At 36.1% G+C, this 144,179-nt stretch overlaps 2 protein-coding genes across 10 annotated transcripts; one reads left to right on the top strand and one right to left on the bottom strand.

Moving 5' to 3' along the window:
* Positions 1-1,152: 1,152 nt before the first annotated feature.
* Positions 1,153-29,145, top strand: HPGDS (hematopoietic prostaglandin D synthase). Of its 2 annotated transcripts, none has more exons than XM_032861490.1 (6): positions 1,153-1,281; positions 10,004-10,145; positions 17,842-17,934; positions 18,474-18,583; positions 24,864-24,962; positions 28,470-29,145. In XM_032861490.1, the coding sequence occupies exons 2-6, from the start codon at positions 10,013-10,015 to the stop codon at positions 28,632-28,634; spliced, it is 600 nt and encodes a 199-aa protein (XP_032717381.1). In that variant the 5' UTR covers positions 1,153-1,281; positions 10,004-10,012; the 3' UTR covers positions 28,635-29,145. The 2 variants fall into 2 exon arrangements, with proteins under 2 accessions (XP_032717381.1, XP_032717374.1); XM_032861483.1 differs by having other exon boundaries at positions 1,154-1,274.
* A 3,859-nt stretch (positions 29,146-33,004) lies between these two features.
* Positions 33,005-107,722, bottom strand: SMARCAD1 (SWI/SNF-related, matrix-associated actin-dependent regulator of chromatin, subfamily a, containing DEAD/H box 1). Of its 8 annotated transcripts, none has more exons than XM_032861511.1 (24): positions 107,610-107,722; positions 106,756-106,994; positions 92,213-92,390; positions 84,355-84,526; positions 81,275-81,341; positions 75,924-76,027; positions 69,746-69,847; positions 68,617-68,698; positions 66,782-67,173; positions 58,424-58,623; positions 51,905-51,995; positions 49,351-49,450; positions 48,606-48,665; positions 48,427-48,502; positions 47,179-47,314; positions 46,514-46,651; positions 44,130-44,225; positions 43,917-44,034; positions 43,578-43,699; positions 41,527-41,715; positions 40,783-40,901; positions 39,461-39,643; positions 38,369-38,478; positions 33,005-34,376 (listed from the first exon to the last, which is right to left on the bottom strand). In XM_032861511.1, exons 2-24 carry the CDS (start codon positions 106,943-106,945, stop codon positions 34,315-34,317), a joined length of 3,087 nt encoding a protein of 1,028 aa, XP_032717402.1. In that variant the 5' UTR covers positions 106,946-106,994; positions 107,610-107,722; the 3' UTR covers positions 33,005-34,314. The 8 variants fall into 8 exon arrangements, with proteins under 8 accessions (XP_032717402.1, XP_032717421.1, XP_032717412.1 ...); XM_032861530.1 differs by having other exon boundaries at positions 106,756-106,964; positions 107,610-107,709; XM_032861521.1 differs by lacking the exon at positions 107,610-107,722 and adding an exon at positions 107,273-107,470 and having other exon boundaries at positions 106,756-106,964.
* Positions 107,723-144,179: the final 36,457 nt, after the last annotated feature.

A 144,179-nucleotide genomic window follows, 5' to 3' on the forward strand; every position in this document is an offset into this window, starting at 1 on the left:
TGTAAGTTAAAACTCAGTGAAAGAGAACAAACACAATATGCTAATTTTGTAGAGCTCCTGTTTCATTTGCACTTAATTTTGACTTACATAAATTTTTTTGGTGAATAACGTACTGTAAACTTTTCACAGACTGATATTCATATATTTTTTCATTTCTTATGCTTACAATTAACGGATGTAAACACATTTTTCAGAGTTTAAAGAGTTTCAGACAGGAACTATTACATGTTGATAGGTTGCTGTTGCTGCCTGTGAGTGTGATTGTCTGGAAGCTGAAAGCCGGGCTGTCATCAAAATGTTTCATGGACAATCTGTAGGTCCAATAATGCACAGGTAGGTATTTCGCTGGGTCTTTTCACTGAGCTGTCCCAAAATTGTAGCTGGAATTAGCTGGAGTGAAAAAAAAAATTCTAAAACAATTAGGCATTTGTTACTAATCTGTATAAGGATTATCAACAAGGTGTTTAGAATCTTGCTCTCCAGGTTTGCTTTAAACCATACGGCTCTTCCGAGGAAAGGAATGTAAATGAAATTTACTAGCAGCAATAAGAACTTAAGGAGTCCTTGAAAAATGTGATTGGTGGGGAAATATAAATTGGAATCATTCATTCAGCAAAGATACATTAGTGCCTATGATGTGCCTGGCATTCCTTTCCACAATGAGGGTACCGCAGTAAACTCAACAACGAAACGCCTGCTCTTTTGGAGCTCACATTCTGCTGAAGGAGGGTGAAAACAAACCCAGAAAATACACTATGTTGTCAGACACAGTAATGAAGAAACACCCCACCGGTGAAGGATGGGACTGTTGGAGGAGGGGGCCGGTGAGGATGTGGTCAGCCAAGCGTTCTCCAAGGAGACGTAATGAATTGAGGAAGCCAGCCATGTACAGATCTGAAAAGAAGGCTTACTTGTGTTCACTTTCTTCATTCTCCGGGAGCCTATGGTGTAAGGTTTTAAACACAGATGGTGAGCATGTGGCAATAGGCACACTTCAGCCCCCGTAACTTTGATTTTACCAACTGAATGCAAATCTGTTAGGTTATTTACACACAGAGATCTATAAAATGCCGAGAAGAACCAGAATTCTTTGCAGGATTGGACTGTTTGTCAGGCATAGTTCATCTAAGAAATGAAGGAAGAGACTTAGGTGGAAGTAAGTCATTTCGTCTCTCATTGGCTTGTGACTGTCACTTACTCATCATATAAACCCAAGATGCCATCCCTGATGAGAGCATAGAAGATAGTAGAGACTCCACGAAGACAGAGCCCAAGTAAGTGGTAAGATTGAACTCTACAAAGACAGGAAATGAGATCGTGTTCTTTCTTCATCTCAGTGTTTATTACTGTGATATTCTGACTGAGCAACTGATACCTATTTTCACCGTGTTATTCATTCCGCTCTCATTCAGAGCCTCTCTGTTAGTGGTCAGGTATAAATCAAACAGTAGTTTCTTTCTTCTTTCTTCTTTTTTTTTTGTTTTTTGTTTTTTGTTTTTCTTTTTTGAGGGTAGGTGGAGGGGCAGAGGAAGAGGGAGACAGAGAATCTTAAGCAGGCTCCCTGCTGGGTCCAGTGTAGGGCTCAGTCTCACAACCCTGAGATCATGACCTGAGCCAAAACCAAGAGTTGGATGATTAATTGACTGAGCCACCTGGGTGCCCCAAAAGCAAACACTAGTTTCTAAGAGAAATATAGGTACTGGAGATTTTGAGGATTTTAAGAGATTTTAAAAGACCCTTTAAGTAGACATTAACATTAAAAAGGCAGTCAGTACTGGAGGAAAAATTCTTTCTCGGAATTTTCCCCACTAATGTTTTCAATGTGTGAAGCAGTAGGGAAGTTCTTCCCTTTTTCTTTCTTCCTTTCTCTCCCTCCCTCCCTCCCTTCCTTTTTTCTTTCCTTCCTTCCTCTCTCTTTCTCTCTCCTTTTCTCTTTCTCTCCCGTCCTTCCTACCTTCCTTCCTTCCAAGGTATTTTCTTTATAATATTTTCTATCACTGTAAGTCTCATTTTGTTGAAGTATCCATGTTTTGCCAAGAATTGCATTCTATCATCATTTGGTTTTATAGGTAATTTAAGGCATTTACCCCAGGCTAAGAATTTGAGCTCTCAGCTCCCAAAGGATATTTCAGTTACCCCTCTTGCTTTGGCTTTAACGTGAGACAACCATTTAAAATGATATTTAGTTGGTTGTTGGTGAGAAAAGAAAAATCCTGGCTTGCCAGTGCAAAATTACACATTCAGGATTTGACTGAAATCAATATTTTACTCAGTTAACAAAAATGTTTATATTTCTTTATTGTCCTACAATTTAACTCCAACCTGGCAACTTTTCCAGAATCAAACTAGACAGGCTCAGGGACCCTGTGAAGGAGGGAAATCAACATTCTTTACCACCAACTGTTAGCAGGAAACGCAGAGCTGTTGTTTAACGTATTTAGTTTTTTTTTTTTTAATTTTTATTTATTTATTTGACAGAGATCACAAGTAGGCAGAGAGGCAGGCAGAGAGAGAGAGGAGGAAGCAGGCTCCCTGCTGAGCAGAAAGCCTGATGCGGTTCGATCCCAGCACCCTGAGATCATGACCTGAGCTGAAGGCAGAGGCATAACCCACTGAGCCACCCAGGTGCCCAGTATTTAAGTTTTGAAACAAATTGTTAAACGGTTAATACTTAATCCCTTATTTGTAAGTTTTTCTATCCATCAAAAGTACCCCCAAAATTCAACTCCTTTTTTCAGTTGCTTGCTGAAATCTTGAAGGTATGTACCATAGTAAGTGAATATTGGCCTTCTTTGCCAGAGCTCATTTTGGATGCTTATCTCCTTTCTGGCACAGACATTAGCCTTTTTTGATACTGTTTTACTGTGCGCCTGCAGCAACATACAGATTAGAACATCAGCTCAGTTAAAATGAAATGGTTTTATTATAGCTTGTATTTTATCAATGACTGCATTCAAATTGCCTCTGGGATTGAATGTTCCTGTGTTTTGTGGTTGTTAATCAGTTGAAATGTGCCAGTGCTACATTAAGGAAAAAGAACCACAAACCAGGAGAAAGAAAGGAGCTCCCCAAGATAGAACTTTCCAAAAAACCACTATTACTTTCCATGTAAATATTAATACTCAGTTAATTAAACAATTTAATTATTTATTAATTTATTAATAGTGAAGTAATTTAATTAATTAACTGGCTGTTTAACTAACATTAAATATTAACTATTTAAAACTAAATCTTTTTGCCTTTAGTGGCTCCATCTGTCTGAGTTCACAGGTGAAAATGTCTATGCAGGGGTTTTATGAGTCATCATTCATATCTTCTTTAAGAAACTGTATCTTATTTTCAAACACAATTCTAAGTGAGTTTTTAATTTATCTGATGAATCAGGAACTTTATTTTAAAGATTTTTTATTTTATTTTATTTATTTGAGAGAAAGAGAGAGGGCAAGAGTGGAAGGAGGGGCAGAGGGAGATGGAGAAGCAGACTCTCCTGTTGAGCAGGGAGCCCAATGTGGGGCTCTAACCCGGGACTCCGAGACCAAAATCCGAGCCAAAGGCAGACGCTTGACTGACTAAGCCACCCAGACCCCTTGAATCAGGAACTTTAAATTTTTTTTTTTTTTAAGATTTTTATTTATTTATTTGACAGACAGAGATCACAAGTAGGCAAAGAGGCAGGCAGAGAGAGAGGAAGGAAAGCAGGCTCCCTGCTGAACAGAGAGCCCGATGCGGGGCTCGATCCTAGGACCTTGGGACCATGACCTGAGCCAAAAGCAGTGGCTTTCACCCACTGAGCCACCCAGGCACCCTGAATCAGGAACTTTAAATGACTTTCTTCAGAGTGGAAAGAAGCCAGTGGTTAGTTTTAGTTGTAAAGGAAAGCATGAATCACAATCGGCTTTTACCTTTTTACTTCTTGTCCTATGTCATTTCAGGAAACATTTTGCAGCGTTCCCTACATGGGATTCTTAGCACAGAGTGACAGCAGAAGGGCTCAGAAATGAAGCTCACAGTGACAGCATGACACTGGAATTTACCTCGGCCAGGCAAAGCGTGCTCCGGTCTATCGTGCCGCCCGATGTTAGTTCTATGTATTATGGGACGCTGGGATCTAGTTCTGTGTAGTTTTCTTCTTTGTCTCAGTCTGGCCCTGTTAGATCCCCACCGAAATGGCGTGTCTGTTGTATATCTGTGGTTCTGTTTCCTGTGGTTCATCTACACACCTCTAGATGTCTGGTCCTGGACGAAGATCCCATTACCCTCATTACAAGGTTTTTAATATAAGTCTTGCAATCTGGCAGGTCAAGTCCTCTCCTCCTCTTCTCTTAATTTGTCTTGGCTATTTTGGTCCCTAGCATTTCCATTTGAAATTTAGGCTCAGGTTTAGCCACATACTGTCTTGAATTTTAAATACAAATACAAACAATTTTAAAATACAAACACAGACTTTGATTACAAATAAGGGCAGTTCCCATTTCGTTTCTTACATATGTTGTTTATTGTTATCTTAACTGAGTTAGCTGGGCCACCCAGGACTAGGTTGAACAGTAAGGCTAATACTGGGGTTCTCTTATTTCTGATGTTAAACAAAATACTTCTATTGGCTCCCCATGATGTATGATGTTTGCTCTAGGTTTTTTTGGTAGAGACTATTTTTTGGGGGGGCCTGTTGTCTTTCATGCATGTTACTAACTACCAATTGAGTTTCTTTGCTGGTTAGTGTTAAATGCAGGCCTTCAGGTTTTTTTTGTTTTTAATTTGACTGTGTTAGTTTACATATTTCTCAAAATTTTTTCATTTTAAGTGTTCCGATTCAGGGACATAAAGTTATTTGCCAGTTAGCTTATGATTTTGAATGATCCATTTCATCTGCTGTTATGACCTCTTTTGTGTATAATATTAATTTTTGTGACTTTTGCACATTTTCTTTATCAGTTTTACTAGAGGTTTATAATTTGACATTTTAAAGGTTGTATATAAAAGGGGGCAGGCCCTTGGGGCGCCTGGGTGGCTCAGTGGGTTAAAGCCTCTGCCTTCGGCTCAGGTCATGATCCCGGCATCCTGGGATCGAGCCCCGAATCAGGCTCTCTGCTCAGCAGGGAGCCTGCTTCCTCCTCTCTCTCTCTCTCTCTGCCTGCCTCTCTGCCTACTTGTGATCTCTGTCTGTCAAATAAATAAATTTAAAAAAAAGGGGGGGACAGGCCCTAGTTTCAAGCAGTGCATCTCTACACAGTCTCCCACTTGTGAGGGGATTTTATTCTCCTTTTCTCTGAAGGAGCTACCCTCATGGATGCCACTGCTTTTCAGAATTCAGGGTCCTGTTTTACTACTTTACAGGTGAGGAAACTAAAGCTAGGGACAGGTGACTTGCCCAAGGCCATTCAGGTAGTGGCACGGGTGACACCAAAATCACACATTCCCTTTGCCACCGACCTGCTCTGCCCTTGAGCCTGTTCCTCACGGCCTCTCTCGGTGGGAGAGGGATATGTCTTCCCTTCATCCTTTAAACCCATCATCCTCACGGAAAAAAAGGCTTTAACAAAGTGAGATTATTGTAACAGAAATATACTGCTGAATGCAATAAGAGGGAAAGTTTTTTTAGACACTGTCCTCTTTGGCGATCATTAGCTTACATTGTAAATTTCCTTATCAATTTTCACCATACAAACATTTACCTGGAATTTCTTCTGCTAGTTTTTTATTTTAAGATTTTTACTTATTTATTTGCAGGAGAGAGTACTAGTGAGAGAGCCCAAGCAGGGAGAGAAGCAGACCTCCCACTGAGCAGGGAGCCTGGTGTAGAGCTTGATCCCACGACCCTGAGATCATGACCTGAGCTGAAGGCAGATGCTTAATTGACTGAGCCACCCAGGCTCTCCTCTTCTGCTAGTTTTTATGCAAAGGGTTTATAAAATATAAGAAGGATTTGAAGAATCCATAACTGTTTCCAATTGCATTTACATTTACTAATTTTTCATGTTATAAAAATGCGCACATTTACCCTAAAAAAACAAAGAAACAAAAAAAACCCTAAAACCAAAAGTTCGGGGGCACCTGGGTGGCTCAGTGGGTTGGGCCTCTGCCTTCAGCTCGGATCATGATCTCAGGGACCTGGGATCGAGACCCACATCGGGCTCTCTGCTCGGCGGGGAGCCTGCTTCCCCCCCTCTCTCTGCCCGTCTCTCTGCCTATTTGTGATCTCTCCCTCTGTGTCAAATAAATAAATAATCTAAAAAAAAAAAAAGTTTGTAGCTATATAAATCAAGAAACCAGACTTGAGCTCAGTAGAAAATATAATTATGCCAATAACTACAGGAATGTGTTGTGCAAGCACAGCTTCATTAATGAGTTATGACTGTTGAAAGGATGTTCTGGAAGGAAAGATAAGCATTCATCAGATGGTCACGGACCTGTGCCAAATCTTAGATTTAAAGATATATTTGCTGAGAACTATAGATAGCTGCCAACTTACGCTAAGGATTTTTTAATGTCTTCTTTACTTGAGTAAAACACAATATAAAATAGCACGTTTTTGCAAATGAACACCAACAACAAACAATCCCTGTGTTTTCATGCAGAATTAGGAGGCAGACACATTCACGTGGCATTTGACCAAATGAGGAAAAGTTATGTTTAATTTTTAATATTGATCATAATGGAGATAAATAAATCTATACATTCATATAATGTTTGTAAGGAAAATACATATAATTTCTTTGTTGCTGAGGAAAAATTGACCTATGACAGCAAAAATCAGTAAAGAAAGGCTGTGTAGGGTGCCAGGGTGGTTCAGTCGTTCAGTGTCTGCCTTTGGCTCAGGTTGTGATCCCAGGGTCCTGGGATTAAGCCTGGCATCTGGGGAGCCTGCTTCTCCCACTCCCACTCCCCCTGCTTGTGTTCCTCCCCCCATCAAATAAATAAATAAAATCTTAAAAAAAAAAAAAAAGAAAAGTTGTGTAAAGTGTTCTTCAAATAAAAACTGCAAATAAAAACTGCAGGGGCGCCTGGGTGGCTCAGTGGGTTAAAGCCTCTGCCTTCGGCTCAGATCATGATCCCAGGGTCCTGGGATGGAGCCCCATGTCGGGCTCTCTGCTCAGCAGGGAGCCTGCTTCCACCTCTCTCTCTGCCTGCTTCTCTGCCTATTTGTGATCTCTGTCAAATAAATAAATAAAATCTTAAAAAAAAATAAACAAAAACTGCAACCAAGAATAATACTTTTTCCACTCTGAAGGCCTTTATTTTTGTTCTTTTGAGATTTATAACAGGTAGATCACGGAATTGTAACCACTATGCTCTTTATTTCCTAGATAAGAATGTTCCCTTTATTGTGATTACATAAATATTTCCTTTTTTTTCTTTCAGAAGGAGCTTACTACTTTACATTTTTTATTGGCTAGTTTTGTACGCTCCTATTTTTCCCACTATTTCTAAGCTTTATTTGGTCCTAACCTCAAATTTGAACTCCTTCTGTGTATATTTCTCCCCCAAAGATTTGGGGCTGTAAATCTTGGAATTTTTGTTAGCTCACTCCAGTGAATTCTTCCCTCTACAGAGAGCACTCCCTCACATAGTGATGTGGGTGGCAGGTGGCACGTGTCACTTGGGTGCAGACAGAGTGGCTAACAGGAGTGGGACGGGGCATGGGAAGTTCAGAGTGACTCTGTTTCTAGCAAGGGGCACTACCTCTACCCACAACACCTAGACAGGGAAAACCAAGGCCCAGAGAGGTGTATACCTCTGCAATCACCATCATCATCATTTCTTGGATCTTGAGGGGGTCTAGAGAGGCAACCGGACAGATCTTTGCAGTTATCCTACCATAGATGGACACCGTGAATGCGCAAACTTGGCAATCTAAGTTTTTATGGTTTGTGTTTGACTTTTTAATGTGATGTGCTTTCAAGTGTATTTTTTAAAGGTTTTATTTAATAAGGGGCACCTGGGTGGCTCAGTGAGTTAAAGCCTCTGCCTTCGGCTCCGGTCATGATCCCAGGGTCCTGGGATCCAGCCCCGCACTGGGTTCTCTGCTCAGCGGGGAGCCTGCTTCCTCCTCTTTCTCTCTCTGCCTGCCTCTCTGCCTACTTGTCATCTTTGTCTGTCAAATAAATAAAAAAAAAGATTTTATTTATTTATTTGAGAGAGAAAGTGAGAGTGCACAAGCCAGGGGGTAGGAAGAGAAGCAGACTCCCTACTGAGCAGGGAGCCTGATGTGGGGCTGGATCCCAGGACCCTGGGATCATGACCTGAGCCGAAGGCAGAAGTTTAACTGACTGAGCCATCCAGGCATCCCTGTGATGTACTTTCAGATAGAATTTTGAAATTTCAGCTCAACTTTTCTTTCTAATGTTCCTTTTATATCTTTGAAAGACTTCCTTAGCAGAGAATGAACTATTTATACTTACCACTTAAAAATAATGCCGTAAAATTTCTATTCATGTAATTACTACAGTTATTTTTTATTTGTGGTGTACTGTATTCACAGTGTTTATTCTTGACCATAGAATGAATCCAAAGTTATTATTGCCAATAGCTAATAATTATTAAGTGCTTAGCATTGTGTTAAATGCTTTACGTGTATTACCTCATTAAGTCTCCAAATCCATATTAGTATCTCTATTTACAAGAAGTGGACTTTGAAATTCAGAGAGATTTTGTTCATTAGCCCAAAGATACATAGCAACTAAGTGGAAGAGCTCAATTTCAAGTGAAAATGTTTCTTTCTCAGTTGCCGGATCATTATAAAATTACAATACATGCTATTACTATTGCTTAAAATCTTTAAGTGTTTATAAACTATGAACATGAGATGAAACAAATCACAGAAAATTCAAAAGATTATAAAGACTGACAGCTGCCCAATATAACCACTATTAGCAAACTCTGAAATTTAAGAGAAGTTGCTTTCTGTCTTCCTTGCTCCCCTACGGAAGAAATAGAGATATAGGCTCACCATTGCCCCTCCCAGCAAAGGTCACCCAGATGGGCTATGTTTGTATGGTGCTAGCAACCTGATAGAACCCAGCAGCATGGAGGCGGAGAGAGAGAGAGAGAGAGTAAGAGCAATGTTTCCCTAAGTCTTTGATTCCCAGAGGGAAATGCCAGGGATGAGAGAAGAGAGGGGACAGCCAGCTCGGGTTGGCAAAGCTGGCTCACATTCCCCTTGCACATAACCTTGTTCTTGAAATCTTTATCCAGCTGTCCTCACAAACTCATCTGTGTCACCAAAGCAAACAATAAACCAAATGCCAAATTACAAGTGAGTAAAGGCAGGACAAAAACAGCTTAAAATGGAAAGTTTTGGACGCTATCCTCTGATGGTTGGTGTATAGATAGTCTCCCACTATGAATTCTTTCATAAGTAAAATTTGAGTCTGGTTATTTCACTGGAATGTTCCAGCTAGTTCTTTTTTTTTTTTTTTTTTAAGGTTTTATTAATTTATTTGAGAGAGAGAAAGAGCAGGACCTATGGAAGGAAGGGACAGAGGGAGAGGGAGAAGCAGATTCCCCATTGAACAGGAAGACTGATGTAGGACTTGATCCCAGGACTCCGAGATCATGACCTGAGCCAAAGGCAGACACAGATTGAGCCACCCAGGTGCCCCATTCTGCTAGTTCTTAAAGAGAGAGTCATGATCTTATTTCTGTCAAGTTTTTCCCATATGTTATTAGGATTCAGGTCTTGAAATATTCTCTAATATTTCCAGTTACCTCAAAAGACGGCATGAATGGGGGCGCCTGGGTGTTTCAGTCAGTTAAGTGTCTGCCTTTGGCTCAGGTCATGATGCCAGGGTCCTGGGATTGAGCCCCTCATCAGGCTCCCTGGAAGCCTGGTTCTCCCTCTGCCTGCTGCTCCCCCTGCTTGTGCTCTCACTCTCTCTGTCAAATAAACAAAATCTTAAAAGAAAAAAAAGATGCCATGAAGTTTTGAAAAAGTCCCCAAAGGAAAATGTTGATGAAACATCTCTAGAGGTCTGTTAAAATAATCTTCCAATTTTTCCTTTTCCAGAATCACACCATGCCAAACTACAAACTCATTTATTTTAATATGAGGGGGAGAGCGGAAATTATCCGTTACATATTTGCTTATTTGGACATAAAATATGAAGACCACAGAATAGAACAAGCTGATTGGCCTGAAGTCAAATCAAGTAAGTGTCACAAGTAACAGTTAATGAAAATGTAGGGAAAATATGTCTCCAAAACTTTCTGTTTTTCCTTAGGGAAATGAAAAAATAGAGGTTTTAAATCTCATGTTGCTTTACATTGAGAAGCAGCAGTTCAGACAAGTTAAATAAATGCTATGTACCCCAAATTTTCCTATTCAAGGTGAAAACACAAACCTCACAGAAGAAATATAGAGAGATAAACAATAAGTTTTGTCATGAGAGCTGAAAGAGAGAATACTGAAGTGAGTATTCTTGACAATTCAAATGGATGGGCTTACTACAGATATCTCCAGCCTTCTGACAAGGGATCAGATACACTGTTCTAACAGAAAACCAAACTCAAAGTGGCTTAAATAACAAGAAAATTGTATCACTTAACTGAAAATCCAGAAATAGGACAGATTTCAAGAGATGACTTTATTCATTTTTCCTCCTCTGTGTGTTGGCAGCATCATGAGACTAGTAGCAATAAGTTTGCGGCAATTTCTGCCCAACAGCCTTGAACAGTAACATCAAGAGGTATATGAGAAAGAGAGAGAGAGCACTGTTTCCTTAAGTGTTCCCAAAAGAGGACATGGGGAGTTAGGAGAAGGGAGTTGGGGGAAATTGGAAGGGGAGGTGAACAATGAGAGACTATGGACTCTGAAAAACAATCTGAAGGGTTTGAAGAGGTGGGGGGGGTGGGAGGTTGGGGGAACCAGGTGGTGGGTATTGGAGAGGGCACGGACTGCATGGAGCACTGGGTGTGGTACAAAAACGATGAATACTGTTATGCTGAAAAAAAAAAAAAAGATTAAAAAAAAAAGTGTTCCCAGAAGAATGAAACAAACAAACAAACAAACTCCCAGAAGACCTTGGCAAACTTGTCATGTTTCACTGACTCAGACGGGGTCACATGTCCATTTCTGAACCAGTCACTGACCAAGCAAATAGGAAGAACCTTGAACCATCTAGTCTACCTCAGAAGTTGGTTTGGAATCACTTTTCATAAAGTATATGACTGAAGGGTGAATATGTGAACAAAACTGGGATGTTTGATCCAATGAAAATATACTAGTTAGCACTGAGGACAGAGGGGAAGGATCAGAAATATTATTATGTTAAAAAGTGTGTGGCTCTCAGTAAGTTGTAAGTCATCCTCCAGGTGTTCGTTTTTTATCTTTTTTAGAATGAAGAAAGGATAGATGAGCTAATTCTTTGTCCATCATGTCTGCCTAGAAATACTAACTAAATATTAATTATTTGTCTAAAAGTCACATATTTGTGTTGGGATTATTACAGATTTGCATAAAGATAAAGCTGAAGAAAACAACTTGAGTCTTTGAAGACTTTTGAGCCCCTGGCGGATTTCGTTTAATTTCTCCAGTACGGCTTCATGAGATATATTATTGTATCTATTTTATAGTTGGGTTAACTATAGCACACAGAATTTGTGTAATTTTTCCAGGCTTACAGTCCTAGCAAGGTAGAAATATTTTTCAAACACAGGTCAATTTCATACAGTTACCCAAGTTATTTACACTAGATAATGCCAATAACACCAATGATAAGTGGCATATTAACAATACATATTGCCACATGCCTTTTAGAAGAATGAGTTCCTTAAAAATCCACTCTTTTGCTTATTAGAGAACTCTTCCCTAGTGGGCTAGAATATCTTATTTCCTGTTCTCATGAAACTTTCTCATTAATATCCAAACTTTCCAAACCCTGCTATCAGAATTTGTACACAGGATTTTTAATTCTGTCTATATAAAGTAGGTGAAATTTAATTTTATCCATTAATTAAGATGGATAACAAGCTGCAAAGATGGTACATATAACAAATTCCACCTTCTCAATTTTAGATATAAATTCTTTGAGTGCCTCATACCCTATTCTATCTTGACTTTTCATTATGTTATTGAAAATGGAATTACTGTATTTTCATAGATTCTTAGAGTGGGAAGGGATCTTAAAGTTCACAATGGTTAGAAGATAAATATATATATGTATGTATATACATATATATATCTCCAATGCTTTAACAGTCACCCAACATAAGTGGAATTTAAGAAACAAAATGGACATTTGGGAGGGGATAAAAAGGCAAGAAAGAGAGGGAAACAAACCGTGAGAGCCTCTTAATGACAGAGAAGATTTGAGGGTTGATGGAGGGACGTGGGTGGGGGATGGGCTAGATGGGTAATGAGGGATTAAGGAGGCACTTGTGATGATGAGCACTGGGTGCTGTATGTAAATGATGAACCTTTGAACGCTACTCCTGAACCAATATTGAACTGTAGGTCAACTACCTAGAATTTAAATTAAAAACAAAACGAAACAAAAACAAATACCAGACACCCAACACAAAAATGAACTAAAGAGGATAGAAATTTATTTCTTTTGCATATAATCGCAAGCTGATGTGGAAGTTCTGCTCCACAGAGTTGTCAAAGATTAGGTTCCTTCTTTTCTGTTGATCCGCCACCCTGAGTTGGTTCTTATTTACATAGTGTAAGATGGTCCCGTCTCCTTCCACATTCCAGCTCACAGGAAGTGTGAGAGGGAAAGAGGCACATCTCTTTCTTGCAACTGCATGACCAGAGAGTTTTATACCTCACTTCTGCTTATAGCCCCTTGGCAAGAACTTCTTCACACACTACTGCAAGGAAAGCCAGGAAGTGCTGACTTTATTGCTTTGAGAAAAAAAGGAAAAACTAAATGTTAAAAACAGTTTATTACAAATTTTAGCTGGCCTCATCTCTTATCTGATTTAGGAGTGCTCTCTGGTATTTGAAACCCTCTATGACTTCCCCTCTGTGATAACCTAGAGTATCACTGGATATTTCTATTAAAAATTCTTCTAGGTTGGGGCACCTGGGTGGCTCAGTCTGTTAAGTATCTGCCTATGGCTCAGGTCATGATCCAAGGGTTCTGGGATTGAGCCCCTCATGCCCTCGTCAGGCTCCCTGCTCAGCGGGGAGCCTGCTTCTCCCTCTCCCTCTGCCCCTCCCCCTGCTTGAGCATGCACATGCTTTCTTTCTCTCTGTCTCTCTCTCTCAAATAAATAAATAAAATCTTTTTTAAAAAAGTTCTTCCAGGTCAAACCTGGTGGAATGTGCACAGGTATTAACATTTTTTTCTCTTTTCAAATAACATTAAAGTACTTCTTCTTAAAAAAATATGGCAAAGCTCTACAAGGACAAAGACCTCAAGCTTGAATAAGCCCCAAATTCTCAAAGCTGGAAAACAGGTCCAAGAATGGTAAGGTGACGAAGTAGGCCAATGATGCCCAAATATAAGCCTGGTAGAGTAGAAGTCAAGCTGAATCACTCCAGGGAGTACCGACCAAGGCTCAGGAATTGGTAGTGACATTGAACTCTAAAAGCCGAATCCACAGAGGGCTGACTGTTACCATGTGAAGCAGCAGCATGACTGCCCTGGGAGAAGTATGGAGATTACTCTCAACAAAGGATGGACCAGAGGACTGTAGGACAGCAGGCATTTCTGAGCACACGGTCCTATAGGTGGGACTCAGTGGAAGGCTACAAACTAAAGCGTGAGACCCAGAGCCCTTATCCTCTGCTCCACAATCAGAATGCTACAACCAGACAAGTATCCCCTGGGCAGGAAGGGTTCTCTCGGGGGAAGCTGATCAGTCCCAGAGGAATGTCTAACAGACACTAACCCAGAGGGAGTCTCCATGACATGGCCCAGTACACCAAGATTCCAATTAGCTTCTATTCCTTTTGCTTATTTAAAACAGGAAGGGCAAACCAAAAATTAATAGATATTTGTGAGAAGGCCTCTAATGTGAAACAGACATAAACAAAGATGCGGAGGGAGAAAAAAAAATCATCTGAGGGCAACAGGATGATGTAGGAAGAAAAAAACTTAAAAAATATAAGACCCTCAGAGAGAAAAACTCTATACATTCTGAACTAGTATGCTGTAAAAAAGAATGTTTAGAGACAAAAAGGTTTTGAAAATTAACAATTTGATACAGACAAAACAAATGAAATTAAAAAAATGATAAAAAGTAAGGAACTCCTCCAGAAAGTACAATAAGAAAGAGAAATAAAAAATAAAAGAAAAGGGATTAGAAAAATTGAGACTCAGTAACCTTAGGGTGTCCAATGTCTCAGCGAAATTCTGGGAAGAAAGGAGGAAAACTTTCAAAAGACTCTTCCTTACATAAAATTGAAATTTATCTCTTCAGTGACTTTCATATACTAGTCCTGGACATAACATTTTAATCCATAGGAAACAGATTATTCCTTCTTTCCATCCAATTCTTTGAAGCAATTTAGTATCTTTAAGACATAGAGAAAAAGCCACTGCTGTGTAGACAGTTCAATGATAATACCCTGAGGGAAGATAAGGGTCATGGGCTAAATACAGAACGGAGTCCCTGTTAACTCATGCATCCATCCCTCTGGCTATCAAGTTTTAGAACTTGCTTGTTTCTCTGATGATCATTGTGATTATCAGCCCAAACTTCCCAGTCCTGGCTCTACTTCTTGATTTAGATATTGTTTCTCATGGACTATATCCGATCCGCAAGGTAGGTCCAAGGGACGACACACTTCTCTTCTTTGAGTGATCCATTTATATCCTTTGGTTTGGATTTCCTCATCACCCAAGAAGGACAAGCTCCTGTTCCACTTATGTCTGCCACGTAATGTGTGGTGTCTGGGGAATTGCAATGATCCAGGCCTGGGAACGACGGAGCGCATGGTGGGAATACCACTCCTAGCACAGGTCTGGATACCATCCAAAGCCATCTCACCAAGGTCACTGTGGTTCTTTAGGCAGCTGCACCGCACAGCCTTACATTCGGCGTCACTAAATTCCTTAAAGCTGTTTGACAGGGACTCCTGTCTGGTTACATCTCCAACAACCCCAAAGTTATGTTTTCTGGAACAAAATGAAGGATTGGCATTTTCTTCTTGTTCAATTTCTTCTTGTTAGATGCGCAATATTCCAGATGTCGGCAATTATCCCAAGCTTGGTTTCAAATGCTGCTAGTAGCTGAAAGCTTACGGTCTCACAGGAAAACACATTCTTGCCGTCAGTGGTTCCAACATTAAAAAATTATTCTTCATCTTGAGTTAATATCTGCCCCCTTTAAAGTATCTTTTAGTTGTTGTTCTGCACTTTAGAGATAGTAAGAATAAGTCAAATTTTTCATCCATTTGATAGCTCTACCATATTTGAAGATGGGCATTACATTTGTTTTGTCTTTGTTTGTTTTGCCTTCCCCAGGAAAGAATGCCAAGTTCTTCAGCCGGTGCTTATAAAATGTGCTTTTCAGACCCTTCTCTAACTTGGATACTATCTTCTGGGTTTGCTCTAATTTTTTTTTTATGATTTTATTTATTCATTTGACAGAGAGAGAGCACAAGTAGACAGAGAGGCAGGCAGAGAGAGAGGAGGAAGCAGGCTCCCTGCTGAGCAGAGAGCCTGATGCGGGGCTCGATCCCAGGACCCTGAGATCATGGCCTGAGCCCAAGGCAGAGGCTTACCCTACTGAGCCACCCAGGCACCCTGCTCTGATTTTTAATGTATTCTTAAAACATGGCTCTTAGACCTATCAAAACAGCTGAGCAAAATTTCCAACTGAATTCAGTCTGAGTCTCACCTTTACCAGGGATGTGACCTGGACTAGTTATGTAACCTCTCTTCACCTCACTTTCTCGTTTGTAAAATAAGATAAGGGTTGATGCCTACATCATAGGGTTGTTGGAAGTACTAGAAAACCTAATGGGTACTTTAAATATTTAGTACACTGCCTAGCATAAAGGAGGCCTCCCTCAAAATGTTAAATGTTAATTCCTAATCATGAGGCATCACAATTTGTGTCAGCTGTCTTTGGAGTTCTGTTTACTCACTGCAATGTAGACTAGTACTCGGCATACTAATTAGGTAAGTACTCAGAGATGATGTTATTCCTGATGTGAACTGTAGTTCATCTTGTACTTAGTTAACGTACATACGAAAGACACTTGGAGGTTGATTCTGGTAGTTGCTCTAGAGTAATGGGACTGTGTAGTGGCACTTTGTTCTTTTCTCTCTTCCCAAAATAATTATATTTCCCAAAGTAAAGCACTGGTTGGAAAATTGTGATCAATACATATAACGAAATATAATGTAGTCATTAAAAAGGTAATGTTTCACTGATTTGGAAAGATTTCAAAAAGATGTTATCAGATAAAAATTGGTTTACAAATACTTCAGGATGCTGTTTTTAAATATATATGAGAAATCAATTAAAATATTCAAATGGTTATAATTATGTGGTAGAATTATTTTTATTTATCTTCAAGTTAGAATTTTTCTATAAAAACGTATATTACCCTCTGACAAAAATGTGGTAAGTCTAGATAAGAAAACAAAGTAGGGTCTATAGACAAAATGTTATTAACATCTGCAGTGGGGCTGCCCTGTATTGTACAAATTTCTTGCTGTCTTACTATATACTTCACATGGTCCCTCATCAAAATAACAATTTGGCTAAATTCCTTACCGTAGCTCAATATATAAATCAAACTCTCCATTTTCTCATCTTTTTTTAAATTGCCATATAATGTATTATTTGCCCCAAGGTACAGGTCTGTGAATCATCAGTCTTATACAATTCACAGCACTCACCATAGCACAAATGCTCCCAATGTCCATAAACTAACCACCCCCTCCCTACTCCCCCCAACCCCCCAGCAACCCTCAGTTTGTTTTGTGAGATTAAGTGTTTCTTATGGTTTGTCTCCCTCCCAACCCCATCTTGTTTCATTTTTTCCTTCCCAATCCCCCATGACCCCCTGCCCTGCCTCTCAAATTCCTCATATCAGAGAGATCATATGATAATTGTCTTTTTCTGATTGACTTATTTCACTCAGCATAATACCCTCTACTTCCATCCATGTAATTGCAAATGGCAAGGTTTCGTGTTTTGATGGCTGCATAGTATTCTATTGTATATTTGCACCACATCTTCTTTATCCATTCATCTGTTGATGGACATCTAGGTTCTTTCCATAGTTTGGCTATTGTGTCCATTTCTTCATCTTTAAAAAATTTATTTATTTATTTATTTATTTTTTGATTTTTTAATTTTTAATTTATTTTTTAAGTTTTTTATTATTAAGATTATTTATTTATTTGAGAGAGAGAGAGAGAGCACAAGTAGGGGGGAGGAGCAGAGAGTGAGGGAGAAGCAGGCTCCCTGTTGAGCAGGGCTCAATCCCAGGACCCTGGGATCATGACCTGAGCTGAAGGCAGACGCTTAGCCCACTGAGCCACTCAGGCACCCCGGCCTATGGTTTTAAGGAACAATCAATGTTATAGTTGATTGAGACCACAAAAATTAATGAAGCTTTAAAAAAAGGTTTATTTAAAAAGTAAGTAGTGAGTATATGTAAGTCTATGAGGTAATACACAGTACAATATGCAGTATCATTAACAAACACTTTTAGACCTGGTGCTGCCATGAACTCTGTACAAGGTTTTCTAACAACTCTTCTTCTAAAAGACCTATAAAGATTCCACTAGAGGGTGTCTATTGTCCCTTTTAGAACAAATATTCAGGAATACCATAACTTTAAAATCATGCTTTGTTTCCATAATTATCAGTAAAAATGGGAAATAGTATTACTTGATTTTATTACAGAAGTTGATTTTTTGCTTATTTTATTTTAAGCTCTTCCATTTGGTAAAATCCCCATTTTGGAAGTCGATGGATTTAACCTTCACCAGAGTCTAGCCATAGCACGATACTTGGCCAAAAACACAGGTAATATGTTTATTGTGTTGAAGAGTTTTGATAACTGAGAAGAATACGTAACTTATATTCACTATTTATTAAATAACTTTATTATTGAACAATATAGTATAAAGAATGAAACAAAAGATACGAAAGAAACAAACCTAATCAATTGAGGCTAGCTAGATGGATTGTGGCACTTCTTCTTACAGGAATCCCATGTAACTGAAAAAAAGAGCAGAGATGCCCTTAACAAACTTGTAGGGAAAGATCTGTAGGATATATGGGGGATGTGTATATGGATTGGGAAATATAGCTTTATTTTCATAAATAAATAATGGAAGACTACGTAAAAACTCTAATAGAGTGGTTACCAACATGGTAGGTAGATTAAGGAGCCCAATGAGATTGGTTGGGCAGGGATGAAAGTTGGTCTTCACTGGATACAGTTTTATATTGTTCTGAATTTTTGAACCATAAGAATATATTGTCTTTTAAGAAGTAAACATTTTAATATAGTAAATTAAATCCAGTGTATGTCTGGGCATAAAATGGTCTCTATTTTATAGATTTGGCTGGAAAAACAGAATTGGAACAATGTCAAGTTGATGCAATTGTGGACACATTGGACGATTTCATGTCACGTTTTCCTTGGGCAGAGAAAAAACAAGATATAAAAGTAATGTGATCACTTTGTTATTACTATTATTAATCATATCTACTTGTGGGGTGCTTTAAAGTTTCTTTTTATCGGGCATCTGGGTGGCTCAGTCAGTTGAGCAGAGGCTTTCAGCCCAGGGATCCAGCCCTGCGTTGGGCTCCCTGTTCACTGGGGAGTCTGCTTCTCCCTCTTTCTCTCTCCCTCCTCCCATTCATGTTTGCTTGCTCTCTCCAATTAAAACAAATCTTTTATAGAAAAGGTTTCTTTTTACCAAAGTAAGACATACCTATAGTTTTAAAATATCAAATTATATTTAAAACTTTAGAAGAAAATAAGGCGATTCCTTGCTCTACCTCTTCACATTAACCCCTCCTCAGACACTTTTTAATACTTTTTTATTAACACTTTTAACTATTTCTTTAGGACATGTGAATCTGGTTTTCTTTGATTCACTAATTTTAGTTTCTCTGGACTTATTATTATAGTAATAAGAATTTTTCTCTTATGTAGTCATTGTCTAGGCTCCCCTTCTCCCAAACTCTTAATATAATGATATTAAAATGTTTTGGCCAAATTGATATAATGTTACATTAGTATGCTAGGCAAATATCATACAGAACTGTCAGTTGTAGTACACTTTTTCATTTCCTTGCTCACTCTATCTCCTCAAAATTAGTAATTGCCTTTCCTTCATGTGCTTGTTTTTACGTTTATTGCTGAACCCTCCCACACCGTCCAGTAGACCGCCAATATAGCTTTCCACAAGGTCAATGGTATCAGATTACCCATTACGTCCACCATTTTCTTGGAGAGATCTGGCCAAGATCTCCTCTTTTTTGCAGAGCTGTCTGGGTTTTCTGCACATCTGTCCCCACTGGACTTGCCTTCACTGCCATCCCAGGGATGTCCTTCTCTTGAGTTGGGGTCCTATTTCCTGGATACCATCCTCTGTCCTTGCTTACTTCTTTGTCCTCCAGGAATCCCACAGTTAAAATGAAGGCTTGATGACAAGAGGTGTAATGATGACGGACAGCACTGATGTGTCTGTCTTGAGTGTACACTGCTTCAGTCTGGTTTGGTCACCCTAAAAACCTGGTGCACCGTTGTCATCCTGTAGTCTTTATTTCCATATTTTTCTTTTTCTTTTTTTAAAAAAGATTTTTATTTATTTGACAGAGAAGGACATAGTTAGAGAGGGAACACAAGCAGGGGGAGTTGGAGAGGGAGAAGCCAGCCTGCCACCCAGCAGGAAGCCTGATGTGGAGCTTGATCCCAGGACCCTGGGATCACAACCTGAGTTGAAGGCAGCCGCCCAATGACTGAGCCACCCAGGTGCCCCTCATATTTTTGCTCTTTGGTTTGGTCTTCATCTTTCTCCAGGAGTAAAACCATCCTTTAGAATCCATGATAAAGAATAGGAAAATTAAGAAGCTTACCCAAAGTTCTCAGTAGATGGACAGGGTATGTTGATTTTGAGCAGCACTAGGCCATTTGTGGAGTGTTTTCCCATATCACTATCTTTACTAAACTCTTTACTAGAAAGAGTATCTAGAGAAGACTTCTGACCTTTTGCCTGGAAAGAAAGGTGTGTCTGCCAGTGTTCTGGGAAACGATCAGCAAAGAGAGGGCTACAAGTCTCAGAACTTGGTGCTCAGTATGCATATATTCATTTAATCCCCTATTTTGAAAACATTATGAATGTCAGCTCCCAACACACAGACCACTAATTTCCCCCTCTCCAGCCTTCTGCTACAGATGGGGAAGAGGCATGTGTCAAGCAGTGTAAAATGAAGAGCGAACTCTTATGCTAAAACTACCTCTTCCGCAGCCTTCCGCCAGTCCTCACGTTATCCTCTCCCTTACCTCCTTACTCCCAATTCTAGATACATCCTGCCTTTTCCTGAAACATTTGAGGGTTTTATGGGGTAGACGGTGTTGGTTTTCAGCTTTCCCTTTGCAGATACCAGTCATCCATTTGCTTTATAACTTTGAATTTTTTCTCTTGTCTCCTCTCCTGTTTTCCACCTCTTTGTGGGTTCTGTCTTTTCAAAAATATGTATTTACTGTGGTTTGGGGATGAAAAAATCACATATGTGTGCCAAATCCATCATCTTTATCCAGAATTCTAAATAGACCTTGTAGGTTATGCTCCATTACCACCCCCTAGTGGTGTCCTGGGGGCATGCATCACAATCTGTATTTTAAAATACATTTAATTCTCCTCCAGGAGAATGTGTCGTGAGGGTAGTAATTATGTCTGTACTGCTCACTCATGTTCCCACACCCACCCCTCTGCCTTTCACACCGCAGACACTACATACTTGTTGAACGACAGGCAGCAAGAGCTGATTTCTCCAACAGCACGAACAGATGCTGCTCCGGCCCCTTTACACCCATGGCCTCAGCCAGTCCTCCCAATCCCTTCACTAGATACACGCTTTCTATCATCATGCTTACTTTGCAGATGAAGAAACTGAGACTCAGAGTGGTTATGGAGTTGCCCAGACCCATGGCCTCATCACCTCCGCATACTTCCTTTTAAATTAGTGACTAATAACCAGAGCATCCCTCAGGGAGAAACTATTACCTTCTTTTTCCCAGATGGGGAAATTGAGGTTCATGTAGTAGAAGAAACCTGTTGAAGGTTATTCAGCTAGGAAGTGGTACACAAGGAATCTGAATCCCAGCCACTCTGACTCAGTCTCCATGCTCTCAACCACTGGTTGTAAGGTCACAGTGCCAATAGCTGGTGAATACGTATGTATGTGGTGTAGTTTAAGGCCGACAGTCGAAAGTTACAGCACAGAACGAATGGCAGTCTTATCAATTTGCTAAAATGTATTTATGCTAAATACTACTCTTTTAATTAGAAACTTCTAATTTTAATAGAGATACTTGGAACAGAAAAGTATTCACATTTACTGAATGTAAGGTGTGTCATGCGCGTGCGCGCACACACAGACACACACACACACACACACACACACACAAATATATGACTAACCAGAGCAAAGTCTAAGATAAAAGCTCAGCTTTGATATGGCAATATATTCGGGCTCTGGAGTCACACTGCCAAGCTTGAATTCTGATTCCCTTCTTCCTAGCTGTCACATAACTACCCACCAATAGTTCAGATTCTTTGTCTGTAAAGTAGAGATACCATAGAATCTACTTTGAAGTAAGTTGGGAGGATTAAATGTTAGCATGAGTACCTATGACTAGGTTGAAAGTGTTCAACAAATATTAGATATTATAATTATATCATCTAATATGTTAATAACTATTCATATATATAATTAATAGTGTTATTATATAGTTCTCTGCTCATTGTTTTTCCTTTTGTCAGACATGGTATTTGTATTTTACACATCCTTATAAATGCAGAAACAAGTAGAGACATAATGTCCAATTTAGAAAAACGGATCTAAAGCTTTTTGTTTCACATGCTAAAGACCCCACTGATTGGCAGTCTGTCAATTTACGGGATTGCGTTTTGCTATTTTGTACCCTTCTGTGGGTGAGCCTCCTATAATAGAGGCTACCTCCCAGAGGAAAATACTCTTTGAATGCTTATGATACCAGTAACACTCTACTTTTGTATTAGAGTAACACTGCTCTTACATGCCCATCTCGGAAAAAAAAAAAAAAATCACAGGACATAATCCAAGCTTATAAATAAATCATATGAAGGGAGAACACGTTGCAGAAATAGTGCAGTTGGCTATATACTATCTGATTAATAAGGAGGACCTGGCTAGTATACAACAGAAAACCTCCATAGTTTTAGTACATTTCTTCACCCAGCCTCCCTGTAGTGGGTCGCGTTGCTGCCACCTTGTGGTCAGATCAAAATTTTAACAGCAGGATATGGGTAATAGTGAAGATGGATGGTGAACATAGTCCTCTTATTATACGTGCCCTAAAAATCTACCAGATACACATAATTATAAATATTTCAGTATCGGTTGCTAGAAATTCCATTTCCAATTTAAAAAAATTAAAATTAATTTAGAAGGCAAAATATGTTTGTGGACACTGGTCACCCTGATAATCCTTGAATTTACCACTAGTGTTTCTCTGGTTATTCAACCTCTCTGTTTCAGTTTCCCCATCTAAAGACTGGGGCAGGGAGGATGATGGATGAGCAGGATCAAAGAAATGCCAGTGACACATTTTCAATACTAAACGATTTTGGTAGTATGAATTTTAAAATGGTGCTTTGGAGAAACATAATTTCTCTGAAAGTCATTTGATAGGATACAGTAGCATTGACTTCTCAGGTTGAAAAACCTCCTGACTTACAGCTCTCCGGAGGAAGAGGGAGGAAATTTCTGAGTTTACCGAGTTTAAGAGTGGCTAGCTAAGATTTATCAAGAAATGCAGTTTTTAAAAGTACATATCTGGAAAAAAGGATGTATAACCAAATTTCATCTTCTTTATGTTATTTTGGTGAGTACTCTTTACAATGACTCTTAAATACTAACAATTACATTGGTTAGTAATTTATATATCATTAGATGAGATGAATCACTGGGATGATTCACCAAACATATAGAGAACCTGGGCTACAGAAGTCAATACAGAGAAAAGATTTTTATTTGGCATTGGGTATGCACAAGCATCTGTGTACGTGTACCTTAAGTGGTGGAAATGCACATTAGAAGAAGTAATAAAATATACAGGTAAGCACACAAATGTTTTGGGAATCTGTCCAGCAGCTACATCCTGTTCCATTCAACTCCATTCCATTTCTAGCTTGTCTAGGAGAGCCAAACTGGCCTTCACCTTCCTACCTGAGGCCGAGCTGAGCTGGGCTGTGGGAAGTACCACATGGATCCGGGCCCACTGCCTCTTTGCTCACAAATTATGTGTAAGAACTCACACTGTTTTGTTTTAAACTATGAACATATTAAACATAGAAAAAGAACCTTATGAATGTAGGTGGTATAGAACAGTGGAAAGAATATAAATCAAAATAATGACAAGCTTCCCAAGTCTCAGTGTGTAAAATCAGGCAAATGTATGTAAATATGTAATGATGTTTTTTTGTAAACTTTGTCCTATAAACCAGGCATTATGTGGCAGTAATCTTTATTACCTAGCTATGTTATACTAATAACAGAAATATAGAAATAACAGAAATAATCAGCACGTTGGTGAGGGAACTATCCACTACCTGAATTGCCTTAATAAAGGCTGGATTTTATTATAGGTCATTTCTCATTATTAATAAATAATATATATACACATATTTTATGATATTTTTGAGTTTGGCTTACATTTCATATCCAAGACACACACCAGCCAGAATTTTCATATATAAACAACAGTTCTTACAAAGAAAGAGGTCATGAATAAATTGTCTTCCAGAGATTTGAGGAAAAACACAATTTTAAAAAATGGATATATCTGTTAATTTTTCCCTAAGGATATTTGGTTTATGTTACCTTACATAATATATCAAAAGAGGGCACCTAGTTGATGGTTTTTGTAGATGATACTCAAGGCAGACAAACCTCATATTAAGGCACAATGTCAAGCCAACAAGAAAAGATCCATAAAGCCTGAGAGCATAAGGAGTCATTACATAGATGATTTCTGTTAAGTGCAATGGTGCGGTAAAAGACTGCCAAACTGAAGAAGCCTACCCTTACAAAGTAAAATTAATTTCTTTACCCTCAGTTATATTATTTCCATTCAAAGAGAGTGAGGATAATTTTGGAAATGTAAAACATAATGGAATCATTTTTTCTTAATAAACATTAAGATGGAAATCATGAAAAGACTTTGTGGGTGAAATATTTGGCCATTAAATACAAAGAAACTGTAAGCAGGGGTCACAAAAGTATTTTTTAATCCATGAGCAACACACAGTTGACTAAGTATAAAGAATCAGACCTCATTCTCCATAATAACATACATTTGGAAAAAAAAAAACCAACAACCAACAACCAAGAACACATAGCTACCTCTCTTTCTTTCTGAATTCATGTAGGAGAATAAAGATGGAAAAATCTGCCTTTTTTTTAAGTGAGAATTCTATTTTTTTAAAAATTTTATTTATTTATTTGTCAGACAGCACAAGCAGGGGCAACAGCAGGTACAGGGAGAAGCAGGCTCCTGGTTTAGCAGGGAGCCGGATCGTGGGGCTCAATCCCAGGACCTTGAGATCATGACCTGAGCAGAAGGCAGACGCTTAGCCGACTGAGCCACCCAGGCCTCCCTCTACTTCCTTTTCAAATTGTGTTATTTTTTTCCCCTAGTATCCTTAAAGTGATCTTTCTTCTTCCTCTCCTAGAATCAGATGTTTAATGAGCTACTTACATATGATGGACCTCATCTGCTGCAAGACTTGGATGCATACTTAGGGGAAAAGGAGTGGCTTGTTGGTAACTCTGTGAGTATGTTTTACAATCTTAAAAAATACAAGTATAGACACATACACGGTCGTATAACCAAAAACTTACAAAGACTCATGGAGGAAAAAAAAGTTACCCATAAGGAAGGATTAGATAGCAGGGATAAAACCTAAAGCTCTTTGAATAAACCTATTTTGGTGGACTTAATTTTGGAACTATGAACTAAAATAGTTTATATAATTACATAAAAGCAACAACAAAAGTATTTTGAAAAGCTAACACTGCAAAGTGAAGCAAATGAACCTATGTTAAAATTGATGCACAAAGTGTGTAGAGAAGTACCTATTACTCAATTAGTGAGGGGAACTGTTTCAAGAAAACCATCTTAAAACACAGTCATTTGACTATACATCTTATAAATATTCTCTCAGAACCAAAAAAAATAGAAAACTTATACCATTTTTAGTAGAGGCATACATCAGAGAGAGATTATAGGTTCTGTTTCAGACCACAGCAATAAAGTATCACATGAAATGGATTTTTTGGTTTCTCAGTATCTATAAAAGTTATGTTTACATGACACTGTGATCTGTTAAGTGTGCAATGGCATTATGTCTAAAAAAACAATGTACATATCTTAATTTAAAAATACTTTATTGCTAAAAAAATGTTAACCATCATCTGAGCTTTCAGAGTTGTAATCACTGATTATAGATTACCATAATGAAAGTTTGAAATATTGCAAAAATGTGACACAGAGACACAAAGTGAGCAAATGCTGTTGGAAAAATAGAGCCGACAGATTTGCTCAACACAGGGTGCCACAAGCATTTGTAAAAGATGCAGCATCGGCGATGTGCAATAAAGCAAAGTGGAATAAACTGAGTAGTCTGGTAATTCTATTCTCGGTGGTTCTGGGTACAGTCATATTGCTTTATTAGTATTTCTGATATTAGTATCATGAGGTAAATCAGTAAGAAAATATGTAGATGTCACTGAGAAGCAGGATCTTCAGAATGAGAGAAAGAAGATAGAGATGTAAGGTCAGTGAGGTTAAGTAAACATCCTATTCCTGAACATGAACTATCTCTCTCTCTCTCTCTCTCTCTCTCTATATATATATATATATATATACACACAATTAAGGTCATGATGTACTGACTGTATCTTAAGATAAAGAAGAAAGCACCTTGTATCTCTTTTTCTTGAAACAATGACCAACCCTGTTGTCCTGGGCACCCCTAGGACTCAGAATCTGGCCTCTAAATATGGAAAGGAATCAGGGCTTCTTGGAGAAATGTCTTGTTCTCAATTTGGGACAGGAAATCTAGGAGATGAGCTGGAAGTACCTTATATCAAAGCAAATGAATTATCAAAGACAACTGAACTGGGGACTCAGAAGTCAACTTGAAGAGGCTTCCACTGGTTAAATATGGGACAATTCAAGCTTTGCTAAGAATCTTAACAGCAGTGGATTGAAACAAATCAAAATGAATGAATCCATGAGTTTATGGTGTCCCCTCCTATCACCACAACCAAACACAAACACATACATGCAAAACCCCAAACGATACAGAACTTCATTGCTTACTTTTGGAAGATGACATGGAGCAACTTATTACTCTGAAAACTGTTTTGAAAGTTGCGAGGTTGGAATGAAGAATTTATGTTGCCTTTCTGATTCATGTCCATTGTATCTCAAGATACAAACTGAAGGGCAAATTTCCTCTTCATATAAGTATTCCAGTTAGAAAGTAAAAAGGGGACATTTAAATCAACTATCACCATTTTCCAGCCCCTGATGGTTGGAACAGACTGAGGTATTGATTAATCATTGTTAATATCACAAAAAACAAGACAACCAGCTATTACAGCCCTGGTGCCAAGAGAGAGGAGCACACTTCCACCCATGGAGTCCTGACAAATACTCACATCTAAACATGACTCAGATGTTGTGGTAGGTTGGTATCTGTGCCTTCAAGGAGCTGCATTCTTGGGAGACAAGACACAGACTGCTTTGGGCAGCACTCTTGTGACTTATTCTCTTCACGGTCTGTTGAGTCCTTCTGGGTGACACGGATGCTTAGCTATCACATCTCTATTCTCAACTTTCAATCTCATCACATGCCTCTTCATTTCCTCCCACTGATTCCCCAAAATAGACTTTCCTAAAATGTTCTTCTCCCTTCCATTGAGTGGACAATTTCTAAGGACTTAAAAATTTCCCCCTTGTTTTCCATAAAGACTCTTTTGTAAACTACCTCCTGACCCCATCTCTTAGCACTCTCTCCCTTCCTCAGTGTTCCACACACACTGGTGTTTTGTTTGTTCCTCCAACACATGTCTTGCTCCCACTAAAGCGCCTTTATACTCACTGTTCGCTCTGCCTAGAAGGCTTCATCTGCAGACCACTGCCTGTCTGGATCCTGTTCTCATTTAAGCCTTGGTTTAAATGTCACATGTTAGAGGTCTTCCCTCTATGACCACCTGAGAGTCCTTCCCATCACTTCACTTTTTCTTCATCATCCCTACCAGTTTACAAATGTTTGTCTCCTGCTTCTAAAACAAATGTGCACCCAGCAAAGGGCCCATGTCCCATCATGCTCTCCAGTCCAGCCCAGCACATAGACCTGCATATTGCACACCTCAGGTACACCATAAATTTGTGCTGACTATACTCTGAATCCTTGAACCCATAAATTCTCCTGGTTGACAGGTGTTTAGTTTGCAGGTTCATAAATCACTAGCAATTAGCATTATTAAGTTCCATACAAAAATAAAATTACAGATAGCCCACATTTAAACTCCACACTTTGATGGGTATTCATCATCTGGAGTCAAAGTAATGTCAGCCAGATTAGTTTCTAGTCACAAAGGAAGAAACAAGTGTACAAAGAAAAGCGTACAAGGGTAGGACCAGGCTGTCATCACAGTGGGGATCCACTAATGCTCAGACCCCATGTCTTCCGAGGTAATGTGTTAGTCAAGAATATTTAACTTACACCTATGAACTCTCTCAGGATAACTTGCACTCTATCCCTTTATACTCTGCAAAAGAAAGAACAAGGTAAATAATATGAAATACACAAATCCTGAACACAGGACGTTCTTCAGGACTAGTGTGAGGTCTTTAGTAAAAGGGAGTTAAAGGGTGTAACCAGACGAAATGCATGTTCTGGAATGGATTCTGCTTTTTCCTCTAAAGGACATTTTTGGAACAGATGAAAAAGTATTGGCTAGATATTAGATAACAACGTATTGTCATGGAGAGGCAGAGATTGAGTCAAGTTACATGAGGGTGTCAGATTTCATCGTAGCACACACACACACACACACATGCACGTAAACACAATACCATTATACAGAGGTGTTAATGCAGCAACCTCCGGGTTTTGGGAGCATGGTGTGATCTGTCATTTTCTATCATATATGCATTCCACTTTCATGTTAACGGGTAATTTTGAATTAAAAAGAAAGTATCCTTGATTTAAAAATTATGCTAGACTTTTATGTTCAAATGGTAATTTTTGTTTCCTTTAAACTAGGTAACTTGGGCAGATTTCTACTGGGAAATTTGCAGTACCACACTTTTGGTCTTTAAACCTGACTTGCTGGATATCCATCCCAGGTTGGTAACATTACGGAAGAAAGTTCAAGCCATTCCTGCCATTGCTGACTGGATACAACAAAGGCCGCAAACCAAACTCTAGGTGATGCGAGCTACCTCTAAGCTTTATTGTTCTTCGCAGCGTGGCTTCCATCAGATGAGAAGCTACATCAGCCTGCCATGTAATCTACATTCTCCCCTCCCCAGCCCCACCAAGTCTCTCAATTTTGCCATATTCTGCTTAAAAAAAAAAAAAAAGGAAAAAAGGGGGGTGAAGGGCATTTAGTTTCAAGCATCCTATTTTTCCCCTTTCCCTTAGAATAATTTCATATCACTTACAACTGAGGAAAAAGTTTACAATACAGGCAGGGCTCACATTTCATGGGCTTTGACATGCATGGATTTCAGTCACAATTGTTAAGGAACATACACATTTTCCCCCAAAATGGTTTGGACTTAAGCTGTAATTGCATGAAGTGTTAACTTTGCTGCTAGCTCCGTGGTCCACAAATCACTGTGTAAATAATAGAAGCCCGTCATGACCAGTGACCAATCACATCACCTCTTTGCAAGTCTGTTAGGGATTGGTCACCACACATCTGTGACTCAGCAGCAGCACAGTGTGTAGCTGCCTCTCCCACTTGCTTCTCAGTGATAAACCCACTCAGAACTTTTTATTAAGTGGATCACCAGAAAAGGGAACTCATCAACAAAGAGGAAAGTACAATAAAGACGTGAAAAGTGACCATGCTGGAGCCAAACGCAAACCACACAAAAATGGCAAGAGCGGACGGCTGCAGGTCAAGGGGCTCCAGAGATGTAGCTGGAAGAACTTGGCAAGCTTATTGACAGAAATGAGGAAAATGGCTGTGACAGAAGTGATGTTCCAGAGGAAGTGAGACTGCCAAAGAGTTTCACGTTAAGAGAACAGAGATCAAAAGAATGAGAAGCCAAGCCACAGAAAATACTTGCAAAGACGTATGTGATACAGGACTATACCCCAAACAGACAAAGAACTCTTAGAAGCCAACAAAATGAACCCAGTTACAAAACCGACCAAGGATCTGAACAGACACACCTCATTGAAGATATACACACGGTAAACAAGCATGTGAAAAGATGCTCAAAGTCGTGTCACCAGGGAAATGCAAATAAAAGTGAGTTACCATTACACACCTATAAAGAATAGCAAAATTTCAAAACACTGACACCATCAAATGCTGGTAAGGATGTGAAACAAAATGAACTTTTATTCAATGCTGACAGGAATGGGAGATGATAAAGATGCCTTGGGAGAGTTTGGTAGTTTCTTATAAAACTAAACCCACTCTTACCATATGATCCAGCAGTTACGCTCTTTAGTACTTACCCAAAGGAGGTGAGAACTTAAAGCCACAGAAAAATCTGCACATGGATGTTTGTGGCAACTTTATTGATAACTGCCAAAACTTAGAAGCAAGATGCCCTTCCTTCTATAGTGAGTTGGTTAAGCAAACTGTGGTGTTCCAAATAAGGAAATATTATTTAGCACTTAAAAGAAATGAGCTATCAAGCCATGAAAAGACAGAGGAAACACAAGTGCAGATTACTAAATGAAAGAAGCCAATCTGAAAAGGCTACAAACTGTGATTTCAGCTACAGAACACTCTGGAAAAGGCAAAACTATGGAGACAGTAAGAAGACCAGCGGTTGTGAGGGGTGAATCGGGAAGGAGGGTCGAACAGGTTGATATAGATAATTTTTAGGCAGCAAAACTATTTTGCATACTGTAATAGATTTGTTAAACCCACAGAATGTACAAGACAAATAGCAAACCCTAATGCAAACTATAGACTTTGGGTGATTATTACGTGTCAGTGCAGATTCACTGACTGTAACAAATGTACCACTCTGGAATGGAGTTGTTGATAGTGAGTGAGGGAGGGTGAACTTGTGTGGTGGCAGGGACATATGGGAATTCACTTTCTGCTCAATTTTGCTGTGAACCCAAAACAACTCTAAAAAATAAATCCTATTAAAAAAAGAAAAAAGCAGGGATACTTCATGACACTGGAAATGCAATAAAGTGCTGGAAGGTGATCCAAGCTTAGAATGATGATGATTTGCCAAGGTATAAAAAGAATGCTCACTTGCAATCATACATGAAGGTATTATTAAAACTATTCTTAATACATTCTTTACCAAAGTAATACACATTATCAATTTTTTACTAAAATTAGTTTTACTACTTTTTTCATTTACAACGAACAATGTTTTTAATGTGTTGAGAAAATAATTTAAATGTCACAGAACATCTTCTCCAATGACTAAGATTATTTTGCACAATTTCAACCTGAAGTCATTTTTATGGTCCTACACTACCATGGAAAGCAAGAAGTGCCCATATAAACAAACCATTTAAATAGAAATCTTCCAAGTAACTACAGATTATCCCTCAACCCGTTTTAAACCATAATTGTAGCACTGGCATATATTTTAGTTCAATTTGCATGTTAATATTAATATTGGATTGTCTAATCTTGGTAGGTCATGTTATATACAGAAACAGAAAAATGAAGGAGATGACATATACTAGAAATGCAGGACAGAAGAAGGAGAACACGGTGAAGAAGCCAGAAATGGGGAGAGGGTATAGGGGAAGAAAGGAAAAAAAAAAAGGAAAGCTGGACTAAGTATGATTTTGTTTAAGGTGCTTCTTTTATCTCACCAATGTTCTATGAAATAGGAGAAAAGATGTTAAATACTTTATACATCATTAAGGATTATACATAAAAACAAACTATAGGGACGCCGGTGGCTCAGCTGCTTCACCTGCTGCCTTCGGCTCAGGTCTTGATCCCAGCATCCTGGGATCGAGTCCCACGTTAGGCTCCTTGCTCAGCAGGGAGTCTGCTTCTCCCTCTGCCTCTGCTGCCACTCTGCCTGCCTGTGCTCGCTCTCTCTCCCTCTCTCTGACAAATAAATAAATAAAATCTTTAAAAAAACAAACTATAGTTCCCAAATGACTTGCTTCCTTGGATCATTTTTTATCGCTAGTGGAGTTAATAAATAATAGGTTATAAGTGAATCTCACGGCAAAATACTGTATCATGTTATCAAGGCAATTTAAAGAAAAAATTATCTTTCACAAAAGAAATTCAAATACTCCAGGTAATGAAGGTAGTAACTTTTCTTTCCTCTTACGCATGTTCATTTTCTGCCATAAAATTACATTCTGACAAGTTTTAATGAAAATGGAATTTAGAGAAAGTGAGAACTACAATGCTTATCTAACATGAAAATTCACAACATCATTCCTGGTTGTTTACACAAATCGTAATTCAAATATAAAATGCAATCATGGCAGGTTTCATAAGCAAGTATTTCATTTCAATCATAGCATCATCATCAACCTTTAGGCCATCTTTTTTACTGAAGGGACAACACATTCCATTATCCCATCCTGTACCCAAAATAAATGGCTCCTTGCTGAGTGAGCAAGAGAGAACATGCATGAATCAGAGTTGCAGACTGTAATCAGAAAATACACAATCTGGGAAGAAAGAGTTAAAAGAATTGCTTAGTTTTACGGACAATTTAAGTGTCTTGCTTAGGGCCACACAAATGTAAACCAAATCTAATACTCCTATCTAACCTCTATACAATAACACCAACAGTTAGAAACAAGAGTAGTTAAAGTTGCAATATAAGTATCTATTGGTGTAAAGCTACAAGTCTATGGGGTCAGGAATATAGTTATGAAACACATACGGCAAATGTCTTCTATCTCCTTGTAAGTTATATTAAAAAATAAAAGTTGCTTCAGTTGGTCAAGATGATATTCCAACTATGGCTTCACATGCTCTTTACCACTGGTAATGGATTATGATGTTCACACGAACATGAGTCCAGTGAAAGGACTAATGGGAATATATCCTAAGTAATAAATTCCAGTTTATTGAGAAACAAACAATATTAAGCACAAACAATCTCATTTGAGCTCAATATTGTATTTAGGAGAGTTAGAAACTATTAAAAAGGGTGTGAAAATACAACTTATGATCACAAATATTTTTATTAAGCCCAAGACATAATAGAGCATTACAGGGAGAACACAACTACATCTCATTAAAGATAATATGGACTTAATAACAACAAAAGAACAGCCTATCCCTAAAGACACATTATTACAGAAAAGTTACGAGATTTTTAAAGGTAGTATATCCAACAATCCAAGAGATTTGGGTCCTCCAATGTAGGAGGAGGTAGTAATATTTGTAGATTTCTTCTAGCCCCATTATACTAAAATATATCCATTATATCCAATATCCCTTCAAGATTGGGTAAATATACTGAATCATGTTCAGAGTTTATAATATCTGAAGATTGCTTTGAGAGCTTCATTACTCTTCTAATTCTAGAGGATTATATGACCTTAGCATCTTAGCAAGTCAGGATGCCTTGAAAGTACAATTTCCAAAATTAACAAGTCTATGATTTATAAATAAGTTTATTTATAATGATATTTACATAATAAAAACAAAACACATGAAACTCACAAGTTATACAAAGAAACTGATGTATAATAAAAACAGCAAGATAGACCGACAGGCAAAAATTTAAAGAAAGATTTAATAAAGAGTTAAATATCAAATAGACACTTTACTTCTTCTAAATTTCACTTTGTCACCCACACTGAATTGAATTGAACAATGGCTCTCTCTTCAGGAGGTCCTGTACTGGAAATTCTGGAAACTGATAAATTATATTTTGAGAAGTGTTTAAAGTTAATGACCTATTTCCATGCAGTGCCTAACGCTGCCTTAATACGAAGTCACATTCAGTCTGCTTTGACGTGAAACTGCCTGTTAACCTGTTCTGCCAGGCTAGACAAATGTTACCCACATTGTGCTGATACGTGGCAGAATAAACTACTATTTAGAGAGTAAAGAGAACTGGAGCAGAAGTGACTGGGCAACAGTTTCAAGAGAAGCAAAAGCCAGGAGAGGGAAATCAATGAAAACATGCACAAGAATAGGCAGAGTAATAAGCACAATTAGTGCAGTGGGGAAATGAACAGAAGGAATTAATCCACGGAGCAAGATAAGGGCTTCTTCATTACTATCACTGGAAAACAACTCAGTGCCTAGCCAAACAAATTTGTTTTAACAGAGGTACTTGGAAGGACCTGGGGGTGTTAGTAAATGGAATGCCACCTTTAAATTCAGGTTGAGTTCTTGCTGACAGCGGTGAACATCTGCTTCAAACAGCAATAAAATGGAAGCTATATAATCTATGCAGCTGCGTCCTTTAAACTAACAAAACAAGAGTTTCAAATGAGACAAGGAAAAACAAGACATAAGCATTGTCAAATAAGGCACATGTAAAAATCTACACACATTATCCAGTGAAAGACAATATATATATATTTGGAGGTAGAAATAATTACAAAAATACTGACATTTCTAAAGCATTAGCATATTTGTTACAAACAATCACCAACTAATCCCCATTCAGAAAACTGTTTTGTAAAATGATTATTCAACATCTTCAGGACTACATATTTGTGTGGGTTTTTTTTTTTTCTTTTTTTTTTGTTTTGTTTTTTTTTTTTGAAATTTCACATGTGAGCATCTGGAGAATTCAGTTAGTGGCAAAAAAGTTGTCCATACTATGAGAAATGTAATATGGAAATTATAAAAAGTTATAAATGTTCATAAACCCCACGGTCATCATAATGTAAATGTCCTTGAGTGCACCAAGTTGATATTTCCTCATCAATTAGGAATTCACAATTCTTAATTTCACAGGCCCATTGACGTTTTTAGTAATGTGGCTATATCTGCTGGCATACTCCCTTCGTCACCTGCAGATCAGAAAGGGACATTAAAAGTTTAATAAAAATATTTTATGAAATATATTTTCTCTAACTTTGGTGAATTCCTAAATCATCTTTCAAAGCCCAGTTTGCTTCAACATCACTCCTTGTTAAAAACCTTCATGAGGGGTGCCTGGGTGGTGGAGTTCATTAAGCACCTGACTCTGGGTTCTGCCTAAGGTCCCAATCTCAGGGTCTTGACACTGAGCCCTTTGAGGGGCTCTGCACTCAGATCGGAATCTGCTTAAGATTCCCTTTCTCTCTGCCCCTCCCCACCATGCATGCCCTCTCTCTCTAAATAAATCTAAAACAGAACAAAATAACCTTTGCAATTCTCTACATATATTTAGGGCTATTTCCTCTGTGCTTATGTTCATATTGCCAGCATAGTACTCTAGAGGCTAGGTTTCTGAGCTGACAGAAATATATAAAGACAGGCACATATTAGTTTGGATCATATTCTATTCATATAGCACCCAGTATTTACTACTCAGGTTTACTCGATAAAAACATTTATGCAACAAACTGAATAGTGAAAACAAAGACAACCAAACAGAAATCATTCATCTACACCCTTACTTTCAATCCAAAGCTACAATCACTAACTTAGACTTAAATTGGCACGTCTAAACAAGATTATGAGTAAGGCATACCAGTTGAAGATTAAAGTGCCCACTGTAAATAACCTTCTCCCAAGGTTTGCCCCGTATTTCAATTAAATCAGACTCCAGTATCTAGACACTTATGCAAGAAGCATTCCGGATTTTTTTTTTATTTTTTAAGATTTGTTTATCTGAGACAGAGAGCATGCACTGCCAAGTGAAGGGAGAGAGACTCTCAAGCAGACTCCCCACTGAGCATGCAGCCCAACACGGGGCTCAATCCCATGACCCATGAGATCATGACCTGAGCTGAAACCAAGAGCCGGATGTTCAACCGACTGAGCCACCCAGGTGCCCCCAGGATTTTTCTAAAGTGGGAAAACACCTTGTGTCAGTTAATCACTTAAGACTGTTTAGAGATGAGCTGATATATTAGTTTATAGTGACAATGGTATAGTTGACAATTCATAAATATTTGTACATTCATAGCAATGAGTAATTTCATAATTAGATGTGGCTAAAATACAACCAAACTAACAACTTTTCTCTGCCATACATACACACCCCAATTATAATCTAAAATTATGAGTACTTTATCTACTCTTCTTTCATTTAAAAATATGTGCACAGAAACAGACTATTCCATAAACTCTCAAGTTCGCAGACACCCTTGTCTTGAGGTTCATCCACAGACTTAATAGCCCATGAAATCTAACTTGAAACTTGTCCTCTAGAAGACAGTAAGACAACAAGAATGCAGAAGTATAATACAAGACTGTACAAGATTCAGTATTCTGGGAAGGGAGGGAGAGGTGGAAAGAAGGAAAAAGGGGTGAGGAGACTCTTCTAAGTTTGAAGATGCTAAAGATACAATGCAATAAAATGCAGTGTGTGAAATCTGGATTTTTTTTTTTTTGAAGCTATAAAAGACATTGGGGATAATTGGGAAAACGTAATATTTGGAAATTACTGTTAATTTTCTTGGATGTAATGATGGTATTGTAGCAAATTAAAGGGAATGATAAATATTCAGAATACATGTCATGTCAATAACTGATGGAAATGGCTGAGGAAAAAAAGGTTGATGAAGCAAAATGTTTAGAACTGCTAAATTCACTTATATTATGCTTTCAACATCTCAGGATGAAAATTTCCATTATTAAAAGTTTTAAAAGGTAGAAAATCTATTAATATAATCACATTAAAAGATTAAAGAAAAATAACACATGCCCAAACCACAATCCTTATTCTTTTTTTTTTTTTTAAGATTTTATTTCTTTATTTGATAGAGGGAGAGATCACAAGTAGGCAGAGAGGCAGGCAGAGAGAGCAGGCTCCGTCTTGAGCAGAGAGCCCAATGTGGGGCTCGATCCCAGGACCCAGGGATCATGACCTGAGCCAAAGGCAGAAGCTTTAACCCACTGAGCCACCCAGGTGCCCCAGTCCTTATTCTAAAGCAGTGGTTCTCTGACTTTAGCATGTATCAGAACCCCAGTAAGATTATCAAGTTCCATTCCCAATTTCTGACGAACAGGGATGGAGCTGGGCTTGGGAATTTGCATCTCAAGGCAATTTCCCAGGTGATGTTGTTGCTGTTGGTCCAGGGACTGCACTTTGAGAACCACTAAGGCAAGCTCTAGAAACACAAAAATCTGACAAGCATTTCTGAGAGAAATCATGGCACTTTTCTTTCATAGTTTCATGGTGTGGGGGGGGGCAAAATTGTAACATAAAGCACAGATATACTCAATTACAAATATACTTTTCGTTTAGGAAAAGAACTTCACTGTGAGAGATGAAAAGGGTACATGCACTCTCATTAGGTCAGTGCCTAATCATTTAAATGAAACCAAAAGCAAAGATGACAAAATCATTATAGTTAAAAAATAAGGACATTATTGTATCCTTAGCCTACCAAATAAAACACCAGAAGAAACTAGTAAAAATAGCTTTAACAAGACAGAGGAAAATTTCCTACAGAAAAAAAAAAGAGTACTAAATGGGAGAATGATTCTTTATAACTAAACGCTTTAGAGGTAACAGTCTAAAAGCATCGCTGAAATAAATTGCTATTTTAACAGATACTTGATGTGAACATAACAGGTAAAATTTTAGACCAAACAACTTTACATAAATACAAATAATTTACATGAATTATGACTAGATATGGACATACACTGGGCTTATCTGAAATACCATTAAAATGCCATGGTAAAAAGAAATTAGGGGCACTATACAAAAGAGAAAGAAGAAAAAGACAATAGTGAAGAGAGAGCTGTCAACAAATTTTGGGAGATGAAAAGCAAATAGAAGAATGGAAGCTGACTTTTGCAGAATAGACAAAGCAAAAACTTAAGTGAACAAAGGTAGAAAATGGAAGAAGGTTACTTCACTTCATCTAAACCAACCTCCCCGCCCCCCCCACCACAAACTCAAGACACGGAGGTAATAGACGGCTCCCAAAGGATGAGGAATATATAGAGCTAAAACAGAAGAGTAGAATATCTAAAGCCTGCCCAACAGAGCCAGCCATTTACCCCAGATCAACAAATGCAAGTTTACTGGGGCACCTGGGTGGCTTAGTCGGTTAACTATCTGCCTTCAGCTCAGGGCATGATCCTGGGGTCCTGGGTTCGAGCCCACGTCAGATCCCTCTCAGCAGGAAGCCTGCTTCTCCCTCTCGCTCCCTAGCTTGTGTTTCCTCTCTCACTGTCTATTTCTGTCAAATAAATAAATAAAATCTTAAAAAAAAAAAGGGTTATTCTTTGAAAAGTTTTAATCAGAGGACACTGAATATGGGCATAGTAGAGACAGTGAAGCTCTATTAGAACAGGAAAATTAACTATATAAATATAACAACAGCCCTCTCTCCTCCCCTCTTTTCTTTAGCTCTAGTAATGCAGTCAATAGGTTTATATTCTGTCTCCCACCATCCTCATTTCACAAAAGATTGGGTGAATATGTTCTCAGGGAAATGAACCAGTCCCTAAGAAGCAGTCTATATAAACACAGTGGGGAGTCCAAAAATCAAACTGCTAAAACCCCAATTAACTAGTAACTATGATGGTTCTATGTAAAGATTTACTGTTAGAATAAAAATTTACTGTTAGAATACCTGGGTGGGTGGCAGCAGAGCTAAAGGAGAACAGGTTTTGGTGTCATGAGATAAGGGATAGGAGAGACAGAATTATCCAAAATCAGTGTTTGTATCAATTCTGGCTAAATAATCTTAGTTATTGTACTTTTGAAATGAGCATGCTTTTCCTATACTGTATGCCAGTGAAGGATTTGGGCAATCTTTGTTAATCCCTTGCTAGTGCTACTCTGATGCCTTTTCAGATAAATAAATACTGATGTTCCTGTTTACAAACAACTCACCTTCATCGACTGTGGTCATATCTTGTTCAAGTTTCAGTTTCTGTTGGTTAATTTTTAGCATGGATTCCTCAATTGTCCCTTGGCTTATTAATTTTATAACTAGTACTTCTCTAAAGTGAATAGAAGATATGTCCATTGGTTATTTAATATAAAATTATTTGGATACATATAAGCTATACAACACATCTTAGAGTTCAGTAAAAATAATTTGAAAACTGTATAACAAATATATCCTTAACTTTAAATTCCCTTTTATTCAAACTTGGGATTGATGTTTTCTGACCATGTAACTTTTACATGACCTTTCTTATTAATCCAAGATATCTGTAATCCAAAAATTACTGGTAAAACTTACTACAACAAACAGTCTGGGTTCAGATAGGTATTCATCTTAAAATGGAACATGTTAAACAAAAACAAAAACAAAAATAAATAAATAAAAATAAAAGGGAACATGCTTTACTTGTCTAAACACTAAATAGTTCAGTATAAAAAGAAAGTATAGTGAAGTGCAAAGATTACACAGGCAGTTTTAATCCCATAATAGGTAGAGATAAATATCTAGTTCATAAATGAACTTATCAAGATCTTTTGGAAATATAGAACACACTCCAAATAGAAAACATTGATTATTCACTACTTATATGTGAAAGTAGAGTTGAATTATAGGTATTGGCACCTCTTTAAGATCCAATGTCAAAATGACCCTTCACCTAAAATATCTACAACTCAAATAATGTATTTCCTAAAGGATAACAGGGTAGCAATAATATACATATTACTCTCTATCTGGCTTTTCAGTGGTTTAACAAGACTTTTTAACTACTAATATTTTTCAAAGGAGCTGAACCATGGGTATATTTTGTTTTCATAAGCTGCAGAACTAAATGGGGTGATGTGGGAGGTTGTTTTCCTTTAACTACTAGAAAATGAATAGGTTACATAGGAACACTGATGGTATGAAATTTATCAGCAGCCAAGCTCTGCTGAAAATACAAAAATGAAGCAGGACACTGACAGACCATATTCTACTATTCTATACAAATTAAATTGGCATTTGGTTAAAAATAAATTTCAACTTAAAACACTTACTTAGTCTGGCCTACTCTGTGGCATCTGTCTTCTGCTTGTTTGTCATTATATGGGTTACAGTCAATATCATGAAGTATAACAACATTCGCTGAAGTGAGGTTTATTCCTAAGCCACCAGCTTTTGTTGACAGCAGAAACACAAAGATATCCATATCGGTATTAAACTCGTCAATTAGGTGAATCCTATAAGATAAATATATCAGGCTAAATTTCACTAGAATGTATATAGCTAAAACTGAAGACAATCACACTACATTGAAAAAAAAAAAACAAAAAAAAACCAAAACCCCAAAGATGTAAATACATGCTCTTGGTAATATAATTACCTTTCCTACAGTTACTTTACTGGAAGACGTTCCCAATTCAGCAACTTCTTTTCTTTTTTTTTTAAAAGATTTTATTTATTTATTTGACAGACAGAGATCACAAGTAGGCAGAGAGTCAGGTGGGGAAGCAGGCTCCCTGCTAAGCAGAGAGCCCGATGCGGGGCTTGATCCCAGGACCCTGAGATCATGACCTCAGCTGAAGGCAGAGGTTTAACCCACTGAGCCATCCAGGCGCCCCACCAACTTCTTTTCTATAACATTTCTCTTCTATACCATTTCTCTTTCTACTAGTTCTCACTTTAATTCAACTATTCAGGTTTGAGTAATGCCAAAGAATTATTTTCTCCTTTGTTTAATGACTTCTGGCTTATCTAAATTTTGGATATCACTTTTCAATCTTTAGCATTCTCAGAAGCCTATTAGCAGCTGCTCTTGATACCAGATGAACTAAAGATCTTAAGATCAAACTAGAGTAGTGTGTTCTCTTTTAGCATATCTTCTATCTTTAATGCAGGAAAAAAAATGCATTTTGGCTGATAAAAAATAAACCAAAAGATATAATGCAGTTTAAACACACTAGAAAAAGTATTCCTTTTTTTTTTTAAGACAATCTTTCAATATTTGGGATTAAAAAAATAAAGAAACCAAACTTATTCAATCACTCTTAAAATACAAAAAACCCAAGATTTTAAAACAATCTTGGTTTTTGCTTTTTAAACAATCTTGGTTTAAAGGTAAGGTGCTTCAAGGGTCTGAATGAGTCTTAAAGGAGAAAACATTCTAATTAAATATAGGGACAGATTTCTATGCAATTCAGATAAAAAACTTAGAAAAATTTCCTTATCTTAGGACAATCAATGATTTGAAATAACCAAACAGAAGACTCAAAAGTAATAAAATTCAATCAAATGCCTGATACATATTTAAATTTCCAACATTTACTCTTATTTGGAGGTGAGGTGGAGATTTTCTGAAATTGAAGTGAAGTATACCAACCTTTCAGAAATCTGAGTCTTCCCATCTAATCTGAGGTACCTATGCTGATGATGTTTTAAGAGAACCTCTAAAATATCCAGCATCATGGTAAATTGGCTAAATAATACAACTCTATCACCCTGTGAAAATACATATATGGATTAGATACACGGAAAAATAAAATTTAAGTATCTAATGATCAACTGCTTCTTTAATAAAAATCAAGCGACCACAGCAAAGGTAAATTTCTTGTTATAGATGTAACAAGCTTATATATAAATAAAACTACCTTAATTTCTAAACTTCAGACCTAAAATTTAATTGTTTTGATTTTCAAGGACAGTTAATGAAAACAGCTACAAAAGTACTATTTGGATTATGATCTTACAAATTTAAGCTGTTTCACATATAAATAGTAGTGGTATTTAAATAACATGGTATCCTCAAAATACTAATTTTGAGGCAATCTATGAGTGATATAGATTGTCACTCATGAAATAATGACATTTAAGATTATTTTTTAAAAACATCAATACAAATGTATTCTACTAACTTCTATTTTTCTTTTTCAGACTCAAAAGAGGAAAAATAATCAGGAAAACATATCCCCAAATATACCCCCTAAATGCTCAAAGCATTAATTTCTAGAAATACGTATAACAGATATAGGCTAAAGCTTCAAGAAAGTCAAATCATGCCACAATTATTTTAAAGAAGTTTAACTATTTGGAAAAATACAAGAAGAGTAGCAATCTTCTTTATTACCTTCTGTTTCAATTCAGACAAGATGCATCCTAAAACTCGGAATTTTCCAGAATCTAAAATCAAGTCCATGTCTAACTGGAAGTTATTAATATGTCGATATTGTTTACAAAGTACATGTAATTCAAAGTCTGTCATAACTTCCATATCTTCAAAGATCAAGTCAGGGTTAGCCTCACAATGCGTAGGTTCCTTAAAACAAAACAGAACAATACACACATCAAAATGAAGATAATTTATAATATGACCAGAATGCTTGAACAAAACTGTTCATATCTGATAAAATATTAAGTAGCTAAACAGCACATTTTACATGGTACAATTTAACAAAGGAAAGTAATATTATTTTAGGTACAATAAAGGGGGAAAAGTCCTTGTTGTATTAGACAACATCCTGAAATATTCATAGATGAAGTAATATCTAGAATTTGGCTCACAATAATCCTGGGGAAGGGTCTAGATGAAACAAGAGTAGTGTCATTCTAGGTAATAACTGTTAAAAAAAAAAATGGGTGAAGCTTACATGGGCAGAGGATTTCATTATACAATTCTACTTACACGTTTGAAATTTTCCATAATAAATTTAAAATAATATAAAAACATTTAAAAAGCAAATAGTTGCTTTTAACATGAAGATCTGTAAGGGAGAACTAAGGGTGGGTGCTACAGAGAATGAGGCAAAAATAAAGATGAATAAAACTGTAGACAAAATATAATAAAAACATGAAGAAAACAAATGGAGAAAACAACTCACTGCCCTGGACATAAAATCTAAGTGATTTTTTTGGTAAAATAAAGAAGTGCATTATGGCAATCTCAATCAGGAACTGGCAAACTTTCTGTAAAGAGCCACACAGTAAATATCTTGGGTAGGTTCTGAAGGCACAATGATCTATTTTGCAACTCCTCAACTCTGCCCTTACAGAGGCATACCTTGCTTCACCTTTTTTGTGTATGGGTTTCATAGATAATGTGCTTTTTACAAATTGAAGGTCTGTGGCAACCCTGTGTTGACCAAGTCAATTGGTGTCATTTTGCCAACAATATCGCTCATTTTGTGTCTCTGGTAAATCTTAAAATATTTCAAGCTTTTTCATTACTACTGTATTTGTTATGGTGATCAGTGATTACAACTTGCTGAAAGCTCAGATGACAGCAGCATTTTTAAATTTAAGTATGTACACTTTTTTAGACATAATCCTACTGCACACTTAATTGATTACAGTACAGTGTAAACGTAACTTTTATATATGCACAGGGAAACAAAAAATTCATTTGACTTTCCTGCAGTGGTCTGGAGCCAAACCTGCAATATCTCCCAGGTATGTCTGTACTGAGAAAAAGGTCACAAAAAACAGAAACAGAAAGACGTGGCTGTGTTAAAATAAAACTTTACTGGGGCGCCTGGGTGGCTCAGTGGGTTAATCCTCTGCCTTCAGCTCAGGTCATGATCCCAGGGTCCTGGGATCGAGCCTCGCATCGGGCTCTCTGCTCAGCGGGAAGCCTGCTTCCTCCTCTCTCTCTGCCTGCCTACTTGTGATCTGTCAAATAAATAAATAAAATCTTAAAAAAAAAAACAAAACAAAAAAACTTTATTTATAAAAACAGCCACTGTCATATTTGGCCCTAAGGCCATAGTCTGTTGACTCCTAATACAGACTGTTAGCCTTCTCAGCTCTTTATGTTCCCCTAAATTATCTAGAACTTTGTCTTAAAAATGTTTTTTGGGGGGAGCCTGGTGGCTTAGTCGTTAAGCGTCTGCCTTTGGCTCAGGTCATGATCCCAGGATCCTGGGGTCAAGCCCCACATCCGGCTCCCTGTTCAGTGGGAAGTCTGCTTCACCCTTTCCCACTCCCCCCGCCTGTGTTCCCTCTCTCACTGTATCTCTGTCAATAAATATATAAAATCTTTAACAAAAAATGCTTTTCTTAAATATGGGGTTAATGGATCAATACGCTTATGAGGCCTGACTCATCTTTAGGTAACCTGACAATTTAACCTTATGTTTAATAGTGTTAATAAAGGTCAATGTTAACATAATATGAAATCCTTACCTTTAGCATAAGCTGAGACATTTCCTTGAGCTTTTCAGCTGTGTAATATTGGCGATGTAATAAAGGATGATTGGCCATTTTTCTTAATTGCATCATGACATTGCACATTTCTGTGTTTTTTTCTGCAATCCAAAGGGCACACATTAAAAACAAAAAAACAAATCAAGTTTACAGCTGTCTGCTGAAATACATCTCAGTGCAAACAAAAAGTTTAAAATTGTTTCTTCAAATTCTAAGTAGTTTTAAAAAATGAGCAAATCCCACTGTAACATGACTAAACAAAATGTAGGACCAATACAGGATTACTTTTTACATGCAATTTTGAAAATCAGATTATACCCATGTTATTGATAGATTTTTTCAATCTGTTGAAAAGACCCAAATAGAGCTGCTCCTGTTTCTCTGACATTGCACACAATTCAATTCGATCTTTCTTGGGGGGTAGCTGCTTGAGAACCTGAGAAAGGAAAACAGTTTAAGCAGATCTTTCAAATAAAGCAGAAAACAGATTTCTAAAAAACAGTCTTCACAATAAATACACAGGTAAGTTACCTCTTCTTTTACCCTTCTGAGAATAAATGGTTTTATAATTTGTTTCGCGTGTGCTATTCTCTCCTTTTCATATATACTTTGCTCATCTGCTGATTTCTAAATAAAAAAAAAGAACACATCCATTTAGAAATTATTTATTTACTTATTTACTTTAAGGTTTTACTTATTTATTTGAGAGAGAGAGAGAGAACATGAGAGGGAGAAGCAGACTCCCCAACTGAGCAGAGAGCCCAATGTGGGACTTGATCCTGGGACTCCAGGATCATGACCTGAGCTGAAGGCAGTTGCTTAACTAATAACTAAGCCACCCAGGCATCCCTAGAAATTACTCATTTAAATGATCACAGTTAGCAAGATTACAGAATGTGAAAATCATCCTTACCACAATCTGAGTTATTTTCCATAGAAGCTCACTTCATTCTAGATGGAATTCCACATTTTAACTCTGGGCTATTAACCTACTTCTTCAAGCTCCGTATGTACTTTGAGGTTTCCTGTACTCTGCGCTAAGCTAATAAAATTGAACTACGATGGTGTTCAGAAATTTAAGTCGTAACTAATGAGTCATAACTAAATTACCAGTTAGCTCTCATGAAAGTGTGTGTGTGTGTGTGTTTTAACAGGGTAGGGAGAAGAGAAGGGAAAGAGAAAGAGAGATAAGTAGAAAATTTGTACTTATATCTAGAAAAATGACCCCAAAAGAAAGCTAGTACAGGTGATGTGCACCATGTGTTCTAAAAGACACGGATGGTTCCTAGTTAAGCCCTGTTAATTTTGAAGAATTAAAGAAGTGGAATTCTAAGATGAGAAGAAGTCCTCCATATTCTATAATCTATTAGACCATCAAGTGAGAGTGAATATATTACTGAAAGTTTAGAAGGCAGTTAATTTATAGTGGAAGAATATCATAGAGAATTTTTGCAAAATATATGTAACGGGAAAGAATTAAGAAGCTATATAAAATCTGCTGTACTGGAGAGCTTAGTAGGAGTTCCTTAAGACTATACTGTACTTTTCTTTATCAAAAGATGTTTTTTTGGGTGGCTCAGTGGGTTAAGCCTCTGCCTTCAGCTCAGGTCGTGATCCCAGGGTCTTGGGATCAAGCCCCGCATCGGGCTCTCTGCTCAGCAGGGAGCCTGCTTCCCCCCGCCTCTCTCTCTGCCTGCCTCTCTGCCTACTTGTGATCTCTGTCTGTCAAATAAATAAATAAAATCTTAAAAAAAAAAAAAGATCTTTTTTCTTTTCTTTTTCCTGCCTTCCTTTCATCGAGCGAGAGCTTGTGCGCGTATGTGAGCAGAGGGAGGGGCAGAAAGAGAGGGAGAGAAACAATCTCAAGCAGACTCAGATTCCAAACTGAGTGCAGAGCCTGATGTGGGGCTTGATCTCACGACACCAAGATCATGACCTGAGCTGAAATCAAGAGTTAGACACTTAACCAGATGAGCCATCTAGGCATCCCTATACTGTACTTTTTCTAAGCAACATGGAGAAAATTAACCAGATTTTCTTATATAGAGAATTTCTTTGTGTAATGTAAGAAATTACTACTCTGGGGTACCTGGATGGCACAGTTGGTTGAGCATCTGACTCTAGGTTTTGACTCAGGTTCTGGCCTTCTGGGTCATGGGCTCAGCCAGGAGTCTGCTTGAGATCCCACCTCTCCCTCTCCATGCCTCACCTTTCTACCTTCCACCATTCCACCCCCACCGCTCTCTCTCCAAAATAAATAAAAATTTAAAAAAAAGTTACTTCTGAATTTATGGACTTTTATTTCAAAACATTTTTCCCAGTATAGGAGTGTTCTGGATAATCTACTTTTGTCCAGTTCTACAGCTTACCTATAAAGAAATGCTACCAATTCACCAAATTTTAGTAAGGTAAATGCAATGACCAAACCTTCCCCACATATTCTATATCTGAACACTCCACTAATTTAGAATTGTCATTTCAGAATATTAGGATATTAAAACTAAAACTTTTGGGTATCAATTACATATGTCACCAATTTATTTCCCATGGTATTTTGGCAGACTTTCCAAGTCATATAGGTGTAGCAACTACTTAAACTTAGTATCATGTATACACTATGAGAACAAGAAAAAAAGACAGAGGAGTTCCTATATAAAACACAAAGTGGGGCGCCTGGGTGGCTCAGTGGGTTAAAGCCTCTGCCTTTGGCTTAGGTCATGATCTCAGGGTCCTGGGATTGAGCCCCATATCAGGCTCTCTGCTCCGCGGGGAGCCTGCTCCCCTCTCAACCCTGCCTGCCTCTCTGCCTGCTTGTGATCTCTCTGTCAAATAAATGAATAAATAAAAATCTTAAAAAAAAAAAACCCCAAAACACAAAGTAACATATTTGGGAGAAAATATAAATTTATGCTTACTGTTTTAGAAGAAAACATTCTTCGTATTTCACTGGTGCTACTACTAAACATGTGTGGCATAACAAAATTCAACAGTGACATGAGTTCTAACAGATTATTCTGTACAGGTGTGCCTGTGAGCAGCAAACGGTTATTTGCCTGTGAAAGTAAAATTTAGATTAGCTTTTCTTTTTTAAAGAGCCAAGTCCTTCCTCTCTATACCCTTCAGTAGGGGAGAAAAAAAAATTAAAACCTTTATTACTAATGATGTAACATTCTGAGATGAAGACTAGTAATTTAAAAAAATTATCATCTATTGTATTTTAAGGTAGAAAGTATAAAACTAATGGTTTCATTTTTTAAGTAGGTAACTTGATTGTATTTGATATTCATAAAGTTCATCACATAGAATAGGGGTTCATAAAGTTCATCACATAGAATAGGGGTTGGTAAATTGAGGCTCATGAGCTAATAAAAATGGGTTTTATATTTTTAAAGGAGTATGAAAAACAAAACAAAAGCAAAGAACAAGTCACAGAGAAAGGCCCACAAGGCATGAAATACTTATTACCTGGATCTTTACAGAGAAAGTTTGCTGACCCCTGATATAAAATACTAAATATATTAAAACATTTAAACAACACATAACTTCATTATAATCGGAAACATTCGCAAAATACTCTTACATTAATTGTCATAAGGTGCTGGTAGCGGATGGAGCCCATATTCTTTAGCATATGGCCCTCATCAAAAATCGCATAATTAAGTTTCAGCCGTCGAAACAGACTACGATCATCAGAACTGCTGATTGCACAATTATACCTGTCACGAAAAAAAAAATTCTCTAAGGTTATACATTTAAAAGCCTGGACCATAGTGAGACTTTGTTTTCTAAAATTACTTTTATTTATACATTTCTAGTAGCCAGTATCTGAAAGATACCACTGGACATAGTTGGTGTTCAAATAAATACTGACCCACTTGTATACAATAACTATTTATGTACATGTAACCAAGTTATAAAAGCTGCAATATGTAGGTAAAGGAAAATTTTAATGTTATAATTAGACAACTTCTATAGAACTAAGAAGAAACCAATTTGGGCAAAATTTGTATGTTATCTGCAACTGCTACACACTTTGGGAACTGTTACACACTTTGGGAACTGTTACATTTTCAGAACAAAAGCAGGGGGAAAAAAAGAACGTAAAATGAAAACATTTGTTAAGAACATAATAATAGTACTATATTAAACTAGTAGAGTACATCCAAGAAAAAATAGTTAATAGTAGCTAGCAGTACTGGACTATATATAAAAATGGAGTCCATTTTATGTAGGAAAGATGAATTTTGGATTCATCTTTTAATTATGGCCTCCTATAGAAGTCAGTTGATGGAAATAGTAACTAAATACTGATAGTTAATATGAACTTGACATAACCTATATTTAAAAGTGCAACATGACAGCATTAAGTTCTTTGTTAGATATTTATGCTAAACGGTTATGCCAAGTAATGACTAACTTATTCAAAGTTCTATTTTCCATCCTTCTATTTTAATTCAATTTTTTCATTTAGAGTGAGATTCTAATGTATTTAATACTTAATTATTAACATTTATAAGTTACAAATATTACAAATGATTTTGGTGGCATTTCTTCAATTAATCACTTGACGTTTAACTGAAACAATTCTATAAAACTATGCTTTCAATCCCGTGGACAAAACCTTTCTATAACCAGTATCAGTCACCTGTTGTACTAGTAAAAAACTGAAACATGCCTGAATACTCAACATAAGTCATTCCATTACTTTTGTTGCATGGTCCTTAGCCTGTACTTTCTTTCCTGTTACTATTAACATATTTTAAATATATTTTTTTAAATATAGGGTTACACAATATCTCCCCCACAATATTTTTTTCTCAATACTTACGTGGTCACAATTACATTATATTCTTCATATTTACTATGGATGTTATATCTAATCTGTTTACGTTCTTCTTGAGAGCCTGTAATTTAAAAAAAACACACACATGTTGATTTATTTAATGTATTTTGCGGTATGTTAGGATTTTAAATAAATTTCCAATTAAAGCAAAATGACATTCTTACCATAGTAACAGAGCACCTTTAAAGTGGGGCACCATAAATTAACTTCTCTTAACCAGTTATCTAGGTAACAAGAGAGGTATTACTTGCATCTGCTAAATAGGTTAGGTGTATACAGTGAAATGAGTTCTATCCAGAAATTTTTCTTTTGCAAAATAATACAAGATCTTTAAAAAACAAAGACCCTTCACAATTTTACTCCTGATGTTTGAAATAATTTTGAGATATAAAACAAAAGGCAGAAGACCAATCATTATATTTATAGGATGATTAAATTCCTATTTAAAGAGGTTTTTTTGGATTATGTTCATACGTACATTCACTTGTTCTAGTCCACATCCAATCAATTAAGTACTTTCAGTGGGGATTAACTGTATACTTTCTGATTCAATAAATGTTTAATTATAAATTTAAAAGCACTTGTTTCTCTTAAATTAGGTACTCATTAAAACAATTTTTTTAATTACAACAATTTTTTAAAAGTATTACAAAAACAAATGATCTGATCGATGGTCCTTGAGGCATAATAATTTAAAAGCTGAATAACTGACTTGTATTTGAGATATTTTCTTTTAAAAGATGTCCAGTACAATCAAATACACATACATACACAAAGGGGGGGAAAGTATAAGGGAACCACAGAATCAATATTCACCTCCACAAACTAAGAAATCACACATAAACAGTTTTTCTTCTCCCTGTGTAAAACACTAAACAGTCAAGTACGGTTGTTCACAGTATTACAAACCTATAGTTGACGCTGGAACAACGATCAAATGAGGACCTTTATTACCCTCCTGATAGAGGTATGCCAGGAATGCAATGGCTTGAATAGTTTTTCCTAGGCCCTAAAATTGAATGTTTAAAAGACAATACATGAAATTTTAAAACAAACAAAAAATACTAGAAAACAAAAAAGGAAAAATAGTATTTCTGGTTTTATTTTTGATTCCCTAAAATGCAACCCTAGGAGAATTCTATCATGTTCTTAGTTCTCAGTGACAGATAAAACAGATCATAATCTCCAAATGATACTATAACTTGGTTTAATGAGTTAAACTATATATCCTACATACTATACTATACTAGTTATACATACTAGTTATATACTGTAACTTAGTTTAATGAGCAGGATGTATCCTAACTTCTAGTTAAAATGGGACACATAATATGGAAGAGCTTTGCAATGTATACAAAGGACATAATCTTGGTCACTGTTTTATATAAAACAAATATTTTATACATACTGGATAGATTAAGAACCATGTTCCAATGACTAATTGGATTTGAATATATACCTATCCTATTATCCACCAAATTTCACTTCTCAGAGTATATTCAAGAGATATAAGAACATATGTCCATGAAGAGACTTGAGTAAAAATGTTGACAGTAGTTTTATCTACTGTCAGTAGCTAGCCAAATACTGGAAATAATTTAAATCTTCAACAGGAGAATGGATAAATTAAGTTGTAGCCTGTTTATACTAGGGACTACCGCATGTCAATAAAACACCAAACTACTGATACATGTAAGAACACAGATGAAACTCAGTAACTTTATCATGCACCAAATGAACCAGAAACAAACAGTATATACTATATGGCTCTATTAATATAAAGTTCAAAATTAAAAAAAAAATCTATAGTTATAGGTATCCAAAGAGTGGTAGTGGCAATGACTGAAAAGGAGCATGAGGGAATGTTCTGGGATGACAAAAATGTTGATCTGGAGAGGGTGGTCACACAGGTGCACACATATGTAAAAAATCACCAAGCTAACATTTTTGCATTTACTACAAGTAAATTATACATCAACGAAGGGCTTTTTTTCTGTCTTGTTCTTTTGTTTTTAAAGGGTATTGGGGAGGAACCAAATATTACCAACTGTTAAGAACTGAACTGCCCTCACTACCCAATTCATGTGTTGAAGCTCTATCCCACAATGTGACTATATTTGGAGACAGGGCCTTTAAGAAGGTAATTAAGGTTAAATGAGATTACAAGGATGGGGATCCAATCCCCATCTTAAGAGAAAAAGACATCAGGGATGTGTGTGCACAGAGAGAAAGACATGTGATACATGGGGAGGAGGTGGCCGTCTGCAAATGAAGGAGAGAGGCCTTGGGAGAAACCAAACCGGCCAACCCCTTGTTCTCAGACTTCCAGGCTCCACAGCTATGCGAAATAAATTTCTGTTGTTTAAGTCACCCAGTCTTTGGTCTTTCATTATGCGAGTCCTAGTAGACCAAGCAAGACACTAACTTATAGTGCTTTACAGGTCACAAAGAGTTTTATATATTATACTTCATTTGGTGAGGATTAGTCCATGAAAGGCAAAGTTGGGGCCCCAAACCCAGATATGAATCTCAAGTCCAGCTTTCTACAACTGTAATATTCTGTATCTAATTCTAAACTATTTTGAAATTCTGCACATATTTAGCTATTAGATAAATAGCATCTCTGTTATGATAATAGTATGATGTATGTGTGGGAGTAGTCTTAAATACAAAACACTACTGGAAGCTAACTACAGAATAAAGATCACTATGTAATTTTTATTTTAATAATGTAATATACAATGTAATGTATGTGTATTTAATAAACATTTTCTCCACTAAACAGGACTTATTTTTAATAAACTTTTAAAAGAGGAAGGATTATTAGGTTAGATGAAAGGTCAGTGTCTATGTGACAATACCTGAACTAGGTTGTAACGAATTTCCTAAGCTTAGTGTCAAGCAAATGTGATTTGGGAAAAAACACAAACTCGGAGACATCTAACAAAAGTAAAATGGCTGAACTGACGCTGCTAATAATTGTGTAGATTTATTTACATCTATCTGTAAAATTTGCTGATCAATGTGTAGATTTATGTTATCTATAAAATTTAAAAGTAGCTGTAACTACAGAAAACACATATAACAAAATCTCATATATACATATGTATATATGTATATGTACATACGCAAACATCTGCAGAAGAAAATAATCTGAAAAGATACACATCAAATAATACTTATTTCAAAGTGGTAGGAATATAAGTGATCTTGATTTTTTTGTACTTTTATATAGTCTAATTTTTTAAAACACATATATTTATGAATTTGATAATCAGAAAGAAAACAAGTCCATTTTCATTTTGGGGTGCAATGAGGAGGCTAGAGCTAAGAGAAGTAATAAAATTAAAAGGAGTGATTGGGGTATTAAAATACTAAAGTAAGAGCTGTAAACTGCTCTATTTTTTAAATAAGAGCAAGAACACCTTTTAATGACAAATCCTAGAAACAGAGTACTACTTACCATTTCATCTGCCAAAATGCCATTAAGTCCATGTTTATGTACCAATGCCAGCCAATTCAAACCAACCTTCTGATAGGGCTTGAGTGATAAACTGGTAAAGAGAGTTATCAAATATTATGGATTTGCACTTCTATTAGTTTTCTTTACTAGTTTTCGGACTTGAAGGTTAAGTTTACAGTGTACACAAAACCTGAAATACCTATGTCTAGTCTTACCTTTTACCTTATGTTATACAAGCTATTTATACTTAGTTAAGAAAATCAGCCCAAAACACAATACATTTTTTTTCAATTTTCTCAAATTTTATTTTGTATTGATTTATTTTTTCTGGGTATAAGAATTATAAAAAAACATTTCCATATTCAGTCATAATGTAATGCCACCAAATTAATTCCATAAATGATTAAATTATTATATTAATATGACATATTACTAACCAAATATTTATACTAGAAAATGGTATTGTATGATTTGAATTTTACCACCTTAAGGAACTTCAAATATTAGGACAACAACACAAGCTTAATTTGCCTTTGCAGGGATGACTAAATGAATGTCAATCACCTCTAGTATCAGTGGAATGTGTAATTCTAGAAGGCGTACATATGTGTATATATGTGTTTCAACTACGTACAAATGAAAACTTGCTAGACATTAATGAGCATTAGTGAGTAGAAAGTAGCAAGCCAGTGTCAAAATCTCATTTAATCTGTAAACACATAATTTGGAAATAACTTGTCTAGAAGGTAACATGGAAGGTTAATCGATGAAAACAGTATTTTTTTTCCCCTAAAAGTTCAAGTGGTTAAAAAGTAGTAACAGTTATTACCAAACACATATATATATAGACAGACACAAATGTCATTTTCAAGCACCGCCTCACTTAATCTTTTAATATCCTGTAAAGATCGCTTATTACCATTATTTTAAACAGATGAAAATTTTGCCTGAGGCTAAGTAGGTTGCATAGCTACAAAGTGTTTTCTGGAAGGCTAAGATTTAAATAACGAAGTCTATTTCATTTGGAAATTTAGTCTCATACTCCCTACATAAACATATAGCCCATATTAAGATGGAAAGCTAGTGGCGAGGATGCAGAGAAAGGGGAACCCTCCCTATGCTGTTGGTGGGAATGCAAGCTGGTGCACCCACTCTGGAAAACAGCATGGTGCTTCCTCAAAAATTTGAAAATAGAGCTACCCTATGACCCAGCAATTGCGCTGCTGGGTATTTACCCTGAAGATACAAACGTAGTGATCTGAAGGGGTATGTGCACCCGAATGTTTATAACTGCCATGTCCACAATAGCCAAACTATGGAAAGAACCTAGATGTCCAACAACAGATGAATGGATAAAGAAGATGTGGTATATATATACAATGGAATACTATGCAGCCATCAAAAAAAGAAATCTTGCCATTTGAGATGATGTGAATGGAACTAGAGGGTATTATGCTTAGGGAAATAAGTCAATCGGAGAAAGACAACTATCATATGATCTCCCTGATATGAGGAAGTTGAGAAGTAACGTGGGGGGTTTGGGGGATGAGAAAAGAATAAATGAAACAAGATGGGATCGGGAGGGAGACAAACCATAAGAGACACTTAATCTCACAAAACAAATTAAGGGTTGCCGGGGGTGGGGGTAGTAGGGAGACGGTGGTTGGGTTATGGATATTGGGGAGGGTATGTGCTATGGTGAGTACTGTGAAGTTTGTAAACCTGGTGATTCACAGACCTGTACCCCTGGGGCTAGTAATACATTATATGTTAATTAAAAAAAAAAAAAAAGAAGTGAAGGGAAAAAAAATAAAACAACATGAAAGGAGAAAAAAAAAGATGGAAAGCTAGGATAAGGCCATGTGTGCTCATTCTCCAGCTTTGATCTTGTCCCCTTAATTTCTTATTACACACATCCTATCTGCACATAGGGACAGGGTCTGGACGTAACTATGGTATAAGAAAACAGTTAAAGGGCCAAATTTTAAAATCAATATATCTTAATTAGAACAGAGGTGAAAGAGCTGGGGTATAAAGATTTCCAGCTTAAATCAGAATCTATGCTTCAACTGATGAGGTAGGCAACCTACACATTTCTCATTTAAAAAAAAAAAAAAATAGAGGCGCCTGGGTGGCTCAGTGGGTTAAGTCTCTGCCTTCGGCTCAGGTTAGGTCAGGATCTCAGAGTCCTGGGATAGAGTCCTGCATTGGGCGCTCTGCTCAGCAGGGAGCCGGCTTCCCCCTCTGTCTGCCTCTCTGCCTGCCTCTCTGCCTACTTGTGATCTCTGTCAAATAAATAAATAAATAAAATCTTTTTAAAAAAATCAGCAGTATTGAAGTCTTTGTAGTTCATTTTTAAAAATGTCTTTGCCTTCTTGGCCAATATAATTTCTACTACCACTATGAAAGTAATTTACCAGATCCAAGTGAATCTACTACAATAATGGTGAAAGGAAATGCTAATACTGGAATACTTACTATTATAGACCAGACACAATGCTATGGGCTTGACATGCATTATTTCTTCATTTAGTCTACATTATCAAGCAAGTAGGACTATTATCCCCATTTTACAGATGAGACTGTGGAACTCAGACAAGGTAAGTAATTTGTCCAACGTCACATAACTATCCAAATCCATGTCTGCAGTGGCAGAGACAGTATCCAATCCAACTCTGATCCAGAGCTCATCCCTTAAACAGCAAAACATGAAAAGTTCTCTATCTCTCTGACCCACCCACACTCTATGGTCAAAACTGAGTTATTATTTTTGAGTCCTTCTCAAGGCCTTATTCATCCCACACACACAAATTCCCATTTCATGAAAAGGATAAAACCTGCTAAGGTAGGCACAGCACACCATTTACTAATGCATCAAGGTCCAGTATGCTATCCCGACATCAATCTTTCACAAGCAGCCAAGACATATTGAAAAGCTAGTATAACTGTTAATATATCCTTCAGTACGCATACAATTTTAAAAAGTGATGAAGGAATTTTGAGAAGCATGTACTATACAGAATTTTTCAACTAAATAAAACTGTTTCATTCATAATCACAAAACAGCTCTGGTGGCTGTTCTTGATCAGGACACTAAATAACTTTGCTATATTATAATTTAAAAAAAACACAAGTATTTATGTGTGTATGTGCTTGTTTACATCTATATACGTATATATATTTGCGTGTGTACGTGCTATCTACTGGATTTATCTAAGCTACAAGTAACTTTTTGTTGCTTAGTATCCCAACATGGTGCTGTCCATCAACAGATCCTTTCTTCAGAATGCAAAAGATCAATGAAAACGCAATTTTGACAAAGATGTTGAAATCCAATTCACTTGTTGTAACAAATTTTTAAAACAGGGCAGTTGTATTCTTTCTCTAGCAGGGTCTAATATTTAGATGTTGTACAGACATACCTTTCATTTATTCAATTTATTTTGACATTCTATAGTTTTCAAAAGTTTTTCATGACTACATATGAACCCCAACCACCAGTTTACAGGTAAGAATGTAATCTGTTCAGGGTTACCCAAATGGCAAGAAGGCCCAGGCCTTCTGAATTAGTTAAGTGCTCTCCTCTCATTAACAGACTATAAATACCTTTAAACTGAAGGTTTTCTTACCACTTACTAAGGAAAAAAATGATTTTTTTGATTTTAAGTTTTCTGAGATCATGAAAGAAAATGAGGCATGTTATTTTGAAGGTACTTGTTTTGTTAGGAGAAAAAAAAAGTCCTTTCAGACAGTTATAATTTCTTTTCAGAGTGAAAATTAAAGTGGGTTTAAATCTCCTGCCATAGAAACTAGCATCAAAATTATTTTGAAAGGTGAGACAGCCTGAAATGGAAACAACACGAATCCATACAATATGCTAACTTTGAGTTTAAAATGCAGAAACAGTCTAGGGAGACTTGTTGCAAGTAGTTATATGAAACAAGTTTAGGGATACCAGCTGACCAAAAGTTGTATATCCCGTAAGTCTAACATAGTTGCTGAAAATACTACCACAATATTAGTTTGTACTAACAATACTATAACAACATTAGTTTATACTAACAGTAGTATCCAAACTACTGAATTATTTTCATCATAGTACTTTGAGTTAGTCAAATCGCATTTGCAGTATTGATGTGCAATCACATCACTGTCAAACGGCTTCACAGCAACTATTTACAACAGGACAAAAAACCATCCCGTCAAGTTGAGGACAGACAAAATCAGAAAAACCTCAAGTAGATTTAGCCCAGAAAAGACAGGACACATATAATTAAATATACTTTATAATGAACATCTGAGAAATCTTTTCAGTTAAGACAATTTAAACCCAATAAATTTTAGATAAAAAGCTAAAGTTTGAGAGATGGCTACATTAATGGTAAGAAAAGCGAGAAATACTGATTTTTTTTTTTTTTCCCTTTTCCCTCGCTATACTATATTTTAACTTTAGGCATCTTTAGTTTTGACATTTTAAAATAAAAATGATGAATGTTAATGGTTTTGAGATTGATAAGAGACATTTTATTTTCCTCTGCAAAAACTTTATTAAGGATGTTGGTATGTCTGTATGTCCTTAACCACTAACAGGAATTTTTTTTCTGTTATAATTCATATAAATTTGTAATAAGAAAATGAACAGTTAACATAATTTTGCTAGAAAGAATTGGTTCTGTTAAGAAAAGCAGGATAGCTTAGTCATCAGGATAGTTCAACATTTTCCTCTGTGCTAATAAATCCTTTCCCAAGGCAAGGCAACTACTTTGCATATCTCTAAGTTAAGCAGCAACGATGCTTGGCCAGTATACCAAGTGTAACAGCTTGTAACTCTTACCTTGGCTAAAAATAAAAACCAAGACAACAAATTTCACCCCCTAAAAGTGCATTTAAATAAACTCTAAGTAAACTATCACACAGGTGATTAGAAGTTATATTTTGGACTAGAGCACTTTGAAAAAAAGAGCTATTTTTCTTATTATATATTTCATCAAAAAATTCCTCAGCCTAATGGAAAGGATAATTTATTACCTGATCATACTATTTACAAGTAACAGGACTTTGTGGATGTGGGTTTAAGAGAGAAATTTTTTAAGTGATGCAATAAAGCACTTGATTTTTTAAAATCCAAATTATTATAAAGTAGACTCAACTGGGTAAGTCTTGCAGAGTGAAGAACTCCCCATATCCAATGCTGTAGAACAAGAAGGAGCAGCTCCAACTACACTTTTAGGAGATGAATTTGCTGACATGGCCATAGTTCTTTCTATGCAACAGAGAAAAGAGCTTCTTTGTGGGAACTGCATGACGTTTCCCTACACCATCCCATAGCACCCTAGAAGGGCACAGAAAAGATTGTAGCTTACTATTAAAGGCCAGTAACCATACCTTGACTTTTAATTAACCAATGATCAGCAAATATGCTTGATCATTAACTAGAAAAATGCTAAAAGTAGTAAATAAAATCACCAGCTAAGATAATTAATTTTAATGAGGCCCTAGTGCTGATCTTATTAAATACCTATTAGAAATATTCTGAACAGATGTAGCTCATTTTTAACGTTGCATAACACTATACAGCATGGATATACCATAATTCATTCTAACTATTCTGACTTTAGGAAACTGGATTGTTTCCAAGTTTTTATAACTTTAAGTATCACCACAATAAACAATTTTACACATTTCTTAAGAAAAGGTATTCTAAATAGTTCTGAGTCCCCAAACCACTTAAAAATAAACTTTTAAAGGAAGTTCAAAACAATCTTCCCATCCCAATATCCCAACACCATGCAAAATGGGGGTGTTCACAATTATAAAATGCCATTTTCATTATGTACTGGCTGTTGTAGGAGTTTATTATTAAAAATAATTTGGTGTCTATTTTTTGTAAGGATTCTGACAAGACATTTTACTGACAGTAGCAGTTTTGGGAAATACACTTTTTAAAATTTTTCCTTATGTAAACTATTTAATAAGTGTCCTTTTCATTTTTAATGTGTTTCTACTCCGAAAATAGATTTAAGAATATGGGCTCTTTAAAGCATTTAAAACATTAAATCACAGATACAGGATATTTCATTCATTTCATCTTACTTATGACTAAAAAGAAATTGAGCTAAGACAAATTTTTTTTCATTGATGCAATTTAAACTGCTGACTTTCTGAAGCACTGTACAGTGTAAAGGGGTAGCTAAAACCAGCTTTTCCATTTTTATGATTATATATGAGATTATCTGTCATCAGACAAGGAAAACACAGTTATATAAGATCACAACATTTGCTCCCTCTAATTTATAATGATAAAAGGGAGTAAAATACCCTTGGCAGGGTGGGGGTTATTGGTAAAAAAAAATTCCTGTATCACTTCTGTGTCATTATAGGAAACCCTGGGGTTCCCTTCTAACATTAGTTCTCATTAAGACTTCCACATTTAAGTTCCCTAGGCACAAATAGAAATAAGTTCACAATTTTTATATGGCTAAGATAAAGTAAGAAATAGGTAAGTACAATAAATATTACCTCTGGTTCAGAATGGAGGGTTGCTCTATGTTCCATCCACCTCCATTTCCAGTGAGCATGGTAACTTGTTTTGTCAATTTATTTGAAATGTCTTCACATTTGTTCATAAGTCTTATAACTACATCCCTTTCTTGGATCAGTGTCTTACAATGCCATATCAAATCTTCTGACAAGCCATTAGTTTTGGACATCTTTGTGAACTATGACATAAGAAGAAAAATAATAGTTCAGATCTAGTAAATAAAAATCTAGTATCAATTTTTTTGAGGGGAAAAATTTAATTATACTTTTACTAATGACCTTAAATCAAGTGCTAAGAGAACCTGTTTCTTCATGTCTACACTTGAATTTCCATGTTTCTCTTGATAAATCCAATTCCCCGTATTGAAATAAAACATATCTTTCTCACCAAAATGCACAATCTCAATCTCAAGCTAGTTATTTTGCCCCTAGTAGCTGTTCTCTTATCGGAGATACTCTCAAATGATCATTAATGTCTTCTATGAAGTTTTATTTTCAAAATCTCAGATTCACCTTTATCACCAAAGGAATGGCACCAAATATAGTAATTGTATACCTGAAATCTTGCTCCATTTTCATCACTTCCCATGACTATGACATATTACTATATGATTAATTTTTTGAAACATAAAAGACCATGCCTTGAGTTTTCAAACCCTCAATTATTATTTGCCACTTAAATTTTGCTCTTAAACTAAGACCATTATTTGGAAAGATATTGCATGAATCAAAAGTTAACTACGACCAATTAAATAACTTGATAAAAGTTTTATAAAAAGTCAATTTCAATACACTTGTATAAATGGTTTTTTTGTGAAAGCTCAGAGAATTTTTTTCAAAAATGTATCTGTATTTAAGACACTGAGGAGCAACTGGATGGCTCAGTTGGTTGAGTGTCCGACTCTTGGTTTTGGCTTGGGTCACGATCTTGGGGTCTTGGGATCGAGCCCCACTGTCAGGTCCATGCTCAGCATAGAGGCTGCTTGAGATTCCTTCTCTCCCTCTGCCTCTGTTCCTTCCCCCTACTCTTGTGCACTCTCTAAAATAAAAAACCTTTAAAAAAAAGACACTGAAGGGGCGCCTGGGTGACTCAGTCATTAAGCATCTGCTTTCGGCTCGGGTCATGATCCCAGGGTCCTGGGATTGAGCCCCACATCGGGCTTCCTGCTTGGCAGGGAGCCTGTTTCTCCCTCTCCCACTGCTTCTGTTCCCTCTCTGTCTCTGTCAAGTAAATAAAATAAAATAAAAAAAGACATGAATTCTTACTCATATAAAAGCTATAAAAGAATTAGAATTTTTACATACAGATAGCTGGGAAAAAAAAAATCCTGAAGAACCTTATAAAAAAATACTTTTCATGAAGAGGCCATAACTGTCTGAAAGCCCGTAACTCTCTGAAAACTGAAAACCTTGCTGGGCAGAGAGAGAGATCCCATAATCCAAAAATGAACAAAAGAAACAAGAGTAAAATCACCTGTTAAGATAAAACTACATGATTCCAATTCGTCATCTTATTTAGCATATTCTTTCAAGTTACAACAAGAATCACATTAACTCTAAATAATCTTTGTGATCACAGTCTATCTAAATTCACAGAGTTCAAATAACACAAATTCAACACTTACGGGATATATAAAGATAAATTCATCAAAAATGCATTTATAATAATATACTTTTTTCATACTTGATCTAGAAAAAGTTGGAAAACAGTAAAATTTCCAATCTATTACAAAGCCATGTTATTATTTAATTGCAGGATTAAAAAATGAATTAGCACTTCACAAAACGACACTGTGAAATACAGAGTTATTTGCACATGACTTTACATCTTCACAAGGGCAACATTAACAATCACAATGTGACCTCCCCCTTTGTGCTTTCTAGGGGAAAGATGTATACATAAACACCAGGATATGTAAGAATCAGTGCCTTGAAGATTTTCAGGTTATGTTAGAATTTTTTAAAAAAGATTTATTTTGAGAGAGAGAACATGAGAAAGGGGGATGTAGAGGGAGAAGTAGACTCCCCACTGAACAGGGAGTCCAATGCCAGGCTGATGCTGGGAATTGATCCCAGGAACCTGGGATCCTAACCCGAGCCTAAGGCAGATATATATATTTAAATTTTCATGGATAAGATGAACTCTGAGATTTGCTTCAAAATAATATGAGAAGGAAGGAAGCAGATGAGGACAAAGATAAAACAAGATCAGACATCAGCCAGGAACTGAAGCTGCTGATGAAGACATGGGGTTTCACTATACTATTCTAATTTTATGTTTGAAATTCTTGTAGGGGAAATAAAGGAGAGTACAAAAGGTAACTCTTATTTCAGGATACTGCATTAGTTTTAGCTAAGATTTTTTTTTTTTAAAGATTTTTATTTATTTATTTGACAGAGATCACAAGTAGGCGGAGAGGCAGGCAGAGAGACAGAGAGGAGGAAGCAGGCTCCCTGCTGAGCAGAAAGCCCGATGCGGGGCTTAATCCCAGGACCCTGAGATCATGACCTGAGCTAAAGGCAGAAGCTTTAACCCACTGAGCCACCCAGGCGCCCCTTAGCTAAGATTTTTAAACGAACCTGACATTTTGGTTATTTCCTAAGTCAGAATTTATCTCCCTGGGGCTTCCTATTGTCCCTACCTTTCCTCCCATAAAAGCCAAATGACATTAGAGATGATCCAATTTATTGTTGCTAGTTTAGAATTTAAACTTGTCTAGTAGTAATACAGTGTCCATGAATGTAAAACACAGATTTTCAAGGATAAAGTTTCACTGCAAGACAAAGTTGTTAGGATTAGGTTCAGTTAAGTGTAACAGTAAACACAAATAAGGGGTTTAAATAAAACCTAAGATTTTTTTCTCTCCCATATAAATGAAGAATTGCAGAAGCACCTCAGATTTGGTGTGATGGTTCCCAAGTCAAGAAGTTTTCTACCTTGTTGCTTTGTATCCTCCATATGTAGAGTTCCTGCTACCATAATGACCTCTCAATCAACAGGAAAAAGTGAGCCTATTAAGGACAGTTTCTGAAAGTCCTAATATACCTCTGCTTACATCCCACTGGACAGAACTTTGCCAAATTACCTAACAAGGAAGGTTGAAAATGTTATCTTAATGTACTGTGGGTAATTTAACAAGCCATAAATCTATTTAAAAGTCCAGAAGGAGTTTTAAGATAAAGAAAAATTGATCCAAAAAAGTTCCATTCAATATGGCTATAACTGAAAGGGGGATAAGCAGAAAAGAACAGTTTCTTAGCATTTCACCAGTAACATATACAGCACTTCCAATACAAAATAGTGTGGACATCTATAGCAAAGAACTGGGCAACTAAATAGACGTTTACTTTATTTAACACTTAGAAGTCCCAACGGTCAGTATCAAAACTACGCCCTACTTATAGATGAAGAAATGGAGAATAAGAACTTGCTGAAAGTCAGATAAACTGCTGGAAATGTCAGAACTGGGATTCAAAGCCAGATCATCTGGTTCCACTGTATAATTCACCCACCTCCGCCTCTTAGTATGTACTCATATGACCAAGGGAATAAAAAGGCATGCATGAAATTCAGAAAGAAGAGATCCTACACAAAAGAGACAAGGATTTCTGAGAATGTCAGGGAAGTGAGAGCCCAAGGTCACAGATGAATAGCAGGCCCATAATCCAACCAATATAAACCAGAGCAGGTCATTAAGATTTACTCAAAGAGACTTTCTTAGGAAGATGAAATTAATGGAATACCGGAAGTTTCTAAAAACTGAGAGGAAATCTAGACAACTGAGGAAAATTTTAGAGTTGAACTAATAAATATATAGAAAACTAAGCAAACAGAAAAACCAAGGCAACTAATGCCTAGAGAAAACAAAATGCTAAGCAATATTACACTACCTACATGGCTAAGCTAGCAAAGGCATTTATATAGTGACAATAATGCAGATAACTAAAAAATTATCTTCAAAATTATCCTATTAACTTCAATTATTAAGACTGAGGAACAGGATATGGGTATGGGATATAAGACTGACAATGGGAGTTAATCTCACCATAGTGTTATAATGTCATGTCAACAAGTAAGACCTAAAGCAAAAATAAAAAATAGTTTTATGCTTATATTACCTAGAGATATGGAAGTGGTAAGAATCAGACAAAAAAAGTGAGAGCAGTTATTGGCAGTATGGGAACAGGCTGGAGAAGGGGTTGAATATGGATTTTTGGAGAGAACAAGCATGCAGAATTGTTTAACTTGTTAATCTAAATATATGAATAAAAATCAAAACTCAGATAAATCTCAATATGTAAATCTACAGTATCTTCATTAGTGGTGTGTGTTTGTGTGTGAGAGAGAGACACGCCAGCACTTAAAGAAATATGTAAGAACACTCTACTGTTGTTACTGTTTTCTGAAGACAAAACGGATGGAGGAATCCTATAAATTACTTAGCCTCACCAAAAAAGGATTTAAGAAATGCAAATACTCTATAAATGCAGGATCTGCTAATAAATCTAAAGTTACTGATGAGCTAGAAAATACGGTCCTATTTATATAATATGAAATGTACAAATGGATGCTCAATACAGTCTTAGGTGGTGGGTATCTGTAAGAATTTTTGCCTTCTTCTTTGTTATTGCAAGTACTGTTTTATTTTAGACACAGAAAAATCATTCCTCAAAAAAGTGATAAAGCTATTTTTTTTTTCGGGTGGAAGGAAAAAAAGCAATTCTTACTTGTTGGATAACTGCATGGGGAAAAAAAAAAGACTAAGTATGGCCCTGATTATGATCACTCTGATTAAAAACTGAAGTATCACTGTTTTCTTATAAAGAGTCACAAATTGAAGTACCTCTCTCCCACCACAGTGTGTCACTCTTACAAGTATTTCTGATTTCGACAGGAAGTGGGGGGATTGTTTAAAACCAGATTTAACCACCACCTAACAAGTAACATTTTTGAGGACCGAGTCCTAAGAAGACATAAATACCTGGCAGCAGCCGATGAAGTGCTCAGAATACACTTATAACTTTCTTATAAATGTTTATCAAATTTATACAAATTAAAATAAAATACTGAATTTACTGAAAATCATCCTATCAGGAAGGAAGTTAACAGGCATCACAATGCTTTAAGTGATAAGCTTAAGCAGACATTTTACAATAACACTGGGAAAACCAAGCAAAAAAAAACAAAACAAAACCGTGTGGTCTGAGTTACTAGTAGAGGGGAACAGCACAATGAGGGGCACAGAGTGCTTTGGCGTAAACAAAAACCTGGATTGCATGGTTAATAATCAAGGAAAACCACACCTACACTGACCTGAATGTTAAGAAAGTAGATGCATATATGACAAGTTTTTAGGTTGAGTTATATCCATGAACAAGTAACTCTTGCTTTTGTCAGCAGACATTACATCCTGATTAAAGTATAAAGATGCAACATCATAAGATTATCACAGATGTGACAGCATCCCCACCCTAATTTGCACAAGGCTAGACAAATACTCAGTAAGTGGTTGGTGAACTGATGCATCAAATGCGTGAAATTTGGCAATTAAAATCTTAATTTTACATTAATAGTACATGTTAAACTGACATTATTGGCTTTCTGTATTTCCAAAGTCTACGGGATTTGAAATTGTGGTTTCTTACAGTAGATACATATGTCACTACTATTAAGCAGAAAAATAAGATGTAAAAATTATGAAAAAAATTTCACGAACAGTATTTAAGTTCTGATTCAAAGAAAATAGGTGTAAAGCTGCAAACATAAACTCTCTGATACACAATGCACTTATGTTAAATAAACAAATTTTACTCATGTAAAATAAAGGTGACTAGAATATCAGTATCTTACAGCATTTAATGTTTAAAAAGTGTAATTCTCTGACAATGAAAGGCATAACTGAGGTACTTTTCAAACTGTTTTAAAAGGTACTGTAAACATAATTTTCACAAACTGTTTTTATAAGACAATGAAATAGTGACTACATTTAACCTACCAATGTTACAGACCAGTTTTAACAAAAATCATAACTAAAATATATGTGTACTTGATTTGTTGGCTCAGTATGCATTTTTAAATGAACTATAAATGACTTTTAAAGTTCTGACAAATTCCCCAATCCTTAAGACAAATATGCTTCAACAACTGAACACTTTACTAGACTGTTACATGCTGTTCTTAATATTTAATGCCATGTAATTTTCATTTAAGTATGACTGAATATTATAATTAAAATTTCAACTAATTTTCATAGGAATTTCTAAAAACAGCAGCTATGAAAACAAAACTAAATGTTTTTTTCTTTTGTTTCTTTCTGAAGTTGTTTATAGGTACATTATTAAACCTTTCTGAATAATAGGAAGAGTATGTCATATACAGCCATTTACTAGAATGTACATAATATTAACTTTACCTTTGATGATTTGAAGATGAAATTGCTCTCTAAATCAGCCACACTGAAAATTCTAAAGTGATTGAAAGTAGAAGCTTAAAGTTCTACACAAATTAAAATTCAAAGCTTATATACACAGATGTGCCAATGTTAACTTCATTTTCAAAAACTGTTCATTTACTTCCATTTTACCAAAAACCCTGTTTTTGCTTAGGTAGCAAGTTTACTTTTTAACTGTTACATAAAATAACCAACATTTAAATAGCAAGCAAAAAATACCACCTTTGTGTTCAATTTTTAGAGAGGGGGGTAAGATACAATAGGGGATTTACGCAGGTAATACATAATCTACAAAAATTTCATGTCGAGACTACACTATGCCAATTAATTAGTAGGGAAAATATGATTTCTACATGTTAAGTTGAATATTTTTAAAAGCATCTGGCACATATAAGTCTGGTATAATTTACTTTTACTATAAGATATTTGGGCAAGTAGTTACAGTTACTAAATACAGTGGTGTAGATAATTGCATTCCTTATTAAATAAATTAGAATCCCAACAAGCCTGAGCAACTGACTCTGCAATAACATAGGAGACCATTAAAGATTAAAAGAAAGAAGAAAAGGAAGAAAAGAAGAACAAGAAAGCCCTTCAGCAAATACTTTAACAAATAAATCACTCAGGCAAAGCCGAACAAGTTTTGAAAGGACCTGCTTTGACAGATGTTCTCTAGAAAAGCAAAGGCTTTAGGCAAAACGAATGGCTTTATTTATTTTTTTAAGCTACAAAATAGTAGTAATGTTGTTTCTTTATTTTTCTTAATTTAAAAAAAAAAATGCTTTTTAAAACCACTGTTCAGGGACCCTACGATCCTGCCACTTTAAAGACACTTATTAAGGAAACTTATGCTCTTACAGATTTGTCACAGTATAAAATTAACCACAAAACAACTTTACTCCCTAAGATAGGGAATAAAACTTCCTTAAAATTTCTAAAGCTTCAAGAGGCACTTCATCTTCTAAAGCTGTAAAAAGAAATCCATATTGCTTTCACAGCGGGGCCTGTATATAATTCATGCTATAAAAGCCCACATTCTCACAAAATTCAAGGCAAAATTTAAAAGACAGAGTTCTCATATTTTTCTGTATGAATACAATTTGCTCACTGCTGACATTTATAAAATTCAAAATACAAGTATTTTGGATAACACTTGTTTATAGGAAATCCAATTCCATAAAATGATCATGCAAAGTGTACTTACCAGTTACTTATGCATTCCCTTCACCTAACGCTTGAATTCTAGGCTTCAAACATTTTTCTATCCTTTCCAATTAAAAACGCTGCAGCCTGCTACACTCCATAACATGGCCGTGTTGTTTAACCAAGAAAAACATGTTAGAGATTGAGCTGTCATTTTTAAAAGAAAAAGAAAATAAACACTTGCTTCTTTTGTGGTGAAGCATAAAACACTTAGGCTGGCATTTTGAATCATGGAGCTCCCCTGGACGTTGCTATTGCTCTTCAAGTAAGTTGTAGTAAAATTTCTGCCACATTCTTGCTTTCTGCATGGTGTCTCAGCAGTAACAGATCAGAACAGGCTAGCAAACAACTCCTTCCTAAATGTAAGCTCTAATTTCTTCTTCTGCAGTGAAATGAACCAAGTTTCTATGCAAAAGAATGAGTGACAGTATGCCCAGCCAATCAGCTTGGGTTTTTTCAGGAAAATCACCCCTTAATTCATTCAAAATTAGGTCATATGACACTATTTGAAATACTATTGGCTTACAATGAAAGTAATGTTTGCCTCTACACAGGATAAGGCCACCCATCTATGCTTCCCTGGGCTGAAGACACCTTGACTATAAACGGTACTGTGAGTTAAACACACACACACATACATAAACACACACACACAGGGGAAAAAAAAATAATGTAGCCTTACCAGAGCTTCCCAACTATTAAAGGGCCGGAGTTCTGTAATCTTCTGAGCCTTCTTCTGAGAACACTGAGGAATCAAAGTAAGTTCACCAATTGAAGCGTCTTGAAGAAAGTGAAGAATTTTACCCTTATAGCCATCCTCCATCACTTCTTCACCACTACTGTAGTCCTCATCTAGTGAACTACCCACATCAGAGCCTGAATCATATTCAGAGTCTTCAATAACTCTCTTAGGATTAAATACATTTTTTTTACGTTTCTTGTTAAAACCATTTTGTGGTTTCATGGAACATTTCTGTTTTAGTTTTGTTTTAGCTGCATTTTTAGGGTAATTCTGACTTCTTGAAGAAGCTTCTTTTCCATTTGGAAATTCACTTTGTGAAGCATATTGCATATCTGGGTAAAAAGAAAGAAAAAAATAACCAAGTTAGAAAAATATTAATTAAATTTAAATATAAAAATATAAGCCCTCAAATAAGATAAAAAAATTACCTAAATGTGTTATTTTCCTTCTGAATACAGAATTCAACTATAATTTGTTAAATCTTGATATGCTTTAAAGAGAAATACTAAAACAGAATTTGAAGTTGTATAGGAGTTGAGAAAGTTTCAAAAACAGGTGATAACTTTAAAAAAATGAATAAAAACCCCCACTTTCTAACAAAGGTCCCGAGATTATAAATGGCAGCTGCATTTCTGTAAGATACCCCAGATGCTACTTAGCAGCCCCACCTCCACGCCAACACTGACAGGTACAGCAAAAACATGTTCACCCTAAATTAAAACCATTCCTATTATATTAATTTTCCATCACCATGTACATCTGTTGAAATATACTATTACTAAAAAACATTGCACTTTATCACTGGTTAGCCTATTAGACTCCATAGATTTCTAAGATGCCTATGATTGAAGATAATTCTGTTATTTCTTACCAGTTGATCTATATTTAGTAGGTTTGTTTCGCTTATTCAAAGAGCTTTTAGACTTACACACTGATTACCATACATTTATTCTTGTGCATATATAAAAGAGAAAAACAAATTGGATAAAGTAGTCCTCAAATTCTTCACATTTATAATCTATCTCTTTTGAATCATTTTTCAGACGCAGAACTGATGATATTGGTGGCTGTCTTTTTTTCCACACAGTATCATTCTCTGTGCCATCAAGAGCACTGGTACTAAGGTATTTCTTAAAAGAATTTATTAAAAAAACAAAACAAAACCAAACCCCTAAAACCACTGTACTGGGCTTTTTAAGCCGGTTTTGCAATCAAGCAAGCATGAATTCGATCAGCTCTTCGTAAGGATGTCACTAAACATGTATGATTCAACTCTTCTCCACTACTCCTCTAACATTTGGCTCTGAAAGTTAAAGTACTCCAGTACAAGTTTAGGGAACTTCTTCCATGCCAGTGATATCCATCTTAAAGGTTTCTGATACTGGTACTCCTGATATTCATGGAAGAGCAGGCCAGGACACCTACACTGCAGTGATTATAAACCACCAGCAATCCTAAGATCCATCCTGCAAGCTGTTAAAATATAAAAAATGTTGCTTTTATATTCAATAAAACAATGGTAATTTAAAAGCAGCCCTAACTATCAAAAAAAAAGGGGGGGGGCGCCAATTGGAAAAATGTATTTACTATTTCATATTACACTGCCATTAAAGAACAGGCCAAAACATTTTGAAACTGCTCATTTAAAGATTTTTTACATCATTATTTCCAAGATCTTTTGCAATCCCATTCTCTAATAGGTTTAGATTTTCTTATATACCAAAATAAGAACATAATGGGAAGTATGTGTTTTCTAGGACAGAAGAGCTAATTACCTTGGTCTTCCGCAAACACTTTTAAAGATTCTAATGCTTCTGTGTACATCCATTCATGTTCCTTCAGTACTTCCCTTAGTTCCTAGAAATAAGTCATTGATCTTTGTTAAAAATCTAAAATAAGCAACTTGCAATAAACTTTTATGCTCTTTTAAAAGTAAGTAAATCATCGAAAATTCATATCTGATTATTTCACATTTGTTTATATGCTGCTTTATAAGTGGTTTCTGTGTACGCAAAATTTCACCTCCATGAATTTTAAGTCTCCAAAGAAAAGGAAGCTAGACTTTCTCTAGCTTCTACTCTCCCTATAAAGTGCTCTGAATACGTAAGAATCAATGTTTGTTCAATTAAACTTCACTAGGTAACTAGGCTTTTACAAACTGCCAACCTTCAAAACAAACAGTTTCAACACATATAAAGAACCAACATAACAACAAGATTTTGCATTTACCTTGTAAGAATTCAGCAGATGTACTACCTGTGCATATACCTGAATAAATCAGTGCATGTGTGAATGTATTCTAAATGTTAAATAATGTGCATCTACATACAATCAGGTGGTAGAAGAGAAGCCAGCTTGGCATGAATATACAGACTGAGTATTCTTACTACTTAGCAAGTAGAACAAACCTTATGGAATACTAAAGTACTGAAATGCAGTATTATAAAATTCTTTTTTTCTTTTAAGTTTATTTATTTTTTAGTAATCTTGACACCCAATGTGAGGCCTGAACCCACGATCCTGACATCAAGAGTCATGCTTTTCTGACTGAGTCAACCAGGCACCCCTAACACTTTACAATTCTTAATGAAAAATTTAAAGGACAAGAATATAAAAAAAGCTAAAACAGCTGATTTGGCTTTCTACATACTCATATTTCATAAATGAGTTCCAATTGTTATGTTTGTTATGATTATGGCATTATGTTGATATAGTTAGCAAATAAGGTAAGTAAACAATGTAAAGAATTAACAAGCAGTATAAAGGTATTTTATAATATTAATAAGAGTATATTTAATTGGAAAAATGCAAAACACACCCTAAGCTTTTCCAGTTTATCTCAAACACTATTTTGTTCCAAATATTTAGTACACACGGACTAAATTTCTGTCCATGATCACCTACCTGTTTATCAAAATTGGGGAATTCCTTTTGCAATTTCAATACAATACTTTCTTGCTTTTCCCAATTATTACTAGATTCTGCAGACTCATTGGATTCTTCTCCCTAAAGGAAAGAAAAAAGAACCAATTAAGGAGATCATCTATAATGCTAACAGTCTTAAAACAATTACATTTATATTTGACTTGATTTGGAAGTTAGCACATTAAGAATCTAAAAATGTTTCTTTCTGTTTCTTGTGAAAACTGACAAATTTTATCTTTAAGGATAAAAAATATTGGTGCTTTACGATCACAAAAAGACCATGATGCCTCTTCAGTAACTCACACTTCATTCATAAAGCACTCAAAATAAAATAAATCTACTAAAAGACTAGCATGTTCCTCGAATTACTCTAAATAATTCAGGTATATTTAAGTATATTTACTAATGGCAAATAAAAAAAAAAAGATTCAAATATCTCATCTATGCTCACAATTTTATATCTCCCTACAAATTTCAAATACTGAGAGAAAAAAGTTTACTATTTTGTTTGGTGCTGATTTACAGAATGGCTTAAGTATTAATTGTTCAGCCACAACATAAAAGTAACACAATGATAAAGAATTTATGTGAAACCAAAACATTAATCTGGGAATAATTATAGCTACTTAGACAATCTCTTTCTTCTTTGTCACTTGATTTAAAAAAACTGATTAGAATTCCATATTTAAGGGGCATCTGGGTGGCTCAGTCAGTTAAGTGCCCAACTTTGGTGCTCAGGTCACGATCCCAGGGTCACAGGATCATGCTTCGCGACAGGCTCAGAGGGGTCTGCTTGAGATTCTCTTTCTCCCTCTCAAAATAAATGAATATATCTTAAAAAAAATTCTTGGGTTCATGCATAAGAAAAATTTTTCCATTTAGATAAAAAAACATTTATTTATCTCTGCTTAAGAACTATACCACATGCCATATAATCAAGATATAGAAAAATACAGCCTCATGTTTTCTTTTCTACCTCCTTTCTTATCCAACAACTACATGTTATTTTTCTTTCCCTACCAAAGTAGCAATACTAAATTGAGTGAAACCTCTGCTGCACAAAGGTATAAAATGGTGTTCCACAAAACAGATGTAAATAAAATACTATGGAAGTTTGGAGTAGAAGAAGAAAACTGCATGTGTTTTTATAACAGTGAATGGCCCATCTGGGTTGAAGCACAGAGACCATGGGTAGGCTGCAAGCCTGAAAAATTGTATCAGAGCTAATACTGCATTTGGCCTGGAGTGTTAAATTGAGGTCAGCCTTTTTTTAAGAAAGCAAAGGATTTTGAGCTGGGGAATAAAACACTAATATGTGAAGAAAGCATTTCAAAGCCCTCAGAAATTCATACTGCCACCACCCCCCTAATAGCTGAAGACACTGAAACTCCAAGAACAAACCTTTTAGAGGTCATAGATAATAACTATCTGAGGCAGGAAGAGAAACTTAGGTATCTAACTATACATTGGTGTTTTTCTACTATGTAAATGTTTGCTAAACCCTAGTCATTCAGGTAGCACATTCCTGGTTTTAAATATATTAAATGTCCATCAAAGAATGAATGGGTCAACAAACTGTAGCATATACATAAAATGATGTATTATTCGGCTTTAAAAGAGAAGTGCCGATACTGGCTACAATATGGATGAACCTCCAAAAGCATTATGCTAAGCGAAAGCTAGACACGAAAGGTAACATACTGTATTACTTCTATTTACATGAAATATCCAGAATAAGTACGTCCACAGACAGAAAGCAGACTGGTGGCTGCCCCAGGGGTGGGAGAAGTAGAGAATGGAGAGAAATGATTTAAACGGGATGGCATGCTATTATGGGATGATAAAAAGATTTTGAAACTAGACAGGGGTGGTAGACTGGCAACAAACGGTTCATTCTAAAATGGTTAATTTTACGCTATGTGAATTTTACCTTAATAAAAAAAGTTTGACATTTGGAAAGCAGTAAAATCTTTTGGGAATCAAACATATGATAGCACTAATTAAACATTCAGTAGATAGTATACCTCTCATTTGCTGTCTGCTCTCAGATTTAATAGTTCTGCCAGCTCTGCTAATCCCTGGTGACTTAAAATACCTATGCAATCCAGTGGTTACACTAGAGCTTTACAGAAGACAGGAGATACACAGAGTTCAGGCCTAGATCTGTCTCAGTGGGCTGTAAGGTTATGAATTAATCTTGTGGTTATTTTTCCCATTCCAGAATGCAGAGCTGGACCAGACATATTTAGGACTGGCAGCAATCCCATATTAGATCCTTGGCCCATGAAGTAAGGACCATTATTGGAGAAAAAAAAAAAATCCAAGTTCCTAAAACTGAGGAGGGGACAGAGGGGGGAAGAAGGGGAAGAGAAGTACAAGCAGCAGCAGCAGCAGCAATACCATATCCTTGAAGGAACTGAGAGATGGATATCACCATCTCATCCCAATGTAATGGGGACTCCTTGGCCTATACAAAAGCTGGATGATGGGTTTTGGGGGATTATTTCAGGTTATCATAAACAAATAGGTGATGACCCCAATTTTAACTACTATATCAGATGTGGTTATTTTTACTGGAGCAAATCAATAAAACTACACAGTTATCAATCTGTCAGCTCCTTCTTCCCCCACTGCCTCCATCACAATTAGAAAGGACAAGTCAAAGCAATTTGTTTTCATCTGGGCAGGGTCAGTGATAGATACACCTACGCTGTCTTTAAGGCTATGGTAATTCTCCCGCTCTTTCCTCACGTAGTAGTCTAGGACTGATAGTTTCGCACAGTCCACAGAATTCACTTTAATCATCTACTCTGAAGACATCACACTGACTGAACTTGGTAGGCACGAAGCAGTACCTTATGTCAGTAAGATACATGCAAGCCAAAGAGTGGGAAATAACCACGCCCCCCAACTTCTGGGGACCACCACTTTCATAAATTTTATGGGGGATCCAATCTGGGCATGTTGCAAATGCCATTCCAAAAAAAAAAAAAAAAAAGGGAAAGAAAAAGGGTGCATATTGTTTAATTCTACGAAAGAAGCACAACATTTGGTTGCCTCCTTCGATACTAGATGCAAAGTGGTGGGTGCTACTTAATTTGTTTACAAACTAACTCTTAACATTGTCACAGTTATAAATGCGCCCACATTCAGAGAAGGCTCTGTAGCAGGTCCAGGATACGGTACAAGGTGCTCTGCCACTTGGCCTTCACAACCAAAAAACAGAAGCAATGTTCTCAAAGAATCTGTTGCTAACAAGGATGCTGTATATGGTGTCTCTAGGAAGCCCTAATAGGAAAATCACCGCAGAGACCCCTAAGCTTTTGAAGCAAGGTCTGGTGTCCTTCTGCTGAAAACTACAGTCTGTTCTGCTACAACACGATATATGCACTTTCAAAATTACCGCATGTGCAAAATCAGGAAAATAATAAACTATAACAGTATTTAAGAAAAACCATATTAGAGGCACAACTTTCAAAAACTCCATCAGTGACACATTAAAAAAAAGAGAAAGGATTCTTGAAATAGGGTAGCAGAATTTCCCGTAAATTAAATGGTTAAGAAATACATAAATACTATAAAAAATATGAACTGAAGTCTGCTTGGGGAGTGTTAGCACTAGAAAGAATGCAGCTTAGGAGTTACTGCGAAGTAGTAGAAGGGTTATCTAAAAATGAACAAATTTGTTAACATCAGCTATGAAATGGCATGGCTCACTGTCCTTGTGTTATCACTGCTGTATTGGCTGAAAATACAAATAAGAAATTATAAAATAAACAAATATATATTTCTGCTCCTTTGCTAGCCCCTCCTTTCATACTAATGCTGTCTATATATTTTTTTAACTTATTTATTTGAGCGAGATATAGAGAGCACGGTTGCGAGCCAGAAAGGAGCAGAGGGAGAGGGAGAGAATCTTAAGCAGACACTGCACTAAGTGCGGAGCCCAACGTGGGCCTTGAACTCACAACCCTGAGATCATGACCTGAGCTGAATGAAGAGTTGGATGCTTATCTAACTGAGCCACCCAAGAGCCCCTGTCTGTATGGTTCTAAATTCAACTGAATCTATGCGTGACTCATACTACATTCAGCATTAAAGCCACTATTTTCCAACCAGTACAACTGTTTCAGTAACACTTAGAACGCCTGCTAACTTTATTGTTAAGGTGTCATGGTGCAGCCCTCTAGTCTTCACCATCATTGTTATCATCACCTGCTGCATCCACATGGCCAGCAGCAGCAAATTACTGCAAGAGTTCTGTGGTTAGATCATCAGAGTGGGACCCTAGCTCTTCAACATCTCCAGTTTCTATTTCTTCAAATCCAACCTGCTTTCTTAAATCAACACCACTTGTTCTAAATTTTAAAAACTTCTTTAGAGAATCAAAATCTTCCATCATCACAATTAAGTCAAGGAGAGTTTCCCACCACACATAATGCAAACACTCTTTTATTACTCCAGGCTTTTACATTGGTAGCAAGAACATTCTGATGTTGAATCTATTCCCAAATTCTATAATCACATCCGCATTTTTTCAGTAATAGCAATTAGCATCTTAAATGCTCACTTTAAATAGTAGGCCATAAATGCTTTTAACAAAGGGCTATCTCAGAAAGGTGGTTTTCTGAAGCAAAAAGAAGGAAAAAAATTGTGATTGAGTTCAGTTTTTGTAAATAGGCAAGCTGATGCATTTTAAGAGTTTTTAAGTAAAGTTTTTTCATTTGTTTTTATTTTTACAATAATTCTCTTATAATAGATAAGAATTAAGTAAAAATATCAATGCAGATTTGAGCAATCCATCCATTTTTCCTATACCTGTAGTGAACCGTAAGTCTGACTTTCTTTTAAAAGGCTCAGCTCAGTTTGGTTAGTAATAAACTACTAATGGTTTTAGCTCTAAGTTTCTACCTGGCACTAGGCCTGAACATCACAGTAATGCTATCTTTCAAAGCCCTAATTCCTGTTTTCTGTCTTTCAGATTTGGGACCTGCAAGGCAGGCTCTGGTAACAGATACCTGTTTCACCAAAACTGAGAGTTTATTTTAATGTACAGTTGCTTCCTTTAGTTTACTTCTGTAACATACCTGGAAAATTCTTTTGCAGCTTTCCCATCTGCACTCATCACTTTGTGTGACAGTTGATGGGCACAGGAATTTGCAGCACTGTTTGAAACCACTAAAGAACCACTAGTGAAACCATGTTCCTCAACACTTAGAAGCAGCAGGCTTATAGAACAGTGGTACCACTTAGTGAAAATTCAGCAAATGAACTTAAAGAGAACACCCAAGTCTGATGTGTTATTCAACAGGATGTACAAAGAAAGGAAATGCTTTAAATCAGCAATCAATATGATGCTATTTTCCCCACAGCCATTATACAGAGATCTGTGAACTAAAATGTAGGCCTAGTCTCTTATACTACAACTGTTCCTTATGCCTAAAAAACCCAGTCACAAAATTTTTACTTCCCATCAGTATTAGTTCTTAAGGAAAAAATGCTTCCACATAGGGACATAACAAGTATCTCATTAAGTTAGGGTAGAGATTGCCACCTGGCTACTCTGGGCTTCTTATATCATCAAACCACAGATTAAAAAAAAAAAAAAAAAAAGTTACTATACTAGTTGGGATATCTGATTCTGGTTTTGATTACCAAGAAGAAAATGTGTTGTCTTGAATGCAGGCAGGGAGGACTATGTCTGGTTTCACTGGGAGGCCTCTCAGTAGTTCCACGCATAAAGTGAAAGTTAATGGAAAACTATAGAGTAATCCAATAAAAGCATAACTGTAATTATTTTTAGATAAGCAGTTAAATATCAAATATGTCATCTAGAAGGACTATAAATAGCTGCACTGAGGAGGAAATGGTGCTTGCGGTGATAACAGCTGTTTTTCCTAAGTGTTCAACTATATATTAAAAGCTTATTTTCCCAAAGTTACTTTATCATGCCACTAGAATATTTTTAATAATTCATTAGAGATAAGCAATGAATACCAGATAAATTAAAAAGAAAGCAAAACGTCATAAATGAAATGCAAACACATTCTGATTTGGCTATGAAAAAGCAGTGATTCATTTAGGTCTAATATCCACAGATTCAAGATATTCTATGCCTAACAGCTGATTTTGATATTGCAATTCAAATGTAACTTACATGATCCAGTCTTTTCTTTTTTATAGACTGATCATCATTAAATTCATCTTCCTCATATGGCTCTGAAGAAGAAGATAATTTTCTTTTCCTGGGTCCACCACCTTCTAAAACAGAGAAGAACAATCAAAGTCTGCACAGTTACTGTAAGCAGCATTAATGCAAAATGAAGGCAAAAATGTTATCATAATGAATACTTATGCAGACAGTTCTCTTGACATCAGGCCCAATGTTATTTTTTCTACATATCACTTATACTCAGTAAATGTCAACTGAATTAAAGGAAAAACAGAGACACTTACCAGTCTTTCAAAAGTTTTAGAAATCACTATAATCGTGTTATTTGTAAACCATCATGTTATTTAATAATAACATATATCACTAAACTGACAGGTAATTAATTCTACAGAGCAATACTGAAAGGAAAGGGTTCTCCCTGGTGACTGAGTGCTCAGCAGTGAAAAAAAGTTGAGCCCTACCAGTGTAGCTTATTTGAATACCATCACTGATAACAGTAATTGTTTATTATGTACAAGGCTGTGCAAAGGGCTTTTACTAACTCTTGTTTCATTTACCTTCCACAATAACCTTACAAAGTAGTTAACAGTCTCTCTCATTAAACAAATAAGGAGCATGTGAAATACAGACAGCTCAAGCAATTAATCCTCTAAACCTAAAACCAAGTGAGTATAACATACAGGCTCTAACGGTGATAGAAAATTTACATCTTGTCATAACTGAAAGAAAAATTCAATCTACATGATCTTAAGAAGCTATATAACAGGGGTACATAGCTGGCTCAGTAGATAGACCAAATGACTTAATCTCGGGGTTGTAAATTCAACCCCACATTGGGTGTAGAGGTTACTTAAAAATAAGATCTTAAAAAACAAAAAAGGGAAGCTATATTACATATTTGTACTTTGAATACATTTATCTATTTCTTATATATCAGAGAGAAAATTCCTCAGATATACTGCTGTGCTATTATGAAAACATCTGCTAAAGCTTACACAAGTGCAGTAGTAATTAAATCAGTACCCTGACTATGCTGTTAGAAATTAAAACTTGTAGAAGTACAATATTCAAACTAAACATTAACATGACAGCTTTTAAGTTGAAACCTATAAATTTTATAATACAGTTGTAACAAAGTAAGTGTTACTAATGTTTTAAAGTATGATTTCATGTAAGTGTGGTTAGTATCTTCTAATTTATTTCACAAAGTAAATGTGCATTCTGCAGATAGCAATGAATTCCCATTATCCACTTTAAAAAGGGATTATTACCCATATATTTACTGGGGTAGGGTTAGCACTGTTAGTCAATAGTCTAAGTCTGAAAAAAACTTCAAATCTGATGATTTATGCCATGTGACCTAGACATGTTTCTTCCCTAAAAGAACAAGAACTTTGTTTTATCAATAAAGGATTCTTCAACCTTAATTATCTGTTTAAACATTTTCCCTTTTTGTTAATATTATGACACCAAATATTTACATGTATTTAAAGTGGCTACAGGCAAAAAATTTGCAGAATATGGGAGAGAAAATGCAAGTCTAAAATTTTAGTATGAGAAGGTTACATAAAAGCACAGAATGCTGCCTACATCTAAATCTACTCTATTTACAATTAATTAAAAATTCTCTATGTATCTTTATGTTATGCTGTGCTCACCTCAAGTGTAGCTACCGTTTGTCACCATACAATGCTATTACAGTATCACTGACTATATTCCCTGTGCTGTGAGATGTGCTCATGTGTGATGAGTGCAGCATAAGGCATAGTTGTTGAATCACTGTTGTACACCTGAAACTCATGAAACACTGTGTTAGCTATACTTCAATAAAAGAATTTTTTTATATATCCAAAGAAAACAAATTAGTATTTTATACTAAATAGAACTTCCAAATTGTGTTTCATAAATTTCCATCTTTTATTGGAAGCATCCATCAATTTCAGGAAAAAAAAAGTTAAAATTTTACCTCATACCCCAGATAAAAATAAATTTCACCTAAGTTCAGTATTTAACCAAAAAAATAAATAAATAAAACATGAAACTATAAAAAGAAAACAGACAAAACACATAAAGGCAGTTCAACAGGGAAAAAAAATGAAAAGATGCTTACCTTCCTTAGTAATTAAAAACAGGTAAAACAAAAAAATAAAATAAAACAATTTTTCATCCATTAAAAAAGAGTAGTAAATAGACAGTCCTAGCAGACCACAGGCAAAAGGCACTTTTAAACATTATGCACTGTTACACCCTTTTTGGAAGGCAATGTAAATAATACATCTTAGAATTTTAGACATCTTTTAGTCCAACAATTCCTTCTCTAAGAATTTATTCAACAGAACTGATGGAAATATGTGCTTAAGTATACATACAAGAATTCTGTCTAAATGCCCAAGATGATAAACAAATTAGAATATACACATAAATCCCACTGTTGTAAATCAGGTAGACTTTTAAAGATATACATGTAAAGATGTCTCTATAATAAATGAAAAGCAGAAACATAAAAGGGACACAATCACCTAAAAATTCTTTGCTTTTTTTTATACAAACACAGAGAAGTGGAAGAAATAGCTAGAGACTCCTGACAACATCAGTAAATTTGTATTATTACTTTTTAAAAAACAGAGTAAAAACTTCGGACACATACACATTATTTTTTGTTTTTGTAACCTAGTATTCTTAAAAGAAAACTTTCAGAAAGCAATGCATAAAAGGTACCCCTATTGTTTAACATGTGAAATATTATCTATAAGAGATTACAATTTGTGCTAAAACCAATCCAACATCATGATGTGTAGAATTGTCAAAAATAACTTACAGATACTTAAAAAGGACTTTTTTGGGAAAACTATCCTAATATATCCAAAATAGTTTCTTATCCTAATGATACTGTATATTGAAAGCTATCTTATGTTGGTGAGGCAAAGCTGTCATTCTTCTATACATCACCTCAGAAGTGTAATGTACTAAAGATGAAGATGACTAATACGACGGTCTAGTTTATTCTAAGATGAAGCATGGAAGTCTACTTTAAAAACAAGAAAACCCTGATTTCTTCTTTCCTTATAACTTTCCATTAGAAAATATTTATTCTTCTTCTTATTATTATTATTAATACTGCCATGGAGCCTAATAGAGGGCTTGAACTCACAACCCTGAGATCAAGACTGAGCTGAGATCAAGAGTTGACACTTAACCGACTGAGCTACCCAGGTGCCCCAAAAACACTTTTTTAAATAAGAAATAGTATCAGTGTACAGTGCAAGAATGAAAAGAAGAAAAAAACTCAGATGAAGTTCAAATTTTTTGAGGATTGTGAACTCCATGAAAGCAAAGGTTTTGTCCATTTTGTTTCCTTATGTATCCTCTATGCCTAAAATAGCATCTGGCACCTAGTAGTAGATACACAATAAAGATTTGTTAAATTAATATATAAGCTGAATGATATAAGTTGCTCAAGAGAAAAAAAATTACACACTATTATAAAGCTTTTTCTACAAATCTGGAAAGATTATGGAATATTGCGATTTTTAAGAACAAGAAAATATATGTAAAACTTCCCAAACCATTTTGCAACTCAATAAATGTTCAATGAGTCTACCATTTTTCAGGAACTTTTACAATAAGTGCTAGGGCTATGGTAATGAGGGAAATATAGTCAACCTTCTCCTATAGCATTTTCTATCATCAGAGAGCCTGTAAGAACAAATGACTGCTAACATTTACTATGTTAGCATACTTATTATGTACCACACACTACAGTAAGAAATTTATATTAACTTTATCACTTTTTCACAACAACCTATGAGTTCAATACTATTATTACACTATTTTACTGCTAAGGAAACAGAGACATGGAAGAGTTAGGCAACACTGCCCAAGGTCACACAGCTGGTAAGTGGAAGAGGAAGAAGCTTAACATTCTGTATAGGTAGCACCACATAACACAATACTATTCCCTGACTCAAACTGAAGAAATGAAAGATTTAAAGTATTTCATAGGGATGAAACAATTTCATCTTTGGAATGCACTCCATTAGAATCTACTTAGTTGGAGGTACAAGTGAGATAGGTAATTGTTGAAGAGAGATGATAGGCCCATGGGAACATACTACACTATCTTCTATTTTTCCATACGTATTTTAACATTTCAAAAAATTTTAAAAAGCTAAAAAGATCCACTTAGGGAAAAAGGCATTTATTCACACAATGCTGATGAAAAAATATATCAGTACGCCCTTTAAAAAGGTAACATGGAAGTACATATTAAACTTTTAAATATGTATATCCTTTGATTCAGCATCCTAGTTTGAAATTTAGCCTGCAGAGATAATAAAGATTTCCTTATAAGGTTATTTACTTTTGTACTACAATAACAAAATAATGGAAATAAAAAGGCAAATTAACAAAGAAATAGTTAATAAATGAACCAGATAGGTAGTTACAGAGGAATGTTATGGGCAATATTTCAAAATTGGATAAATCTGATTGTTCTGATGAGTTAGCCATCATAAATCATCACGTGATTTTTTTAAAAAAATGCAAACCAATATGACTATTGCATATCCTAATTAAATGTGTGTGCATGTGTTGTGTAATGGTAGGTTTGAGCACAGGAAAAGTTGAAAATGATACAAAACAAATTTAAGAGTGGTTAATGGAGTGTGAGTTTGTTTTCATTCCTTAAATGCTTTTTTGATTATAGGTTATTTTTACTTGTTTGGTATATACAAGTTAGGGGGAAAAAAAAAGACCAAGACAGTATTTGCTAAGAAAAAAAAAACAAAAAAAACTGGAGGTGCTTTTAGCTTTTATATTGCAAGGTCCTTCAAATGCATTTATTTTTGTATCCCAAGCCTGGAACATAGCATAAATATTTACTAAATGAAGGAATCCTGATTACCAGCTAGGACTTTCCACAAGACATTATGTTCCTACTGACTCAGATTTGTAGACCTGTAAATAAAACCACAATGCAATTAGAAAGGACACTTAAGAAAGAAAATATACCTTGCAAAACTTCACTGTTATGAGATCTGATCTGTAGAAAACAAGCAAAATTACCAATGAAAACCTGGCCCCTCCCTAGGGGGAGAAAAAGAAAATCAATCTAGAAAATTTGGTTCCCAAATAGCTGCATGACCTCAGGTATGTCACTTAACCTTCTTAAGCTTCAGTTTCTTCATTAAAAAAAACTGAAGCCATTAATAACTCATAAGGTTCCTGTAAGAATTCATGAAGGTGCTTAGTAAACTGTAGAGCAACTACTAAAAATGTGAAGATATTTATTATTATAAAGCTAATAATCAAATGGCTAGAAACCAAGTCAGGCCTACCTGCGTCACCAAACATCAGCAAGGCGGCAGCAATTGCTCCATCCATAGTGCTTGTTGATTCAATCAACTAACAGAATGAGAAGAGATTGTTTCAAAAATAACACTTTAAGAAATATTTAACAAAAGTCTGCACAACGTAAGCACATCTTAAAATGTTATTGGACTTACTTATCATCCCTATGTAGCGAAATATATACAGTATATTCAAGGTTTTGTTATTTTAATTTTTTAATTACAAAGTTCTGCATTAAAGCCTTAAAAACTCCCTACTTACGTGCTTACGTATCCAAGCAGTGTGTGTGAGAGAGAGAGAGAGAGAGACAAACAGAGAAGGAAGGAGGAGGGACACTGGTAGACATTTGTACTATTCTTTTTAGAATATGAAAAAATAAACCACAATTCTGCAATCATTTTCTTAAATCTAATACTTCTTAAGATGAGTGGGACAAAAAGTTCTTTTTGATTTTTCCTCTATTTCTGAGTTACATGAATTTATTCAAGAACATATTCATATACTATTTATATAATTAGTAACTTCAATATATAACTTTTATACTGATCTATAACATTCTGCATTTCAAAAGAAGCCAAACATCCCATAATTTTCCCTTGCTATAGTAAGAATGGTCTCTTCTACTAGTTTTCCTAATCTTGGATCCTTTAATATCTTGTAAGCCCCTCTTCATTTTCAAAATAGTCAAAGCATATTCTTATCAAGTCCAGGACTAAATTTATATTTTACAGCTTCTTGAATTTTTCTATAAGGGTGTTATATGGGTGTAAGAGCCTTTGCAGAGTACATTATAAATGTCACCTTCAAATCTCTTGAAATGACAGGGATCAGCTGAAATGCTCTGCTTTGGACTGAAACACTAAATTCCCTAAATTTCAAATACTGACTAATGAAACATGCATACAAATTCTGCATATCGATCCTATTTTCTCACTGTAATTACAAAATTAGAGATAAATATTCTTACAGAAGAAAAATACCCTTCAACTACGTGAACAATTAGCAATCAGACCAAAGTATTTTTAAACTGAGATTTGTCCTCTGAATATTTAATACTCCATCACGTTTATTCTGTTGGAAGCTATTTCCAACACTGTAAGCAGCCCCTGTAGCTATTAATTGCTACATTTATTGTCTTCTTATTCTAGAAAGAATTACATCCAGAGGAAAATAACACTGCTAGTAAGGTGCAGGCTCAAGATCCACTGAAGTTTCAGTTAGCTAACAGTAAGAAGGTATCAAAATGATTTGGGAGAAAAAAATTCACGTTATAAGTAATAGAGAATAATAATAATTTATTCTACAAAGTTTAAACAAGCAGGCCCAGGACCACCTTCAGTTCAGACACGCTGCTGGGGTTGAATAGTACTTCTTTCTTTAGTTACCACAGGGGCACCTGGGTGGCTCAGCTGGTTAAGCTTAAGTATCTGCCTTGGGCTCAGGTCAAGATCCCAGAGCCCTGGGACTGAGCCCTTCTCCTCAGTGGGGTGTCTGCTTTTCCCTCGGCCTCCCTCTCCCCTTATCATGTTCTCTCTCAAACAAATAAACAAAATCTTAAAAAAATTAGCTAACCATAAAAAGTTAATGAAGTACTGATTTAACATGGACAAACCTGACACCCTTTTGCTAAATGATGCCAATTCACAAGCCAGATCATAAAAGACCACATATTATATACTACCATTTATATAAAATGTGAATAGACAAATTTATAAAATTTATAAAGACAGAGATTGGCGGCTGCCTAGAGCAAGAGGAGAGAAATGCAGAATGACTGTTAATGAAAACAAAGTTTCTTTCTGGGGATGCCTGGGTAGCTCAGTCAGTTAAGCCTCTGCCTTTGGTTCAGGTCATGATTAATCCTAGGATCCTGGGATCCCGTCCCACATATGGCTCCTTGCTCAGCAGGGAGCCTGCTTCTCCCTCTGCCTGCCCCTCCCCCTGCTTGTGCATGCACTGTCTCACTCTCTGACAAACAAAATTAATACATCTTTTTTTTTTTTAAAGTTTTTTTTTGGAAATATTAAAATGTTCTAAAATTAGATTATGGGAATAATTGCACAACTCTGTAAATATACTAAAAACTACTAAATTATACACTTCAAGTAGGTAAGGAAGCTTAAATGATCAATAGTAAATAGCCATCTTTTCACTTTATTTGGAAATTCAAACCTAATAAAAACAGGCTACCATTGATATGACATGGCCATATCCTGCTGGCACTAGGGAGCAGCTACCCATTTCAGAAAGAACATATACTCTACAATATGCCAGTGTCCATCACTCCAAAGTTACCTGCCTACCGCATATAGATATGGTACCTCCTAAGGTTCAAATTGGGAGATGGTGGTGGTCATGACAGATATAAAGGTGAAAAACAAACCCGCAATTAAATGATCTTCGTAGAGTCATTCAACTAATAAATGACAGAGCTAGAAATAACCTATTTATTAGTAATCTTCAGAGATTTATTCTCTACCTGAAATTTAACTGAATGGTCATTTTTATGTGCTCCTATAAAGATAACTATTACAGTCCAAATACAGTCACTTATTTTGTTTCTATATAGTTCAATCAATGGTTCTCAGCAAGAGTGCTATTGACAGGATAATTCTTTGTTATGCAAGACCACCCTCAGTCCTGCAGGGCTTTTAGAGTCCCTGGCCCCTTGGCATTAAATATCAATAGCAATGCTTTATCATTATGAAGACCAAAGGGGAAAAAAAAAGCCTTGTGACATTTCTGAGTTTCTAGTGAGAAACCAGAAAGTCTCTATTTTCAAACTATTTAAGCACAAAAAAATTTTTCACAACCTAAGTGAGCTATTAAGGGAAATATTATGTATTATTATATTATTTATAGGCAAATAACCATACCTATTTAAAAAGTTAAGACTTCCAACAAGTAAATCTCTGGCATTTACTTGTATTATTATGTAAAATAAGTCAGTTACCTCAAAGCATAAGATATCTTTAGAAAAATGACTATCCCTAAATACAGTACTAGATACAAGGGAAATTTTAAACATCATTACAGCTACAATAACCAATTACTAAGAGAGTATAACCTTAAGTAAATCACTGTCACTTCTCTGTGGGAAAAGTTCCTTCAAGGTCTGAAGTTTAGCATCTTTAAGGTCTTCCAATTCCGAAAGGTCTTCCAATTCCGAAATATCATCAGTATTTCTACCTGCCATTGTAGGAAGGCCCTGGGACTCTTCATCTTCAGATGGCTCAGAACTAAAAATATTTTCAGAGGAAAAAAACAGTATTTTATGTATTACTGTTATTTTATTAAAATAATATACATACGTAATATAGCAGTTCTTTTCAATAAAAACACGATCTATCTTTGTCAAAGATTAAGACAATTTTTTTCACTTCAATATGGCTATATATATAAAACTACATTCCCAGAGGCAGCATACTTTGAAAATAACTCATATTATCTGGGCTGGGATGGAGAAGAACAGTAAAATACGTGGCATTTACTTTAAGATACACACATATACTGCATGCCCACTTTCTCTCTCCTTTTCCTTTTTCACCTACACTCTATATATCAGATGAGCATTGTCAGGTTGCTCTTGAGAAATTATAAAGCCTACACTAATACAAATATAAAAGAATTTTCATGGCCTACCTAGATGATCAGAATCTAAATGTTAAAATCAGAATAGTTCCAGTGAGCACCAGAATCTCTGCCAAGAAACAAACACTCTTCAGCAAAGAGTACTGATTCCATGTGAGGTTTTATAATACAACTAACTTTAATCTCAGTCCACCTCAATTTATACGTTAATCCTATAAAAGATATTTGGGGCCAAATTTTAATCATCTCCCAAACAAACAAACAAACAAAAATCTCATTTTGAAATTTTGGTTTTCAACCATGTAGCCATTCTGGAGATCAGAAAACAGAAGTATAACAAATGGACAGAAGTTACAAAGATCAGAGAAAGAAAGGTGGGAATTTAATTAAGTATGTTCCATGGAGACTTTGCTACACAGCTAATTCTATCTGGGGAAACAAATCCAGAATCTGTATTTTAATAACTTCACTGTATCTATTCATGTTAGTTCAGTTGTACTGGTCAGGGCATTAGTTTTACCTGAGAATCTCCCAAAATATTTAAAACCAGACAGATCCCCAAGGACCAGGAATATATATTTTAACAGAATTCTGGGTTGACTTCTTGAACCCTGCTTTGAGAAAATGGCTCTAAAATAACGAGGTAAATTGCTTCCTTTGTAGAAGGAATGTCCTTCAATATATGAAGGTGATTACATGCATCTTCCTTTCCATTACACCTAGGCCTCTCATTCTTCATGTCCTTAACTCTGAATTCTTACTCCACTTCACTCCGGTTACACTCCTGATTTTGCACCAAGTTCACTGAGAAAATGAAAGCATTCGGGTTGGAATCTTCTCACAATTTCTGCCCTAGAAAACCACTTCCAAAGGTTCTTTACTCCGCTAGCCATCACCTTAACTAACCATCAATTTCATGACCATCTGGTGGGACAAACTCATGGGCCTCATGCTGTAGTACTTATACTGACTACCAGTCTTACCATGGCTTGGATTAACTGTCCAGTCTGCAGGAAATACAAGTGAGAGAGGAATAAATTCAATACCATCATGAGGAAACAATAAGAAAAAACCATTTTCATGAAGAAAAGATTCTACTTCTTTACTAAGTTAAAATCCTTTAAAAAAAAGGAGAGGAGAGGACTCTTTAAAAAGATCAAAAGAAGTTAGAAGCTTTAACATGTGAATGCAGAGGACGCTTCTTGTTTGGATCTTGGTTTGAAAAAGCAGCTATAAAACACATGAATGCAGTAGCACGTGGGTGGCTTAGTCAGTTAAACGTCCAACTCTTGGTTTTGGCTCAGGTCATGATCTCCGGGTCATAGGATCAAGCCCCACGTCAGGCTCCACACTCGGGGCCAAAACTGCCTGTCCCTCTCCCTCTGTTCCTTCCCCTAATTGTGCTCATTCTCTAATAAATAAAATCTATTTTAAAAAATGAATATAAAAGGGGAATTACATGACATTAGAGAACTGTTCATTGAGTGGTACTGGGTTCTGGGGAGGAGAAAGACATATCACCAAGTATTACGGGTAGAAATGTTGGAATGTCCATAATTTAAAGTACTCCAGGCCAATAATAATAATAAATGAAACAATGAAACAAACAAGGAAAAATATTAACATGTTAAGTCTAGGTGGTACATAAATGGATGTTCATTGTCTATTATCTTATTTTCTTGTATGCCTGCAGATTTAAAAATAAAAGAAAAAAATCTACAAAAACAGAAGTTGACTACTTTGTGCTCTTTCATCTGGTCTCAGATAAAGTTCTTCCCTTTTGTTGAAGATAAAGTCCCATCTTACTGCTAAGGGATTCCAGCCCTCTCTGGTTCTTACAGGACCCTGTTTCAATAATCTACTATGTTCTCTCCCCTGTCTCCTCTCTCTCCCTGAGCTCTTCTTTCCAAGCCTACAATGGGCTCAAGACTGCATTAACAAGTTCAATGTGCCAGGAACTCTAGGAACTGTGGAAACAAGCACTGAAATAAGTAAATCCTCCTCTCCTTCACAAATTTTATAAAACCAATTATCTACTTGCTCATTTCCTGTACAGTTCTCCTCTCAATGTTTTATTACCTTTTGCCCCACCCATTTCAGTGAAATTATTCTTACGCAGGCAATAGTATCTTCTAATGTCAAATATAATAAAAACCTTTCATTGGTTATCTACTCTTCCGTAGTCCCATACACTGCTACAAATCTCTGAAAATCTGGCCCCACACCTATGCTCACTCCATGAGTTTTGCAACATTAGTACCTCAAATTTTCCTTTACCTCTCCACCTGCCTGTCCTTAATGTTTAAAGAAGGCTTTTCTTCCTTGTTCACATTTGTGAATTGCTGGTATTTCCTAGGATTCTACCTTCAGCTCCTTCTTGTCTATTAATAATTCTTAAGAGATTTCATCAACTGCCAGCTTCTATTATTGACAAAAGGGGGGTGATTTTGCCCCAAGAGAACACCTGGCAATGCCTGGAGACATTTTTGCTTGTTCTGATTAAGGAGGTACTACTAGCATCTAGTGAGGAGGGATCAGAGATTCTGCAAAACATCCTGCAATGCACAGAAAAGAAGCCTGTCAAAGAATTATCTGCCCCTGTCAACCTCAAGATTAAGAAATGATGATAACCAAAATGGCCCGTTCATAAGTATTGATTATAACCATGGAACATTCACAGTGCAGTACTACAGAGTATGAAAAAGAATATAGGTTTCTATAAACTGATACTATTTCTAGGATATATACCTAAGTGAATAAAACAATGATCAAATGAGTGTGTGTATATATATATATATATATGTATATACATATATATGCATTTATGTAGTGTGCTATCTTTTGTGTAAGAAACAAGAAAAAGAGGGGCACCTGGGTGGCTCAATCGGTTAAGTGTCCAACACTCCGACTCTTGATTTCAGCTCAGGTCATGATCTCAGGGTCATGAGATTGAGTCCTGAGTCAGGCTCTGCACTGAGCATGGAGCCTGCTTAAGATTCTCTTTCTCTACCTCTGTCCCTCCTCTGCCCCACATGGATGTGTATTCCCTCTATCTTAAAAAAAAAAAAAAAAAAAAAAGGAAGGGGAAGGGAAGGGAAGAGGAGGGAAAGGAAAGGAAGTAAGAAAGAAAGAAGAAAAAGAATACATGAAAGAAAAAGTATGATGAAAAAGTAAACTGGTGAGTTCTGAGGTAGACAGACAGTAGGTATTACAAGAAAAGGGATAGACATAATAATTTTCTAAGCACATTCTATTTAGAGTTTTGGTTTCTGAAACCTTCTTAATATTTTAAATATTCCAAAGTAAAATTTAAAAGAGGGATAAGGAAAAAACCTTAAAAGGAATACAAACAGAAATTAATGAACTGAACTGTATTTCAAACAACAGAGAAAACATTAAATAATCCAAATACTTTGACCAAATACCTTCAGTCTCAAGACAAAACAAACCTATAAACAAATTCTCAACTCTATTTAGTATGCTTAATGGTCAAATGGTATGATCACAGCAATTCTGAAACTATTTTATCAATACTAGATAACTGAACAAGTTAAGAAACTAATGCTGCAAGAAGCCAGAGTTCTCAATGCCTGAAAAGGAGATATAGAAGAAGAGCCAAGGAAAAGCCCTGCAGGGGTAGATTAGAATTAAAGGTTATCATTAAAAACTCATGATTTAAAAACACACACAAAAAAACACACATACATTCCCCTCATATTTCCTAGTCTGTACAGCTGAAAAGGGCAATGACATAACCCCTACCTCGCCCAACAGCAAAGAAAGAACACTCCTAGTCCCCAGATTTCCAAATACCATTCTCTATTAAAAGGAACTAGTGCAAGAAAAAAAATAAAAAATAAAAAATAAAAAATAAAAAAATATAAAAGGAACCAGTGTTTCTTGGAGAAAGGGCTAATTCTAAATTCAGGTCTATGATAGGAATAGGGTTAAGTCTGGACCATCTTTTGCCAGAAGGAAAAAGCTCAAAAAATAATAGGAAGCTCTCAAAGTCAGAGCCTGCCTAAAAGGGCCTTAAACTGTTAAAATTTAGCGATTTTAGCACTAAAATGAATAATGACAGTAAATGAATTACAATCCACTGAAAATATAAATATCTAAGATTCCACTTTGATATTTACTTATACAATATAAATACTATATAAATAAATGGGGAGAAACAGAAAACACATATTTACATTAGAATACCAAATAATTAAAGTATAAGATCTGAAATGCTAGTTAAAATACCAGCAATTCACAACCCTCATTTAGGTAACTGATTCAGGTAAGAATCATCAATAGATACTAAAACTACTAGAGTGAAAGTCTGCTAAGGAATAAGATCATTACTTGGTCTCAAGTATCTGCCAATAGATTAATCACTACAAAGGGGTATAAAATAGTAACTCTATAGGAGAAAGCGGGCAGGTTTCTGAGAGATCCAAGTTCACTTCACCAAGAAAGAGACAAATTGCTATCAGTGTGCCTTGTAACATGACACACTGAGGACACAAAATCATTTATATACCATTCCTACCACTTAACCCAAATTTAATCATGAAGAAAATCAGTTAAGTACAACTGAGAAACCTCCTTAAAAAAATGGTGTCTTAGAATTTGAGAGGCAAAGTGGGGGGTTTGGGAAGTAGGGAAGGAAAAAATGAAATGAGATGGGATCGGATGGAGACAAACCATAAGACTCTTAATCTCACAAAATAAACTGAGGGTTGAGGGGGTGCGGGGGGGCGGAGGGAGGTTAGAGAGAGGGTGGTTGGGTTATGGACACTGGGGAGGGTATATGCTATGGTGAGTGCTATGAAGTGTGTAAGCCCTGGAGCTAATAATTCATTATTTGTTAATAAAAATTTTTAAAAATGGCCTCTTAATCTTCAAAGGCCAATGACAGGAGAAACAAAAAGAGGATGAGACTCGGGTCGTGATCTCAGGGTCCTGGGACGGAGCCCCGCATGGGGCTCTCTGCTCAGCAGGGAGCCTACTTCCCCTCCTCTCTCTCTGCTTGCCTCTCTGCCTACTTGTGATCTCTGTCAGTCAAATAAATACATAAATAAAATCTTAAAAAAAAAAAGAGGCTGAGAAACTTTTAAACATATGAGTGAAATAATTTATTCCTCTGCTCAATACACTCCATTCATTAGCTTTCTATCTCATTACAGATTAAATGAAACTAAAGACACATGACACTGTTCAAAAAAAAATCCAACATGATACTGAGGAAAAATTACCGTAAAGTAATTACTTAAAATATGGTCTAAGGACTGACTGCTAGTTATTAAACTCACACTGCTATCCATCAATGACAAGATAAGGAATTTACACCAGAAGGTAAAACAACTACATTACTAAGCAAGTCACTTAGTTGAGCTGATTTTTCCTTCTAATACTTCACTAGCGAAGAAACTGGTACACTGATTTGTATTCTAGAGCATATCCCTTATTTACAAACCAGTATTTCTGAATGGCACTACCATAAAGTACATTAACAGGATTAACTGGAAATATTTAAATATTTAAATATGTACTGTACATTTGATACCTGTACTGTGTCAACATTTACTGGTATTTCTGAATTTGAAATGCTTCTTTTGTAATTTAAGAGAATGACCTTATTCTTAGCAGGTAAATGTGAATCCAATAAATTTAACCCTGCAGGATCTTCACTATTTTTTACTTCAGAGTGAATTTCAGGAGAAAGGCATGTTCTTACTTACAAGAAGTTCACTTTAAGAGGAATTCTCATCTTATCATCATCGGACATTCTCAATCTCTTGGCTCCTTGCATCATTTTCTTTGCTTAGCTTCTGAACACACAACCTTTTGACTTTTCTCTTACCTCAACAACTATTCCTTCTTAGAACTTCCATAGATTTTTCCTCATCTCCCTGTTCCTAAAATCCCAAGTTCCCCTGGACTGAGTCCTTCAACCAGGAGATCGTCTCTTGTTCAGCTGTACCAGTATCTGTTAGTGATTTCACCTTATCATATGACTTTAAATATCAAATCTATATTGTGACAATTCTTAAATTTGGACGTTACCCAGACCTCCCCAACTCAAATGTCCCAAATCCAATTGCCTACTTGACATCTCCTGCCTAGATGTCTAAGAGTCTTCTCAGACACAGCATGTTCAAGACTGAATTGCCAATCTATCCTTCAAAAGGAGGTCCCCTACCACACCCCAAACAGTCTTCCTTATCTCAGTTAATGGTAACTCCATCCTCCAGTTGCTCAGGCCAATCTTAAGATCATCCTTGACTCCTTTCTCTCCCACCCAAAATCCAACAATAAAACCTCTATGCTCTACCTTCAAAGTATATACAGAATCTAACTCCTTCCAACCATCCCCACAAGTAGTAGCCTTGTCTAAGGGTCCATCATTTCTTGCCTGGGTTATTACAACAGTATCCATGCTTCTAATACTGCTCCCCTATAGTCTCAAAGACCTTTTAAACATATGAGTGAAATAATTTATTCCTCCGCTCAATACACTCCATTCATTAGCTTTCTATCTCATTCACAGTAAAAGCCAAATAGCCTATGGGCTTATAATTAAATCCCTCTTCTACCCCACTGGTTACCTTGTGACCTTAGGTGTTTCTCTCTGATTTCATCTGCCCCCTACTTTCCTTAGAAACATCAGGTATAATAACCATTTCTGGTCACTGAACAAGTTACTTCCAATGACCAGAATACTCCACTCCTGCCCCACACCCTCATATCCATATGGTTCACACTTTCCTACCCCTTAAGATCTGTATTCAAGCATCATCTTCTCAATAAAGCTTTTTTCCAACTGTGCTCTTTAGAAAGCACACCCCCACCCCTGGCCCTGAACGCCATTATTTTCCTTCCCTTTTGGTCATAATATTTATTATTTGGCATACTACATTATTTGTTTACTGCCTTTCTACCTATAATACAAGCTCCGTGCTACTTCAGAGAACGTGTCTAAAAAATGTTAAAATGATTTGACTCTGGGACTCAAGCAGAGATCATAAAGCAATTACAGATGATCAAAGAAAAGTACATGTTAAAATAACTTCCCTGTTGATGGAGGGTTAAAAAATTAAATTATCTGTTCTCATTAACTTTTTATTGAAAATCAGTGTTATCCAGAAATGTGCACATGCACACACACAATACCTCTCCATAGTTGTAAGTTAGGGAAAAAAATAACCAAGATGCAATAGGAAAAAGGCAGAAAAGAAAGAAAAAAAAGAGAGAAGTCACCAAACTATTTTTCAAATTAAGTAACTTTTTCTTGAAAAACCTCTTACATAGGCAAATATAACGAATAAATCTATTAAGCTGCTTACACTATAATCACCGTGTCTTTGTTGAATTTCTTCTCTTGAACTGTACTGGAGCAATTTGGGGAAACGATATCTTCACTATCAGAAGACAAATCAATATACTGTATTCCTCTTTGATTCTTGAAATATGATATACTAGCTTTCCTTTCATTTTCTGTAGTTTCTGGAACACTAGAATCTTCTACAAAAGAAAAAGAAGAGGAAAGGCATTTTCAGCAACTTGGAAATAAATCTGTTTTCGATAATTACAATCATGTGCTAAAAATCTCTAATTTGCTCACTGTTTCCATTTTAAAACCAAAAATTCCCACCAGTTTTTAAAGAAAAAATTAATAGTCAAACCAGGGCTGATGTTAAATGATCTTCCACTTTAGAGGTTAATTTACTTTCAAGACCCTAGTAGAAACTGTAAAAGAGAAGTGTGCTTTATATGTCATTTTTTTCTCTCTGTGCTATTATTTCCTAGTACTCAATTCTGGCCTAAAAGAACATGGACACAACAGCCCAAAAGACTTGTACTCCAATCCTGTCTCTTAGCCAAGCTAATCACTCTAAACGTCAATGTCCTCACGTGTAAAACAGATGTTAATAATCACAGGGCTCATGTGAACATAAAATCAGAAGACATGTATTAAACATTTAGTTCAGACACTGGAACATAGCCCATATTCAATACACATTACCTCTTACACAAATGTGTTGTGGGCTGAATTATACCCCTCCAAAATTCTTGAGTTTCAACCCCCAGGGTCTTAGAATTTAACATATTTAGAGATAAGGTCTTTCAAAGAGGAGACTGCTTTGGTGGAGGTCCTAATCCAGTATGAGTGATGTCATAAGAAGAGACAAAAGATGTGCACCTGAAGGGAAGGCCATGTGAGGACACAGTGAGAAGTTGGCCATCTGCAAACTATGGAGGAAGTCCTCAGAAACAATTGATCCTGGGTTTCCAGCCTCCAGCCTCCAGACATTAACAAAATAAAGGTGTGTTTAAGCCACCCAGTACTGTGGCTTATGGCAGTCCTCACAAGCTAAAAAATTTTGTCTCATTCAAAACAGGGGAATAAGATATCTTACCAAGGTCTCTTCTCTTCAGTAGTGGAGTTCCAAAATTATTATCCCAGCAAAACCACCATTCTCTCTTACATACGTGAGAACGAAAAGATCACATTTAAGAAATTCATATTAAAGTAGTCAATGCCTTGGTCTAATGAATGTATTTTAAAGAGCAATGACTAGGGGCATCTGGGTGGCTCAGTGGGTTAAAGCCTCTGCCTTCGGCTGGGGTCATGATCCCAGAGTCCTGGGATCGAGCCCCACATCAGGCTCTCTGCTCAGCAGGGAGCCTCCTCCCCCCTCCCCCGCTTGCCTCTCTGCCTACTTGTGATCTCTGTCAAATAAATAAAATCTTGGAAAAAAAAAAAAAAAGCAATGACCCATGAATCTTTAGTTCAAAGGTGTCAGTGTAAAAAATTATCACTTCCATTAACTACTTTCTAAGTCAAAATCAAGTCCTCACGTGATGCACATTTTTAATCCTTACAATAATCCTGAGGGTACACATTATATGGCCAGTTTATAGATAAACTAGGTTTAGAGAAAGCAATTGTCCAAAGTTATATGGGATGGGGGGGTAACAAATTTGAAATCCATGTGTAAAGGTCTAAATCCTCATACTCTAAAACTCTTAGACCATCCCCAATACCTGTCACAAAATGATAGCAATCACTATAATGAAGCTCTTGAGCCATATTTGTAATTAAGATTAACCATGGCCTACACAACTACTATTCACCTGGAGGGCACTAAAACTGTATTTCTTCCTACAAACAAGTCCTATCAACACTCCCTAAACACTACAAAAAAAAAAAAAAAAAAAAAAAATCACATTTTTTTCCAAAAGAAAATTTTATAAATGTTGAGTGAAGAACCTGGATGAAGAACTCTGCACTGGAACAAATCACAGCTCTATTAACTGTCATAAACATGACGATACTTACAAATTCTGGATAGTTATGTGAATAACAAGATTACAGTCCAACTCCTATAAAGTAAGTATGAGGATAATATGGTTTTTGCTTTTACAAAGTGTTCCGATACATCACAAAGCATACATAAAATTCAAAACTAGATGTTCATTGTAGCAAAAATCTCACCTAAAGCTACTGTGTATCAGTTAAACATGTTAACTAGTGTCCTATTTTCTTATATTTTCAAAGGGCTAAGATCACCACTGATCTTGAAACCAAAATGATTTGGGCTGTCTGCTTTTCTTCAAAGTCTCTTTATTCAAAATGAACAATAAACTTTTATTTTATTTACTTTTTTATTTTTGAACAATAATCTTTTTAAAGTTAGCTACTTAAAAGCCTAAATGCCTGGAGGAGTCCTAAAAGATGTATTAATGAACATTAGGAGAACTAGAGTTTCTTGAACTTGATTACATATTCATCTTTGATTTTCTCTCATTTTTTTCCTCTTACTTTACACAGATCATATAAAATATACAATGAGGACATACCAATTTTTAAAACGCATACTTAATGTGCTTAGTTAATGAGACAGGAAAAAAATTAAGAAAAAAAATTAAGAAGTTTGGCATACTCTCCATCATGTACTCAATTACTCAGAGCTTTTACTGGTAATATAATACACAACATCAAAATATATACATTACATATATATATATATACTGTATGCATTTAATGTATTATTTTGTATATTATATATGTTTTGTATTATATATTATACGTATTATATTCTATATAATATACATTATATATGCCTATATATCTCTACCTAAAATATACCTTAAACATGTACACAACTCTGAACCAAGTGATACCCCCATAGCCCAACTGGTAAGTGACTAACAGAGGAAGTAGTTTGACAATATGTAGGATAAAGGAAGGTTACAATACAACAGCATTTCTCAAACTCAGAACCCTTTGCATTCTTAAAAAATGAACACCATAAAGAGCTTTTGCTTATGTTGCTTATGTTGCTTATGTTGGTTATATCTATGATATCATCGTATTATAAAGCAGAAACTGAGAAACTTTATAAAACTGTTTACATAGTAACAAATATTTTTATGAAAACTATATCCTCTCATTCCATCCCTCTCCTCTGAATCTAATGAGAAGAGTGGCACTGTTTTATATTTGTAAAAATCTTTGGTTTAATATAAGACAGCTAAATTCCCCTGCTTCTGCAATTCATCTATTGTAATAGACTGTTTTTGTTTAGGTTTATGAAGAAAATCATGCCTCACACAGTTATACAGTTAGGAAGAGTATTTTCCCAACCTTTTTTACAATACCATGGATATTCTTCTTTGATACTAAACCCAAATTTGACAGGTGGTAGTTTTTTTTAAAGGTCAGTTGCAATGTGGAATCTGGAACCATATGAATAAACTTCTGTGTTCTATTACATTTAAACCCACTGGTCTATCTTGCACTTTAATGGACCTTTAAACCATGCATTATTCTGTAACATGGTGTGCACTGGTCATTTGAAAAATACTGGTTCACTTGTTGATTAATGTAGATCTTCCAAATGCTGACATATTTCATGGTATTTTATTTTTAAAAATAAGACTTATTAATATCACCACTGATCTTGAAATATCCGAGACTGTCAAACTCACAGTCCAAAATCCAAACCTTCCTTTGAAAACAGGGTAAATGCTGCCAATTATTTCCTTGGTATTACTGTCCATTTTTAAGAAAATGTCCACATCTAAGTCTGATTAACTACAGTTTGTCAGTCATTCTTTTAAGTAAAAATGGTGTTTGGTGAAAAAATGACAAGTTCAAATCAGAACTGAAACCAACTGTTCAAATGCTTTCCCTTGAAATAACCACTGTACACACTTCAGTATACAACAAAGGCTGGTTCACATTTTGTTTCACAAGAATATTAAAGACACCTATTGCTTAGTTGAGATTTACCCAAATTAATAATTTTTACTGCCTTACTGAAAACATTCTTGGGGTGCCTGGGTGGCTCAGTGGGTTAAAGCCTCTGCCTTCGGCTCAGGTCGTGATCTCAGGGTCCTGGGATCGAGCCCCGCATTGGGCTCTCTGCTCAACAGGGAGCCTGCTTCCCCCTCTCTCTCTGCCTGCCTCTCTGCCAACTTGTGATCTCTGTCAAGTAAATAAATAAAATCTTAAAAAAAAAAAAATTCTTAAGTGAAACTGACAATGACTACTAGAACAGTTTGGAGTCTTGGCCATGATTTGTGCTAAGGCCCTAGCAGTTTTTTTGTTTTTGTTTTTTAAGATTTTATTTATTTATTCGACAGAGTGAGTGATAGAGAGAGACAGAGAGCAAGCACAAGCATGGGGTATGGCAGGCAGAGAAGCAGGCTGCCTGTTGAGCAAAGAGCCTGATGTGGGGCTTGATCCCAAGACGGTGGGATCAGATAGTGACTTGAGCCGAAGGCAGCCGCTTAACTACTGAGCCACCCAGGTGCCTGGCACCAGCAGTTTTACCTACCACTGCCTTTGTACCATCAACATAGTAAAAAGGCAAGTACTACCTTAGCATTATTATGAAAGTAGTTTATCTTTAGGGATCCTAAAGGTTCACATACCACACTTTGAAAACTGATGGGATACAGTAGGAGTTTATTTATACAAAAATAGCAACTTTCCAATATAGTCAATAATTTAGAATTAGAGTAATGCTTACTGCTTAGATTTGCTTATATGGACTATTTCTGGAAGTAAGCAAAAGCAAAAATAGCTAAGAGGCAATGGCCATAACGATGCAGTGATGGTTTTTGACCCAAGCCAAACAAGCACTTTGAAGCAGCAGCACAAAAAAGACGAAACAGAAAAATACAAGTGAAAGAATGGTGAAACACTGAAAGAATCATGAAGGCATCAGCTACTATTAAATTCTGGCATTTGCTGACTGCCTTCTGTGCATAAGGCACTGTACCAGGAGGTAGGGAATATTAAGTTCAACTTGCCCTAACGAAACAAGAGCTAAGTAGCCGTGCACTCAAGTAACTGTTATGAAATATGATTTGTGCCATGAGAAAGGAATAAAAAAAATGCTACAGGAACATGAGTGAAAACAGCCTATCTTTCCATACACAGATAATAAAGAAATCCATTGTATTTTAGAGACAGAAGATGAGTATTTTCTCATTACCAAAAGGTAATGGGAACCTACATCATTAGCATATGCAAGAACACTCCAAGGTTCCAGGAGTTTTTCCAAACTAAATTCCACACCAACGGTATACTCAAGAGAAGGCAATATTACACCCCAAATTTTTCCAGTGTGCTTGTACCCATTCTCATATCTAAGTCTACCATAAAATAAAAGAAGCTTTTAAGTCTGACACTGGTTTCACTTTTCCAAAGGGTCCAAGAACAAGGGCCACTCGAAAACAAACAAAAATCACTACTAGGAGATTATGAGTTCACAGTAAAGTAGTCCAAATTAATTTGATAGCCCATAAATAGAAGTTATCTTCCAAAGTAGAATGAAAAATACATAAACCTTTACATCTGTCCTGAAAACTTAGAAAACTGTGCCACTTCTGATCGTCTAGTTGTGTTGCTCTACATGGTTCAATTCTTTAACATGGCAACTAACTTTCAAGGCAATTCCTTTGAACACCAAGTAAAACACATCATGATTTACCATTTTATTATTTTTTATTTTTTTAAAGATTTTATTTATTTATTTGACAGAGAGAGATCACAAGTAGGCAGAGAGGCAGGCAGAGAGAGAGGAGGAAGCAGGCTCCCTGCCGAGCAGAGAGCCCGATGCAGGGCTCGATCCCAGGACCCTGGGATCATGACCCGAGCCCAAGGCAGGGGCTTTAACCCACTGAGCCACTCAGGCGCCCCATTTTATAATGTAACCAAATAACAGATGGTAAAATCTGAGCAGCCTTAATTTGTGTCATAATGAAAGAGAAATACCATAAACATCTCCTAAAAGATAAATCAAACTATTTCTCTGATGCAAGCTCTAAAAAAGACAAAATACAAGAATAAATACAAGACTGAAGAGTAGTTTCTGACATCATTCTAAGATGATATAAGAGAAGAAACATCTCAGGCGTAAGCCAAAAGAAAAGATAAATGGGAAAAATGTAAAGAAAAACAGAGCCATGCTCTTGTTACTGGACAAACAAAAGCATCTAACTTGAGAGACACTTTTTTTAGTAAGAGAATTTAGATCTACAACAAAAAACATAACTAACATATATCTTAACTGCATACTAATGATGAAAGACGTAAACGCTGCAGGATACATAAGGCAAAAAGTCAAGAGACAAATATAAGGCTTTAACTCTCTTCTCCAAGCTCTTAACAGACTGCACAAAAATAAAACCTATAATAACGCTTTCCAAACATTTTTGATTGGGACCCACTGTAAGAGACCCATTTTAGATTGTGACCCAAAACATGATTATTAAACATATATAACTGAAATAAAAGTATAAAAGTTTCAGAGGCTATCGGTGATATTTGATAATTTTCTATTTATTCTACTCCACTAAGAAACAGTTGCATGTAATTAGTCAAGATCCAAGAAACTGACTTTGACACAATATTTGTCATCTACAGTTTGAATAAAATTATATAAATAAAATTCATCTGTTATTTCGTATATAATTAATCTATACTTAGATTATGTCTCCTTTTCAAGTACTCTTAGTACCTTTGCAAAATTAATGGCAAATTAGGCCACAAAGAAAATTTCAGTAGATTAACCAAAACAGAAATACTGTAGACCACGTTCTCCAGTTAAAAAAGAGTATAAGTAGGAGCAAATGTTAATAAAAACACTGAAGCAAAATTTCAGCCACTTGGAAATTTAAGGAAATTTAAGGAAAAAAAGCCATAGAAACCACTTCTTTGAAGAAGAAGAAAAAAAACAACACCTTAAAACTACAAGAGTTAAAGCAATGGGTAAACAAATATAAAACTAAAGAAGTAGATTAATGGCCTATAAGATGCAAATATACATGAGAATTTAGACTATATTGACGTCTGTACCATCCTTTAAGTCTTTATAATATAAATTCTAAATGAGATTTAAGAGTAAAATAAAAATCAACACAAAAACCTAACTCATATCCATTAGTGTGGCTATTAACACAAAACCTGACTCAGATCCATTAGTTTGGCTATCAAAACAAACAAACAACAAAACAAAAAAGAAGGTAGTAAGTGTTAGCAAGAATGTGGAGAAACTGGAACCCTGTGCACTGCTTGTGGAAAAGTAAAATGGTTCAGGAATTAATGGAAAACATGTGATGATTTCTTATATGATCTATCAATTCCATTTCCAGGTATATACCCTAAAGAAGCGACAGCAAGGTCCCAAAGAGCTATTTGTACACACATTTCATGGCAGTAATAGCCATAATAACCAAAAGGTAGAAGCAACCCAAGTATCCATCCAAAGATGAACGGATAAACAAAATGCAGTATATACATACAATAGAATGCTTTTAGCCTTAAAAAGGAAATTCTGATACATACTACAACATGAATGAATCTTAAAGACCTTATGCAAAGGGAAACCCGTTACAGAGACAAATCCTGTATGACTCCACTTTTATGATGTACCTAGGGTAATCTAATTCAGAGACAGAAAGTACAAGGATGGTTATAGTTACCACAGGCTGGGGATAGGAGGGAAGTGTTTAATGGGTACAGTTTCATTTCTGCAAGATAAAAGGAGTTCTGAAGATCAACTGAACAATAATGTGAATGTACCTAACACATGATTTGTATACTTAATAGTTAAGATGGTAAATTTTATGTTATGTATATTTTACAATTAAAAATAAAATTAACATAGATGTGCTAGAATGAAATACACATGAAAATATTTATAATGTGATAGTAAGGAATGCCTGTCTGATCAAGACCTAAACCCTAGAAGCCATCAAAGAAATGAATGAACAAACTGAAATGTAAAAATTTCTCAGTGACAAACAAGGAATAAAAAATAAAAAACTTACAAATCATTTATCAGAAAAAAAGAAAACGGAACACAGAAAAAGTCCAGAAGACTAATACATTTACGAAAACACAATTAACCTTAAAGAATAAAAGTAAAGCAATTAAATTCCCTGGTAAAGATAAAAAAGGTTTGTAATATTTTAGCCTAGTATGAAAAAGTAGACCTCTAAAAACCAAGCTGTAGTCTGGTGCAAAGTGGTAAAACTGAGTATGGTAACTTGGCAATTACTAAAATATTACTAATATTCACTCTAATCTGACAATTCCATTTCCAAGAATTTTTCTTCAGATTGTACACAAGCTAAAAAAATCTGTGTAAAAGGATGGTCACTATAGCCTTCTTTTGACAGCAAAAACAAACAAACAAACAAACAAACAAAAAAAAACACATGAAGAAAAAGCCCAACCAACAGATGTACATTAAAGAAACTACACGAATTATATCTATATAAGACACTGTAGTCATTAAAAAAAAAAGAGGTAAGCATGGGACACCTGGGTGGCTCAGTTGGTTGGGTGACTGCCTTCGGCTCAGGTCATGATCCCAGCGTCCTGGGATCGAGTCCCACATCGGGCTCCTTGCTCTGCAGGGAGCCTGCTTCTCCCTCTGCCTCTGCCTGCCATTCTGTCTGCCTGTGCTCGCTCTCTCTCTCTCTCATAAATAAATAAAATCTTAAAAAAAAAAAAGAGGTAAGCATAAGTAAATATTATATATATAATATAAATAAAAACAAAAACCTGGAATAGATTCAGGTAGAAAAAAAATATGAATATAAACACCGAAAATAAAGACTATAGAATATTCTTCATTATACAATACTGCATATTTTACATATAACATTTTATTTTGAAGAAAAAAAGGTAGAGAAGGGAAAACACAGATAAAAGTATGCACTTCAGGGGTGCCTGGGTGGCTCAGTGGGTTAAACCTCTGTCTTTGGCTCAGGTCATCAGCTCAGGGTCCTGGGATCCACCCCGCTTTGGGCTCTCTGCTCAGCAAGGAGCCTGCTTCTCCCTCTCTCTCTCTGCCTGCCTCTCTGCTGACTTGTGATTTCTGTTTTTCAAATAAAATCTTAAAAAAAAAAAAAGTATACACTTCAAATGTACTGAAGATTTTTACTAAAGTGTAAGTACTCATTTTACTTTCTTCTATTAGAATTATTTAGCACTTAGCCTTCTACCAAGTACTGCTTGTCAACTAACACTCGCAGACATTAAGAAACCACAGTAACTATCCAAAGATATAGGGATGATTCACATTTTGGCCACACACACTTAAAAAAAAAAAACCCTGAGTATCACCCAATGGTTACAGAATCATGATGCTAAAATGATACATCTGGCTCCATTATTCAAAGGATCATACCCATTTTACTGCTTGCAGGGACTTCAAAGAACATCTAGGCAAAGGAAATGAAGTCCAAAAATGTTAATGTCTTACCTGAGATCACACAACCTGTATGACAGAGCAGTGCTCTCTGGGAAGCATTTTTTTTTTTTTTAATTAACTGGAATAATCTTTTTGATTAACTGGAATAATTTTTAAACTTTCTTATTAACAACTATTACTTTCCACATGACTACCACACTGAAATGGTAATCATTTTAGGATACTGAATGTATTTCACTAGGGAAAGAAATTAATCAAGAATTTACTAAAACTTTCCTCCATTCCAACCACAAAATAACTGATTAACCCATTAACTTTTATCACTTTTTCTCCCCAGGTAAAATGTGTCTCTATTTCTTTGCAACACTAAATAGTCTAGCTGTGCATCTGTTCCCAAGCCCTAGATGCCTGTCTTCAGATACCTCCCCTCCCTTCATCCTTTCCCTCTCCACTGGCTTCTTCCCCTGGGCCAAAAATATTTTCAATACTCCTGACACATCTTCTTTTGACACTACTGTACTGTCAAGCTGTTTTTCTCTTTTCCTTCTTTAAAGACTAGCCTTCACTTCCCCACCTTTCCACTGAAACTGTCAGTTAAAGGTCAACAATAACATTTAATTTCCAAGGAAAGTGGTCTCTCAGTCCACATCCAAGTTGACTTGCCTACAGTATCTGATAGTGTTCACTATACACAAAATTAGAAACTTGTCTTTCTTTAGCTTTCAGAGTACTATCATTTTCTATGACTATTCAAGTTATCCTTTATTATCTTCATTGGTCTGTCTTCATTTGTTCACCACTAAATGTTGAAATTTTTCACTATATGCCTTGCTTGGGGATATTTTTTGTTAACTGCCACAATGATGACCCTTCCAAAGTCGATTTGGAAGGTTCCAACCATCTTTAAGCTACAAACCTAATGTTCAATCCTCCACTAGACCTCATTTCTGAAACAGGTGACCTGAACTCGACATGTTTAAGTATCTTTCTCCTAAATGCACTGCCTAATTCAGTTAATAGTGCTCATCACCCAGCTGTCTAAGCAAGAAATATGAGTTACTTTAAACCCTCTACATTTAACTGATCACCAAATACCATCAAATACTGAAATATAAAACTTCTCTAAAATGCCTCCTTTATCCTACTATCATTTTCCTACGTTTAGGCTTCAATTAATTCAACAGCTTCATCAAGTCTTCCCATGCTGAAATGTTCTCTGGTGCGTACCCAAAAAAGTCAGTCCTTCCTGGCATAGCATATAAAGGCCCCTTACAACCCAGCAGTTTACACGTCTATCTTCTCAGTTTCATCTATAACTCCCTAAACCGCCTCTTTCACAGATAACCTCCCTTCTCACAGATGTATCACTCTCCTAAACAATGTATATTTTCTTCACCTGTTCACAAAAAAAAAGCACTGATTCATTGTTTAGGGTTCACTCAAAGTTACCTCTCTGTGACTTTTCCTGATCCTCTCCAGGAAAAGATAATCATTTCTGAGTTAGACTGTGATTCTACACTGCTTAATATTTTCCCAAGTTATTACACTGTACTATTTTACTATATATACTTATATGTCCCTTCCTCCTGGTGTTCCTTGAGGATCAAGCTTTGGTCTTATTTTTACTCTTTATGCATAAAACACTGTAAGTTCTCTCCTCTCTCACTCATGTGCCTTTATTTTATTCCCTTGAAACCCACTGTGTTCTCAAAAAGGTCAAAAGAAAAAAATGTGTAAGCAAGCAATAACCATTAATAACGTGACACCATGAGGGCAAAATAAACACGGGAGGGAGAGGTGCCCACAAGTTAAGTGTATGCCCTCATATCCAAAGGCTGGGTGAAGGAAGACTATCCTGCAACAAAAGCAGTTTCAAGTTAGCATGGGTGAAGAAGCCTGATGGCTATGGGGCTCTTTCAAGATCATAAAGAGGAAGGATACTTCTAAAAATTTGTACAAAGTACTAGTATTGCCCACTTATCACCCAATACTCCCTCCTTCAATACATATTTACTAAGAGCTTACTATGCACCAGTCACTGCTCTAAGCAATGATGAACAGGAAAAAGTCTTTGCTCACATGCATCTTATATTTTAATAAGGGAGAAACAAATATATAGAATCATGTTAGGTAGAAATAAATACTACACAGAAGAACAGAAGAGTAAAGCTGAGGGCGGGGAGAGGTGTTGCTATTTCAGAGAGTGTGATCAGGGGAAGGGCTTCTAAAGACAGTAAATACATCACTAAGCCCAGAGTCACATGCACTTATCAGCAGGCATGGTCTTGGACAAAGAAGAGCAAAGAGGAAGAAGGAAAGACTGCACTATCCTTTGCATATTTAAGAAAAGATATGGCTGTGGCACAGTAACTGAGAGAGAGAGTGGTAGGAAATAAAATCTTAATTCATATTGCTAAAATTAAAAGAGCTAGCTAAAAATGTCATTGATAGGTAATTTTTACAATTTCCACTCTATTTAAGAAATAGGTGATTTAGACCTGATTTAGACCCTAACACTCTATTGTAAATAAGCAAATATAGCATTACACACAACAGCAAAATAAGAAGTTAGCATATGATGATAAAAGAAATAAGGTCAAAAACCATATCCCACCAATGATTCCCTAATCTCTAGGCAGGAGCCTAAACCAGCTTCAGTATTTCGTCCTGTATACAGGCTCAAGCTCCAACACTCAATTGAAAATTCCCCACCTCTAGATTAAGTTGCTTTAGGTCTCGTCCAACATGCTAAATTGGGGACAGGACATTTTTTATTTGAATTTTTAAAGGCATGCCCAATGGGTTAGAATGGGTACTTTACACCTATTCTGATGTACAAAACTACCATTTTCTTAATTAGATTTTTTAAAGATTTTATTTATTTGACAGAGAGAGCGAGAGCGCACATACACACACACACAAGCAGGGGCAGTGGGAGAGGGAGAAGCAGGCTTCCTGCTGAGCAGGGAACCCAACGTGGGAATAGATCCCAGGACCCTGGGATCATGACCTGAGCAGAAGGCAGATCTTTAACCGACTGAGCCACCCAGGTGACCCTGAACTTAAATTCTTATTTATCTCATTCTTCCCATAGATTTGGTTCTAAAACTTTGCCCTTCTTTCTTTGAAATCTCTCTCTTTCTTCTCGACTCCTACTGTTATTTCTACTTCCAAAATGAATTATCTCCTGTCAAAACTTACCTTCTAACAATGTGCGGTACTCAGGACTGCTAGACTGATTTTTTTTAACAAAACAACTTTCATCATTTTACCCTTCTATCTGTGAAGGCTTTAATGGATCTCTTGTAACCACAATGTAAAACCAAAACCTGGCCTTCGTTTTCAAGATTCTCTCAATTTTACAACACCAACTACAATCATCTTTTCTTAGAGCTCTCTATTCCTAGTAGGATGAATTCTCACCATTTCCAGAACAAACTTAATTTTCGTATTTCCCAATGTTATTAAGACTAATCATGTGAGTCCTAAAGGTAACCTCAGTTTATAAGAGAAATTTACACATGAGGAAAAAAAAAATCACAATAAAGATGAATGAAATCTCCTTAAACGGGGGAAAAAAAAAGTACAGCAGCATCTTCTAATTCGAAGAGACAATTAAGAATTTCACATTTATAATGATAAATAAAATATTCCACTGTGTTCCAGTTTACAAAGTGCTTTTTATCCTAAAGATGAAAAAATGTTAATCTCAGATTTTAAGTAATTTGTCCAATATCCCATTTAACTGAAATGAAGCAGTAGAGATTCCTAAGGATTACAAAATCCCATGCCTACATGCTGGCCTTTCCAGCCCTCTCTAACTACCTAAGACACAGATTCATATATTCATTATTAGAATATTAAAGTACCTGGATATCTACACATTAACTACAGCATGTTATGCAAAGTAAACACCTATTGAAAGAATGAACAAAGAGACAGCACTCCTAAGCTTTAGTGGTTCCCCACAGAATCTGGACGAGTTTAGAACCTTTTATACAACAAAGCCTTTCAAATTATGACTCCCCATTACCACACAATTCAACCTACCAAATCATTCCAGCATGTTCTAATTACCCCCAAAGATTTTTAAATGTCATTCAAATGATAATGTGTAGGGAGTCTGCCCTCACTGGTACAATTAAAGAGAAGACTAGCAAATAAAATAAGACACCAACAATAACAGCATACTTATTACCAATCTTGTCAGGGCCACATCAGCTTAAAAGCTACTAGGGAAATATTGAGTTTTGCATTAAAAAAGATATCACTAAAATAAACATTAAAAGAAAACTTCTAATATTTCTTCCACCCTTCATAAGAAACTGCACAGTGTAAACAATTAAAAGTTTATGCTCAGGAACTAGACTGACTGGATTTGAGTTCCAGGTTTATCAAATTCCTAACAACTTAACCTCTCTGGGTCTCATTCTGCAAAATGTGGGTATCATCTTGTAGGCCTGCCGTACAAATCAGATGAGAGAATGTGAAACACAGCACAGTGCCTAAAACTTAAGAGTTCAAATATGTCCTGTTCACTGTTCAAAGAACACAGACTAAGATGGAAATGCTAATTTTTGGCTTCCTCTCAAATCCCATTGTCTGGGACAACCTGCTGAAGAGGTTAGAAATGGGTTCTTTCACCTTGAAGAATACCAATTACTCATTCGCACCCTGGGGATCTCCAGGAAGTCAAATAGTGGCAAAATCTGAATGGGATCTGCTCTTCATTTGTCTAGAGGTTGTCTTCAAGCACCCTGAGTCTAAAGTCTGGTTCATAGTAGGTGAGCAGTGTTTCTTGGAAAAATACCGAGAGGTAAGTACCTGGTCAAATAACAGACTCAAAGTCTACATCATGAGTCTGAATCACGTAGCTTCTCTTCCAGAAGCAACTACTCTGACCTATGGATGACCTAAATTCAGTTACCAACTTCCATCACTGGGTCATATTTCAAGAACTTCATATAAAACTGAAGAAGCCATAGATGTTCAGTTCATGGCAGGTATATGGTGCCTCTGGCAGCAAAGCGGTATTTTAAAGGGCAGGTAGAGGACAATGTATTAGTATGTATTACATCAAGAATATTAGAATTTCTTTCTCTCAAAAAATACCTCTTGATGCTACATCATTTTGCAACATTGTAACTCACCTGTTTTTTCAGTTATATCTGAATCAGGTGTGCCTGCCCTGCTAACTTCCCCTTCAGCATTCTCCTCTTCAGCACTAAGAGAAATTGGTGAAGAAGGGCCAGGCTGGGTGGGTTGAGGGGTTGCTTCGGGCACTTCCTCAATCTTACTCCTTTTCTCAAAGCGAAAACGGTCCAAGTTGAAAAGATTCATATTGGCAGAAGCCACCACCCTGTGGAATTAAGAGCTTTAAATGAACTATCTGCAGGAAGAAAATAAAAAGAGAAAAAGAGGCCATGAAAACAATATAAAATACAAAGCCTTAGCAGTTCATTCCCAAGGCAAATAAGAGCACGAAAACATGGCACAGGATGACTATTATGGCTGCGCCTCATTGTTAGGCCACAATAATCAGAAGGTGGACAGGAGTATCTTTTTAAAAATTTCCATTGCTCTTTCTACTCCCCTTCGTCTCCCCCCTCCCCGCCCCGCCCCTCCTTCCTCGAACCACACGCTGACCCTCGTGCAACCTCCTCTTACCCCAGCACGCGCAGGCACGTTCCCCACTCTAACCCCCCTGCGGGCCGCGCGCCCGCCCACAGTGAGAGGCTCCCTGCACTACGGTGCTCCCTGCCTCGAGAAAGGACGTGCCAGGGCCCGCGCCTCGATACTGCGGGGACACAAAGGGGCCAAAGAAGGGGAGCGGCGGAGGCCGCGCTGGCGGGCACCCGCCCGGAAGTTGACGCGGCGCGATCCCAGCTGAGAGGAAGCTGATAGGATCAAGAAAACATAGGGAGGGTTCAGAGGTGGGGAGTGTGCTGCGGCATCACTTTTTTAAGGCTCCCTCGCTCGCCCTCTTTCTTTCTTTAGTACTTACAGTCTTGCAGGCTCGATGCGATGTAACAAAGGTTGAAACAAAAAATAATGCCTGGCGGGGGGGGGCGACGGTAGCCGTGCCGGGACCTTCCAAAACGGAGAGCCCAAACGAGCGCGCGGTGATGACGCAACACGCAGCTTAGGCTTTTTTTCTTTTCCAGCGACGCGCGAGCGGAAGATGTCTAGGCGCGCGCTGTTGCCATGGTAACTCGTACCCGCCTCTACGCCTGGGAAGCGCGCTTATGGCCTGTTTCTCCAGGTTAGCAAGAGTTGTTAAATAGAACAATGATAAATTGCACAATAGCAATAACATAATAAATTATATGACATTTGATATAATGTATAATATTTTGTATAATGTATACATAGTATGATGGCAATAGTGTGCTAGATGTTTTACATGAATAATCTCAACCCTTACAAGAAGCCTTTTTTACATAATAAGAAAACTGAGGCCTGCAAATGTTAAACAGTAAGAAGTAAAAACCCGGGTGTGTTGAGCTTCAGAGCATATCAACCGCCTCCCCACTGATGACAGGATTATTCTTAGAGTGGAATATGACAATTCACCTATCTTGACGGAAATACTACCTTAAGGATATTTACCCTTTTTGTTCTAACATTAGGCTGAACAGGCAGTTTTCTGTTTTAATTTGATCCTTTGGTTGGCATTTCCCTTAAAGAGAAATTATTACAAATCATTATTCTACCAAAAACACTGGTCATTGTAACTTAAATTGGCATTCTATTTTATAAATCAGTGTTTTGATCTGTGTAATTATAACATGAACCCATAGTTTTATCAAATGCGGGTACACTTACACAATTAAGTGTCTAGACTCGTAAATTCAGGATCAAAGCCTGAACAAGTGTGATTTCATTATATCTACTTTTTAAAAATATTTTATTTATTTATTTGACAGAGATCACAAGTAGGCAGAGAGGCAGGCAGAGAGAGAGAGAGAAAAAGGGAAGCAGGCTCCCTGCTGAGCAGAGAGCGGGCGGATGCGGGGCTTGATCCCAGGACTCTGGGATCATGACCTGAGCGGAAGGCAGACGCTTATAACCCACTGAGCCACCCAGGCGCCCCTTGTTATACCTATTTTTGATAGCCCGTGAAATTCACCAGCTTTATGCCTCCAGGTATACTGATGGTATCAAAGGGTATGACAATTTATACATAGTAAATTATTGTTGGTGATAAAGAATATTTGTTCTCAGATCTACTTGTTGCAGCTTTCAAATATACAATACAGTAAGTATTAAATGTAGTCACCATTCACTACATGTAATTTTAAAAAAGAATATTTGCTTTATATTCAGACAGATCTAACATTGAAAATGGATTCCACTAGCTCAATGACTGTGGGCAAATTATATGTAATGTCTTTAAGCCTTAGCTTCCTCATCTTTTAAATGTGGTTGATGACCTCTTAAGGCAATTTTCTGCAACACAGTATTAACCCCTTGACATTTGTACAGTTGGAGCAAGAGTGAAAATAGAGACCCAAACATCATATGCCTGAATATTTAAACATAAATACAGTTAACAAAATGTAAAAATATATTTTTATTGTCCTATTTTGAAAATGACCTGGAAAGCCAGGTTCAATTTAGAATTCCTATGTTGGACAGAATGGATAATTGAAGGAGAACTGGTTGGCGCATGTATCCTGCCTTCCCTGTATCATGTCTTCTCACTCAGTTTGATACCATTAGGGGCGTTGTGCTCATGCATATGGACACCCAGCTCAAATGCCCAACTAAGACTCCACCTAGGGTTCCTATATTGCTAAAAATTAAAAAAAAAAAAGAGGCTATTTTGTTATATTTGGATTTTATATAAACAATACCTTTTAGAGTCCGTATGTACCATGTGATATTTGGAACTTGCTTGTACTAAAAACTTACTTGTCCATTTGAAATACAAATTTAATAAGGTATACTGTATTTTACTTGGCAAGCCTACTCCCACACCACTGCTAAGGCACTTCTTAGGGCTGGGAGCTTTTTTACTACATGTTTGGTCTAAGGATTTAGACACTAGAAGCACTGTTGGCCCTTAGCACGGAGGACCTGGGGAAAGGTCACTCCTTGCCTTTTTGGAGCTGTGTGAGCAGAGATTTTAAAGACCAGCTGCTACTCAAAAGCATTGTCTAAAATTGAAGATATAGGTTCTGAGTGAACCTGTCTTTTTGGCCCCACAGATTCCTTGCTCTTTAGGGTTCGGTATAGCAGGAAAAGGGCCAAATTGTGTTCTGTAAAGCAATACACATAGTACAGGCACCACTCTTGCCCAATTCCGAGGGTGGGATGTCTGTAGCATTCACTGACCTGGGAGAATTTGAATTTTCCATGAGTGGGATTTTGCTTGATTGTGGATCAAAAGGTTAAGAGAATGTATAGCAAAGTACACAGACTGCCATTACAAAGTACTGAAGATTGGATGGCTTACAAAACAGAAATTTAATTTTCTCATGGCTTTGAAGGCTGGAAGTCTGATATCGAGGTCTTGGTAGGGTTGGTTTCTGAGGACCACGAGGGAAGGATCTGCTTCAAGCCTCTCTCATTGGCCATCTTCTCCCTGTGTCTTTACGTAATCTTCCTGTGTACCTGTGAATAAATTTCACAATTTAAAAGACCTTCCTCTGTACCTGTGAATAAATTTCACAATTTAAAAGACCACATTTTAATTTAACTACATTTCTGAAGGCCCTATTTCTAAGTGTAGTCACATTCTGAGATACTGGGGGATAGGACTTCAGCATATGAATTTGGGGGAGCACTATTCAGCACATAACGGGGAGTAAAAGGGCAGAAGGATTCTTGATATGAATGTAAAATCTTCTGGGATGATAGCAGGAATTGGGGTTAAAAACTAGTCCTCTGATTTTTCTTCCCTCTGACCATAAATATGATCATTTTCCAAAATTCAGTCCTTGGTGTCCTGCTTTTCTCATTCTCTTCTTGCCCAGAGTGCACTGATTATAGTAGTGACTAAATATATTTGTGAAATCTTATTCTCAGCTATAGACTTAAAAAGCTTAATCTTACTGCTTTTAAGTTATAACTCAATAAACCTAACATTTTTAAAAAAGTGACTAAAAACACTTAATTGTTGATAAAAGGAAGAAAGTTTCAAAACCTCCTCTCCCCCTAGAATGAAGAGGTAAACCAATGAGATTTAAAGAGATGATAAATATAGGATTCAGAGGACTGAGAAGCAAACTTTGATGATTAATATCAAAGAACAGAACGCACACAAAATGAGCAGAATAAACAATGAAAATATAAGGTAGAAAATTTCTTGAGCTCTCATTAGTCTGCAATTGAAAATGCTCATGGTATTCAAGACAAAAACAATTAAGGAAAAGTAGACACTAAAAATGTCCTAAAGAATGTTTTTTAATTTCAAGAATTTAAAAAAATGTATAGCAATTTTTTTTTCAGAAAAAAAAACAGCCTATAAAAAGACAAAAAAAAAATCAGTCAAAAAAGTTGCTTAATAGGGACGCCTGGGTGGCTCAGTTGGTTAAGCATCTGTCTTCAGCTCAGGTCGTGATTCCAGGGTCATAGGATCAAGCCCCATGTTGGGCTTCCTACTTGGTAGGGCACCTGCTTCTCCCTCTTCCTCTTCTGCTCAAACTGCTTGTGCTTATTCTCTTTCTGTCAAATAAATAAAATCTTAAAAAAAAAAAAAAAACTTGTTCAATGAACTAAATACCGGAATATAATGATGAAACAACTACAAAGATCTAGAGGGAAAAGATTGTAACTCAGTCATTTTTTAGATCATGTATACATTATTCATTTATGGATTAAAAAAATGCAAACTTGGGTGCCTGGGTGGCTCAGTGGGTTGGTTAAGCCTCTGCCTTCAGCTCAGGTCATGATCCCAAGGTCCTGGGATTGAGCCCCACATCAGGCTCTCTGCTCAGCAGGGAGCCTGCTTCCTCCTTTCTCTCTGCCTGCCTCTCTGCCTACTTGTGATTTCTCTCTGTCAAATAAATAAATAAAATATTTTTTAAAAAATGCAAACTTTTAATTCCTTGAAATACATCTTTGTTAAACTGTTCCTAAAAACATAAATTTGGGTGACAGGGTCAAGAAGGCAGAATTCAGGGGCGCCTGGGTGGCTCAGCGGGTTAAGCCTCTGCCTTCGGCTCAGGTCATGATCCCAGGGTCCTGGGATCGAGCCCCACATCAGGCTCTCTGCTCAGCAGGGAGCCTGCTTCCCCCTCTCTCTCTCTGCCTGCTGCTCTGCCTACTTGTGATCTCTGTCTGTCAAATAAATAAATAAAATCTTTAAAAAAAATAAGAATGCAGAATTCATGGTATAGAAATATTCTGTTGAAACTAAAGTTAGGACTTAATAATTATAAATATGGTATATTCATCAACATTTCATTGCATAACAACCACAAAATTTTAGTTGTATAAAACAATAATGTTGATCAGCTAGGGTGGTTCAACTTTGGGCTACAATGCCTGTCTGCACATAGTACATGCTCAATGAATATGTGTTGATGGAATGGATGATATTAATAACTACATAAGATGCCTAAGCATACAGATAACCACAAATAAACTTTAAAATAAGCTGATTATCTTCAAAATATTACATCATGGAAGAACAACATGAGCCAAAATATTTTTAAAATATGTTTTGTTTGTTTTATTTTTTTATGTAAGCTCTACACCCAATCTCGGGCTTCAAATCACAAAATCAAGAGTTGCAGGTTCCACCAACTAAGTCATCCAGGCAGTCCTTGAATTAGAATTAACAACAACAACAACAACAAAACAACTCGGGAAAGAGATGATACCACTCAAGAAGGGAAGAAAAGTAAAAGGAAAAAAAGATTTCAGAGATGAAAATTAAACTAGATGTAACATCTAGTTAAATAAACATAACAGATAATGCCTAAAGAGAAAGGGTGAAAAGGGAAAAAAAAACCATAAAAATAGGAAGGTAAATAGATTTCAAGAAAAAATAATAAATATTGAAGATAAAGAAGATCCAACATAATTATAATAGGAATCATTATAGAAGCAAAAATGTGGAGAAGTAACTAAAAACTATAATTCAAAAATCATTCCCTGAAAATATCAAAGATTTGAAACCATATATTGGAAGAGAACATCATTTACCCCAAAATATCAACCAAGATGGTGAATACCAAGCCCTGTTCTAGTAAAATTTAGACTTAAATTTTTTTTAATTCAACATTTAGACAAAAATTAGAGAAAAAAATTATATTATTATTATAGTTTTAATAGAAAACTTTTATGCTGAAAGAAAATGGAATATTGTATATAGGAGGCTCAAAGAAATAAAATGTGATCCAAGGATTTTATATTGAGCAAAAGTGCTTTTCAAATATAAAGACACAAACGGACTCTTAACATCATGCAAGAACTCTGTGGATATTTTTCTCATGAGCACTCCTACAGAATTTATTAGAGAATGAACTTCATAAAACCAAAATATCTGTACTAACAACACAAAAGGACAGATATTGAACATTAGATATATGGTTATTTGTAGAACAAAGACAGTAAGAGGTTTAAAAGGAAAAGAACAGCATATAATGGTTATATGATCTGTTGGTGCACACCTTTTAAAATTGGAAGTGAATGGTAGGATCATATGAAATTTTTTTTTAATTTTTCAGTGATTGTATTGGAATAAGTATATTAGTATTGTTATTCTGAGACTTTTCTGTGTACATTTTTGAATAAAGCAAATAAACTCCATTATATCCTATTTCTTTGGAAGCCAGGGTTTTCAAGTAGAAGAAAGGAGGTACAGATGTGATAGAAAGATGTTAGAGTGTGGGGCATCTGGGTGGCTCAATCAGTTAAGCATCTGCCCTCAGCTCAGGTCATGATCGAGTCCTAGGATTGTGTCCCACATTGGGCTCCCTGCTCAGTGGGGAATCTGCTTCTCCCTCCACCTTCTCCCCCTGCTCGTGAGGTCTCTCTCACTCAATCTCTCTCTCAAATACGTAAATGAAATTAAAAAAAAAAAAGGAAAGAAAGCGGTTAGAGTGCAAATCCTAGAATGCAGAGTGGTCTTTTATTTGAATTGGAAATATCTGCAGGAACATATGAAGTTTGATACACACACACACACACACACACCCATCCTTCCTGGAAAAAGAACAGACACCATTCTAGGATAGGAAATGGACAGGATAAACCTGGAATATCTTCCTATACCAAAAGCAAAAAAGTTATCAAAGACCACTAACATCATGTCAAAAAGATTCAGGAGTCAACTCAAAGAGGCTCCTACTACTGGCCATTGATGGAGAAGTTTGAAATTGAATAAGGTTAAAAATTTCAGTTATTTGAAAGCGATCAAATGTGTTTAAATTCATGAGTTCTTTATGGTATTTTTTAAAGCCTTGTTTTTGGAGAATGAAAGGAAAAGATAATTCATTATTATGAAAACTGGTAAGTGTGGGAAAAGAATCAAGCTTTTATATTGCCTTTACTTTTCTACTAGGTAATCAAAGAATAGATGAAATGTTTCTTTATAAAAGTATTCCAGGGGCGCCTGGGTGGTCAGTGGGTTAAGCCTCTGCCTTCGGCTCAGGTCATGGTCTCAGGGTTCTGGGATCAAGTCCTGCATCGGGCTCTCTGCTCAGCAGTGAACCTGCTTCCCCTCTCTCTCTGCCTGTCTTTCTGCCTACTTGTGATCTCTCTCTCTCTCTCTCTCTCAATAAATAAATAAAATCCTTAAAAAAAAAAAAGTATTCCAACTAGGGGCACCTGGGTGGCTCAGTGGGTTGAGCCTCTGCCTTGGCTCTGGTTGTGGTCTCAGGTCCTGGGATCCAGCCCCACACGGGGCTCTCTGCTTAGCAGGGAGCCTGCTTTCCCCTCCCTCTCTTCCTGCCTACTTATGATCTCTCTCTCTGTGTCATATAAATAAAATCTTTTAAAAAATTATTTTAAAAAGGTATTCCAACTAGTAAGTAGAAAGAAATGATAAAATTGGAATCACTCAATTATGCCTCCATCACAAAGGATGAATACCCAACTTTTGTATCAACATGAATGGGACTGGAGGAGATTATGCTGAGTGAAATAAATCAAGCAGAGAGAGTCAATTATCATATGGTTTCACTTATTTGTGGAGCATAAGGAATAACATGGAGGACATGGGGAGATAGGAGAAGGGAGTTGGGGGAAATTGGACAGGGAGATGAATCATGAAAGACTATGGACTCTGAGGAACTAACTGAGGGTTTTGGAGGGAAGAGGGGTGGGAGGTTGGGTGATCCTGGTGGTGGGTATTAAGGAGGGCACATATTGCATGGAGCATTGGGTGTGGTGCATAAACAATGAACCTTGGAACACTGAAAAAAAAATAAAATTACAAAAAAAAAATTGGAATCACTCAGCAAGCATGGCTCAAATTTCTGATCTACAGAATCTTAAGATATAATAAAGTGGCTATTATTTTAAACCAGTAAATTTGGGGGTTATTTTGTTGTGCAGTAATAGATAATAATTAGAACATATACAAATATTTTCCTACATTTTGTTTCAAGTATACTGATTCTTCCAGTTAGAAATAAAATGTTACTTATTTTCCTGTCTCCAAATACCTAGACTCAGAAACTGTCTGGAAATCTTGGGCTCATTTCCTGTTCCCCTCAAGTTTGGAGTGGCTGAGTCCAGAAATCAACATTTAATACTTAGTGTGTCTTCATACTTTCTGTCTTCCTTGACAAAAGAATTATTTCCCACAATAGTATCTAATTTCTCTTTCTCAGTAGTACAAATTAAAGTCACCTCTTTCTAGAAATATATACTTGGTTAAAAAAAGCATATCATTTCTAATTTGTAGAAGGTGATTCAATGGGTAATTAAGATAAAGTTTCTAGAATAACAGATTATAAAGTAGAATTTTGTCAGCAGGACTACTCAAATGTGGTGAGTAAGATTTCAGAAACAAATGATTGCTTCAAGAGTCCCTATGGGGATAGAATTCACCTTTTAAGTTAAAATAAATATTTATGTACAGCTGCTGTGATGTTAGTTTTATGTATCGATTTCCGGAAAAAAACATATTTCTAAATGGGTCCACTGAGAGTGTTTTTGGAAGAGTTGAGCCTTTGAATTGGCAGACTGACTAAAGAAGATTGCCCTCACAATGAGGTGGACATCACCTCATTCTTTAAGGCTTGAATAGAAGAAAAAGGTAGAAGAAGGGCACATTCGCTCTCTCTGCTTGACCTGGGACATCCATCTTCTCTTGCCTTTAAGCTTGTTCTCAGGCCTTCAGATTTGGGTCTTGGACTAGAGGTACACCACCGGCTTCCCTGGATCTCCAGCTTGTAGAGGGAATTCTTAGCCTCTGAAGTTGAGTAAGTCAATTCCTCATAATAATTCGCTTTCTGTATGCTTCCATATATCCTACCAGTTCTGTTTCTCCATAGACTCCTGACTAATACAGCTGCCAAAATCTTGTTAATTACTTGTTAGCTTTGAAATAGGCCCAGTGAAAATGTTTTATAGAAGCCTCAAATTTCCTCATTAAATAGGAGGACTTTGTGGAAATTTTATTTTTATTTCTTTTTGCTTTATATTTACCAAAATAAAATCATGAACCAATTCAAGGAAATCCTTCCAAATTTGAATTAAATAAAAAGCCAAACAAAATAATAAACAGCAACAGAGATTAAAAATGGGATTTGCAGACCTGGATCCCTTCTTAACTTGATACCTTAAAAATGTGAACCACACCTAGTTGGTAATGGAAACTTGTGTAAACTAATCTTACCTCCCACACACAAATATGAAATGGAAAAGACAAGATACCAAGTCATAAAACTAAGCAGATCTTCCTTCCTTAGTAACAAGACTGAGAAAAATATTACCAGTTTGTAAGCAAATACTTCTTTCCAGAGTAGTAATTCCTAATTTCTTGAGGTAGAGGGGATGGTCATGAAACTCTTTTGAGAATCTGATCTTTAAAAAGTCATGGAGGGGCACCTGGGTGGCTTAGTTGGTTAAGCATCTGACTCTTGATTTTGGCTCAGGTCATGATCTCAGAGTCTTGAGAGCAAGTCCTGTGTGGGGCTCTGTGCTGGGCAGGGAGCCTGCTTAAGATTGTCTCTCTCGGGGTGCCTGGGTGGCTCAGTGGGCTAAAGCCTCTGCCTTCAGCTTGGGTCATGATTTCAGGGTCCTGGGATCGAGCCCCGCATCGGGCTCTCTGCTCAGCGGGGACCCTGCTTCCCCTCCTCTCTCTCTGCTTGCCTCTCTGCCTACTTGTGATCTCTGTCAAATAAATAAAATCTTAAAAAAAAAAAAAAAGATTGTCTCTCTCCTTCTTCTGCCCCCTCCATGCTTGCACACACATGCTTTCTCTCTCTCTCTCTCTCTCTCTCAAACAAATAAATAAATAGCCATGGAATGCCTTCCAAAACCAGCATATGCATGTGATAGACTATACATAATTTCAGGAGGTTCATGGAGCTCCTAGTGCTCTGTGAAATTCACATTGAGGATTTTTTTTTTTTTTTTTACATTGAGAAATTATGACAAAGAGGTCCTCAATTCTTAAAACTGGTGGAATTCATGATTATTCCATGCCTGTATGGGGCTTTTTTTTTTTAAGTTTTTATTTAAATTCCAGTTAGTTAACAGAGTGTAATATTAGTTTCAGGTGTAACGATGTAGTGATTCAACAGTGCCATACAATATCTGATGCTCATCCTGACAAGTGCCCTCCTTAATCCCCATCACCTATTTAACCCATCTACCCACCCACTTCCCCTCTGTTAACCATCAGCTGGTTCTCAGTAGTTAAAAGTCTATTTCTTGGTTTGCCTCTCTCTCTCTCTTTCACTTTGTTCATTTGTTTTGTACCACAAATTCCACATATGAGTGAAATCGTATGGTATTTGTCTTTCTCTGACTTATTTTATTTAGCATAATATTCTCTAGCTCTATCCATATTTTTGCAAATGGCACAATTTTATTCTTGTTTATGGCTGAGTAATATTCATGTGTTTGTGTGTGTGTGTGTGTGTGTGTGTGTGTGCGCGCGCGCGCGTGTGCACCTCTTCTTTATTCATTTATCAGTTGATGGACACTTGGGCTCTTTCCATAATTTGGCTATTGCAAATAATGCTGCTGTAAATAGTATGTTTGAATTAGTACTTTTGTATTCTTCGGGTAAATACTTAGTAGTGCAATTGCTGGGTCCTAAGGTGGTTCTATTTGTAACTTTTTAAGGAACCGTCACACTGTTTTCCACAGTGACTGTACCCATTTGCAATTCCACCAGCTGTGTGAGAGGGATTTTTTTCTCCACATCCTCGCCAACAATTGTTGTTTGAGTTTTTTTATTTCAGCCATTCTGACAGATGTGAGGTGATATCTCATTATAGTTTTGATTTGTATTTCCCTAATGATCAGTGACATTGAGCATCTTGTCATATATCTGTTGGCCATTTGTATGTCTTCTTTGGGAACATGTCTATTCATATCTTTTGTCCATTTCTTAATTGGATTATTCATTTTTTAGGTGTTGAGTTTTATAAGTTCTTTATTTACTTTGGATACTAACCGTTTATCAGATATATCATTTGCAAATATCTTCTCCTATTCCAAAAGTCACCTTTTCATTTTGTTGATTGTTTCCTTCCTGTGCGTAAGTTTTTTACTTTGATGAGGTTCCAGTCAGTTTATTTTTGCTTTTGTTTCCCTTGCCTCAGGAGACATATCTGGAAAGAATTTGCTGTGGCCGATGTCAAAGGGGTTACTGCTGTGTTCTCCTCTAGGATTTCAATGGTTTCATGTCTCCAATTTGGTCTTTAATTGATTTTGAATTTATTTTTGTGTATGGTGTAAGAAAGTGGCTCCGTTTCATTCTTTTGCATTTTGCTGTCCAGTTTTCACAAGTTAAAGATACTATCTTTTTCCCATTGTATGTTCTTTCCTGCTTTGGAAATTAATCTTTGTTGAAGGTTAATTGGCCATATAGTTGTGGATCCATTTCTGGGTTTTCTATTCTGTTCTACTGATCTACGTGTTTCTTTTCATGCCAGTACCATACTGTCTTGATCACTATAGCTTTGTAATGTAACTTGAAGGCTGAAATTGTGATGCTTCCAGTTTTGCTTCCCCCGACCCCCAAGGCTCCTTTGACTATTCAGGTCTTTTGTGGTTCCATACAAATTTTAAGACTGTTTGTTTTAGCTCTGTAAAAAATGCTGTGGGGATTACATTAAATGTGTGGATTGCTTTGGGTATAGACATTTTAACAATATTTGTTCTTGCAATCCATGAGCATGGAATGTTTTCCTGTTTCTTTGTGTCATCTTCAATTTCTTTCATCAGTGTTTTGTAGTTTTCAGAGCACAGGTCTTTTATCTCTTTGGTTTAGATTATTCCTGGACATCTTATTGTTTTGGGGGCAATTGTAAATGGGATTGATTCCTTAATTTCTCCGCTGCTTCATTACTGGTATATAGCAATACAACAGACTTCTGTATATTGATTTTGTATCTTGCGATTTTACTGAATATGATTATCAGTTCTAACAGTTTTTTTGTTTGTTTGTTTGTTTGGTGGAGTCATTCAGGTTTTCTACATGAAGTATCATGTCATCTGCAAATAATAAAAGTTTTATTTCTTTCTTGCCTGTTTGGATGCCTTTTGTTGTCTGATTGCTGTGTCTAGGAGTTTTGGTACTATATTAAATAACAATGGTGAGAGTGGACATTCCTGTCTTGTTACTGACAGTAGAGGAAAAGCTCTCAGTTTTTGAGAACTGAAATTGAAATCAATAATAGAAAATAAACTCAAGTTTGATGAAAGGAGAGGGTAGGGGATGGGCTAAATGGGTGATAGTTATTAAAGAGGGCACTTGTTATGATGAGCACTGAGTGTTATATGTAAGTGACAAATCACTAAATTCTGCTCCTGAAACCAATATTACACTACATATTAACTAACTAGAATTTAAATAAGAATTTGGAAGGAAAAAAAAGAAAGGTCTATGGAAAACTGACTAAACTTTCAAATATTAATTTTTGGAATTAAAAGAAAGACTCTATGATCCTGCTATAAAAGTCAAACATGATTTAATCAGAAAATTTTTATTCTCAAATCTAGAATGGAGTTTTATTTTATTAAATCTTAAAATTAATTTCATTAAAAATATATAATGCTTGATATTCAATAACTTCCCATTAAAGAAAAAAATCTTATGTTGTATCTTTTCCTTATTTGATTTTTTTTCATCCTAATTTTTTTCTCTTTTTCTTTTTCTAGTTAATTATGTCTTAAAATTGTCAGGATACTTTCAACCAGAAACTTGAGTTCACACACACAAATACACAAGACTTTACTCAGTTTCCTCATGATACTGTGTGGTCATCATTTTGTCATTTTCTACACCCACAATGTCAGGATGGTGCTTGATACTTTGAAACATTCAATTCACACATCCAGTCAAAACTTTCTACATCTGTACTTGTGGCATCTCATTTTCTTATAGTAATGCTTGCTTTGAAATTATCCTTTTACATCTGCCATTCTGCAAATATCATTTTTCACATATATTTAACTCAAACTGTATCATTTTAATCAGTTCTTTATATAAATTTTTTCTTCTTGACTTTTTCTTCTTTACCAAGACTTTCCAAAATAAAATAAGTTATTCTTTTCCTTCAGCCATTCTTACTGCCATATCTATTTAGACTTAGTCAAAACACAATTCTGGGGATAAATTCAATTTTCACATTTTACATTTTTGTGCAATATATGTTGTTTGTGGATTGTTCCTACTTAGTTATTTGATAATATTATAAATGCTTTACATTACTCATGTCTGTATTCTTGAAAGTAGAAGCATTACTGAACCAAAGACACAGGCTTCAATAAAGAGTCATGGATGACATATTTATAGTTATCTATAAGGAGTACAATGAATTGGGCCACCTGGGTGGCTCAGTCGTTTAGTATCTGTCTTTGGCTCAGGTTTTGAACCCAGCATCCTGGGATCAAGTCCCATATTGGGCTCCCTGCTCCGCAGGAAGCCTGCTTCTCCCTCTGCCACTTCCCCCTGCTTGTATTCCCTCTCTCACTGTTCCTCTCTCTCTCTCTCTCTCTGTCAAATAAATAAATAAAATCTTTTCTTAAAAAAAGAGTACAATGAATTCTTCATAAGAAAGCAATTTAAAAACTACAAACTCATTATGAAAGTAAAGACACCTTATCCCATCTCTTCTGTTGATTAGTGATGTGATATTCTTTCAATTACCTCATCTGTAATGGAGGGAAAATAGTACCCATACTAAAGTGTTTCTGTGAATTAAATTTGAAATAATTCATATTTAAGGCAGGGCCTGGCATAGAGCTAATAGCAAGTAAATATTTGTGATTTTTAAAGTGAAATTCACCTCATTTAGGAGTTAGACTTCCAGTAAGCAAATTATGTGAAAAATTACTTTTAATTAAAATTACCCCCATAAATTCAGTAAATCAATAATAAATTACAGAATATGTAATAGATTTAGTATAGTATGTAACTTCTGTTAATGTGCTTAATCATTATTCTGTACCTGTGTTGTGCCAAGGACTATGAGAAGTGATGAGAGATAGAAGAATGAACAAGGCTGATGTGATTCCTTTTCTCAGAGGACTTAATTTCTGTCAGGAAGACAATTATCCTAGTTTTTTTCAGGAGCCACCTAGGTGGCTCAGTTGGTTAAGGATCTGCCTTTAGCTTAGGTCATGATCCCAAGTCCTGGGACCAAGTACCACATTGAGCTCCTTCCTCAGGTCCGCTTCTCCCTCTGCCTGTTGTTCCCCTGCTTGTGCTTTCTCTCTCTCACAAATTTTTAAAAATCCAAAAAAAAAAGTTTTTTCAGAAAACGTAATGCTGAGCATGTCAGAGGTGTATTACAATCTTTCTATAAGGGAAAGCCAATTCAAAGATAGTCTCTTGGTAAAAACAGAAATATTTGCCTAAAAACACAAAAAATCATTTGGTATAAGGTCATTAGATTTAAATCTGATGTAGTCAGATTTGAGTCTATGTCAGTATGTAGCTTGACTAGTAGTTAAATATATATTGTGGTAGCCACTAATCCAGGATGGTCCCCAATGATCCCTGCCTCTTAGTTTGCATATTCATGTATAGTTCTTTCCCACATTGTAACTAGGATTAGTTTGTGTGACCAATGGAATACAGCAGAAGTGATGGCATGTCAGCAATGAGATAAGATTATAAAAGATATGTCCATCACTCTCTTTTTAAGTCACTTAATCTGGGAGATGCTAGCTGCCATGGCCAGGCCCACTTGTGAGGAACCAAAGCCTGCGTATAACTACATGCGTGAATTTGGAAGTGGATTCTTCAGCCCTACGTGAGTATTGAGATAATTGTAGCCTCAGCTAAAAACTTGATTGCTATCTCGAGAGACCCTGAGCCAGAGTCACTGACCTAAGTCATTCCCAGATTCCTAATCCTCATAAATGGTGTGAAATAATAAATGTTTGTTGTTTTAACCTACTATGTTTTGGAGGATTATTTGTTATGTAGCAACAGATAACCAATACACATATTTTTTAAATTATTAGAGTTTTTCTACCAAAGTTTCTGGGACTTAAGAAAGTATAATTTATACCAATCTACTTAGAAGAGAATGAAGAGTGGAAGGTTATTAGAATATTAGAACATTTAGGAATATTGTATGTTTTACTATGTTGGAATCTAGATACTTATACAAGCAAAAGAATAATAAGATTGCTATAGAAACAATATTCATTATATATATTCTTTTTTTGTGTCCTCAACAAATATGGTTATGCTGGTCTAAACATTTCAGAACTTCTTTTCTTTCTTCTTTTATTTTTTCCAAATTAATATTCATGTAGAAACTCATCTGGGACTGACAGTCTGGATTCTAGTTTACAATTTATAGCAATGCAGAACACTTACTTTTAATGATGCTGAACAATCTTTGGGGACAGGTCCTAACACATGTGCTGCAAATGTTTGTTTCCAAGACAATGATAACTATGTCAATTTCAAACAGGAATATGTTAGAATGGGGCTGTGTGCCAGTATTTGTTGAAAAACTTAAAACAATCATGAATCAATGACCAAAAAAATAAGATTTAAAGAAAACTGGTCTGACAGAAAACTATTATCTTATATTATTACATATTTTTTCTTATATATGCTAGAATTTTGAGATTATGTTGTTTTATACAAACCATTATTTTAAAAATTAATTTGGTAATCCCCACATTATTAAAGTTAGACAACTTTGTAGATATCACAGGGAACATAAAAACAAAAAATTCTTCAGCTACAAATAGAACTACAATAACTTTATGAAACCTAAAGAACAAGGAGTTTACAAGAGAGCTCATTAGCCTCAAAATCCTAAAAGGGAACACAAATCCTTTCAAACACTAGGAATCATTCAACCTAATATTTTTATTTACAGACGTGAGCCTAAGTAATAATAATGGTAGATAGTATTTTACTGAAGGCTCATATATGTCAAACATATGCACCCACCAAATTACCCATCCCTACTTCTGATTTTCTCAATCTTATTATACCCTTTTCTTCCCAAAAGCAATTATCACTTTTTAATATACCACATAATTTACATATATATTAGACTAGTGTTAGGTTAAGTGATTTACCTACTTCCATACGTCTTGAGCTGGGATTAGAATTTGGATTTTCTCATCTTCACTTGAGTCAATCCAGTAAACAAATATTTGAGAGCCTATCATGCATAATAGAAGCCATCCAACAGGTCAAATTGCTCCTTACTTTTTAGAGAATATACTTTTTTTTTAGAAAAGAAAAATGCTTTTAAAATGATTCTGAAAGTTTTTATTGCCTGAGAGCTTATTTAGAATATGAATGCATATTGTGAACTATTTTGTAACTTGAATACAACTTTTATTCTGACTCTCTTTCCTAAGTATACAGAAATGTATGTAATGAAATGTCCCTTACAGTATCAGTTCTTTTATCTTAAAATGTTGTCACGTTTATAGTTTACTTTGTGATTAGGAACTGGAATTCAGGCACAGTGAAGACCTGTTTGGTTTGTGACTCATGGTGTATAGATTTTGGGTGGCTTGATGCCTCTGGCAGTTCAGACCTGTAATGACAAATCATTGCTAGAATAATGATTTTTTTTCTCCTCATTTTGAAATCCTTCATCAAATGAATAAGTATACTTAAATAGTTTAACTTAGGTAGGTTAAAGCAGCAAAAATAGATTTGGGATTATGTCGTTAACACACCTTTCTCATAGTTTTCACTAAGAGCTCACATTTAACCAACTACATTTTGATACTTATTTTTCTCTATAATTTAATCTTAAAATCCAACCCTAAATATCAAAGGTGTTTCTATGCCAAAGTGTTAAAGTACATTTATATATTTCTTAATCACGTCTTATTTAACGCAGTTAAACTTGATGAGTCTTAGTCTGAGCTCAAGTCATCGATTCCTTCATTCCCAAAATATTTATAGAAAGCACTATCTTAAAAAGCACTTCAATAGGGACACCTGGGTGGCTCAGTCGTTAAGTGCCTGCCTTTGGCTCAGGTCATGATCCCAGAGTCCTGGGATGGAACCCAGCATCAGGCTCCCTGCTCAGGGGGAAGCCTTCTTCTCTCTTTCCTGCTCCCCCAGCATATGTTCCCTCTCTCACTGTCTCTCTCTCTGTCAAATAAATACATAAATCTTAAAAAAAAAAAAAAAAGGCACTTCAGTAGGCTCTGTCATGCAGTTTAGATTCCATGAGGGGTGACAGAGAATTATAAAAGCAAGTATAATAAAATATGATAATGACATCTGGAAGGGAAGACCTGTATGATCTAAGAACACTGACAATAACTGAGGGAGAACATAGAAGACAGTCAGCTAAATGAAGTGGGTTAAGACATCACCAGAATGCAAGGAACAGTTTTTCAGGGAAAGAGAACAGTTTGTGTAAAGGCTAGGAAGAGAGAGAGAAAACAGTGCACTGGAGGAACTGAAAGTTCAGTGTGACTGAAGTAGCTTTACAAAAGTCATGCTTAAAGATGAGACTGGAGGGCGCCTGGGTGGCTCAGTTGGTTGGGTGACTGCCTTCGGCTCAGGTCATGATCCCAGAGTCCTGGGATCGAGTCCCACATCGGGCTCCCTGCTCCATGGGGAGTCTGCTTCTCCCTCTGACCTTCTCCTCTCTCATGCTCTCTCTCACTGTCTCTCTGTCAAATAAATAAATAAAATCTTTAAAAAAAAAAAAAAAAGATGAGACTGGAGAGGAACCCAGAGATCAAGGACCAGAACACCTAGAATCCTATGAACCAGGCTAAAGATTTTGTACCGAACCTAGAGCCATGGAGAGTCACACAAGGGAGTAAAGTTGATGTCGTATCTTTACAGAACGGATTAGAAATTTGCAGACCAGGTTGTGGAAGTTAAGCCCAAAGAAAGAATTGAAGATATAAAGGGTATTATCCAATTGAGAAGAATAAGTGTGGCATTTGGAATGGTGTTGAAGACTCTAATGATTTTGCTAGGAAGAGATGGAAGTAGAAGAGATATTGCAGACAGAGAACATTTGGAATGTTTTAATTTAAGGCTAGTAGCCTTTACTTCCTTTACTAAATAGGAATCAAAAGACTGTTGGGATAAATGGCAAACACTATCGATTGGCAACATAAAAGCATTCTTAATCCCTCTTTCTCTTTAGCACTTTCTACAATAAATCTAGGAAAACCAGGTTATCATTTTCCTGGCCTCCCTTTGATCTCGAGGGTAGACACATGACCCAGTTCTGATGAACTGATAGCAGGAATCTTCTGCTTGGCTTTCTAATAAGGCATAAGGGGGATGGAAAAAGAGAGATCACTGCACTGCTCCTTCTCACTCTTTGCCTTGATGTGAATGTGATGTTTAAAATTGTGCAGCCTTCTGTCAAACAACGTTAAGACAAAAAATATGTGGATGAAAGGCCGAGGATACTGGAGAAGAAGCTAAAAAATTCTGGATCCTTGATGACAGTCTGACCAATTCTGAGACCAACAACTGGTAGCCTTGTAAAGAAAACAAGATATGGCCTTATGGTTTAAACCACTGTTAGTTTTTCTGTTTCTTTCGACAAAAGTATTTCTGAATAGGAAACTGAAACAGGAAATTAGTTGAGGGAAGAAAGACAGGAAGGAATAAACTGATACCAAATTAAGACTTCTGTGTCACACAGAAGTGGCCATAGGTGTGATTTCTGTAGAATGAAGAAATGTTCTCTAATTCCAGAACTATTTTCTCATCTATTTTTGATGCTTCAAATTCAATTAACTTCCTTTTATTATGTAATTAAAGATCAAATTTAAACTGCAAAGATATGTGGCAGAAATAGCCACTGAGAGACAGTATTGCTGTATTATTTCATTAGTTCAGACACCCAGAAAATGATTCTTACAAGCCTGAGGTTGGGGAGCAAATGCATAAGGACTGGAATGTTGACCCCTTATTACATATACCTTGAACAGATAGATTTTATCCACACTTATCTTCACCCCCCCTTTGCAGAAGACATAGAAACATTCATAACTTAGTGCCTATGTACAGGTATAGCTTTCAACCAGAAAGTCTTATCTCATCTCTTTGTCTTCTTTCAACTCTTCCTTTCAAGATCCAACTCAATAACCATAATCTTAACGTGGGATATCTCCCAATATCCACAAAGCTAGTTGTATGTTTTCTGTGCCACAAAAGTATGTCACTTTTATCTTTGTAATAGCACTTACCCTGTGGTAATATTCTGTTGACAAGCTTGTCTCTACCATTTGATGATAAGATTTTTCCTTTCAGGGGCTAGATTTTATTATCTCTGTGTCCCTAGTGTCAAGCATTGCGACTGGCATATAAAACATAAAATGATTGGGACAGAAATCAAATCAGTGGATGGCAGGAACTGGGGAAGTGGGGAGAAAACTGGTACTAAAGAGATAAGATGGAACTTCCTGGGGTGATAAAAATGTTCTATATCTTAGTTGTGGTGTGTAAATAACCACATATATTTGTCAAAAATCATCAAACTGTATATTATATTGTATATAAATTATTTGTCAATATAAACATGTATTATAAAAGACTATGTAAGAATAAGGAAATAAACATGAATGAATGCAAAACACTGATATATTTACCTGAGATTTTTCTATGCTTAGTTTTTTTAAGCATCATCTAAAACCAAGGCAATGCTTATCACAAAACTTGAATGGTGGGCATTTTAGATAAGCCAATGAGACTTCTGAACAGAAGTACTTCCAGGAAGTCTTAAATTATTCTATATAATTTGTCTAAGGAGAAAAGTGACTGGTCAATATGTATAGTTTAGAGACAACTTTAGTATTGATTTAACATAGTATGAAGTAATCCTTTGTAGTACACTAACTCAAATGTAACTTTGCAGTCAGTCTTGGAAGTAGCTTATGTTGATTTTAAGAGGAGAGAGCAAGTATACTATAGAAATTTCAAATGAAGTCAGTCTCTGGACATGTAAAACTTACAAAATATTTTGTCTACACTGTATTTTATCACATTAGATTTTCTCTTCTCACATATGTTTTAAGATTATCCATGTGTCTAGAGAGTTACCGTTACACACTTTTAACATGAAGGTAATCTGACAACAAATTAAACTGATGTTGAATTAGAGTTATGATAGATTACTAACCTACCGGGGCACCTGGGTGGCTCAGTTGGTTAAGCGTCTGCCTTGGGCTCAGGTCATGGTCTAGCTCTCCTAGGATGGAGCGATGCATAGGGCTCCCTGCTCAGTGGGAAGTCTGTTTCTCCCTTTCCCTCTATCCTCTTCCCCCAGCTTGTGCTTGTTCTTTCTCTCAAATAAATAAAATCTTTTTTAAATTTTTAAAAAAAATTACTGACCTACCTTTCCTTTATAAAGACTTAAGCTTAGTTTCTCTTAGGACATAAATTTAAATGTTTACTACTTCTACTCACCAGAGAAAGGTGGTGTATGTCTATGCAGGTATGTATACACAGCACCCATCCCACCCCTCATGAATTTCAGTCTCTGCTCAGAAAAAGGCATAATCCTAAAATTAAAAGTGAAACTTTAAACCTGTGTAGAATGTTGTTGTACATTACCTGGAGCAATGTCTGAGATCACATAAAGTACAGTTGTTTCATTACTTCTTGCTCAATTTTTTAAACTCAGCATTTTCTACAGCACCTGTGGGGTAGGTTTGGCCTATGTCTGTTTTCCAGTTCTGCTTCATACCAGCTAAAACATGGGCTGAGTTATGACCATTTAGTCTTTCCAAGAGTCCACCTCTTCATTTATAATATGTAAACATAACATCTTCATGATTATAATCAAGATTAAATGAAATGATATATGCCTTTTATAAACATAATATCTTCTACTATTTTTATTCTGGATTCCTGTCTTAGGGCATGGACAAATCAATAACTTTGTTTTTTGTAATTAGTCATAATTCAAGCTTGTTTATTGGTAGAATGAAAAGTGAACATGGGGGCTGGAGCGGGATGGTTCAGTTGGTTAAAAGTCTGCCTTCTGCTTAGGTCATGATCCCAGGGTCCTGGGATCGAGTACTGCATTGGGCTCCTTCCTCAATGGGGAGTCTGCTTCTTCCTCTGTGTCTGCCTGATGCTCCCCCTGCTCTGCGATCTGACAAATTTTAAAAACCTTAAAAAAAATAAGTAAACATGGGGAAATTTCAGAGATGTTGCATTTAATTCAACATATATTTATTAAGCACTCATTATACACATAGGTATTATAGTAGACACCTGGGACACAATACTTTCCTGAAGTTTATTATAATATGACTAAGTCTTTTTTTTTTTTGGCATAAGTGAAGATTTGTGTATAGAAATGCAATAGATTTCTTTACATTGATTTTGTATTCTGCGGCCTTACTGAATTCATTTATGAGTTCTAGTAGTATCTTGGTGAAGTCTTCAGGGTTTTCTATATATAGCATGTCATCTGAAATAGTATAAATTTTACTTCTTTCTTACCAATTTGGATGCCTTTTATTCTGTTTACTTATCTGATTGCTGTTGCTAGGACTATGAGTACTATTTTGAATAAAAGTAGTGAGACTGGACATCTTTGTCTTATTCCTGACCTTAGGGGGGGAAAAAGCTCACTTTTTCACCACTGAGTATGAGGTTAGCTGTGGGCTTTTCACATATGGCTTTTATTATGTTGAGGTAGTTCCCTCTAAACCTACTTTGTTGAGGGTTTTTATTATGAATGGATGTTGTACTCTACCAAATGTTTTTTCTGCATCTATTGAAATGATTATATGGTTTTTATCCTTTCTCTTATTGATGTAATATATTCCATCGATTGATTTGTGAATATTGAACCACCCTCGCATTCCAAGAATAAATCCCACTTGACAGTAGTGAATGATTTTTTAATGTATTGTTAGGTTTGGTCTGCTAATAGTTTTTTGAGGATTTGTATCTATTTTCATCAAAGAATCAGCCTGTAGTTCTCTTTTTTGTAGTGTCTTTATCTGGCTCTAGTATCAGGGTAATGCTGGCCTCAGAGAATGAATTTAGAGGTTTTCCTTCTTCTACTCTTTGGGAATAGTTTGAGAAGAATAGGTATTATATCTTCTTTAAATGTCCGGTGGATGGTATGCTTGGGTGGCTCAGTTGGTTAAGTGTCTGCCCTCAGCTCAGATCATGATCCCAGGGTCTTGGGATCAAACCTACATCTGCTCCCTGCTCAGTGGGGAGCCTGCTTCTCCCTCTGCCTGCCACTCCCCCTGCCACTCCCCCTCTCTCTGGCAAATAAATAAATAAAATCTTTAAAATAAATAAATAAACAAATAAATATGTATCTGGTAGAATTCCCCTGTGAGGTCATCTGGTCTTGAACTTTTGTTTGTTGGCAGTCTTTGGACTACTAATTCAATTTCACTGATTCAATGACACTTAACCAACTGAGCCCCCCAGGCACCCGATGGTCATGTAAGTTCTTTACTCCTCTCCCCCTGCTGGTAGCCGGCCTGCTCAAATTTTTTATCTCTTCTTGATTCAGTTTTGGTAAGTTAAAGAGGTCTAGGAATTTATCTCTTTTTTCTAGGTTGTTAAATTTTCTGGCATAAAATTTTTCATAATATTCTCTGACAATCTTCTGTATTTCTGTGCTATTGGTTGTTATTTCTGTTCTTTCATTTCTGATTTTGTTTATTTGAGTCCTCCAGTTTCTGGTTTCATTGCTCTATTCTACTGTTTTTTAAATTTCTAAATCATTTACTTCTGCTATACTCTTTATTATTTCCTTCCCTCTACTGGTTTAGGGTTTTGTTTGTTCTTTTTCTAGCTCTTTAGCTGTAAGATTAGGTTGTTTGTGATTTTTTCTTGCTTCTCGAGGTAGGCCTGTATAAACTTCTCTCTTAGATCCACTTTTGCTGCATCCAAAAGCTTTTGGACTGCTGTATTTTCATTTGTCTCCATGTATTTTCTTATTTATTTTTTGATTTCTTAGTTGCTTAGTAGCATTCATTGCTTGGTAGCATGTTGTTTAACCTCCATGTATTTGTGCTTTTTTCCAGATTTTTGCTTGTGGATGATTTCTAGTTTCATAGCATTGCGGTCAGAAAAGATGCACGGTAGGACTTAGATCTTTTTGAATTTGTTGAGACTTGTTTTGTGGCCTAATATGTGATCTATTCTGGAGAACATTCCATGTGCGCTTGAAAAGAATGTGTATTCTGCTGCTTTAGGATAGAATGTTCTGAATATATCTGTTAAATCCTTCTGGTCCACTCAAAGCAACTGTTTCCTTATTAATTTTCTGTTTGGATGATCTTTCCATTGATGTGAGTGGGGTGTTAAAGTCCTCTACTATTATATTACTATTCATTAGTACCTTTATGTTTGTTATTAACTGCTTTATATATTTGGCTACTCCTATGCTGGGTGCATAAATGTTTATAATTATTTTATCTTCTTGTTAGATTATCCCCTTTATGATTATGTAGTGTCCTTCTTTGTCTCTCCTGACAGTCTTTATCTTAAAGTCTTTTTTGCCTGGGGATCCTGGGTGGCTCAGTCAGTTAAGTGTCTGACTCAGTTTCAGCTCAGGTCATGATCTTAGGGTTGTGAGATGGAGTCCTGCATTGGGCTCCATGCTGGGCATGGAGCCTACTTAAGATTCGCTCCCTCCCTCTCTCTTTCCACACCCCCTCCAAAAAAAAATTTTTTTAATTAAAAATTATAAAGTCTATTTTGTCCAATACTGCTGACTTGGCTTTCTTTTTCGTATCCATTTGCATGATAAATGCTTATCTACACCTTCACTTTCAAGGTGCATGAGTTTTAGGTCTGAAATGAGTCTCTTGTAGATAGCATACAGAGGGCTCTTGCTTTTTTAAAAATCCATTCTGTCACCCTATGTTTTTTGATTGGAGTGTTTAGCCCATTTACATTCAAAGTATCGATAGATATATACTCATTGCTAGTTACTTGTTTTATGGTTGTTGTTGTTGTTGTTGTTATAGTTCTCTGTACCTTTCCTTCCTTGCTCTTTTCTCTCACAATGAGTTGGCTTTCTTTAGTGGTATACTTGGATTCCTTTCTCTGTATTTTTTGCATAGGTGTTATTGGTTTCTGATTTATGTTATTGTTTGGTTTGTATATAACATCTTCTGCATACAGCAGTATATATTAAGTTGATGGTCATGTAAGTTTCTTTTTTTTTTAAGATTTTATTTATTTATTTGACAGAGAGAGAGTGAGCAAGCAGGGGGAACAGCAGAGAGAGAGGGAGAAGCAGGCTCCCTGCTCAGCAGGGAGCCCCATATGAGACTTAATCCCAGGACCCTGGGGCCACGACCTGACTGAAGGCAGACACTTAACCGACTGAGCCACCCAGGTGCCCAATGGTCATGTAAGTTTCAGCCCATTCTTTACTCCTCTCCCCCTGACATTTTAAGTATAAGATGTCATACTTAATGTCTTTTTATTTTATAACTCCCTTGACTGATTTTTACAGATATACTTATTTTTACAGCTCTTGAGCTTCCTACTTTTCTCAAGTAAGAAGAGTCCCCTTTAATATATCTTGCAGGACTGGCTTAGTGGTCATGAACTCCTTTAACTTCTGTTTGTCTAGGAAACTCTTTATTTCTCCCTCTATTTTGAATGATAATCTTGCTGGATAGAGTATTCTTACAAATTTTTTTTCTTTTCAGCACTTTTTTTTTTAAGATTTTATTTATTTATTTGACAGAGAGAGATCATAAGTAGGCAGAGAGGCAGGCAGAGAGAGAGAGGAGGAAGCAGGCCCTCCGCCAAGCAGAGAGCCCGATGCGGGGTTTGATCCCAGGACCCTGAGTCATGACCTGAGTCGAAGGCAGAGGCTTTAACCCACTGAGCCACCCAGGTGCTCCTCTTTTCAAGCACTTTTAATATATTGTGCCCCTCTCTTCTGGCCTGCAAAGTTTCTATTGAAAAATCAGCTGACAGCCCAATGCAGGGAGTGGCAGGAGTTGGGGGGAGTGTGCCTTTGTGTGTAACAGTGTTCTTTTCTCGGGCTTCTTTTAACATTCTCTTTTTATCACTACTTTTGCTATTTTAATCACTGTCTTAGTGTAGACTTCCTTGTGTTGATTTTGTTGAGGGAATCTTTTGTCTCCTGGATCTGGATTTCTGTTTCCATCCCCAGGTTCAGGAAGTTTCAGCTATTATTTCTTCAAATAAATATTCTGTCCCCTTTTCTCAGTCTTCTACTTCTGAGATCACTATAATGAGAATGTTAAAATGCTCTGGTGTTGCTGAGTTCCCTTAGGCTATTCTCATTTTTTATTATTTTTTCTCTCACCTGTTCAGATTGATTGCTTTCCATTGCTCTGTTCCCAGGTCACTGATCCATTCTTCTGTTTCTTCTAGTCTATCTATTCCATCTACTGTATATTTATTTTCATTTATTGAGTTCTTTATCTCTGACTTGTTCTTTTTTATGTTTTTTATCTCTTTGTTAGCGGTCTCACTGATGTCTTCCACTCTTTTCTCAAGTCCAGTGAGTATCTTTATGATCATTACTTCAAACTCTCTATCTGGCACATTACTTATCTCTGTTCCACTTAGGTCTCTTGCTGTGATTTTGTCCTGTTCTTTCATTTGGGACATATTCCTCTCTCTCTGCATTTAGTCTACCTCTCTGTTTCGGTTTCTGTGTGTTAGAAAAGTCAGCTATGTATCCTACTCTATAAAGTAGTGGTCTTATGGAAAAGAGGTCCTCTAGTGTCCTGCAGTACAGGACTAAAGACTGTCACTAGAACCTGGTGCTTCAGGGGTGTTTCCTATGTGTGTTGCTGCACACTGTTGTTGTATTTACCAATTTTTTCATCAGTCTAGTCATCTGTGGTGGTTTTCTTTGACTGTTGTGGGCAGTATTTGGTCCATGCAGTGTTAATGGACCAGTCTGGGACTTGAGTCAAGTGAGACCAGACATTTTTCAGAGTTGCAGTAGCACCAAAATGCAGGGCACTTTACCTCTGTTTTCTCTGGAGAAGCTTTCATTGGTGGGTGGGGCCTGCAGTCAGCCCAGCTGTGTGCCCCAGACCACTGCTGGGGGCACAGTCAGAAGTGTGGTTGTCATTTCTTCTGCCTTAGACAGGAGTCACTCTAGAGTAGTGCAGCTTCTGTCAGGGCTGCTTGTACACTGCCAGACTTGTAGTCACTGCTTTGGATGGGCTCTGGCCAAGAATGTATTGGGTGTGACAGATCTGCAAAGTGCACAGGGGCAAGACATGCAGTGTGAGCAAGGTTTGCATGCCCATCCTCTCCAAGAGGGGACCTATAGCCATGTGGACTGAGGCTATCCTGGTTGGAAAGGGAAGATCCACAGAAGTGCATAGGGTGGTGAGTGGTTCACAGTGTAAGTAAGTTAGATAATGAGCGTCAACACCTTTTTGTTCCCTCAGGTGGCTATGTATTTATGCTGGGGAATGGGGAAGGAAAACGGCACCTGCCCGCTCCTTTGTTCCTGGACAAATACTCCATTAATCTCTGCCCCTCCAGTGTATCTTCTGAGATTAGTAAAGAAATCTTCTGGTATTCTCCAGGTATTTCTCAGACTGCCATTTCTATGTTATATCTCTGCTTGCTTTTAGTTGTGCTGTCCCTTAAGGGTGAGGACTCAGTTTTCTCTTGCCCTCCCAGCTTTTCCAGAGCCACGCCCTCTGATTTTATTTAATTTTTGCTCTTTTCAGTTTGATTGTTTGTTTGTTTTTATCTTTCAGAGCCTGCTGATTTTTATTTTATTTTTTTTAAGGAGCTTATCTATTTATTTGACAGAAATCACAAGTAGGCAGAAAGGCAGGCAGAGAGAGAGAGAAGGAAGCAGGCTCCCTGGTGAGCAGAGAGTCCGATGTGGGGCTCGATCCCAGGACCCTGGGATCATAACCTGAGCCGAAAGCAGAGGCTCCAACCCACTGAGCCACCCAGGCGCCCCGAGCCTGCTGATTTTTAAAGTATTGGGTTGTAAGTCCTACTGGTTGTGTGAACTCATAAAATTTTGCCCCTTTGGTCTTCAAATCCAAATATTATGTAGATTCATCTTCCCCATGTCAGTTCCCTGCTGTGAGGGTCTGTTTCTCTCTCCTCACTACACCCCTTGTGTCCCTCCCTCCAGCATACAGTCCCATTGTCTATTTAGTTCCCAACCATGTCTCTGCTCTTCCTATCCTCTTCAGTGTGACCTCTTCTCCACATTTAGTTCTAAAGTTTGTTCTGCCAGTCTTTGGATCATTTTCTGGGTTATTTACACGGATGTGAGTATTATTTAATTGTATCCATAGGACAAGGTGGGACTTGGGTTTTCCTACCCTGTCAAGGTTGGTTTCTTCTGCAGGCATCTTTCCTTGACTTGTATATGTCCATCTTTTTCCTGTCTTTTCATGGTCTTTCCTCTGAGTGAATCTGTGTGCTCATCTCCACTTCTTATAAGGACAAGAGTTGTATTAGATTAAGTCCACCCATGACTTCATTTTTTCTTTTTTTCCCATGTGACCTCATTTTATCTTGATTACTTCTTTAAAGATCCTATCTCCAAAACAATCACATTCTGAGATACTGGAGGTTAGGATGTCAACATATGAATTTTGGAGAGATACAATCCAGCCCATAACAACTTCTTATTGCATTACATCAAGAGGCACATAAGATCAAGTTCACAAGATCTCTCCATTCTAAGGATGCATATTTTGCTTCATAATTAGTAAATCATCTGTGGGATGAAAACTTGAATATCCTATGATTATCCTGTTCCTTGCCATCTTTTCAGCCATTCGTTTTACCATCATCCATTAATGATTCTTCCCTAAATTATTATTTGAAGAATGCATAGTAGTGATTTTCTAATTTCATTCCTCTGACTTTATTAGCTTGAAAGAAGTATTACTGAACCAAAGACATAGGCTTCAATAAAGAGTCATGGATGACATATTTATAGTTATATATAAGGAGTACAATGAATTGGAGCACCTGGAGGGCTCAGGCGTTAAGCATCTGTCTTCAGCTCAGGTGGCTCAGTCCTTAAGCATCTGTCTTCAGCTCAGGTCATAATCCCAGCATCCTGGGATCAAGTCCCACATTGGGCTCCCTGCTCTGCGGGAAGCCTGCTTCTCCCTCTATTGAAGAATTAATAAATTCATTAGAATGAATTTATTACATTCTTTTGTGAAGATAGACCTTTAGTCAAAAGTTTAGAAATAAAGGAATTTTACAATCTTCTGAAGAAATAAACAAAAAAGTAAACAAACAAAAGGCTGAAATTAAAGAAATAGTAACAAAACATATTTGATAGGAGGGAAAAAAGTCCAAAATCTTTTCTTTCATAAAGCATTCAACTAGAATCTGACTAGGGGAAAATGGAAGAGGACAAAGGTACACAAGGTTTGACATGATCGAGGAGATATTACCACTGATTAAGAGGTAGAAAAGGAATTATGAGACCATTATGTGAAACTTCTTGGCTACAAATTTGAAAACCTAGGGGAAAAAAAAGTTTATTTATGGAGACAAATATTTCTTAGACTGTGGTCCCTCAAGCAGCAGTATTAGCATCGTCAGGAATGGGTTACAACTAAAATTCTCAGACCCACTAAATCAGAAACTCTGTGAATGGAGCTTATGAATACATACAAGCATGCTAAAGTATGAGAACCATGGAAATAGGACAATTACCATAAAGATGACTGGAAAGGTGATTTAAACTCCAGCATTAAAAAAGTTATCTAGGTCAAGTGAGTTCACAGCTGTGTTATATCTAACCTTTATAGGATACACCAGTTTTTTTTTTTAATTTAAAAATTTTTAGGCATTGGAATATATTGGAGGCAAGGATATACAATGGGGGAAAAGACAGTCTCTTCAATAAATGGTGCTAGCAAAACTGGACAGCTACATACAAAAGAATAAAATTGTACCACTTTCTTACGCCACAGACATAAATAAACTCAGAATGGATTAAAGACCGAAATGTGAGAACTGAAACCATAAAACTCTGGAAGAAGACTCTTAGCAGTAACAACTTTGATATTGGCTGTAGCAACGTATTTCTGGGTATGTCTCCTAAAGCAAGGCAAACAGAAGCAAAAATAAACTATTGGAACTACATCAAAATAAAAAGCTTTTGCACAGCAAAAGAAACGATCAATAAAACTAAAAGACAACCTACTGAATGGGAGAAGATGCTTGCAAATGACATATCTGCTAAAGGACTAGAATCCAAAATATATAAAGAAATTATGAACTAAACGCCAAAGAAACAATAATCTGATTAAAAATGAGCAGAGAATAGACATTTTTCCAAAGAAGGCATACAGTTGGCCAACAGACACATGAAAATATACTCAACATCACTAATCACCAGGGAAATGTAAGTGAAAACCACAATGAGATATCTATCACCTTACATTAGTCAGAATGGCTAAAATCAAAAAGATTAAAAATAAGTGTTGGAAAGGATTTCCACCACACTGTTGGTGGAAATGTAAATTGGTGCAGTCACTATGGAAAACAGTATGAATGTCCCTCCAAAAATTAAAAATAGAAATACCATATGATCTATAAATTCCACTACTGAGTATTTACCCAAGAAAAAGAAAACACTAATTTGAAAGATACAGGCACCCTGAAGTTTACTGAAGAATTATTTACAATGGTCGAAATATGGAAGCAATTCGAGTGTCCATTGATTGGTGAATGGATAAAGACATGGCATATATATACAATGGAATATTACTCAGCTATTAAATAGAATGAGATCTTGCCATTTGTAACAAGGGGTGGATGTAGAGGATATTATGCTAAGCGAAATAAAATAGAGAAAAACAAATACCATATGATTTCACTTGTATGTAGAATCTAAAAAAACACAATAAACAAACTCAAAAAGCAGGAACAGACTTATAAATACAGAACAAACTGATGGTTACCAGAGGACAGGTGGGTGAAGGGATGGGCAAAATGGGTGAAGGGGAGTAGGAGATGAAGTTTTCCAGTTATGAAATGAATAAGTCAGGGGAACAAAAGGTACAGCATAAGGAACCTAGTCAATGATATCATAATAGTGTTTGTTCTATGGTGACAGATAGTAGCTATACTTGTGATGGGGATAGCATAAAATATAAACTTGTGGAATCACTATGTTGTATACCTGAAACTAATGTAGTGTTGTGTATCAACTAAAGTTAATGTAAAAGATGAAAACATTATTAAATTAATTTTACCTAAAAAAAGGAATGCATTGAAGGAAAAAAGGTAAGAAGGAAAAAAGGTAAAGAATGATGACGGAGGAGAATGTGACTGGGGTGGCTATATAAAGAATTCTTAGGAGCACTGGTAATGCCTTATTTCTTGACCAGAGGGATTTATATTGCTTGCTTTTTAATTATTTTTAAACTAGATATATGTAAGTAGTTAGATAATTGATTCTCACTCTTGTATGTTTATTCAACCCATATTTATTTAGTGCCTTTCATGTGGCAGACACCATTGTAGGCAGTTGGTATACTTCAATAAATAAAGCAATGTTCTCTGGAGCTTACATTATAGTGGGCAAGATCAATAATAATAAATACAATATATACAATATATATAATATACAATATTACATATAATATAATAATATATAAATATACAATATTATATATAATATAATAATATATAATAATAAATATATGTATTTATTATATATAATAATAAAGACAATAAATTATGTCTTAGAAGGTGATAAGTTCATGGGAAAAAATAGAGTAGAGTAGTTAGGGGGGAAAAAGAGTGCCAGGATGAAGGTCTCATTGTAAAAGAATGTTGCAGTAATAAAAGTAACATGACTGTATGCAAGAAATACAAAAATATAGGAAACTGTCTCCATACTCCCGTTTTTGCAAAACCATACATTCTTGTTCATATATGTGTATGTATGTAAGTATATGTATGTACATGTTTATATATGTTTCCATATGATGACATGAGCATGGAGACAAAAATGGGCTATGTTAATTTGAGGGTAGGGGGTTAGAATAGTGGTTACAGCTTGGCCTCTGGAGCATGAACTATGAGTTTGAAAGTGTCCCTGTCACCTACCACCTATGTGACCTAGGCCAAATTACTTTATCTTTCAGTGCCTGAGTTTCCTCATTTATTACTTGTGGACAATAGGATCTACCAACTGGGATTGTTGTAAAGGTTAAATAAGGTAATATGCATAAAGCACTCTAAACAGTTCTGGTAATGGTAACTTATTATTTGCAGTTATTTTTCTATTTTCAGTTATTATTCTATAACCTTGATTGCTGCCGTAAAATGGAGGAGGGATGTAGTGAGGACAACAAAAACAAAAATAAAGCAGTAAACATTAAGGGAAAAAGTGAGTTTGTGATTCAATTAAGGCATTTCTAAAACATTATATACATATATATGGATATATACTTAAAAATGATTGGCATTTTCTCTAATAAACAGGATTTATAAGTATTACAAAAATAATTCTTATAAATAATTAAAATATATTAAAATATATAGCAATTGTAGAAGGAGAGAAATGTGTCACAGACATTCATTTGATTTTGACAAAAGTCAAAATTCTGGAATGTATGGGCAAACTGAAATACCTTAGATCCTTACTTTTAGTAATTAGGTGAGCAGAATTGTAAATAATGCAATAAATAAGGCACTACAGTCATTTGATAATTTAAGGGGGATATACATATATATATAAATACACATATACATATTTGTTAAAAAATTGGGACTAACCTGTGGCGCCTGGGTGGCTCAGTTAGTTGAGTGTTGGACTCTTGATTTTTGACTCAGGTCTGATCTCGGGGTCTTGAGATCAAGCCATACATGGGGCTCTGTGCTCAGTGGGGAGTGTGCTCTCTCTCTCTCTCTCTCTCTCTCTGCCCCTCCGCCGGCTCCTGTGTGCTCACTCCCTCTCTAAAATAAATAAATAAATCTTTTAAAAAAAAAATCAGGACTAATCTAAGATTCCTGGTGGGAGTTGCTTGGTGAGGTTCTTTTTACTTGATTCTTTTTGTTTGTTTTGTGTATTCAAATGTGTACTTACATAAAAATATAACAAAAGGAAATGGCAACTCATTTGTTTGTGGAAGTGAACTTAGTTCAGACACTGTGATGAAGACTCATGTCATCATATTCAAACATATATAAACATATACATACATATATTAATATACACATACATATATGATGGGATGTCATAGTTTTACAAAAATGGATTTTGCATTTTGCATTTCTTACCAGAATTATTCCTGGAATCCTTCCCATGTCAATAGCTCTCATTCATTATTTTTAATGATTGCATAATATTCCATGGTGCAAATGCACCATTATTTCTTTAAGACTTTAATTTTAAATAAAATCCCCATTTCTTTTTTGTTTTTTGTTTTTTAAGATTTCACTTATATATTTGACAGACAGAGATCACAAGTAGGCAGGGAAGCAGGCAGAGAGAGAGGAGGAAGCAGGCTCCCTGCTGAGCAGAGATCCCGACGCAGGGCTTGATCCCAGGACCCTGGGATCATGACCTGAACCGAAGGCAGAGACTTTAACCCACTGAACCACCCAGGTGCCCCACCATTATTTCTTTAAAGGGGAACATTCCACAAAGTGGAGAGTTCTAGAATCAGTTGTTGTTACTCATGGTCCTTGTCCCAGTGCTTCTAGAAGCTCCTGGCCAAGAGAGGTCTCCATGCATATTGATTGCTTGATAGCAGATGAGACTGATTATTGCATTGGGATAGCTCTTTTTGAAGTGGAAAAAAAGGTCAAATATTTAAAATTAATTGCTGAAATTTATAGGAATCATGATTATAAGATTTTGGAGGTTGCCTCGTTTTGAGAAGTACCTTAAAGGGGAAAAAATACCTACTTAATCTTTCTAAAAACACAGGTCTTATCTTGTTGTTTTAAAGCTTAAAACTCTTCAAAGACTTCCACTGCCCTTAGAAGATCCAAATTCTGTAGAACAGCTCAATAAGCATTTCAAAACCTGTTCAGTTTTCTCCAACCACATCTCCGTTGCACTCAATTCTTAAGCCATTCTTAAGCAATTTACCTTGGAAGCTTGATGGTGTCACTCTTTTCTCAATTTTTTCAAATATATTTTTTCCTTTGAACTACTCTAATTGTTGCTTTTCTAATTCCTGTTCATTTTTCAAGTCTCAACATTGACATCATCTTCTTTGAAATGTCTTGGTTTAACACCTATACCTGTTGATGTTTCAATGCTTTGTGCTCCCACAATGCCTACACTATTGCAATTACTTATTCAATTATGTATTTTTCCTAGACTCTTACCTTCTAGAGATAGCATATTAGTTGCTTATTCCCCATACCTGATTCATAAGAAGTGCCCTGGTACATAAGAGGTTCTCAGTAAAAATTTGTCAAATGAATGAATACATAAAAAGCAAAGGTTGGTGAGAAGAATTAAGTGAGGCTGATTTGGAAACCTGATTTTTGGCCCCAGGGTGTGGCGGTAAAAGTCTGGGGGAGATGAGGAGATGATCTGTCTAAATGGCTAGAAGACATCTTGAAATTAATGTGTAGCAATCCTTATTGAAGATATTTGTTAATCTTTGATGAAATCATTCAGCAGTATTTTGTAATTAAAATAACCAATAGCCGCAAAATGTTATATTTATGGCCCAAGCAGAGGCAAAAGCATTAAAATATTAGTATAGAGTAAAATTTAGTTCAACTTGTTTTAAATCACTTAAATTGGGGCACCTGGGTGGCTCAGTGGGTTAAGCCTCTGCCTTTGGCTCGGGTCATGATCTCAGGGTCCTGGGATTGAGCGCCACATCAGGCTCTCTGCTCAGCAGGGAGCCTGCTTCCCCCTCTCTCTCTGCCTGTCTCTCTGCCTACTTGTGATCTTTCTCTCTGTCAAATAAATAAATAAAATCTTTTAAAAAAGTCACTTAAATTATGGCATTAGGAGTACCATGAAAATTATAAGGTAGTCTCTACGATAACATGCTTTCAAGAAAAAAAACCAACCCGTATTATATCAAAATATCATACTATTTTTTAAATAAATAATCTTCCTAAATCAATAAGGTAAATAATCAATTTACTATTTCCTCATGGCATGATAATAATTTTTAATAGATGATATAGGTTATGAAATATTTCATTGCATATATTAAGTTGTTAATAACTATCATGTTTTTGAAATGTCAGTACATTTTAGTGATCTTAAACATTGAATGAATAACATTTTTAAAAAGCTTTATTGATATAAATTCACATGCCATATAATTTATACATTTAAAGTGTGCAACTCAGTATTTTTCAGTATATTCACAAGGTTGTGTAACCATTATCACAATCTAATTTTACAATATTTTCTTCTCCCCTAAAAGACACCCTGTAACCTATCATTTCTTATTGCCCTCCCTCTTTCCTCCACCTGAAGGCAGCCACTAATTTATTTTGTGTAAATAACCTATTCTGAATATTTCATATAAATGGAACTATACAATATATTGCTTTTTGTGCCTGGCTTCTTTCATTTAGCAAACTGTTTTTTTTTTTTTTTTTAACATTTATCCACGCTGTAGTATATCAGCACTCATCCCTTTTTATCACAAAATAATACTTAGTTTGTTTAGACTGCATTTTATTTAGCCATCAGTTGCTGGATTGATTAAACGTGTAAAAGTGTTAGCGTAAATTACCGTAATCCTTAGGGTTAAAGGAGTTTACTGTGGGCATAAAATAAAAGCAATTGATTACCAAAATAACCTCTGGGTTGGTTGAATCCTGAGTTGGTTCAAAAGAGTTGGGTAATCAAATTTTCTAGGAAGAATATTTTCTCTACAAGATGTGGGATTCTTTAGTTTCTAAAATATGTCACTTCATCTCACAAGCTTGATGTGAAGATTAAGTAATTTAATACAACAACCTATTTATAATAGATGAGGGGCTGGAGTCGTAGTAGTAGGATAGGAGTAGTCCTATCCTTCAAGCTATTTCAGTCTGTCCCATAGCCCCTGTTACTAACCGCCTGGAGTTCTCCACTGCCTTGATTTCTACCTAGTTTCGTGCTCCTTGAGTCCACTCTAGATTTCATGTCTTTCTATACTCCGCCACCATCTGCTTTCTTTACCTAATGCTCTTTGACCTTTTATTTATTTATTAAATATTTTATTTATATGTTTGACAGACAGAGATCACAAGTAGGGCAGAGAGGCAGGCAGAGAGAGAGAGAGGAGGAAGCAGGCTCCCTGCTGAGCAGAGAGCCCAATGCGGGGCTCGAACCCAGAACCCTGGGATCAGGACCTGAGCCAAAGGCAAAGGCTCTAACCCACTGAGCCACCCAGGTGCCCAAAAAGAAGGTCCCATGCTGTGCTGTTTGGTACCTCCAGAAATGTTTTATCTTCAATATTAGGTATGGGGAGGCAGTGCCAACGGAAAAGTCCTTGTATAGTCTTTCGACGGTTTTCCCCTCCTGTTTTCTTTGGCAATTATTTCAAACATATTTAACCATCTCCAAATGCGCTGCCTCCTGTATGAATCACAGTGAATCATACTCAGAACAGGACTTCACTATTGAGAAAATTTTACTGATTAAGGAAGAATTTTCCTATCATTGTATCTAAATTTGAATACTCTTACATTTTGGTGTTCTTGATCTCTGCTCTTGATTTCTATCTTTTTAAATATCTTGTTCCTTCTCTTGTCATCACTTTTCTATCCACTCCATTAAGCTCTTTGAAAAGAAGTCTAAACAGATTCTCTTTCTTTTTGTCCTGTTTACTCTTCAGACCGCTGAGTCTAGGCATCATTTCTCAAAAAGCCACAGGTAACCCAACTTCATCTCCCTCCCTTTTGTCACTCTCCTTACTCCTCCCAGGCTGGACACAAAGCAGCTAGTCTATGCTTCCGTAACTCTCACCTGCATATTTTCCCCACTGAACTAACTATAAAACAAGGATATCTGGAGACAGGAACTGTGTCTTGTTCATCTTTGAATCCCCAGAGACTTTATTTATTCCTGGCACCTAGTTGCTGAATTGAACTTGAGGCTGGGGAAAGGAAGTTGCTAAATCAGAAGAAATGCTTCATCTGCCTTAGATTAAATTTGTATAGTAAAATGTTATTAATACAAATATTTTAGAAATTTTATGCTGTATGGGATGTGTGTAGAGAGTTGTCAATGCCTTGCTGTCTAAGACATTTCTATTTATCAGAGTTTGGCTGCTGTTTTTCCTGATAATAGACAGTAACTCCACAGTATTATCAGTCATAACTTCAGTAATTTTTTAAAAATATTGGCCAGAACTTTACTTCTTTAATTTGAATCTAGCTCCTTCTAGGCAAGTGGTTTTCAAGTGGGGATTCTTATCACTTACTTATGGAGTTATATGAACATACAAATGATATAGACTTATAGAATCCTTTTATTTGGTTTCTTGATATATTCTTGTTATGTTCTAACTATATGCTTAGTGTATTCATGGTATATCATGTCTCATGATTACCATATATTATATCTGTAGTTTTTTCTTTGTAAATATTATGGCTAGTCATTGTCATATATTAAATGTAATATCCATCCTTCTTTGAAAATAGGTTAATTATTAGTTATTGTGGTTATAGATATTTTGTCTAAAATTTTTTATTGTTAACTGGATTATCTTGTAAACAAATGGAAGCAATTAAGTTTCCTTGTCAGTTGTGCTCTTCTTGTTGAGAACTTGCATCAGACCTTTCCCTTTGGAAAATTATCAGTAATAATTTTACCATAGTCATTTTAAATCTGTCATCTACAGAGATTTTATTTTTCTCTAACGCTTCCCTGAAAACTCTCACGATCAACGATAGCCTTGAATACTTTGTCTTCGACAGGGGACTGTCTCAGTGCTCTGGGAAAAAAGATGATGCCAGGTATTTTTGGGTACAGGCTTCTGAGGACATCACTTAAACAACTTAGAGAGCATATCAGTGGACTGAGTTGGGAGTTCCAGA

Source organism: Lontra canadensis, unplaced genomic scaffold (assembly GCF_010015895.1).
Source record: "Lontra canadensis isolate GAN:19392208 unplaced genomic scaffold, GSC_riverotter_1.0 scaffold1, whole genome shotgun sequence".
NCBI classification, from domain to species: Eukaryota; Metazoa; Chordata; class Mammalia; order Carnivora; family Mustelidae; genus Lontra; species Lontra canadensis.

Excerpts from the sequence above, each read along its gene's own strand:
- SMARCAD1 (XM_032861511.1), bottom strand. The coding sequence starts at position 106,945 with ATGAATCTTTTCAACTTGGACCGTTTTCGCTTTGAGAAAAGGAGTAAG. Across the intron at positions 84,527-92,212 it reads AAAGACACGGTGATTATAGT|TTCTGAGCCATCTGAAGATG; the intron begins GTAAGCAGCTTA and ends AAATATTTTTAG. Across the intron at positions 44,035-44,129 it reads TCAGAAGGGTAAAAGAAGAG|GTTCTCAAGCAGCTACCCCC; the intron begins GTAACTTACCTG and ends TTCCTTTCTCAG.
- HPGDS (XM_032861490.1), top strand. The coding sequence starts at position 10,013 with ATGCCAAACTACAAACTCATTTATTTTAATATGAGGGGGAGAGCGGAA. Across the intron at positions 10,146-17,841 it reads TTGGCCTGAAGTCAAATCAA|CTCTTCCATTTGGTAAAATC; the intron begins GTAAGTGTCACA and ends TTTTATTTTAAG. Across the intron at positions 18,584-24,863 it reads AGAAAAAACAAGATATAAAA|AATCAGATGTTTAATGAGCT; the intron begins GTAATGTGATCA and ends TTCCTCTCCTAG.